Below are 121,896 nucleotides of genomic sequence, written 5' to 3' on the forward strand. Positions count from 1 at the left end.
TCTCCAGGATCATCATTTACCTATAAAATATTGATTGACTTGAATTACCTAAAAGGACTTCTAGTATTTTGTTAAGGGTTCTGAAACCCTTATGGAAGTCAATGTCTTGTTTGTCATTTATCTAATTAATTCAACAATTACTTATTAATTCCTTACAATATGCAAACAGAGGCACAGCCATGAACACAACAAAATTTCTTGTCCTTATAAAGCTTATATTCGAGTGGGGAATATATAGACAATTAACAAACAAACATGCATACTATAAAATGCCAAGTAGTGATAAATGTAGTAAAGAAATAAAGCAGGTCAGAGAACAGGGAGTGACAAAGGGCTGTTTTGGATCAGGTGTGAGGGGAGGCCTGACTGAAGTGGTCATATTTGAAAAGATACCTGAATAAACTGAGGAAAGAAGCAAGTATCCAAGGGCACAGTGTTCAGGCAGAAGGAAGAGTAAGGGAGGGGAGAGTGATAGCATATGAGGTCAAATGGGCCAGATCATACAGCTTTGGTAAGCCCTGGATTTCATTCAAAGTGTGAAGGGAGGCCACTGGAGAGTGTTAAGCAGGGGAGTGATATAATCCAACTGATGCTTCAAGAACAGGAAAAAGGAGGCAATTAAGAGATTTGTCTAACATTCTCAGGGAAGGGCCGGAAGAATAGGTCCCTATTTTCCCCTCAAAATATTAGTATTCTTCGTACATCTATTCTTTAACCATTTTCTGACACAAGCTCTGTTGGGGGCCAAATCACATATGTCTGAATTCCAAACTCATTTTAATTAATACGGTTATGTCCCAAGAGAGGTATAAGTTTATAAAAAGAGAAGTAGGCCACTTTTCTGTATGTCTGAACTTTTTCATCATAAAATGTTGTAGGAGAAAAAGAGGCAGGGCGTTGCATAGATTATCAGGCAAAAGTTATCAGCAACTAAATATGAATGTTGTGGTTCTCAACACCTTTCTGCAAAATGAAGGCTCTGATTTGTAACTAAAGGAAGAACATTCCTTTCAGCTTTCAAATCCAACTTCTCTGCCCAAGACTGTCCACATTCCATGGTCTCTATGGCATGGCAGAGCCTCAGCCTTTCTTTCCTCTCTCCCCTTGCCCCCAATTACTCTTTGGAACCCTATACGGGAGCAGAATAAAATGTGAACAGGAGGGCACTTTTCAGAGAAGTCCTCATACTCCCCCAGACCCATGTGGAAATGCCCTTATGGTCAAACGACAACAACATATTAAAACCCTCAGCAAGAAACTAACTGCTAAGCACCTATTGTCCTCCCTACAGAATTTCTCTCCCTCAATCATTATCCTCCCACTCTTTAGAGAGCTTTCTAGGCTGGAAAACAGTGGTTCATCCCACCCACTCCTCTGGGCCTCCCCTAGACCACAGTTCTGCTTTCACTAGTTCTCTGTCCCCAGGCTACCATAACTCTGCCTCTAACCAGGCTCAACACTAGACTTTATTGAGGAGCAGGGAGAAGCTAAAAGCTGGTGGTAAAAGAAAAGGAGGAAATACAGGCAGCACTCTGGAGACAGCAGTGGCCCTGAAGTGGAATTAGGCTGGCAAAACGGGGACCAGAGAGCCACTCTCACGCCCAAGAGATCCCTAACTCAAGCAAAACCTGCCACGGTGTTTTATTCTCCAGACGCAAACTGCCTTACACGACACTGTCACCTCCTCCACCATTTATGCCCACACCCGTTTTGCTCCAACTGCAGCAAAGGAAGAAGCTACTGTTTTGCAAGCCTGGCTGCTACCCAGCCTTCAGGGAAAGCTTCTGTGCTGCATTTCGCCCCTGGTGGAGAAAACTTCCTTTTCCTCTGTAGGCCTCGCTGCCTCATACATCTATATCAACCGTTTTTCCATCTTTTAATCCTGAAAATCTTTCACTTGTACGGAGGGGTGCAATAATTTAATGTTATCTTCCATGTCCTGGTTTAAAGGACTGCGCCAGGAAAGACATTTCATTATAGGGTAGGACAGAAGTGGCCTGTTCTGCACGCACGCACTCACCTACAAAACCAACAAAGGGAAGAGAAAGGGCATCGTGCCACGACTTCCCTCCACAGACGTCTGTTCTGAAGTGTTAACAGCAGAACCCGACGCTACAGAGAAGCCTCGGGGTCGCATTGTGCAGCAGCGCCTGGGGACCTAGACACGCACCTTCCGAGCGCCGAGTTCTCACAAGTGGCGCCTAGTTTCCGGGCGCTAAGTTGGAAACGCGCTCGGCAGGGTGCAAGGATGCTGCCGCTCCCGGGCCACCCGCCTCGGCCCCGAGCCAGGCAGGTCCACGGACCGCAGGGCAACGCGACTTTCTGCAGCCAGGACTCCACAGCCCCGGAGAGGGCGCCCATCCCGTCTGCCACCCTGCACCCTGGGGTAAACGTGCCCCTGCAAGGCGCACTGGGGACAAGGTCAAGGACGCGCCGCTCACCTCACCAGGTCCCCGACCGCCGAGAAGTGTCCAGCCCACGCTGCCCGGCTCTCTCGCGGGTTCGCGAGGCTGGAAGGGACGGGCAGCGGCGTGGGCAGGGCCGGGGCCGGGAGCCGCGCCCAGCGCCGCGGCGGCAGCCGAGCCGGAGGGCGGCGGGACGGCGGTGCGCCTCAGGGCGGCCCCGGCGCAGCCCCGCCGCGCCGCGCGCCTCTCCGCCTCCCGGTCCGCGTGGCGCGCCCGGAGCCCGCGCTCGGCCCGGAGCGCTCGCGCCGCCTGCGCGGCTCGGGGACCTGAGGACCGGCGCGCCGGGCTCTCCGCCAGCCCCGCGCTTCTCTCCCCTCGCTCCGCCGCGAGTCCCCGGGGGCAGCCCCGCCTCCGGGTCCCCGCGCCGATCCTCCCGGTGCGCGCCTCCCGCCGCGTCCCTTCCCGGGCCCTCGGCCAGCGGCTGCCCCGGGAGCTGACCCTGCGGCAGGGGAGCCTCAGGCTCGGGTTCCCTACAGGCCCAGAAGGGTCCCATGCAAATGTTCGGGTTTTTTATTTCTAGGGTGGAGTTACCAATTAGTGTTCTTATTCTATCCTGTCTGGGTTTTCCAGATTCTTTACGTTAAGCTGATACTTTAATCAGAAAGACCAGCAAGTTACTTTTTCCAGGAAGCCACAAACAGGTGTCCGCCCATTAAAAATACGCGTGAGCCTTTGTTTCAGACGCCCCGAAGAAGTCATAGGGTGAGACATCTGGACAGGGACTTGGGAACCTTTTTAGACTTTGCGTATTTTCATTTTTTTTACGCCGGTTGGGAAATCCCACATTTTTACGACTGTCTTGAGGAAACTCTTGGCTGGGGAGGGGTAAGGGAGGAAAGCCAGTGGGGTCACTCCCACTCCAACAAAACAGTTGTGACCTTAGATGTTTTAGGCATGATGTTACCCAAAAGAATTCTTCTCACAGAACGGTTCAGCTGAGGGGGGGAATAAGAGGGAGGAAGGATAGCCAAAGCTTTCTTCAAGGCAGTGAGCAAAAAGCTAGATTTCCCAAGAGCAAGAATTATGTCTCAGGACTCTTACCCAGGACTCTTTGCAGAGCTCTCCTTCTATACAACCAGACCCTTTCATTTGGAAAGTGCAGAAACCAAGGGGCGGGGGTATCTCTGCAGGGTTGTTATCCTCAAGAAGGCTTGTGGGTTCATCTGTTCCTTAGGACAGCTGACTTCAGAGACGGGAATCAGATCTTAGGTTCTGTGGTTCTGGATTTAGGATTTGTCCTTCTGATCTCTGAATTTCTCTAGGTACTCTCAGCCCATTATTCACACCATCCCCTCTGTATTATGCAAGATAGTAGGATCTTTATTTTAATATGGTTCCCACCTCTAATCCCAGTGTTCTCTTTCTCAGATTGGCCTAGCCCCAACCTCAGTTGCCAGGCACAGAAGGTTTTCCACCTTCCACCGAAGCCTGCCCTTAGAAATCTTTCTGGAATCTTTTCCCTCGTCTGCATTCCCACATTGCTGCTCTTGTTAGATTTTTATTACCTTAGGCTGAATCATTTTAATAGTTTCCTAACTGGTTTTCTTGCCTCCTGTCTCTCCCCACCTCCAACACAGACCTAAGAATGTCACTCTCCTGAGAAAACAAATAAAACATTCCCTCCACCCCTGCACACAAACCTGTGGAGCTCCCCTCTGCAATTAGAATATAGTCTAAACTACTTTCACAATTGGGAACCAGTTTACCTTTGCAACCTTCTGTCCATTCAACACCTGTGTTCAAGTATACGGAGCCAGGCCAACTGCTGTTCTTTGAATGCACCCTGGTTTTCTAAAACCCTTGTTTATTTTGCTCACTTCTGTTCCCGTATCCTGAATTTCTCTTTACCCTGATCTTTACCTGTTGAATTGCTCCCAAGCCTTCAAAATCCAACTCAAATGCCTTCTTTAATGAAATTCTTCCAGATCTTCCCAGTCAGATCTGTGAGTTCAATTAATGTCCCTTTCCCCGCGCCCTGTGTTTCTGTTACCACCCTCACTAAGTTCGGGTGTATGTTATAGCTGGCTCCGTCCTCCTGCCCCTCCACTAACTGTCAGAGCTGCAAGGCAGGGTGTGTTTCTGAGTCATCTTCATACCCCATGGCCAAAGTATAAGGAAGAGAGTAAACCCCCACAACCTGAAATAACCACTGTAAATGTTTTAGTAATCATATTTTCACACATCTCTTTACCCACGCGTCCACCCATAGATACACACATGCAAGCATTTCATGTATGCTGTGTTTTCTTTTGAACACCCTCTTTTCTAGTTTTGTCTTTTCTTACCTGATTCTCCCTTTACTACTCCCCTTCTCAGCTATTTAAAAAGTTAAGCATGCTAATACAACTTTATATATATATATACACATATATGTTTTTGTTATTTATTTTGTAAGACAGGGTTTCATAGTATATATACCTATCCACTTTTTGCTTTTCTCATTAAATAATAAGCCATAAAAATACTTCCAATTTAACTGGTATTGCTCTAATTCATTCTTTTATTTTAGAGGCTGTATAATGTTTTGGATGTACCAAAATTTATTCAAGAGTTTCCCTATTCATGACATTCAGATTCTTTTTAAAAAAATTGCCACTGCCATTAATATTTGAGTAAACATCCTTATATGTGTATCCAACTGTCCTGGTACTTTAATTTCGGAGGGATTGATTCCTAGATGTGAGATGGATCTATTTAAAACATTAATAGATTGCCTTCTAAAAGGCTGTAGCAATTTGCACTGCATAATTTCAGCCATTCTGATAAATAAATAGTGATAGTTTGTTGTTTCTTTAATTTGTATTTCACTGACTACTAATGAAGCTGCTGTTTTCTCTTTTGGCTTTTCTGTTCTATTAATTGCTTATTTAGATAAGTAGTTAATTTTTCTTTTTGAATCAGAAATCTGGTTACCTTAGGAAAATAAATGCCTCCTGTTGTCTCTTTCATGCAATTCTAGGGGTCTGCCAGTCTTGAAGCCCCACTCTTCTGACCACAATACTGGGCATGACCCATACTAGGACAAATTCCATTCCCAGGAACTTAAATCTGGAATTTTAGGTCAGCAGTGTCTTAAATGATTATCCTTAATTCTAGCCCCTAAAATCCTAAGATTTACCGTTTCTTTTACTTTTACACATTTAGTTATTTTCTTAGTAATTGCTCTGAGCATTGTAATTAACATATGAACTTAATGTAATTTAGCCTGGCCGGGCATGGCTCAGCAGTTGAGCATCATCCTAGGATCCAGGAGATCACAGTTCGACTCCTGGTCAGGGCACATGCCTGGGTTGCGAGCTCCATCCCCAGTCAGGGGCGTGCAGGAGGCAGCCAATCAATGAGGACTTTCTCATCTTTGATGTTTCTATCTCCTTCTCTCTTTCTCTTCCTCTCTCTGAAATCAATAAAGATGTATTTTAAAAATAATAATAATAACAATTTAAAGTAATATCAACTTAATTCCAATAGCATACAAAATGTTTGCTTCCATATAGCTCCATTCCTTCCTCCCTCTTTTGTGCTGTTATTTTGACATAAAAATTATTTGTACTATTTTATACATTATAAGCCCATCAACATAGTTTTAGAATTGATTACTGTTTAATGCAGTTGTCTTTGAAATCAGATAGAAGAAGAGTTACAAATGAAAATACATTTATACTGTGTTATATATTTATCTATGTAGTTATGTTTACCAGTGCTGTTTATTTCTTCATGTGGATTCCAGCCCCTGTCTAGCATCCTTTTATTTCAGCCTGAAGGACTCTCTTTAGCATTTGTTTGGGGGCATGTCTGCTAGCCACAAGCTCTCTCTTTTTTTTGTTTTCTTGGAATGACTAAATTTCTTCATTTTTGAAGGGCAGTTTTGTGGATATAGCTTATTCCTTTCAGCACTTTGAATATATATCATCCCACTGCCTTCTGGCCTTCATACTTTCTAATGAAAAGTCAGCCATTAATTTTATTGAGGATTCTTTGTATGTGAAGAGACATTTTTTTTCCTTTCTGCTTTAAAGGTTCAGTCTTTGGTTTTGTACAGTTTGACAATGATAAGTTCAGGTATAGATCTCTTTGTGCTTATTGTACTTAAAATATTTTGAGCTTCTCGTATGTGTAAATTAATGCTTTTCATTAAATTTGGGGTGTTTTTAGCTATTATTCTTTCAAATATAATTTTTGCCCTTTCCTCTCTCTCATCTCCTTCTGAGACTTCCATTATGTTTATGTTGGTACACTTGATGATGTCACACAAATCTTTGAGCTTTGTTCATTTTTTTTCTTTCTGTTTTTCAGACTGGATTATCTTAATTGACCTATCGTCAAGTTTGCTGATTCTCTTTTTTTTAACCTGTTAAAGCTCCTGTAGTAAATTTTTCATTTCAGTTATTGTAACTTTCAACTCCAGAATTTCTGTTTGGTCTTTTTTTTTATCATTTCTATTCCTATATTGCTTTACTGGTATTCTGTATTTTGTGAGACATCCTTCTCATTCTTTCTTTTAGTTCCTGACACATGATTTCCTTTAATTATTTGAACATATTTATAATTTCTTACTTGAAAACTGTCTAGCAAGTCAAAAATCTGGGATTCCAGAGACAATTTCTATTGACTGCTTTTCCCCTTCCCTATGTATTGGCCATACTTTCCTATTTCTTTGTGTGTGTTTCATAATTTTTTGTTGCGAAACAGGAAACTTTATATAATGTGACAACTCTCTAAATCAGATTCCCCCCACCCACTTCAGGGTTTGTTGTTTCTTTTTGTTATTTTTGTTGTTGTAGCTGCTGCTGTTTTTGCTTGTTTAGTGACTTTCCTGGAATTATTTTGTGAAGTCTATGTTTTTTGTTCTATGTGGCCACTGAAGTCACTGCTAAGTTAGCTTACTAGTCAGCTAATCATTGAACAGAGATTTCCTTAACTGCCTTGAACCAATAGGTTTCTTATCCTTTGTCAAGGAGCTGTGTGTGTGTGTGTGTGTGTGTGTGTGTGTGTGTGTGTGTGTGTGTGTTGGGGCAAGACTATAATGTTCCAGCAGTTTACAACTCTGCCTTAGCCTTCACCTCCTGCTCTTCAGAGCCTCCAGGTCAACCAGATGTGAAAGATTTCTGGGTATGAGCAAAGCACTGCATGTACACTTTGCTTTCTATATCTCCAGGAAGATTTTGGAACTTTCAAATTCCCTTTTGGACATCTCATTCTCCACATTTCTCTTTGATGTTTTGTTTGTTTGTTTGTTTGTTTGGAGAGCCTCTTGTTTGCCCCAACTGGTATTGCTGCCTCAGGCAGATGTGATGTTAAAAAACTGTCACTGATTGTTTTTTACAAACACCCCAGGGATAGAGTTTTTCTCAGTGATCAAGGCCTGAGTCAGGTCAAATAAAGATAAGCCCCATGAATGGGGCTTTTCCAGGGAGCTGCCAGATGGTCAAATAATGACAATTCTCTTGGGACTATTTTGGGAGCTCCAAATTCATTATGCTCCCTCCAGTGGCTGCTAGACTACTGTTTTCCACAGCTATCATAGTTATGAAGCTGTTGGTTATTCAGACTACAGCAGAACTGGGGCAAAGCAGATGTAAATAGGGTAAGTTAAAATGCCAAAAAGCTTGCTGTTTTTATTGAGATTCAGCCATTTTATTTGAGTAACTGCTTCTCAGATTGTTACAGGCTTTTGATTAATTTCCACTGTTCTGAAAAATTGATCCTGAAAAAAATTTTTCACTACTCTTGTTGCTTTTATAAGGGTGTGGATTTTTGGAGATACTTACTCTGCTATTCTGGAAGGTCCTTTCTCTGCTATTCCCTTTCTAGTTAACTTATTACTAAGTATTTTTTATGGTTTTGTTACTATTTTGAGGGGAATATTTTCCCCATACAGAATTGATTTATATAGAAAAACCTCTAAAATAGAGCCACCTTACCCAATTATATTTTACTCTATTATGTTTTTTAAAGAGTCTTTTGAAAATCTAGATAATCATATCATTTAAAAAGAAATAATTTAATATCTTCCTAGTATTTATAACAATTACATTTTTTCTCATTTTATTGCATTTTCCAGACTCTTCAGAACAATGGTGAACAACAATGATGTGGAAGATTTCCTATTTCATGACTGATTTTAACAGAAATGTCCTAATGGTTTCCATGTTTAGAATAATTTATGCTGCTTCTGATTAAATAATTTTATCATATTTAATGCTTCTTTTCTTTTAACAATGAATGTTGAATTGAATTGAGCTCCTGGTTCACAAAATTTTGGGAAGCTTTTAAATTTAGGTCTTAACATTACTCTGGGCTGTTACTTGAAAGTAACGTGTGAAGTGTCTCATAACCTGGAATTACTTAGGCAGCCAGATGAATTATACATTGAGATATTACTACAGGGAAGTTGAATAGGGCTAGAGAAACTTTCTGAAGATAAAATTTCTGCCTGAATTGTTTGTGATGTTAATGACTTTACTTAAATGGAGTGGGGAATCCAAGGTAAATCACAAGGAAGGGGATCCCTGTGTCAGACTGGCAAGTGTGGTGTTCTTCCATAGGCAGAGCCATTAATGCTGTAGAGTCTCTCGTGCTATTATCTAAGACTCAGAACACTCAATCAATGGAATGAAGTTAGCACTGGAACTCTGACCAGTTTAAGCCCTAAAGGTTCCCTCTTCCAGTAACCCATGCTAACCCTTCTCATGAAAAATGTAACCTCTATTCTTTACCCTCTTGGCTCCTCATCTTGGCTCCCTTTTTATTTTGTTCCACTTGGAATTTAAAATAAAGTCCCAGAATTTTTACCTTGAAATTGACCTGAAAGCCACTAGAATTCCCAGGCCTCACCTTCTTTAACCAAGTAGTAACATCAGGCATTGAGACTTGGGTACCCAGCTCAGATTCCTGAGAGGCTCCCTACCTGGTCTCAAATTTACCTCCAATGGCTGGCCCCAACTTCTACTGGTACCTAGAAGCTATGGGTAGTTTTTGAATGGTATATTAAAAAAATGGACTACTGTCAGAATGGCATTCATTCTTTTATTATTTTTCCACAAAAATTTATCAAGTGTAGGGGATACCAACCTCTTCTCCATGTTTTCTTACCTTGGTCCAAAATATAGTTTTCCTGTTTTCTCAGAAGTGTTAGGGAGAAAGCTGCAGTCCTTTTTACTTTCACCTCCCACTTGTTTCTTATGGAAGGTAGAATGGTTTATATGATTGTTATTTTAGGGAAAAAATTATTGCATTCATTTGGCCAAGTCCCTCCTTGGCTTTCTTTTGGAATGATGCTGCCCAAAGGACATGTGCATTCTTTTCTTCTTTGTATTGTAGACCAGCTGGAGCAGACCCTGCTTCTATAGATGGCCTGTGATTGTACAAGTTCTGCCTATAATTAACTTCAATTTGGGAAGAGGGAGTGTGAAATTGATTTTGACCTCTAATACAGGCTGTGGTCTCCAATTTAGCATTACCATAAAAAACTGGAATTTGGATTATAGACTGATTCCTGGATTAGTATTTTTATGGTTCAGAACTCAGAGGCAATGGGGATGTGATTCTCATTCTCAAACTCCAATTTATAAAGAATTATAAACATGGTCCCTGCCCACAAGAAATTTGTAGTTTTTTAGTGGAAATACATTTACATAGATGACAATTCAAATGACAATAGTATCATAAATATTTTGAAATCATTTTTTGGCTTAAGGTTTTATGACAGAATCTGAGGATACAGAAATATGTTATGCTTTCTGTTTTTAAGGACCATACAGAGAAATCTTCACAGAGAAAAAGGAACTTGACCTAGTCTAAGAAGGGTAGCATTTCAAAGCGCAGAGGTAGGAAAGATATTCCAGGTAGAAGAAATAGCATGAGCATGAACTTGGAGACAAGAATCAAAGCAAGTAGCCCATTTTGATAGAACTGGATGGATCTTTTAGGAGAGCAATGGGAAATGACTAGACAGGTAGATTGAAACTGGTTTGTGTGGGTTCTTCTTTGCTAGCCTAATCAGAAGCAGTAGAGCCTAATGGTTAAGTGCCAGTGACCCTGGGTAAAGAAAAAAGGGGGTCTCAACAGAGGCACCTTAAGAGAAGGAAAATATCCCCAAAGTAAATACTTTTCTCTATAATTTACTCAGTATACAATTACTGACTGGCAAAGACTTAGAGATATTCTACTTAAACTTTTTCATTTTAAAAATGAAGAAATAAGATCATAGAGATGAAGTGAATATTCATATGAACACTAGTAGCATATCTGAACAACTTAAAAATGATTTTAACATGCCCCGGCCAGTGTGCTCATTGGTTAGAGTGCCGGCCCGCACACCAAAGGGTCATGGGTTTGATTCCGGTCAAGGACATGTACCTGGGTTGCAGGTTCTACCCCTTGTGGAGTTCCTGCAGGAGGCAACCAATCTAGGTGTCTCTCTCACATTGATGTTTCTCTCTCTCTCTCCTCCCCCTCCCTCTCTCCCCATCCTTCCTCTCTTCTACTCTATCTAAAATCAATGGAAAAATATCACTGTGTGAGGATCGACAAAAAAACAAAACAAAAAAAGGATGTCAATGTGAAAAATTCATTCCAAGAAATGAAAGCAGCAACAGCATCATCTTTGAATGAGAAGGGCAGAATTTCAATAACACAATAGGTAATGAGCTGTTTCAGAAACACTAAATAATATTTTACAAAGTGAGTGGGAAGATTCCTAGTCCTTACATGTGTGGACATTGGTCTTTGTGAACCAGAGGGACTGAGTCACAGTAATTAGTAGATTATTGGTAGGTTATTTTTTTTTTTCATGTTACAGTCATGCACCTAAATGACTCTAGGGTTACCTTTTCAAACCCCAGGAAGCCTTTAAAAGGTAAGAGACATCTTTTGTTGGTACTTGCTAGGATGACAGGAGGTCATTGGAAAGGGCTGCCATTATGATTCTTAGCAGGGAACCTACCTCCTAGGCCTCACTTGTCAGACAGTGAGTTCCATGGGACAGGCAGGAACAAGATACAGAGAGGAACACCTGTGGGAAACAGAAGTAAACATTATATTAAGAATAATTAAATTAATAAAATGGACATACTCCAACCCACTTCGTCACTGAATGTATAATGCACTGTGGCCAGAGGGAGAGTTTTAATGAGCACTAGACAGCCCGAAACTAGAGTCCAGAATCCAACACAGTTGCACAAACGGCCTGTCCTTTGAGGCTGGTTGTTCAGACCTCCTTGGGGATGAAAGTTGGGAAGGGCTCAGCCTATAGCGCTCTTAAGCAAATGTCTTTTTTGCTTTAAAAAAAAAATCAGGTCTATTTATTCAAGTAGCGTACAATTCACAACTCAGCAGTTTTTAGTACTTTTACAGGTATCTGCAACCATCACCACAGTCAATTTTAAGGTAATTTTATTACCTCAAGAAACCTCAGCTGACGAGAATGAAATGTAGAATTACTTATCCAGCAATTCCAATCTTGTGCATATACTCTCAAGAATAGAAAGCAGGGACCCAAAAAGATATCTGTGTACTTTTGTTTATACCAGCATTATTTGCAACAGGCCAAAAAAAAAAAAAAAAAAGGTGGAAGCAACAAAAGTGTCCGGCCCTGGATGAATGGAAAAACAAAATATAGTATATATGTATAGTGGAATATTAATTATTCAGTCTTAAAAAGGAATGAAAGTGACTCACGAATGAACCTTGAAAACATTATGCTAAGTGAAATAAGCCAGTCAAAAAATGACAAATATTATAGGATTACATGAGGGGCCTAGAGTAGTCAAATTCCTACTGATAGAAGTAGAATGGTGGTTGCCAGGGGTTGGAGGAAGGGGAGGGAAAAATGGGGAGTTATTTTTCAATGGGTATAGAGTTTCAGTGTGGGAAGATGAAAAACTCTGGAGAGGGATGGTGGTGATGATTGCACAGACAATGCGAATGTGCTTAACACTACAGAACTGTACACTTAACAATGGCTCAATTAGTAAATTTTGTTACATATATTTTACCATATTTTTTTTTTAAAAGAGGGGGTTGTCATAAAGAGGCCCTTGAGAGAAAAGATCATTTCCTGCCAATCTCCAACACAATTAAACATCACAGTGCAGAAAGGCAGTGGACTGCGGGGCCAGGCGGGCTTCTTGCCTCCACTTGCAACCCATGTGACCAACACACCCTACTTGTTCTATAACTTCTGTTTCCTCATCTCGAAAATGGGAATAATAAAGCAGCATGACTCAGACAGTTGTCGAGCTTTCTTGAAATCTAACATTCTGTTAGACCACTGTAGTGTATATTCTCCAATATAAAATGGCATTAAACATAATATACATGTAAAAAAAAAAGAAAGCCCCATACTCATTAGCTACCACCACTCCCCCGCACTCATTCCCCTTCCCTACTACCCTTCAGCTGTAAGTAACCACTAATCTACTTTCTCTGTATGTAGGTTACTTTATTCTGGGTCTCCATTTAAATAAAATCATAAAATCTGTGATCTTTTATGAATGGGCTTCTTTGTCTTTTTTGCTTTGAACTGAGATGTCTCTGCCTGTGAGAAGCTGCATTTTCACAGTGGGAACATAGGGGCTGTGGGCAACCCTGGGCAGGGCACTTGGGATCATTAGGAAGGAAAACTAAATGAAAGTCCTAAAATTTAAAGCAGTTTAAATTTTTCTTCTTATAAAATAGTATATTTATTATAAAAATCTCAAAGAATATTGAATATTAAATATTAAAATTTGAATATTGAATAGTAAAAATAACAAAATAAAAATCAGTTCTAATCTCACCACCCAGAAATAACTAGTGTCAACATTTTGATAAATATTCTTTCAGACTTTTTGCTACACATATTATATTCTCATATATACATATATCATATTAAATGAGTTTTAAAATATTTTTTCTGTTTATAAAAGTTACAGATGCTGTCATAAAGCTATTGAAATAGTATAGAAATATAAAATTTAGAAAATATTTTATAACTCCTTCATGCAGCTATATCTTCACTTAAGAATAGATCATGACATTTTTCGTGTTAGCTCATAGAAATTTATTTCATTTTTTAAAAAAGTTGCTTAGTAGCCTATATGATTGTGCCATTATTGTTTTTTAGCATTCTCCTTTGATAAAATTAGTGTAATTTCTAATTTTTCACTGAAACAACACAAACAAGATATTTACACTCATTTCTTTGTGCTAGTATTTCCTAAAAGTTGAATTTCTGGGTCAAAGGGTATGGAAATACACTGTTGTGTAACCTGCCTTTAAAAAACAACAACCTATTAATATATTATGAACCTCTTTTCAGGTCATTAAATATTTAATTTAGTTGCCTAATATTATAATCTATGAATGTATTAAAATGTATTTTCCCAATCCCTTAACACTAGATATTGAGTTTGTTAGATAGGCCAGGTACAGAAACCCATGTGCAGAAACCCGGGTGTGGAGACTCACCAGGGCAGGAAGCCCAGGATGCCTGGCAAGGGGGGAAGCTGGGAAAAGAAGAACTTTGTCCCCAGGGTAACTTATCCTCCCCTATCATATCGCTTGTCATGCTGTTTAGACCCCCTGAGCTTTTCCTCCCTAAAGATAACATCTAGGCCTCAGTTGTATTTCAGCTCCAGGCCCAGATAAGCAGCAAAACCAGATAAGTGGCACCATGGCTGCCTCAGGACCAGCTACATTGACTGACCCCCTGCCCTGGCACCGACCAATCATGGAGACATGGAAAAGCACCCCTGGAAAGCTGATGAATATTCAATTGAGACCCTCCCCTGAGACCTCCCCTAAGATTTCCTGCCTGCAAGAAAGAGATAAATCCGCTCAGGGCGAAGGACACAGCCAAGCTCCCCACTAGGGGAGCTCGCCAAGGCCATCTCCTTCTCTCCTCTGAGGGGACCCCACGAGACTTGCAACCAGGGGAGCAGTGGGCAGCAGCAGCTCCTCCCCGGCCTAGCCCTGAACCTGTCTCCAAGGCCCCCTTCTCTCACTTCTCTCTCCTGTTGCTTCTTCTACATCCTTCCTTGTTGCACTGTCCTAAGTATACTTTTGCTGCCCTCATGGATCCAGTACCATTGGGCTCAGAGCTATGTAGCCCTTCCCTTCGGAGATCCCCACCCCCATCCCGTTTCCTCAGACAAACTCAGTTTATCTTTATTCACTGTCTGAGAAGGCTATTTAGCCTACCCACACACCACCAACCTTAACCTTTCAGAGTTATTTCCAGATTTTTCTCTATTATAAAAAACTTTTCAATAGACATTACTTTAGCTAAATCTTTGCATACATGCTTAAAATATCTAGATATAGAATTGCTTATGCAATGTGCTTATGTGCATTAAAAATAACTTTCATGTTTTTTTCTTATTACAGAAATAATACCTGTTCATCGTAGATTAAAAAATACAGATAAGCAAGAAAATCAAACACACATAACCTCACCATCCAGAGGTAACCATTTAACATTGTGGAGGTAACAGTTGGTAACTATTTTGTCTGCACACCTTTTTTTTTAATACATGAATGCAGATATAGAGTACACTGCTTTGAACCACCTATAATAAGCATATTTTTATTTATCTCCACTGTCATTTTTAGTATCTACATATTATTATATTTTGTAGACGCACTACATTTATTTGCACAATCCTCACTGCTGGGCATTTAGGTTGTTAATATACATATTTTGAAAAGTTTTGGGTAAATGTATTACATACATTTCAAAGAGCCCTGAACAAAAGGCTCCTGCTTCTTTATGGACCCATGGGCCAGGGAGAGGGAGAGAGAGGGAAGGGTTAGTAGTGGAAAAGTACTGAGTGAAAGTGGACAGGTGTCTCAGCCAAGGCCCCCGGGAAGGAGGGATCTGAATGGAGGAAGCTAGGTTAGGAATGTAGATATAGGTGTGAGCAGGGCTGGTCAGGGTGGGAAGCAAGAGGACTAAGGCCTTGACTGCAGCTCCCTCCAGGCAACTGTAAGGCATTGGCAGAGCTGCTTTCTCCCCAGGAGGCCTGCCAGACAAAGCCTTGTAATTTCTTATGATTGAGCCTGAAATAGTACACATAGGATTTTGGCCTGGAGCTGGACTCCTCAATAAATAATGACAAACTTCCAAAACTTGTACAGTATCCCTTCCCACTAGAGCATGTGAGTGCCAGTAGAAATGGAAGTTTGTCAGGGGCCCAATAGGAAGGACTGAAATGATTTCTTTTGAGGTGTATAAACTGCCATCTGAGGGCAGGACAAGAGTTCCAGCATGAACGGACAACTGAATGAGCCCCAGAGAATCCTAAGCAGGATCCGATGTAATGGGTTTCCCCCTTCAGGCAGATGAGACCGGAGTCATCTCCATTATCCACTCAGTGAGAGCTTGACTTTTAGAGTGAAACCTAAGCACATATTGTATGAATGTTTAGCTGACTCCATGACCTCAGATATGCTAAATCCTCTAAATGTTTACTTTTCCTTAAGAAATAATCTATTTTGGTCTATCCCTCTTCAATGGCCTCTAAATCCTTTTGATATTTTCAACTTACACTATTTCATTGATGAATGGATTCTCTCAGTCTCTTACTCACTATATGTACTGCTTGCTTATTAAATTTTCCTGCTTCGCAATTTAAATACTTTGCAATTTAATGGAGAGTCAGCACTCTCTGGGTACCTCATCCACAGCTTTCATGATTTCATAAACTTGTATCACATCTTTCATTCTTCATTGTCTCGGTCTGGTCTACTCTTTTTTAACCCATAAGATGAATGATTCTCAAGCACTCTGGCTACCATATGTGGACCTTCCTGAGTTTTATTAAATTACTAGTATTGCTACTGTTTGTAGTATTTATATAGGGAAGTACTGTTGTAGATTCTCAGAGAGGGAAATAAAGTGAAATAATTTATGGTCCCTGAAGAACCTGCCATTCTCTTCCCTCGACCTATAGAAGTAGCCCATTGACTAGGAGAGGACATGTCAGGTGAACGGTCTAGTCACTAAGCCTCAATGCTGTTCGATTCTTCAGTAATGAAGATAGATGGAGAATAGTTTTTATGTCATGAATTCTCCACCCGGGTAAGGGTGACTGGACCTCACAGTTCCAACTTTTGTCTAGAGATTCCCCCTCCCTATAATGATCTGACTTAAGCCAAACTCTACAGGTTAAGTCTTCCATAAACCTGCCCTCACTCAAACACCAGCTACAAGTTCAGGGGTCCCCAGACCACCTTCTGACCTGCCGGCTACAAATGTAGGGATTCTCACTGTCTTCTAAGGTTTGATAATATTCTAGGATGACTCACAGAATTCAAGAAAGTATAATACTTACAACTACAATTTTATTATAGCAAAAGGATACAAATCAAAATCAGTCAAAGGAAGAAATAAGCAGACAAGTTCAGGAGGGTCTCAGAAACAAAGCTTCCATCATCCTCAAGGATGCATTGCCTTCCTGGCTGGCACATCAATGTGCAATGCAGAGAAAAGCTTATGTGAGGTTTGGCACCCATTGTTTTTACTGGGGTCTTATTATCCAGGCATGATTGGCTGAATCGTTGCCCAGGTGGCTGAACTCATTGTAAAGACCCCTTCCTTCTTGGAGGTTGAGCTAACATTGCATAGGGTTGAGCTAACATTGCATAGCTTAAAACCCCAATCCTCTCATCATTGGGTTAGGCTTTCTGGCATAGCTAGCCCCCATCCTAAGTCATCTCATTAACATAAACTATCTAGGGGTCCTCCATGAGTCACCTAATTAGCATAAACTATTAGGCATGGCCTGAGGGATCGATCATAAACACCAAAGACACTGCTATTACTCAGAAAATTCCAAAGATTTACTGGTTATCTCCCAGGCCCTGGGGGCAAAGGCCAGTTCAGAGTTTTTACAACACATTCCCCTTGGGGTCTCTCCCTAAGCACCTCAACATTGGCCTCTAAGAGTCCTGGTTTCTCCTTTACCCTCCAGGCTCAGTATTCACAGTAGGTCCACTGCCTTCTGGTAGTACCTGCTCCCAGGTTGGCAGAAGCAAGACATGACTCTGTAGCTAATTGTTGGGGTTCAGGCTTATCAATACAAAATAGCCCCACATCTACACAGGAAATATATGAAATCAGGGGGGTTGGTGCTCTGCATTTCTAGCCTAGTTTCTTTTTTCTTCCTGCTCCTGTAGAGGGCCAAGTAAACAGAGAGGTGTGGTTCTGCCCGAGAGTTTGGTCTTCAGAACTGGTGAAGGGGATGCTAGGGAGGCCTTAGGCAAACCAGGCATTCCCACATGCTGTATGTGGTATTACTTTTCGGGAGTAACTTGTAAGTAGCTAAATGCATGTAACAAGAAATTGAGAGGGATATTTTCTGTTTCTAAATTACATTTAAAACTCAAAGCTGACACCACAAGACACTAGGTAAGAAAAACTAGATATGTATACATTTTCATGAGAGCCATCAACTGATCACCTTGAGATGGGGTCAGACACCTTCCTAGGGCTTCTGGAAGGAAACAAAACTGGCACTACTATCAGCAAGACCACCCAGACAACATGCAGAGTTAATTTAAGAAGAATGCTTGGTGGTAGTCCGGAGAGAAAAGATGACAGTGATCACTGTGAGAGGCTTTTCCCTTCTTCTTTGGGCGAGAGAAATAGGGATGCTTTCCTCTCCTTGAATCCAAGTGAATGGGGTGCCAAGAGAGTCATTAACAAAGATCAGAGCAGCCAGCAAGGAAGGAAGAGAGACATTTCACTTCCTAACAGAGGTCTTCTTAGGTACAGACAGGTTTTTCTTCCCCTGTGCTTACCTGACATGGGGAAAAGAGTTGGAGAAAGTGCACAGCGGCTAGCTTTCCATGATCTGGGTGGCAAGGATACTTGGTTGTCCTATGGATTGAGAGGACCCTACAGAAGGCATCCGGGCTTGAGTTATCTTGCCAGTACTCCATCCAAGAAGGTTACCCAATCAAGGAGCAACAACTGTGAAGTGAAAGACCCAGCCGTCCAGTGGTGGGAGCTGAGGTGGGGGTGGAAGAGGCTGAGTTGGAACTGTATCCGCCACACGGGGGAACTGCAACAGAGAAGGAGACCTCACAAAGAACTCAAAATCTTGATGCCTGTCGCCAAATAACATCAGCCATCTGCCTGAATTAGCCGGAGAGGCAACACAGCCATCAAGAGATGTGCAAAGTCAAGGGGTTTGCCTTGCCCCATCTCCATTCCTCCTCCGTTTCTATCATTAAAGGAGCCCTTCCAGTGTCTCAAGGGGAGGGGAAAACTTTGAATCAGCCTTGAAGTTTTAAATGGACTGGCACGTTATGGAATCTGCTCAACACTCTTAAGAGCCCAAAGAGTATTTAACATAACACAGTTGAAATCGATGATTGGAAAAACAGCACCACTTCGCATGGTTTATTCTTTACCAAGAGAATCTTTAAAAATAAACCAGTTACATGCACATCCTCTTTGATCTTGTAATTCCTCAGTTAGGACCTGAGACTAGATATGGTAGCTAATGAACGACAAGTTCTATATTCAAGGATCGTTATTGCAGTACCATGTGTAACAGCAAAATAATAGTAACAGCAAAACAATAGTTACAAAAAACTAGAAACAACATGGTGCTATTAATAGGATACCGGTTAAATCAGTTACCTCATAATCATACAACAAAAAGCCTGAGATAGAGCTGTACGTGTTGACTTAGAAACAGCTCCAAGATGTTTTGTTATATGAACAAAGCAAGGAGCAGCACAATGTGCATAATCCTTTAAAAATACAAAAAAACTACTTGTATAAATATCTTTAAGTATTTAGTGTGTATACTGACATATGAATTAAAAATATTTCTGGAAGAATTTATAAGAAACTTAAGAGCCACTTCCTTTAGAATGAATGACAGGAAGATTTTCATTTTTGATTTGATACCTTTAGGTGCTATTTGAATTTGTTACTTAGGGCATATGGCCATATATATATATATATATATTTTTTTTTTTTTAATATATCTTTTTTATTGATTTCAGAGAGAGGAAAGGAGAGGGGAAGAGATAGAAATATCAATGATGAGAGAGTTATTGATCGGCTGCCTCCTGCACATCCCGACTGGGGATAGAGCCCGAAACCTGGGCATGTGCCCTGACCGGGAATCGAACCATGATCTCTTGGATCCTAGGTTGATGCTTAACCACTGAGGCCCGCCCTGCTGGGCTATGGCTATTTTTTTAATGTTAAAAGTAAATAAGTAGGTCTCTCCAGAAGTTTCCCCTTGGGCGGCGGCGGAGCTGGTAACCTCTGTAGTAGCAGCTGCAGCAACAACAACATTGACTATTAGAGGTGGTGGCGGCTGCAGCAGGACCTGCAACAGCCCAAAGGTTTTTCCAGAGCTTCTCAGATGCTCTGCTTGACAAGACCCTCAGGCGGTGTTCGAGGAGCTGACTAAGGCTTTGGAACAGAAACCAGACGATGCACAATAATGTCAAAGAGCTTATTGTCACATCCTTCTTGGGAATTACTGTGATGCTGTTGCTGATGCAAAGAAATCTTTTGAACTTAATCCAAATAATCCCACTGCTATGCTGAGAAAAGGGATATGTGAATACCATAAAAAAAAAAAAAAAAAAAAAAAAAAAACTATGCTGCTGCTCTAGAAACATTTACAGAAGGACAGAAATTAGTGTGGATGCTGATTTTATTGTCTGGATGAAAAGATGTCAAGAAGCTCAGGATGAGTCACAATCAAAGGTGTCTGCACCCTAGACGACTCATCAGTCAAAAATCAAGTATGACTGGTATCCAACAGAATCTCAAGTAATCATTACACTTATGATCAAGAATGTTCAGAAGAATGATGTAAATGTGGCATTTTCAGAAAAAGAGTTGTCTGCTTTGGTGAAGCTTCCTTCTGGAGAAGATTACAATTTAAAACTGAGACTTTTTCATCCTATAATACCAGAACAGAGCACATTTAAAGTACTTTCAACAAAGATTGAAATTAAAATGAAAAAGCCAGAGGCTGTGAGACAGGAAAAGCTAGAGGGACAAGGAGATGAGCCTAAGTCAAAACAGTTCACAGCAGATGTAAAGAACCTATATCCATCATCATCTCTTTATACAAGAAATTGGGATAAATTGGTCGGAGAGATCAAAGAAGAAGAAAAGAATGAGAAGTTGGAGGGAGATGCAGCTTTAAACAAATTATTTCAGCAGATCTATTCAGGTGGCTTTGATGAAGTGAAACGTGCCATGAACAAATCATTTATGGAGTCTGGTGGTACAGGTACAGTTTTGAGTATCAACTGGTCTGTTGTAGATAAAAGGAAAGTTGAAATCAATCTTCCTGATAATATGGAATGGAAAAAGTATTAAATAAGTTAACTTGCCATTACTGCATTGCAAAAAAAAAAAGTAAATAAGTAGGTTGTACAACAATGTGAATGTATCTAATGCTACTCGACTGTACACTTAAAATGTTTCAAAGGGTAAGTTTCGTGTTATGTATATTTTTCCACAATAAAAAATTAAATAAATATACGTAAGTTCATTTTAAGTAAAAGAAGTTCAGGAGAAGAATGCAGAGTGAGTGTGTGTGAGAAAGCTCCAAGGTGGCAGTAAAAACAAGCTTAATACCTTGTCTTGTGACTCTCACTGAATGAAAGCTATTGCACAGGAAGCCTACTGGGGCTCTTATGGGGGAGGGGGGTTCAGAAAGGAGCCAGGACTTGCATATTTGTCTGGAATAAGTTGGGGAAGGGAATCTGGTAATTTTTAAATTTTCATTCGAGTTGTGATTAGACTTTGCACTGTTGTGTGAAATTAAAGAGAAGACAGATTTATTGGGTAGTGTGACCAGTTTTCCATGTGAGTAACCCAGGGTTTGACTTGCACAAAATCCCATACAAATCCCGGGCTGGATTATTAGTGGATGAACTACTGTCCTGGACTCATGTACTAGAGACTATCAGAGCTGTAATGGACCTTGGTTATGCACTCCTTTTACTTGAGGACACTGAGACCCAGGAGTGACAGGTGCTAAGGGACTGAGTTAGGATTGTAACTCTGGTCTCTGGACCCCTGGTCAAGTACTGTTTTCCTAAAAACATGATACCAGCATTATTTTAGTCATGGCTTAACTATCTTCACACAATTTCTCTTCCTGGTAATTGCCCAACTGCTCCTCAGAACTGAAGGTCCCGTGTTTGTCATGATTTTTTCCTGGTACATTGCAGGATTCTGGCTGCTAACACCCTATCTAGAATGTTTGCACCTATATTCCATACGTGAGATTAGTCTATAGTTTTCTGTTTTTGTACTACTATTTTTCACTGATTTGGTGATGCATATTTTTTCGAGTTCAGTATCTCTGAAATCAGGATGAGGCTGACAATTGCTGTGGGCCAGGCCTGAGTCTTGGCATAGCTGTCGTTACCTGTGCCTGTTAAGCTTGTCTGAAACCTTCCACTGCCACTTGCAAAGAGCAAGATGGCTTTGGCATCAAAATTTGCCATGCCAACTTCAGCAGGTTGGAAAACACACACTTAGAGACAATAATGGACCCTGCTTTCAGGAAAAGCAGTATTCTCAGTGCCTTTGTGGCATATTGTATGGGAAAACACAGATATCAACTTTAAGTTAAACAGTGATTCAAAAGAGCTTGAGAATGAGTATGAAGATGTGTTTTGTTTCTTCGTAAATACACAAGAGTGATAGAAGATAATCTTTTAAAGCAGTGTTTCACTCAATATAAAATAAAATCGTAAGTTCTAAGAAAGTATTTTTGTAATGGCGCATCAGGTAATGTAAGTTTTATAATCATTGGCATCTTAGGTTAGATGAAATATGTCAACTACATCAAGCTTTGTTATTAAACCTTAAAATGAATTGAAGATAGTCCATTTTTTCCCCTCTAGGTTTTGAGCATTTAAAATAACATTGGCTTTCTCAAAATTGGCTGGTTGATGCCTGTTACTGCAAAGCTGACTCTTTTCCTCCCATCTTTTTGATACTTTTACATCTAGAGATCTTTGTATTATCTCTAAACTCTTCTGTCTAGATACTTAAGCCTGGCCTTTCTTACAATCTAGCTCTTTGGTGCTTTCCTCCCTCCTTCAACTCTGCAAGATGAGTGTCTATTCAGCTTGTCCCCAAAGTCTGCCCTGTTCTGAATTATCCAATTCTAGAGAGCCTTCACCAGTGCCTGAGATTCATGAGCCTGAAGAAAGCTACGCATCCTTGCAACTGTCATCTGCTGAGACACTCCACACAGAGACCATCTCTCCTCTACCTTCCTCCACGGATCTGCTTATTCAGAACAGCCCTGATTCTTCTACTAGTCCCAGGGTAACACTACCCACTTCCGTGGGGAACAGCACAGGGAACGGGGAGAAGGCCCAGGCCAAGAAGCAGAAGATCAGAACTGTGTTCTCACAGACCCAGCTCTGCATACTCAATGAGAGATTTCAGAGACAGAGACACCTCAGCCTCCAGCAGATGCAAGAACTTTCCACCATCCTGAGCCTTAGCTACAAACAGATTAAGACCTGGTTCCAGAACCAGAGAATGAAATGCAAGAGATGGCAGAAATACAACTGGCCAAAGAATAGCAACTGTATAACCCAGATGAGCTCAGCAACTACAGAGTACCTGGGCCTCTCTTCCTGTCACCAGGGATGCCTGGTGAACGCTTCTGGAAACCTTTCGATGTGGAGCAACCAGACCTGCGGTAACCTACCTTGAAGCAACCATTCCTGGAACAGCCCATCTTGGAACTACCATTCCTGGAATAGTCAGACCTGGTGCCCCAAGCCTGGAACAACCAGGCCTGGAACAACCGGTTCTATAGTTACAGAGAGGAATCCCTGCAGCCCCGGATCCAGTTCCAGCCAAACCCTGTCAGCGAATTGGAGGCCACCTTGGAAACTGCTGGGGAAACCTAGGATGCAATACTGCAAACTGCTAAGTACTGTAATACCCAGCAAACCATGCATTTATTCCCAGACTACTCCATGGACATGCAGCCTGACTCCACAAACACACAGCCGTGAACACACTGTGCCGATGGGTATATCATTCCATCTCCGTTTGGGCAGGGGCTGTGTTGCCTCTCCTAGGAGTTTTCTCTGTATCTCTGCCTTGATATGCGGCTTCTCATGCCCATTGTGCCAATTTAGAGGGAGGGGAGTGGGCATGGCTGGAGTCTAACCAAAGAGGTTCCTGTAGCCTTGCTGCTTAGACAAAGGATAAAAGATGGCTCTGGCTATAATTAGATATAATGCTATTTTGGATAACTCTAGGATCTAGAATCTTAGCCTCAAGAATAGAAAGTAAAAATACAAAGGTGTGTGATAAAGGATTATTCCTGTTTTCTGGGATTGGGAGACTTGCTAAAAACTTCAGTTCAGGTAAATGGTTAAGCTATAATATGCTTCACTGGTTTCCTCTGCCCCTTTTGCTGTTTAACTATGACCCTTAATTTGTTTATTACTCAAATATTTGTAAAGGATGTTTTATATTTTGCTGTATCATGATAACACCAGTTTGGCTGGTTGGTTTTTAAGTTTAAATACAAATAAATAAAAGTCTATTTAAAAAAAATAACATCAGAATTAACTAAAGATCAACTAACGCTCACTGTGAACCCATGTCATCCTGAGGTCTTTTCCAATGCAAGGGATTAAATACCATTTCAAGTTTTTTATACTAATTGGCCTACTTGTATGTTTCTTATTTCAGGACCCATTTTGGTAATTTGCATTTTTACTAGAAAACCACCCACTTTCTTTAGGATTTCAGTTGTTTGCCATCGGTTCTTCTTATCCTTTTAATTTCTCCTCTAGTTGTAGTTTTCTATAGAATTCACAATTTTATTCACTTTTGCTCAGTTTTTCCTTAATCAGGCCAGATTTTATTAATCTCTTTCAAAGGAGGGTTTTTTATATTTATTTGTACTTTCTACTTCTTTTCTAGTACATTCACTTTAGCTTTCATCTTGATTAATTCCCTCTTCTTAATTTCTTTCAGTTTACCTTATTAGTCTTTTTTTCTAATTTCTTAAGGTAAAAACTGGCTTTATTTTTGACATTATCTTCTTTAATAATGAAAACATTTAAGGTATATGTTTTCTTTTGAGTGCAGTTTCCACTATGACATTTGGATTTTGGTAAAAACTGTTTTTTTTCCATCACTTTATAGATATTTTATAATTTTGTTTTGATTTCTTCTGTGTATGGTTTATGGTCTCCTAAAATATATTTAACTTTTTTGATTAAGACAGAAGGATGTGGCTTTTATAATCTGTTAAGGTTTTCTTTGTGGTCAAATACGACTGATTTTTGTAACTATTCTATGGGTACCAAAAATATGTTTTGTTATTGTTGCTTGTCTGAGAGATATTAGATTCTATACATAGCTGTTACATCAAGTTTATTGATTGTATTATTTGATTCCTATGTCATCCCATATTTGTTCTATACCAGATTTGTCCAATTCTGAAATATATAATTGCATTTTATCAAATTAATTTTGTATTTCTTATAATTTTTTGCCTTATATATTAAGCTGTTATGTTGTTTGGTATATATGCTTACACATTCTCAGTCTATGATTATCTCTTTATATTTCATCTATAGATTTTTATCTGTCTTTATATTGATCTATTTATTCTAAGATTTGTTGCTCACTACCAATTTCTTCTTTATCATCTCTATTATAGTTAATCTATTGTTGGGCTACAGCCTCTTCTGAAGTATTTTCTTCAATTGGAAAACACAGGTGTTAGTGTCTGATGTCTTAAGTATCTGCAAGTATCTTGCTTTCCTCGTGACAATTGAATGATGTCTTGGCTGGTCATGGAGTTCTCATGGAGTCCTTTGCTATCAGAGTCTGCAAATACTGTATGATTTCACTTATATGTGAAATCTAATGAACAAAATAACAGAAACAAACTCATAGATACAGAGAACAAGTTGATGGTTGCCAGATGGGAGCAGGTTTGGGGGACTGGGTTAAAAGGTGAAAGGATTAAGAAACACAAATCGCTAGTTATAAAAACAGTCACGGGGCTGTAAAGTACAACATAGGGAATATAGTCAATATTGTAATAACTATGCATGGTGTCAGATGGATACTAGACTTATTGGGGAGATCACTCTGTAAGTTATGTAAATGTCTAATCACTATGTTGTACACCTGAAACTAATGTAATATTGTATATCAATTGTAATTGGCGGGGAGAAAGAAGTATTCGGTTGTTATCTACTAATTTCTAGCTGCGGGTGATGCAGATAAGAGGTCTGATTCTGTTTGTTTGTTTGTTTGTTTTAATAATAATGCAACTATTCTTTCAATATGGAAGCTTGTAAAGATTTCTTTTCTTCCTTAGAATTCAGGGTTTTTACCAGGATATTCCTAATATTGTATGCTAAGCCTCTTGGATCTATCTTTGTGTCTTGCCTTTTTTCTCATGATCTCAATAGCTTTATATTTTTGCTCTGTGCTTTGAGATATTTTCTCCATTTGATCTTCTAGCCCACTAATTTAGTTCTCAACAGTGATGCTTCTCTTTTTGTTCATGCACAAAGTTAAATTGAAAAAATTTGTTTTTGTTCACCCTTTTTTCTGTTTCCTTCCCTTCTTCCCTTCCTTCCCTCCCTTCTTCTTAGCTCCAGAGGTCTTTCTTTTTTCCTGCACTTGTGTCTTCTTGGCATATGCTTTATCTATTCTGAATGCTCTTCCTCTCTGCTATTGAGCCCCTTTGGATATGCCCTTTCCTCTGATGACTCAGTGGGCTCAGGGATGCCCGTGGAGTATCCTAAGAGGCAGTAGCCACAGAAACGGTGGAAGGCAAAATGGCTCTTCTCTGGGCTCATCGTATGAAGGTAAGTCGTCCACAAGGCTTCTGGGGAAGCAGGGAGGCCCCTGCTCTCTGGTTTGTGTAGATTCTCTCGGCCTCAGGGGCAGGCAGGACATGACCCACCATTCAGTTCCTTTTTGTCTTCTTGGAACCAGAAAAAAGCCACACATCACATGGGGTTGAAATCAGCCTTTATTCCTAGCTCCCACAAGTTCTCCGAGAGGCAAGTTTCCCCTGGGTTTTTTGGTTTGTTCTTGCCCTGGGCATTTCCAATAATGGTGTCTCTTGTAGTCTTTGGTAGGGGGACCCTGGCACCCTTTTTCCCTCCAGGACTCATACAGAGCCCACAGTCTCACTGTTGTTCATTTACCCATAGCTGTTAGCTACCATTTGACCAAAGACTGGATTGAGGGTTTGAGAGAAGGCCCTGCCTTCAAGATGCCACCTTCTCAGTGGTCTAGGCCTCAGCTACCTCACTAAGCCCTCGGAAGGCACGGCTGAGGACCCCTTTGCCCTCTGCGTCTGGTCCTGTGACCCACACATTGTTATTAGAGTGAAGGTGAAGAAAGAGGAAGCAAAGGAGGGTGAGGGGGGCAAGGGGATTAGGAAGAAGGAAAGGAAGGGGAGCGGGACGCCAGTGCCAGGAAGCTTCAGTGAGGCGTTGTCTTTTGAGGGTTCGTTCTTAGTACCAAGGAATTGCCTTAAATCGGCACCTGCATTTAACATGACATTCTCACCTTCCCAACTGCCTAATTCTATGAGGGTGTGCACCCATGGGGCCTGTATTTCTGGATGTTAGTGTATGAATGGTCGCCTAATTTTGTCTTGGCGCTCATGGTTGCATAGAGAAGAGATTAGATGCTGGATACCTGGAGCTAAAGGGCACATATAGAAAAGTCACCCTCACCGGGGTATAGGCCCATTAATGATAAGCAGATCTTCTCAAATCTTGATTTGAGAAATGAGACATCTGCTTTATGTCAGATCAACTACTCCACCTCTAAGACGGCTTTGGCACTGCATTTCTCAAAGGAGAGAAAGTCCGTCCTATCATAGAACCTAGCTCTGCCTACGGAGTCACCTAGCAGCTCATTTAGCCCTCTCTGGGCCACGTGCTCAGGTGAAAGTGACAGGCATATTCTGCTCTCTGTGCCCAGTGATCAAACTTCAGTTTTTGAGCGTGCATATTTGTGTGCGTACTTGTGCAAGTGGGATTGCATAAGGATTTGGGCTTATCTGAATGTAAATAAAGGTTTAGTCCAATTCACGTTTCTCTCCTTAATAGTACTTGAAGAGGTTATGTTGCCTGAGAGTTCATAAGGAAAACCAAAAGTAAGTAAAAGAGTGAATCTTCTCTTTGGGATAAGTTTACAACAATTAACATGTACATAAATGTATGCGGAAATTTACAAATAATATGCATATATAACTGCACGGGGTTCAGGCATCAGTCACCAGCCTTCCTCACTGGAGCATCCAGGAAACACTCAGCCAAGAGCGGTAGGGAAGCATCTTGTCCTTTCCTCCCCCTGGGCACATCAACTCCTGTATCTATACCCGTCTGCCTGCTTATTACTGGTAAGGTTGAAAGCTTCACCATCAAGAATTCTTTCTCGCCCGGCTGGGCGTGGCTCAGCGGTTGAGCATCGACCTGGGATCCAGGTGATCAGGGTTCGATCCCCGGTCAGGGCACGTGCCCGGGTTGCGGGCTCAATCAATGACTCTCTCATCATTGATGTTTCTATCTCTCTCTCTCCCTTTCCTTTCCTCTCTCTGGAATCAATAAAGATGTATTTTTTAAAAAAAGAATTCTTTCTCAACTTATCACATCTTGATGTTCACTTCTTATATTATTTGTTTCAACCAGAGCTGTGACCCTACTGTTCTCTCATTTTTCTCTTCCTAATAGGAGTTGTACAAAAACAAGGTAGAAACTGTTGGAAGTGTGACTCCCCTGTGCATTGACTTTTATAGTGCAGGAGGAGTTTTGGGTTGGGAGAAAGGACAGAGACAAAAATACCAAGAGGAAGGGAACAGCAACATTTTGATGCCAAAGGCACAAAAACCATATAATGGATAGTGCATATGTGCATGTGTGCATACACACGCACACGCACACGCACACAATATAATGTCTTACTAGTGTAATTGTGCCTCTCTGCTGACATCAATAATTTAAAAGTTGGCTCCATATGTAATCTGGCTAGCACAAATCACAAGAGCCTTAAGAAATACTTCCTCTAGTGACAATTGTTAAACCTCAGAATTGCTAAAGAAATAGCAATTTGGCCAGTTTAGCTAGTGGTTAGAGCTTCAGCCTGGGGATTGAAGGCTCGCAGGTTCGATTCCTGGTCAAAGGCACCTACCTACCTGGGTTGCAGGCTGGGGAGAGTGAGGGAGGCAACTGATGGATGTCTCTCTCACATGAATGAATGTTTCTCTCTGTCTCTCCCCCTCCATTCTACTCTCTCTAGAAAAATCAATGGAAAGAATATCCTCCAGTGAGGATTAACAAAAATACATACATATATACATACATACATAATAGAAGTAAAAATCTTAAAAAAAAAGAAGCAAAAGTCTTCTCTGGGGTATTTAAAAATAGATCTCTCCCTGATGGTTGAGTTGTCCTCTTGCGTAAAGTGGTGTGATGATTACTTCTCAAACTCTTGCTGCTAAATATTTGATTCTGAGATCACTTAAGAACCAGAGAAAAATTCCTACAGCAGGCCAGGGTTAAATGTAATTAAAGTTACACCACAGCAAAAGTCATAGGCATCTAGTAATCATCTGATTCATTCTCATCCATTGGTCAACTACACACATGCCTTTCTTTTATGAGGTGCTGTCCTCAGCAGAAATAAAAAACAGATTGTTTCAAAGCTGCCCACTGACGTGTTATCCACTACAACAAACCCTGGGAAGTGATGTAAAGGGTAGAATTTTAATTGCAGATTCAGGGACAAAGTTCTCACTATGCCACAAACTCTGCCCCTGGCTGCACGTGCTTAGGAGGAAAGATTAAGACACCTCAACAGAGTTGACTAAAAAGGGTGTGGTGAGTGATGCAAGAACTTAGAAATATTTTAGAGCTACAAAAACAGAAAGGAGTTTTAAGTACAGATAATTGTAGACTCTTAAAGTTAAGAAGAGCCTCGAAGGTCATTGTCAAGGTTACAAAGCTTAAAATTAATAAGGACAAAATTTTTAAATTGTAGATGCTTTCTAGCTATAACATATGCTTAATTTCCAAGAAGTTAAACTTATTTCACATATCTTTAGGTTAGCTTTTAAAACTCCCCAAGCAACATTTTAAATCTAGTCTTTATTTGCAGGAAGAAAATATCCATAGTAACATTTTAAGAATATTTTCTTTTTCATGAGTTTCCATGGTTTCATGAACAGGTTTACTTTTCCATTTAAATCTTCCATATATTTACAGAGGTCTTAAGAATGATTACTCAGGTATAAGCAGTAAAATAATCGTACAGTCCCATAGCTACATTTAAAAGAAACTGGGATAGAAATTATGTAGAATACTATGTGTAGTGTTGAACTTTTCTTACTGTTTCCTATTCTGGAAATTTGTTTAATGATTAACTATAGTGTTTTCTTCTAGGCAGACGTCTACGTTTGTTATCTTTCTTGGTAATGTCAACTTGTTTATCATTGCTGCTTAGGATGTTAGTCATGTGTTTATCTGTGGCCAGTGGAACCAGACGGGGTCTTCCTCACCCATGGAAAGGTTAAATCTGAAACATTTGACCAAGCCAGCGTTTCACGAATGTTCCTAGTCAAGCTGATTTGTTTGCTGCTTTTGTGACCAATGATTCAGCAGATACTCTTAGTTGCAATTGGCTTCAACATGGACAATCGGCTTGAATGTATCATCTTACATATTCAAAACACTTTCAGTTCAGGAAAAAGTGACTGAACATTGAATTTACAATCAGTGCCTGGTCTAAAGTAGGAATTCAATTAAAAAATTAATTTTTAAAAATAGATGAATGGATTCTAAGCCCGGCTCTGTCACTATCTAAGAGAACTTACTTTGGCAAGTTACTTCATCACTTTGGGCCCATTTCTTTATCTGTTAAAACCCTAGTCCACTGACTTCAAGTTACCAAGACAGATGACTTTCCCTAAAGAATTATCACCCTTGCTGGGCAACCTAGGGGAGCTTGTACAACTACTGATGCCCAGACTCCATCTCGAGATCAGGTTTCGACTGGTCTGGGGATGGGGCCCAGGCATTTGAATATTTTGAAAGTTCCCCTGGTGATTCTATTGCACAACTAGGGTTGAGAACAGCTGCCCAGAAGAAATCTTTCTAGTTTCTTTCTCCTCCCTGTGAAAACGAATTCATCTACTTCGATGGCCAAAGTCTGATGATAATTGTTCCAGGTTTCTCTATTGGGCAGCACTCCAGGGTTTAAGATTTGACCTGACCTCCGCTGGATTTGTAGTGTGTTCTGGTCAGTCTTGTAGGATGCCATCTAGGGGTAGGCAGCCCCTGCAGGGGAATCTGTGATTTGGTTGGTTGTGTTCAATTTAAGTAGAATATAAGCAGCTCAATTATTTGATAAAGCTGACATTTAGATCCTTTTCTCCAGTCTATGTCAATTTCTTGATTTCAAATTCAGAGGAGGAAGAGTGTGATAAAACATACCAACAAACTTTACCAAATCTAGTCCTACCTCACAGTGTCATGAGGATTAAATAAGGCAGGTTTTTGAATGTGCTTTGTAAACAGTAGAGCTACCCAGGTGTTTACTGTTTTTTCTTGTTAATCCTCACCTGAGGATATTTTTTCCATTGACTTTTTGAGAAAATGGAAAGGATGGGGAGAGACAGAGAGAAACATCGATGTGAGACACATCCATTGGTTGTCTCATGCATGTGCCCTGACCAGGGCCAGGGGCTGCAACCGAGATTCGTGCCCTTGACTGGAATCCAACCTGCGCAACGCTTCAGTCCCCAGGCCAATGCTCTAACACTGAGCCAAACTGGCTAGGGCCAGATGTTTACTCTTCTGTTTCCCAACATCTAAATTCTGAACACTGACGTGTAGTGCAGACAGCATCACTTTGATGCCAGTTGACCTATTATTTTACAGTACAGTATCAATACTGCTACTGATTTCCTGTCACAGAATAGAGTAGGAAATAAAGGGGAATACTACCGTGCAAACAGCACTGAAGTGGGATGCAGAGGCTTGGGTTCAAAATTCAGCCATGTGAAGTCTTGGACAAGTCTCCCTGGGCTTAAATTTTTTCCTCTCAGAGTGACTCAATTTCAGACCTTTAAAGTTTCTTCTAGCTCTAACATTCTAGGGAATGCTGATGGAATTTTTCATAAAACTGGCAGAACTGATGTGATAGGACACATCCAAGTCTCACATATCCCCTGAAAAGTGTGGCTTCCTATTTCGTTTCTACAGAATTAGATAAGCCATTAAAGAACATTTTCTTCTGATACTTGTTTTATTTATTTTTTTAAATACATCTTTATTGATTTCAGAGAGAGGAAAGGAGAGGGAGAGAGCGAGAGACAGAAACATCAATGACAAGAGAGTCACTGGGGATCGAGCCCACAGCCAGGGCATGCGCCCTGACCGGGAATCGAACCTCAATCTCCTGGATCCTAGGTCAATGCCCAACCGCTGAGCCATGCCCGGCAGGGCCTGATACTTGTTTTAAAGAGAACATCCCCAACTGGGCAGATTGGGCACAGTTTTATCCTCAAGAAAGAAGAGAGATTAGTTACACCCAATGTTTTTTCTCTTGTGCTCTCACAGTTCTGAGCCTGTCTTCACTAAGAAGCTTTCCTATATATTAACCAGGGAAGTATTGAGCTTTTTCCACCTCAGCAAATTTGAAACATTAGCTGTTTTGCAAAGAGTGCGTCTTTCCTACCCACTCTATTTTACCTGAACTCTTAACCAACCACAATATTCTTTCAAATTTTGAAATCTAGAAAAATGTTTCAGGTTTCTAGATTCACTGAAATAATGGCACTAAAGAATACTAAATACTATAATATTGTTGCTAAATTAGTACTATGCTATTTTTTGTTAAAACTGTTTGATTATGGACTAAATGCAAGAAATAACTGATCTTAATTAGCAAAATGACCTTTTTGTTTTTTTTTTAATCCTCACTGGAGCATATTTTTTCCATCGCTTTTCAGAGGGAGTGGATGGGAGAGAAAGAGAAACATTGATGTGAGAGAGACACAATGATTGGTTGCCTCCCGCACCCACCCTGACTGGGGCCGGATTGAGCCTTCAACTGAGGTACATGCCCTTGGCTGGAATCAAACCCATGACTCTGCAGTCCGTGGGCCGACACTCTAACCACTGAGCCAAATGGCTAGGGTGACCTGGTTTCTTATTAGAGTATGTGTTCATAAATCTTTTAAGACTGTGGAAGCAGAAGGAACTCTAGTAGAAAGGGATCTGGTATAATTCATCTTTTATCCCTTGCAACTAGCATAGAGAGTAAATGTTGCTATATGCTTAATGTATGTATTCATGTACAGCAAGTAATCAGGCAAATATCAACATTACAAGGATTTTAGTTTTTTTAAAAAATAAATGCTTGTCAATTAAAACTAAAATACGATTACTTTTCCAGAGTATAGAATCAAATTCCAACAACACACTTTTAATACAATACAGCACAATGTTTGATACAGAAAAATTCACACAGGGGGTTAGTTAATACAAGATCACATTCTTTTGTGTGTCCTGGGGGAATAATTGAAGTAGCTTAAACAGTCTTTTTAGAGCATTTACCATTACAAGGTAACTTACAAATTTGATGCAATGAACTGTATCTTGTCCTGAAAATAAAATTTAATTATTGAATCATGTTGCTGAATTACATTTATTGTTACCATTAAGTTTTAAATATCTATATATACCTATATAGATACTCCTAATTCATGAGATTTCAAATACAGAAAATTTTAAAATCAGATAAAAAGTAATTTGACCAAAGTACATGATTTTCAACATCCTTTATTTGTACTTTAAAGTCCCAAACTTTATAAAAAGTTAAAATACTGATTATTTAAAATATTCCCCCCATTATGTTTTTTTTTCTCATGAATACAAAGTGGGCTCAGAAATGCAATAAACACCAACTGCAGGCACACAGGTCTCTCCATGATTGTTGTAAAGGGATCACTGAGTTTAATATTCCTTTCCAATAATACATCAATGACAACTATTTAAGTTAGTGAAAGGAGTCTCTAAAAACATCAGTTGCAGACAGAAGTATTAACCCAATTTAGTGATGTTTTTGTAGTACCAGCAGTAGAGATGTCAATCTTATTCTAGTTTCTTGCCCTGACTGGAATTTAGAATAAAACAATTTTATCCAATTTATTCACAAAAAAGGAAGAAATAAGTTCTGGTGAATGCAGTCAGTCTCTCCAGAAACCATGGCTTTCTGGTATGATGGTATATTAAAAAATCTTCATTAAACTAAGTACATTTGAATATTTACAAGGTTAAATGCTGTCTCTTGTGATAAATTGAGACAGATCAATATTAGATAAGTCTAGTAGCACCCAAATCAATATTACCCTGAAAATGTTTAATAATGTGAAATGTGTGTTGTTAGTGAACTGTTATTTTCTACATGATGTTGGCAAATATGGACCAAGGAGAAGAAAAAAGAATGAAGATATATACATGCAAAAATATTAAAAAATACACCCCCCCTTCAACGTAGTATTATAGAGAAGCCACTCACAAAATATGCTAGGCCTCATGGCAATAATATCTTTATATGATGTCATTAATATGAAGTTGGTTAGGAACTGCTATCACCCCTTAGTGGTAGCAGATAAATTTTCTTTATAAAATAAAAGAGAACATACCTTTTCACTGATTTTATTTCAGGGTACATTATCCTTATGGCTTTGACTTTCTGCGAGGATGCATAATTGGGATTCCCTCTCCAGAAGCCCGAGATTCACAGACATGAGGTGAAAGGAATCCCTCAAAATCACAGTTTTTCTCCCTCAAGTCAAATGCAAAGGATGACAAGACTCTCACAACTTATTAAATGACAAAGTTCCCAAACTTTGCGCGTAGAGTGGAGGATTTAAGGCACATACTTTTCTGAGCACAACTGAAGACACTGCTACCTTTAAAAGAATCACGACTCTAATGAAAATACAAAACTGGATGCTATTAAATTCATCACATTAATGTTACAGAGTATAGTGTTAATGCAGACACAGTGAACGTCAATTATGTCTCTTCTATAAAGAGGAAATCAGAACTGTGTATTGCAGATAGCCTTTACTGTTGTTAAATGCCCAGCTCAGTATTGAAAGCTCACTATTTTGGACTAAATGGGGAGTAGTATTGATACAGCCATAATAAAATCTCTATTTTGGATAAGAAGAAAGGGACTCTTTTAGGTAAAAGTTAGGTATTTCTAAAAAAGTGCAGCTTAACTAATTTTATATACACATACTATAACTGATATAGTTTTGTCTACAAAGGTTATTATTTAGAATATTTTTTTCTATAAAATGCTTTAAAAGATCAAATTTATCTGCAGTAATTATCTGTTTTGTGTTTTTTCTTTTTTTACATAGTGAAAGATAAACATTAACCAAGACTGTACCACAAATTCCAGGTTAATGAGGTATTACTTTCTCCCTTTGGAAAGTGCAAAGTTGGCTTAAAAAAAAAAATCCTATTGCTTGCTGGCCCTTCATTATGGAGGGATGTGGACAATATCCCAAAAGCAGAAACTAAAGAAATCAATGAGAAAGGCGTTTGAGATGGTAGTCGGTGGGCCACTTAATTTTAAAACAATTCACTATTACTTTAAAGAACTTTCTTTGCTCAGGGATATCCCTAGTGAGTTCCATTTCCCTCTCTTTTTTGCTTTAAAATAGTTCTTTCACTTCACACTCCAGTAATGAGGCTTTTCCTTTTCTTCTTTTATTTAAAATTGATATTTATAGTGTTTGATGGAACTGGTCTACAGTATTACACTGCGCTAGTGTGAACTGCCTTTACTTATATTTACAGCAATACAAAAATTTCTCAAATTTGAGGTACAATTTACAATGCAAGTCTTTTTTTTTTTTTTAATTTCAAGGCTTAAAGCTCCAAGTATCAAGAACTTTAGAATAAGAGACTTTTCTGGCACACATTTAGAAGTAAAATATGAAAGGTAATCCTCAGACCTACCTCCACTACTCAAATACAGGGAATACTGAGAACCCCGACTAGCTTGTCTTTAGCAAAATATATCCTATTAGCCAATCTTCTTATTTCCTAAAATCCCAGGACTATTTCACAACTCAGTTTGGTGACACTGAGAACTGGATTCTAGGAATAAAGATTACTAAGAATATTCAGTGTATCCATTTCAATTTCAAATATTAGCACTGAAAAATTTCATTCCAAACACATTAATGCTTTGGTTAAGTAGTTTTATCCATATAACTTTTGGTCACTAAAACTGTCCAAGTGAAGATAAAAATACTTATTTCATTATGAAAATTCATGCAGATTCTATAAATCTCAAAAAATACAGTTAAAGTTTATTAACTATAGTTTAAACACAAACGTGACGTAACAACTAAAGAGAGATAGACTATTATTTTAACTACATGGTTAGCTATATGATTCGGGAGCTGATTATATGGTTTCTAGAATATCAAGTCCCTTGTATCTCACCTTCTGGTTAGTATCTACAGTCACCTGTTACAAAAAAAGGGAAGGTAGGGGGGAAATAAAACAGGGAAAAATCTTAGAAATTATTAGCAGCTCTGTAAAAGGTTACAAAAGGTAAAAAGCTCTTGTAAAAGATTTAAAAAGAAGATAAAACTAACAGCCATAATGTAGATTTCAGTAAACGTCACCAAAGACAGTTGGACACTGATCTTAGGTTTTCAAATGTACATATAGAGAACCATAGCAAACATTTTGCTGAAAGTATTTTGCCGTATACTTTGGTATGTATCCACATTATATAGCAAAGGCTAGAAACTCTTTCTGGTTGGACCTCCTTACACATCTGTAAAAGCTAAATCAGTATATCTTCTTTCTGGGAAGCTGGAAAGAGGTATGTAAGGTTAAATACCATATTTACATACCTACCTATTTATTTTACAAAGACTAACTCTTAGAAGGTTACCCAAGCTGTTAGGCCAAGCTGGTAATGAATTTGAAAGCAAATTGTGACATTTAAGCCTAAAACTTTGGTCGTATTAATTTGAGTATTTTACTATGAATACATGATTTTCTGTGAAAATGTTTTATGTATGTAAACTAAGTCACTTAAAAACATTTTGTGCTTGCCACTTAGGCACTGCCTAAGTCATCTTTACCATTTATAAGTTTATAGTATGTAGCTTGCTGTGGCTCAAAAGGAGAAGTAAACAAAGACTTTTTATTACTTCCATTGTAAGATATAATCACCCATATACTACTTTGTTAGGCAGCAGAAATATACTAGATTACTTCCAAAGACAGAAAATTCTGAATCAAAAGGAAAAAAGAATCTTACTACATTATAACAAGGGGAAGGGATTTTCTTTATAGCAGCGTTTCACAACTGCAGTCATGAAACTCTCATGATGTTTCATGAACTAACATATAATAAACAGACAAACCCTGAACCATCCTACAGTATATTCTTCTAAAATAAAAAATAATATATATGACAAAAACCTAATACATATACATATAATTATTGCAAAACAATGTTTTAAGAAATGATGTGTCCATTCACGAATGCCAGCAAGTCAGAAGGGAGATCATCTCCTGTTCCAATGCATTTCTGACCTGCGTGTTACTGTATAGGTAACACTTACCAACAAACAATCAAGTTATTATAGGTGAATGATCTAAGATTGCTAGTATGTGTTGTGTATTTTATTTTATACTACCAACTTGTAAGTGGACAATTATTCAACTTTTATTGCATATTAAGCTAGTTAATAAAAAAAAATTGGGTCATTTCTAATAGAAAGTAATCTGAAAGCATTTTTCTGCTGCACTTTAAGGATTATTTAACAATTTTTTATGTTATTAATACATTATTTTCAAAAAATATCCCATGGTTAAACTGGTTCTGAAAATTGTTCTACTGTGTACAAACACAATGACTGCTGCCCCAAATTTTATTTGGTTTGTTGTAATGTTTTTCTAGTGTTTCTTTAAAATGTAGAGAAAGTTACAATTTAGTACACATAGGCAATGGAATCATGACTATTAAAATTTTTAAATCACTTTCCCGCTCCTTTAATATAAGATATAAAGAAGCTTTCTTAGCTTACCTCTCTTTTCTGTCAAAAGAAATCTGACTGATTTTTCAATCAAAAACTATTATTCTCTTATGATGAACAGATTGATCAAGACTGTGGCCTCCCATTAAGTGTAAAAGTGATTTGCTAGGGGGATTACTTCATGTTTAAGCAAAAAATGAAGTTAAGGTGGCCATGAGCTCAGATGTCAGATATATAGTTGTTTACCTAGTTCTGTTAAAGCATATTTCAAGTGTTCTGCATAGTATGACAGGATATAGGCTGCTCTGGCATCATTTCTTGAATAAACTTCTAAATCCTAGCTAGGACTTAAGGCACTATAACAGCCATTTGTGGATTACCTAAGGGTAACAACCATCATATAAAATAAAGGAGCAAAAATGAAGAGTTTTAAAATCCCACATAAAGTTATATCTCTGCTTTACCAGTTAGTAGGTCAGAAAGGTTTAGGTCCTATGTAACCATCTGTGAGCTTATCTGAACAGCTCTGTAATTTTGACACATGAATAATATACGAAAAGGAGGGTAATCCTATTATAGTACAGTGTTCCCCTAAACCCAAGGACAACTCTGGTAATGATTACAGCTTTGAGCATTTCTCTCTTCATCGTAACTGTCGCCACTCATGGTTTATCATAGCACTACTTTTCAGAATGTTCTAGTCTGCTGTGAAAGTTATACAACACTTGAGTGAAAATTGCAAACAATCAGCCAACTCAAAACTGCCATTCAGAGTGAATTACATTAAAAAAACCCAAACATGAAACGACTCATTCCTGCTGAATGAGTAAATGAAACATAAAATCTTTTACATCACCTCTGACTCTTTCATGGACATTCAAGGTGAAGATAATGTTTCTAGTGAACTTCAAAGTCTCCTCCTTTCCTAACCACCTTTCCTCAGTCTTTCAGTGTTTCGTTCCACCCTGCACTCTCTTCAGCCAAGAAGGACTTTCTGCATTCTGTGTGCGGCAACACTGGCTTCGTCCTCTGAGTCAGATTCGCTCTGGGACGTGGAGCTGTGAGAGGCAGAACTGCAGGGCGAAGAGCATTCTGGCGAACACAAGTAGTGCATCAGGGGGAGGCGGTACTTCCCACAGAAGTCCACAAATTTGATTTGTCTGACACAGCAGTCAAAGTAGACTCCTGGAGAGGAGGGGGAATAAGTATAAAGTAATTATTACAAAGCAGAGAGTCAGTTTCTTTTGCAACCATTTCTCCAGCATTCTAAAGCAACATCATGTACAGTCTTCTCTTTTGTGAATCGTAAGCAGAACTAGTAGATGTTTCTATAGCTGTTTACAGCTAATTATAGCGATTTGGCTGCAAAGAGAAGGCCAGGAGATTTATCTTAAAGGGAGCTGGTATTAAAAGGACACTACTTAGCTTGTTTTCCCTGGGTGATTTGGTGGATAGTGGCTGATAGAGATTATAGGATACCTAAAGTACCCTTCCCTCCATCAACCAAGCCACTCCTTAGTACTACTCTACAGTCAAGAAACTTTAAAAAGCCCACAAAACTTCAAAATTTGCAGAAAGGAGACAACTTTGGTACTCCTGTTCTTATGTACTGAGAAGCAAAATGAAAAGAAACAAAATGCTACCTTACATTTCCACAGGTTCTAAGTCTACAGGCTTCAAAGCTGTTTCATTAATGGTCTCATAGGGTTTTCACAGAATTATATATTGTTAGGTAGAATGAAACTAGTATTTAGCTCTTTTGATTCCTAATTTTGATTTCACAGTACTCTTGAACTGTGGCCCTTGAGCCAAGTAAAAATACATTTAGAGCTGAAAGAAAAGTAGAGGTTGCTATATCTCAGGGTTCTAGATGATCCTTAAAGATACTGTACATCCCTAGCCCAGGCTGTTACAATGATTGCAGGACAACTGGAACATCTAGAACTCTGGGTCCTATTACCTCTCTAGAGAGGAATCTTAACCTCTATACCTTACCTAAGTTTCCTCTGGCACCAACTACTCTGTGTATGTCACATAAAAGACCAAAATAAAAAGATGTGGTCCAAACAAAGGAGAAATAATTTCTATTAATTTTTTTCCTAATACTTCCCCATTAACTTTCTAATTTTTTTGATCCTATAGTAAGTATAACTCATAGTTTAAGAAAGGAAATTCAAGGTATATTACTTTGAACAATTTAGGAAAGTAGATAAATTCAATAAACTGGTCAATGAATATTTTTATAATACCCTCAAAATGTGTTAGCGTCCTGAAAACAGGTGGAAGTAACAAAATAAAGCAGTATAGAGTAACCATGAGCTAAAATAGTACAATATTATCTTGTCATTTTTAAGATCTCAGACTATACAAAGAAAATATCTCGCCCAGCCGGGCGTGGCTCAGCGGTTGAGCGTCGACCTGGGATCCAGGCAATCGGGGTTTGATTCCCGGTCAGGGCACATGCCCGGGTGGCGGGCTGCAGCCGATCAATGACTCTCTCATCATTGATGTTTCTGTCTCTCTCTCTCCCTCTCCCTTCCTCTCTCTGAAGTCAATAAAGATATATTAAAAAAAAAAAAAAAGAAAAGAAAAAAGAAAATATCTCACAAAATATAAAATTACTTTTGTTTAGAGTTCAATAACGAGTCTGAGGAGAAAAAATTGTTGATGGTTTATTTATATATTATCTCAAATTTTAAACTAATAATTTTAAATGTATTTTTGTTCCTAAGATAAATAACACATCAGCATACTGAAGAAGTAATTCAGAAACAACTAAGAGTAAAGAATTCTTGTAGAGGTCCATTTGCAGAAAAGGAGAGATTTAATGAAGAGATTAAAGACTGTTAAACCTGAAAGTCTGCTGTGAATGTGTCCCTGGCCATTGTTAAAGCCAATTTAGGAAAGAGAACCAGAGAAGAGTGTTAAGTATTTCTAATTTGGCACAGCACAGTATCCTCTACTTCTAAGAGTGAGTGTCTAGAAAGGGCCCAGAGTGTTGTTCTTTTTAATCCAATAGTGTCTTTTTTCTTTTTTGATATTCTCTGAGGAACTTAAATCATTTTCTTCTTAAACTTTATAATGGTTTCAAGACATGATGGGGCTTCCAGGAAAACCTCTTATCATCATTATGCATCATTTCCTCAGCACCTACATTTATCGGACAACAGTAAAAAAATTCCTGTACCGCCATCAAATTGGGTTTTTAAAGAAGTCTTTTATGAAGGAGTCAAAATAAAATAACCGGCTGCCAGTCACCTACTCCCACCCTCACCCCCTGGCACTCCGGGCTTTTCATAAGCTGGTCTTAATGTATCTTTTATAAACTCTTTTCACTCATTACTCCCCTAATTATAGTTTTGAGCCAAATTATTACTCAGCCAACATTCTGCCCCATACTGCTATTTTATCTCCAATTTTACTTTTTCCATATGAAAAGTTTATCCTCAATCTTAACCTATCAAAATCCAACTCATATTTCAAGAATCATTCCATCTTTTCCAGATCTAGTTAAATGTACTTTCTCCCTCCTTTGATTTCTAATACTATACTGAATTCCTACTTCACTCTGCCTTACATTATAGCATTTGTTTAATTCTCTCCATATGCTCTAAACTGAAGAAATTTTGAACCATGGATTTAAAAGAATATAAAATTCCAGGGTACATTCTGAAATTGGCATACATTTTGCCCATTCTCATATATCCTGAATCATACTCTGAGTAAAGGTACCTGATACTCAGAATGATGACTCTAAAAACATGTCCCTCAAATAAGTATGAAAGGTAGCTAAACATTTTAGAGATTCTTTCTAAGCAATTAGGACCGTCACGCTTCTTTTGTGTTTCCTCTCATTTTACAAATCCTACGGCAGTTCCAAAACAGGATGAGACTTTCTGGGTGTTTTCCTTGTGTGTATGAATCATAAAGAACTATGAAAAGAATAGAAAGAAAAGGAAAACAGAAATCCAAAGAGAGTAAAACGTCTTAGTTTCTCGTGAAAGCATGAAAGGATGAGAGAAACAGACTAATTGCCTTTCTCTGAAAGAAAACAGCTAATGAAAACAACACTTAGATCATCAATTTTAAAAACAGCTAAATGAATGGGAAACAAGAACACTAAATTAAACTTACCTCCACACTTTGGGTTTGGGCAATTGCTGGCTAAACTCAAGTATCTAAGAAGATTCCCAGGAAGATCACAGGGAGTGTAGGAAATATTTCGAATTTTAATGGTCCTCGCAGCTAATTCCAGGAGAGTTGGAGGGTCATAGGTTAAATCTCTAACAAAACGCACAACCAACGGATTTCCTCGCAAACTCAATTCTTCCAAATGAATAAGGTTGAGGATCTCTCGAGGCAGGTATGTCAGCAAGTTATTGTGAAGACTGAGGGATCGAAGCGAATGCAACCTAGAATGAATGCAGCACAAAAGCCAGCGACAGTAAGCAAGACTACCACCAAGTCAAGTGAAGAACTTGATTCCCCCAGAAGAATGACTAATGAAGATGTCAACGAAAATAAAATTTACAAGTGCTGAAACTAGGTCAGAGCGCAGACTTGTAAATGTCATGAAGGGATTTTGCTCATGGAATTTTGGGGAGTTTAGAATACTTAGAGTATTCTGATGTGCTAAATGAAATATAAATGCTAGATTTAAAGGTTTGGGGGGGATGTTTTATCATTTGGATAGCCAAAAGAAATATATATATATTTTAAATACAACAGGAATCAAGATCCTTCACATTATCTCATTAGGATACGAATGCTTCATATCAAATATAAAACCAACAAACTCCCATAAAACCTGGGAAATCTCTGCCAAATGAATACTCTATTTTTTACTACAGAAAACAAGCTATACAAATATTGTGAGAAATAAACCAGAGCATTTAAAGGTAACATTAAAAATAAACAAAACTCAGAACTGTAATTCTCATGTAACATCTAATTCTTTTCTACATATAAAACATGTGGGTGAATGCCAAAACAATAATTCCTAAGTGTGTATCTCTACATATACATTAAAAAATTGCCTGAAACTACTCACTGTGAAAGCTGAGGAGGCACACTTTGGATTCTGTTGTCACATAATACCAAGTAATTTAGAGAAGGCAGATTTGCTAATTCTGGTGGGATTTCTTTGATGAAGTTTCCTCCAAGATATAAAAACTCTAAACTGCAAAGATAAATAAATAAAAACAAAAAGTAAACAAACCAAAGCTAGATAAGATACCCCACTGCCTTTATTACAATGAACACTCAGCAAATGTTTTACTTAGGATTTGCTGTGTGCTATACAGTCTCTACAGAAATACGGTAATCTTCAGGGAGCTTATATTACAGGTACAAGACACACCAATATTAGATAATACCACATTGTATGCGGGAAACGTATTTATACGTTTTACATTGACTGGTAGTAGAGCGCGCGATAAAATCTACCCGCAAACAATGTGATATTATCAACACTACCTGCTGGTTTTATTTCTGTTACAATTTATTTCATTTAATCCTAGCTCTACTACTTACCAGTGTAAAAATTTGGGCCAGTTACTTAATCTCATTATGCTCGTTTCCTCTTCTTTTTAATGCAATAATGTTATTATATTACATGTAAAGTGCCTAGCCAACAAATATGAACCAGACACCTAACATGCACCCTTCTAGGGAATATAGTGGAAATAAGACCAAGTACTTGACCTTAAGTAGCTTACATTCTAGTGAGAGAGACAGACAATAAATCAACGAAACTGTATATATTTTGCTATATAGCTTTAAGTGGTATAAAGAAAAAGGGAGGTAATCAGATTTGATGAAAGTGATATTCTAGACAGGATAGCCATAAAACGTTTCCTGAGGTTGACATCTGAACAGAGATCTGAATGAAATGACTCAGAACAAATCCCTGAAGTGGAAAAATGCTTATGCTATAAAACAGCAACACAGCCACTGTGGGTAGATCAGGAGACAGAGGTGGGGCAGTGATAGTCACATAGGTCAGAGAGCGAGCCTAGGAAGGCCAGATCAGGTCCTTCAGACCTCGGTAAGGACTTGGAATTTTATCAAGTTGAGCGCTTTTTTACAAGACTTACACTTAAAATAGAAATACCCCAATACATTAAAAGTAAAGGGACAGAAAAAGGTGTACCAAGCAAATCTCTACCATTTCATATCTGGACTACCACATTCGCCTCCAGTCTGCTCTTCCTGCTTCCACTCTTCCCATCACATTCCCCTCTCACATCAGCAGCTATTTTCCCCACAGCAGCCAAGTTACCCTTCTGGAGCAGCGATTTTCAACCCCTGTGCTGCAAGAATTTTTAAAACATGCAATACCTGACTATTTAGTTGGGGGGACTGATCTCTTTTCCCTTAGACTGTGAAATAAAAAAATAACAACCAACACAACAATAGCCATCCGGTGTGAATATTGGAATCAAAATTATACCTATTTTCTTGTCAGATCGGCAAGAAATATATTTTTTGGTGTGCTGCCAGATTTTAGAAATTAGTTTGTGTGTGCCATGAGATGGAAAGGTTGAAACTTGCTGTTCTAGAATGTAACTCAAGTATATCCGTTAGAGATTCTTTCAGAAAGGACCCACCATGGTTACTAATCTTTGAGTCCTTTGTCTCTGATATTTTTATTTTTTCCCTCACTCTTGAGTAATACATAGCTTGGCTGGGCATTAAATTGTAGGTTGACTGTTACTTTTATTGGGGCTAGGAAAATATTGTTCCATTGCATTTTTTTAAATTATTAGGAGCTTTTAAGATCTTTCTTCTTTATTTAACCTTATTGTTCTGAAATTTTATCATGTGTCAAGATACCATTTTAAAGTACTCTTTTTAATTGTGGGAAATTCTCAACCACTGTTATTTCAAACATTGCTTTTCCTACATGCTCTCTATTCTCTGTCTAGAAGTCCTAGTAAATAGCAGTGGAACTTCAGAATTAGTTCTCCATGTCTCTTAACATTTCTTTCATACTTTCCATTTCTTTATGTTTTTGTGCTACAAGCTACCATTTGGCCTATTGAGTTCATAATTATATTTTTTCATTTCTAGGAATTCTAACTGGGGTTTTCATAACTGCCAATTTTTAAACTTCTTATTCTTGTTACAATGATGGAATTCCCTCCTTTACCTCTCTGAAGTTAGGAAACATGCTTATTTAAAAGTCCTTTGTAGATGCCTTATTACAAGTATTTTCTAGGTATAATTTCTTCCATTTGTTGAATTTATCTGTACTTCATAATCTTGTCTTCCTTGATGTGAGGTAATTCAGACTTCTGTCACTTAAAAAATATATTAATGATACTCTTTTTCTATTTCTGATTGTGTAAACTTTTAATATTTATAAGGCTTGGTAAAAGCAGATAAGTTTAATTTTAATATGTTATTTTTTGTCTTTCAAATATTGCCTGTATCAAAAATCAATTGTCTGTATACAAGACTGAATTCTCCTACATGTAAATGTTTAAGCACTGGTTTAAAAACTTCCTAGGCAGGATTTTTTGGTCTTAACAAAAATGGTCTTAGTTAATGCTCAGTTATTCAGAAATCTCTATTTTTCAATGATGAGAGCTACTAGAATAGAATAAGAACAGAATTAGATAAGACTATTTGGAGGCCCCAAAACTGAAACTACCCTGGAAAAAGAATTATTTTGAGAAGACTATCTGGGAAAAATATTGGCAAACCTTGAAATCTTTTTAAATAACCATCTCCATTAAGTCTACTGAAGGAGAAAAGAAAGTGAATAGAGGGGAGAGTGAGTGAGAGCAAATTTAAATATTGTCTTTTCTATTTAAGTCAGGAACCTAGAGAAATTAGTGTCTGGTGTTCATTTACTACTCAGGGTGTTTTTCTCTCCATGTTCTGGAGTGGGTGGGAAGGCATACAGACAAAGGATGTCAAACCTTAGTAGTTAGTGTGACTTGGCAGAGAAGGATCTGATGTTCTAAAATATAACCAAGCCCATGATTTCGAAATTAAATCAATTCTCTTTTGCAACTGATGGGTATCATTAATCAAATTATACAATCAGCATAGTAAATTTACACTCTCTGGCCTATTTCTCACTTTGAAATTCAAATAATTCCCAAAGTTCTAGGGACTTGAAGCCCTTAAATGATTTGTGGGAATTAAATTTCTAAAACATACTCTACTGTTTCTAAACATGCTTTTCTGTAAAGAGAAAGGAAACTATTATTGAATTTAAAGCAAAACTGTAGTATTTAAAAGTTCTTGTTTGTCAGCATTACACCTGTTAATCAGGCCTGGAACAATTCTATTCTTTCAGTGTTTGACAAATATAGAAAATAGGAAAACCATTCATGAAATTTATAGAATTCTTCCTTTCCTTTCTGTTTATCATTAACAGACCAATCTTAGATTTGCTTCCTGAAAAATATCCCATTTCTTCAATCCTTAGCAATACTGAAATGTGTGGCTTTTCTCTAGCAAAGGCCAATGACCCATTGAAAAAAATTATAGTAGAGTCCCTCTGTGTCAATCAACTTTAATCACAGATATAAGTAGAAAATGTTTTGTTTCTCTTTCCTTTTTCAGTTCATGACCCTTCTGTCAGTGTCTGCGTGATGTGGTTTTAGAAAATGAAGATAAGAGGACTGTGAAAGAAACAGAAGCTAAATATTAAAGCCCTGGAATGTTTTGGAAGCTAGTGTGCAATACATAAATTGATATCTTACAAAAGAAGTGACTAGACCAGATGATAAATAGAATGTAACAGAGTTTTTCTTAGTATACTGAGAAAATTCAAATGAGGTTAGAATTATGTAACACCAAAATTAGAAGGAACCAAGGCCTGCCAATTTTGCATCTAAATTTCTTTAAACCCTTTTACTTCTTATGCTTAGCATCACCCTGATATAAGCAACCATCATCTCTAATTCTACTATAATAGCTTCCTTCTAACCAGCCCTCAAAATCTCTTATCTCTCCCCCCTCCCCCCACTTCATTCTTACACAGCAAGACAGATGTGCTTAAAACTCTGTGGATGTAGAATTGAAACCTTACCAAGGCCTTCAAGATCTGACATGGCCTGAGGTCTGGTTGAAATATATTTGCCACTTTCCCACTATGCTCTAATACAATGTCCTCCTTTCAAAATTTTGGCCTTCAGTCCTTCTTGTTGCTGGGCTTTCTCACCTGTGTGTTCCTTCTACCTGGGCTGATCCCACCTCACCCTCTCCTAGTTAATTCTCTTTCTTCAAAAGCTCAATTCAAATGTTACTTGCTCAAGAGCCAAACTAAGTCAGGTCCCTCTGTTATTTCATTTCAAGGCACTCTGTATGTCTTCATAGAACTTATAACAACTGTAATTAAATAATGAGGTTTAATGTCTCTCATTTGTAGTATGTTAGCTTCATGAGGGCAGAATCATGTTCACCACTGTATCCCCAACACCTGACACATAGTAGGTATTAAGGAAATATCTGTTGACGGCATGAGTAAATGAAGAGACATCTTGTCCAAATGCCTCAACTTTGCAGATTAGGAGGCTGTAGTCAGGATACGTTCAGTGACTTGCCTAAGGCTGGGACATCAAGAGCTCTTATTCTCAGGCTAATGTTCTTTTCACTACAATTAACTCTAGGATCCCTCGCAGCTCTAACATTCTGTTATCTCAGAAAATTCAATGAAGGCTGCGAAAATATGTTACAGGTGAAAGACACTTTTTTTCCACTTTGGACAATCTACTTGCTCTTGCTCTATTTCTTACTTCCCTGCACAGCACATTTAAGGGACTTTTGATACCTGTGTCTCTGCTTCTGCCTTCCATTTAATTAATATATTAACCGAATAATCTAGGTGAGGTAGACCTGCAAACAAGGAACTATAATCAATAGGATAAATGCAATGGGGGGATGAGGTACAAAATAAGTAATAAATTATTTGCTGTCCAGGAAGCAGTAAAGAAAGAAAACTGGTTTCAAGTACCCACTAGGGGTCTGAAATCATAGCCTCCCCCCCTCATACCCTATAATGGGGGACTGTGGTATTGCTCTTGCTAGAGAATAGGGAGCAGTAAATGTCCTAGAAGGCAAGGTTCAGATCAGTGTACCCTGTATGTCTTGCTAAAAGGCATAAACTTTGATCTAAAGCAGCAGTTTTCAACCTGCGTGCCGCAAGAATTTTTAAAACGTGCAATACCTGACTATTTGGCCAGGGGCACTGACCACTTTTCCCTTAGATTGTCAAATGAAATAACAACAGTCAACACAGCAACAGCCATCCGGTGTGAATGAATCAAAATTATACTTATTTTTCTTGTCGGGTTGGCAAAAATATGTACTTTTTGGTGTGCCACAGAACTTTAGTAATTAGTTGATGTGTGCCATGAGATGAACAAGGTTGAAAATCGCTGATTTATAGACGTGGAAAACCACCAACGGCTACAAAGCAAGAAAGTGACATTTACATTTGTCTGAGGAGCTCTCAGTTTGGATCACTCCCTTCCATCCAAGAAAGACAGAAAAACTGCCTGGAAAATCTGCTGTCACACACTATCTTATTATATTCGCTGAGCTGGCCGGGTAGTACTGCCCAAGAGTTAAAGGGAGAGCCTGGAAGAAGGCGGTTAGGTGACAACTGAGGGGCGCAAAGACCAGGCCCGGCGCCCAGGGCTCCCGGACACCGCTCCAGGCCTCCCGTGTCTCTGGCGGGGACCCGCTCACCTCTGCAAGTTCTCGATCTCAGCCGGGATGGTCTGCAGCTGGTTGCCGCCCAGGCTGAGGGTCTGCAGCGCGCGCAGCTCCAGCACCGAGCCGGGCACCTCCTGGAAGCAGTTCCCGCTCAGGTTGAGCACTTGAAGGCTGCGAGAGAGAGGCGACTGGGCCAGACCCTTGGGCAGCGCGCAGGGCCCGCCGAGCCGGTTGTTCTTGGCCAGCAGCGTGCGCAGGCAGCGCAGCGCCAGCAGCTCGGGCCCGAGCGCGGTCAGCGCGTTGCCGCTCACGTCCAGCAGCTGGAGGTGCGGGAAGCCGCTGCCCAGAGCCCGCGGCAGCGACACCAGACGGTTGTGCGGGAGCAGCAACCGCAGCAGCGCCTCCCGCGCGCCGCGTCGCTCCTCGGCCCGCGACTCCAACTCCGACTCCAGCGTCTCGGGGGACACACTGAGACGGGACAAGTTCAGTTCGGCCTCCCCGGCCGTGGTCACTGCTGCCCCAGGCTCCTCCATCCCGGCCGCCGCAGGGCGCGCGGCCCCGGAACCCGGAGAGCGCCCCGCGCGACCCCCAGGCCCGGAGCTCCGCGGCGCCCCGGAAACTGAACCGAGGGCTGCGTCGGAAGAGGCGGGGGCGGGCGCTAACCCCGCGCGTCGCCGCCTAGTCACGCGACGTGGGCGGTGGGTGCGCGCGCCGCTCGGGGCCGGGCGCTGGCTCGCTGGGCGCGCGGCGCGCGGTCGAGGCGTCGCGCGGAGGCCGAGGGCCGGGGCGCCGGGCTGCTCTCTGACCCCCGCGGGGTTAGGGCGGCCGCGCTTTATATAGCCCGGGGCTGGCGACCTCTCCCGGAAGTCCAGGGCCTCTGTAAACAGCCGAGGATCGTTGGGTTTTCTGGAATTTACTCCCGGTTGGGAGTGCGGCCCCTGGTTGACAGAATTCAGTGGGAACGCAGGGACTTAGTGGTGACTCAGCCCGTTCCAGAGACGCCCAGGAATTTAAAGTCGGGATTCACCGAGCTGACTCCAAAGTGCGAGGACAGCCGGCCTGGAAGTCAGAACCCCTGGCTTTCACCTCGGCTTCTGCTGTTAAATTGCTTTGCGTCCTTGGCCGTGGAATTTGATTTCAGTTTCTCCATCCATGAACTATGGGCACTTGCCCCGGTTGCCCTATATTCAGGTTTTGTTTTTGGCTTTTTGGTTTTTTAAGCCTGATAGAAGTAATGTATATCAAGTAAGGATGTTTCGCCGTTTTAGCTACAGAAGCACTTACGTGGTTTGGGGTTTGAGGGCAGTGGGCAGATAGGACTTGGGAGCCCTGGGGGAGGTTCGTTAATCCGAGAGAGCTGAACTGATCCATCAGGTTGAGAACTCGCAAAGTGCTGAGCTTTTCTTCCAGGCCAGAGCTACACTTTAACTGGGAAAACCCTGACCCTGGCTTTAATTTAGTACTTCTCAGCCACATTTTCTCTTGCCCTAAACTTGTCTTTACTGAAATTACTTTTTATGATTTTGAAGACGTGAAAGAAAAGAAAATATTCAGCATTCTTTTACAAACTAATACATAAAAATGTTGAGAAGTTTTATAATCAACGGCATTAGATTGCTTTCCTTCTAAAAAGGAGAATAAAGTTTTTCTTGCTAGTTTTTTGTGTGAGAAGCTTTATGCCTCTTACCTGCTGCCAAACTTTAATTTCTGGTGGAGTTATAGTTGTGGGAGGATATACTTTGTCATTTTAAACCAGGGATAGGATGTTTTTAAAACTGGTAAGTGTCCTGATTTTGAAGCCTGTTTTGAAAGGGTCCTTTTAAAAATTAAGCCTTGTTTTGGATCAAGACCATATTCTGGCAGGAACCCTAATATGTGAAAATCACAAATATTTAAAATAATACAGTTTTATGCTTTAAAAATGTATATATGTCTGTGATAAAAATAAAGTGGCAGGAATGTAATGTAAAATGCAAAAAAAAATTCGACTGTGATTCAGAAATAGAGTTATTACAAAAAAAGTGAAATTAAAGGGGAAAGACGGAAATAGTATCAATAATAGAAAATGAAGTTACCTGATAGAAAGTATTGAAGAAATGTTTAGATTAATGTGAGAATCCCTTTATTGTTCTTTATAATAACACTCTACCTCTGCTACAACAGATACATCTCTCTTCCATTTGGCTATGGGTCAAAATTAAGCAGCATTCCCAATATTATAGTGGCCTTGAAATTATCCAGTCAGGCTAGGGAATTCTGAAAACCCTCTGGGGGGTGAAGGAGTTTTGGTGGCTTGTGGACCTTCCCAGAGATGCCAGCGAGGCAGTGGGGCCACTGGAAAGTGCGAAGGGAAAGGAGACAGCAATGCATTATCTAGGGAAAGAGTTGGATTTCAAGGGATTGGAAAAGTACATAGCATATTTGTCCCCTTATCAAAATGACACCATTAAGCTACTCTGGGTCAAACTGGCTGTATTACAGGATCCATCTCCTGACTAGAATGTTACTGAAAAAAGAAGGGAGACCAAATGAAGGGCATTTTTCCTTCAGCCACCCTGTGTAGGTTTCCTTGCAAACACTTTTTTTGGCCAAAAAATACAGCCATTAGAAATACTAAGTTTTGTGGAGCATCTTGGTGAGCTTTTTGCTGCAACAGTTTGGTAATAACAGTATCACCAAGAAGTCCCTGGGGACTGCCACACAACAGTCCCTTTGAAGACATGCTTGACTCCACCTCACTTGCTTCTCAGCTGGCTGGTTAGAGGGACCAGCTGTGATAAAGGTAAGCTCTTTAAAGAGTCCATTTATTTGGGAGAAATTGTTGGCTGTGATTGTGAACTGGAGAGCCAAATGACCAGTAATGTGACTGAAGTGTTTAAATATCTACCTCAACTGTATCTGGTCCCTTTACACTTACATGTCTGCGTAGAGCTAGTTCATAGGCTTTTCATAGTTTTCCTGTAAAATGAGATGAGAAAGGCACAAACCCTGGAGGCAATACCTGGATGCCTTGCTGGAATTTCCTGTTTTGGTATAGTTGATACTCATCTTTAGTAGTATATGAATTTCTTTTTTTGTTTTTTCTCCCCTATTATATAATGAAACTTTGTAAGAATGTTGCAACAAATTCTGTTTAATTTAGCTAATGCAATAAACACTTATGGGGTGCCTTTAACATATGGAATACCATGAAGGACATATGAAACACAAAGAGGACCTTATCCCTGCCCTTTGGAACATTACAGTCTAGTAGGAATGATAAGATTTTGCATACAAATAACTATAAAACTAAGTAGATCAGGTTGTAAGAACATTTTTAATGATGGAGAAATACTTACAAAATAGTGTCATGAGGAAAATTAACTTGGACACTAAACAGTATATACAGATTGAGTTCTCTTAAAAAGTACAGGTATAAAGACTGAAAGAAAATGTCCCAAAATGATAACAGTGGTTGTCTGGGTGATGGACTTAAAAGTGATTGTAATATTCTTCTTTATTCTTTTCTATTTTTTCAAACTTTTTAAAAATAATGTGTCTGTGTTACTATTAGAATCATTAAAAATAAGCTTTATTAAGTGGATGAGAGTACTATTAAAAATACAAAATGTAGTGGAAGTGCATAGGAGCAAAAATTATATCTGACTGGGGTGGGGGAATTGGAAAGGCTTTAGGATTTATGTCTTTCATCATGATGAAAAACTTTCCATCTTGGAAATAGATGAAATTTTATTGAGTTGAAAAGGCATGTTATATTCCTACAACTTTTTAAAAAAGATTTTTTATTGATTTTTTTTTTTTTTTAAGAGAGAGAGAGAGAAACATTGATTGGCTGCCTCCTGCGTACCCCTACCAGGGATTGAACAGGAAACCTTTCAGTGAACAGGAGGATGCCCAACCCACTGAGCCACACCAGCCATGGCTAGTTCTACAATATTTGACATTTGACTAGTCCCTCCCTCCCCGCTTCTCTTATCTATAGCTATAGTAGCTGCTAGCTGACATATTACCTCTTAAATTTTATATTATTTTAGATATCTTTAAAATATTTTGCTACATATACCATAAAGAGATATTTTCTAAATCAATAGTTGTTGTCAATCACTAGTCATATTCCTAGTTAGAGTAGATAGACTTGGTAAAGAATCTCCACTTGTCACACTGACCTAGAAATGCTTTATTTGATCATTGGCTGGCAAGGGCTGCTCCTTTATCCTCGTGTTCTTCTGAAGATTTCTGTATCTGTTATTATTCAACCCATGAACACATCCTCCAGGGTCCAATAGGCCTCTAGGAATGAAACATACTTAATATTCCACAACCATCTGCCTCATCAACCCATGAACTTCTAGTTCTTCTGGTGGATGCCCTGGTAATGAAACTTTCCATGGTGTGTGGTGAAGTTGCAGAGGTTTGTCAGGACAGAATTTAGGTGGCATGCACAGGCTTCAGCTAACCTGAAGGGTAAGAGTCTTGGTTCTGTGCAACACTGGATGAATTATTTACCCTCTCTGTGCCTCATTTTCCTCACTTATAAAATGGAGATAATAGTACCTACTTCCATAGGCTTATTTTGAAGATTAAATTTAGCATTTGTAAGCACTTGATATATAGTTGTCATTGTTATGATGTAGAGCAGCCCCGGAGGATTGTGGTGGGGTTTTTTTTTGTCCTTAATAGAATACAGGAAGAAGAGGAGGCAGGAAAACATGCTGAGAAGATGCAATAAGTCTTACCTTTCTTCCTTTCTTCGAAATAGTAAGGGACAAAAGAACATGTAAAGAAATAATTGCTGTATAATGTGATTCATACGACAAAAGTTATGTTCAAGATAGGGAAAGGGGAATGATGAACTGGACGTGGATCAGGGAGGGCTCTGAGAAGAAGAGCTGCTGGGGCAGAGTTTGTGATAAGTGAGTAGTGGGGGGCAGATGAGGGTAGTGATGTTGGGGGGATGTGCCAGTCAAGGAGGGTTTAGACAGCATCATGATTTAGGCATCGTACTGGTGGAACTTGAAGAGTGGGAGCAGTAGTGAGAGATGAGACTAGAGAGGGAGAGTGGATCCAGCCCACGAGCAAGATTGCCTTTACCTGTATATGGATGTGCATGAGCTTCGTAACGGGGCTCAGTATCCCCTGAGCCCTTTTCTTCCACCCCTTCCAGAGCTGTCCAGGCTTGTTAATTCCATTCCCATTGAAGTGCAGCCCTGATGGGGCAGACTTGCTTACTGCAGCCTCTCCTTATGAGGAGGGGTCAGAGGTTGCTACCCTAAAATATGCCATTTTAAGGATATTGATTATATTAAGCTGATTACTTTTAAGAAACAAAGACTCAGTAAGAACCTTTGAGCTTCCCTGTCACTGTCTAAAAGAATTTAGGAAGAAGATCAGGAAAGGAGCTAACAGCATAGGTGACTGTAGTTTAATCTGGATTAGCACGTGATAAACAGGAAGGAACCTAGCAAGGCCCTTTCGGTCAAAGTCCTCTCCGAGACTCATTGTTAGATGGCCCAACAAACATTTGTTTACCAAACATTTGCTTTTTTCAGAATTGCCTTTCTGCCCTTTGAAGTCCCAAACCACAACCTCTTCTTTCTCCTTAGCTCAAGGTGGCATAAAATAGAAACATAGTGATGTTAAATATCACTTGAAATCGAAGAAATGCAAAATAAAATACCAAAATGGGATGTTTTTCATTTATTGGATTAACAGACATTTTAAAATGAGATTATACTATACATAGAAAACATCCACAATCTATTGCTTAGTGTGTATAGTATGATCTCATTTTTGTGGAGGGAAGAAGAAGATGTTTATGTAGGTGTACACATAGTAGAAACTCGGGAGATACATGCCTCAGAGCGTTGGGCACCAAGGAGGGGTGCAGTGGGCATAGTCTTCCCTGGAAGCAGTAAATAAAAGGAGTACATGGTCTAAAGTATATTTATGAACAATAATAAAACCCACTAAAATCAATCTGCTTTTTAGTATCACCATCTCCAGCAATCCTAAACAACAGCAACAACAAAAAAGATGGCATATAAGTCTCAACTGCCTGAATTGCCCCTGGGTGCCCCTATTCTTATGACACCCCCCTGTCCCTGTATGTACATATGTAATAAATTTGGTTATTCCCTCCTGTTAATCCTGCTCATGTCAATTTGATTATTAGGCCAGCCAGAAGAACTTAGAGTAGAAGGAAAATTAATTTTCCTTCCCCATAGTCATTTTTATCTGTTTGGGAAGTATCAATCCATAACTTCCCAGATACACGTGTATATCTTCTAGATATACCTCCTCCACTGTTGACTTTCCCTCAATAACATTCAGAGAGGACAGTGACAGTTGCCTGTGAAGTTGTCACTGACTCCTCAAATACCATCTCAAAGCAGACTCTGATCCAAATGAATTTAAATGTGACTCCCCTAGAGAAACAGATTGAATATTAGAGAAATAGAATTTCAGGTTTATATAGCAAATCAGACACATCTACATAGGATCAGCCTGAGTGAACTTGACTCAGTGGGCATCCCACAAGGAATGCTGAGGTGCTGGAAGTCTCTGCTAAGGGTGTATCTGGTGGCCATGGAGTCTGGAGGTGGTGTCTGGGGGGCCTTCCTGGGATCTAGCAGGGGTGGCTGGGTTATGCTGACCCACATTCTTTTTCAGCTGAGGCAAATTTTCTACTTTTCATTTTGTTTCTTACAGAATGTCTTTCCTTTTGTTGACTGTCAGAATGCTTCTGCTTGTTCATGATGCAGGTGAGTTGCTTTTCCAAAACAACTTTGTGGGCATTTCTAAAACAGCTGGGGACATAGTGAAGAAAATAGTGATTTGGAGATTTTTTAAAAAAGCAAGTGATGTAATCTCTCTGAACCTCAGTCTTTTCATTTGTTTTTGGGGGATAACAATGTTGTATTTGCTTCCCAGGAAATAGTGAAGAACAGATGGGAAAATAGACACAAATTGTAAAGAATTATTGTTACTCTAATTTCATTTTTTAATGAGAAAATCCTTACTGCACCCCCAATTTGGTTTGTCCATTTGAGGTCGTATCTGGATAACTACACTTACTCACACCTATAATTTGAACTCCCTCAACTAAAAAAAAAATCTAGCCTTCACCCCAGCCCTGCACTTTAGGTGACTCTGACAAGTGCTGATTTAGAGTATAGTAGATCAGAATATTTGAAATTAGGCCTGTCCTGAAAAATCTGGATAGGCAGTCAACGCAGGGCTTTTTGTGGGTGTGTTTTTTGTTTTGTTTTTTAGTTACTCTGTACTCAATTCTTCAAAAATGTTGGGACAAACAGTATAAACATGTTGAAATGTTAATGTAGTTCAGCTAACTCAAAGTACATATGCAACAATTTCTTTTTAAAAAAAAAAAAAAAACACGTATCCAAAATCTGCAGAGTGATGAAACACATTTATAGTTTTTGGCACATGCCGTCTCTCAGGGACCTACAGCAGTTCTCCTGGTTGCTTAAATGTAACAGCAGCTTGAAGGCAGCAGATCTCAGGCTCCAGAGATCTACTCAGGAGTTAGTGCAGACCTGGTCCATCCAGGTTATTTTAACTGACTCTTTTCTTTCAATGCTTGGTTCCCGTGTGTGCGCACACTCGAGTTTGTGTGTGTGTGTGTGTGTGTAGAGGGAAGCTGTAGGTCTAAGTAAGATGGTAATTCATTCGAGGTCAGGAACAACTCTAACTTAAATTCAAGGAGTGGATGTATATTTAAGTGAGAAAGAGAAAGGTGTTAGTTCTAATAATGTCTTATATTTTGTGTCAATATTGACAACCTAATACTATGTGCTAGGCTCTATAGTAGGTGCTTTAGATATAGTGTCTTTCTACAGTTTTTCAAGTGTTTTCCCAAAAAGCTAATAAGCTTTTTTCTGAGCTTTTGCCTCAGCTTCTTAGGTCTCAGGAAGCTAAAGACACATGGTCTAGAAATAATACAGATTGGAACAAAAGACTTATTCAGATTCAGGTAGGACCATCTGCAGACATATCAGAAGTTGGCTTTTATATTACTGATTACATCACCAGTAGTTCATGTTTCATGACTTGCTAACTAGAACCTTTGGATTCCTGAGTCTGAGATTCTTTCCTGTGGGTCCAGGAAGAGTACAGCTGTAGCAAGACCTCCTGGGTATAACTTGAGAAGCTAGAATTAAGCTACATATTCTTGAGTAAGCTACATATTCTTATGAGATTGGGAAGAGGGGCAGCTTACTAAGGTACCCACCCATCTGGTTCACTCCTCTGTCCCTCTGGAAAATGACTAAGCCATGTCCCTAGGCTCCCAAGGTATTTCATAACAACCTGGGGCAGGTGTTCTCATCCTAATTATACATAAGGAAATTATAACTCAAAGAGATTAAGTGACTTGCCCAATGCAAAATGACTTAGTCACTGGGGAGACCTAGAACTAGAACTTGGATTTACACATCTTCAGACTAAGATTTATTTATAACTACAATCCACTCCTTCATGATTATAACCATATTAGACAAATAGCAACAATTTGAGCAAGACTTTAACTGAAACATAGCCTCTCCTTCATCTTGAGCCTTCAAAGTCAGACTGGAATATATCATTGCATTCTTTTTCTTTTTAAGCACGCAGACATACAAAGATACATTATATGGGGATAACCATATCACAAATTGGAACAAAATGTCCAGCAATAGGGATAAGTTAAATGCATTCTATTTCCTTAGTAATTTCTCTTTGGTGTTTTCCAAGATATTTTTTTTCAGCCATGGTTCACATTCAGTACCATTCTTCATTAGCTTCAGATGCACAGCAAAGTGGCCAGAAATCATGCACTCACTCTACGGATCCCCCTGATGTCCCAAACACCCACCCAGCCCCATACATAGTTATCATGACATTATTGACCATATTCCCCATACGGCAACTCACAACTCTGTGACTATTCTGTAACCACCAATTTGTATTGCTTAATTCCTTCACCTTTTTCACCCAGCGCCCCCCCCCCCAAACAACTATCAGTCTGTTCTCTGTTTCTATTTTGTTTGTTTATTTTGTTCTTTAGATTCCATATACCATCACATACTTGGGTCTCTGCCTTGCCCATTGCAGATCTTGGGATTTCTCACCTCCATAATAACGTGATCTCTTTATATAGGTTTTGTTTGTTCTGTTTCTCTGGAGAACCCTGACTAATATATCAGGTAACATTTTTTAAGTGTTTTCAATGTGCTAGACATATTCTAAAAGCTTTCCTTGAATTAATTAATTAATTCTATTTACTAAGACCGAGGTAGGAACCTAGGAAAGAAAATTCTGAGCCTAGTATAATATGGGGAAAGGCAAAATACACACATTGCAAATCTCACCTTCCATGCTCATCTTTGGGCTCATTCTTTCAGCCTTCCAATGATTTTGTAAATGCCAAATTTCCTGTGCTAAATTCCTATCTGCTTGAAATAGCTAGAGTGATTTCTTTCATCTGTTATTAAACTTTACCAGAAACAGTATTCACTGGTCTTTCTAAGTACTTTATTAAGGTCATTTCCTCTTTGGCCTTCTCAGTGTCTACAGAAGAGTTGCGGGCCCACCCTTTCACTGATGTTACCCTCTCCTGCTATTTCTCCTTTGTGGAGGGCACAGAAAATCTTGAGTTTTATTGGGAAAGAGAAGACATCCAAGAAGAATATGAGGTAAAAAATGATAAAGAATATTTCCGCTTCTTCAGGCACTATGATTTTTTTGAAATTTTCTCTAAGTTGGTCTACCAGTTTCGCAATAACACAGAGCAACTAGAGGACCAAAACTCTTTGTATGAGGGAAGAGTCTCCGTGGATCGGGCTGAAATTTCTGAGGGGATTCTATCACTTTTACTAAGAAATGTGGATTTCATGGATGAAGCTATCTACAAGTGCTCAGCCACCACACCGCATGGAAGAGGAGAGAGTACAATTAAGCTAATAGTAGAAGGTAAGGAAATTTATTGGATGAACTTGGTTTCAAGCTCTGTCCCTATTCATAGGGATAAATTGTAAGTTTTCTCTTCCAGTAGTCTGACTTTTTCTCTTCTACTCAAGTTATTATAGGCTCTTCTCATTCCTATAATGAGAGTCAGGTATTTAGAATGTCAGTTCATATTAGCTAAAAATATTGCTCTGAACCAAAGTTACTGTATCTGCACCTATCATTCAAATAAGCGAACAAAACATAGGAAAAGAAAAACAATGGCCTATCCCAGGTTCAAATTTTAACACAAACACCAAAATGTTCAATAACAATACCCCTACGTGACTACTCTGAGATCTGATATGTGGTTTAGTGAGAAGAGCACTGCATTGGGAGTGAGGAGGCTCACGTTCTGTTCTGGACAACTCATTTAGCTTTTCTAGGCTTCATTTTCTCACTATTAAAATGTAGGATTGAACTGAACCAGTGGATCTCCATAGTGCTTCAGAAATTCTCACCTTTCTCGGGATTACTTTGAGAATGACCTTCATCCCACCAGAGATCTCACAGAGGGGTGGAGGGAAGCATGGCAGAATTTCTCCAGGGTAGGAGCTGGAAGAGATGGGAAGGTGATGGTGGAACCATTGGTTATCTTCTGTGTTTCTCAGCAGAGCATATGAGGTCAGTAGAGAGTTCAAAACGAACCCCCCAAAGAGGGGAAGATTCCAAATATAAACACAGTAGTAGTAGGCAAGATCTGGATGGCAGGAGCATACATGTCTCCTGATTTTCTCTCACTGTACCTGGATCAAAATTTTAACTACAGTGAACCTCAAGATATGTTGCCTACATGAGTGTTAATGTAAAAACTCTGCAAGATTTCTGCTAGCTTGATCCTCCTGGGGCTGAAATTAAAAAGGAGCTAATTGTTATTTTTTTCAACCAGACTCTGAAATGCCCCAGGTGCAGTTTGATAGGATTGATGATGACAACGTGGCCACGTGCATCTCCAAGGGCTGGTACCTCATGCCCAATGTGACCTGGTTGGACCGGGCAGAGAGGGACCTGAGCAACCACAGTACTGTGGACGTCCTGGAGGAGCAGATGAATGGCTTCTACAGGGTGTTCTCCGTCCTGAGATACCCTGTCAAGTTGAATGAGAAATATGTCTGCTACATAACAGAAACAGATGTGAACAACAAGCCCTTCAGAATCATCCGCAAGTACCCGAGTAAGTAAGTGAAGGCAGGGTGTATTTCAGAAGTCATCAGTCATTAATATTTACTGAATGCCAAATGTATCAGGCACTTCTGGTCTCTCTGGAGATTTAAAGAAACATCAGGAACATAAGTTTGTAGCTTGGGGCAAGAGAAGGTGGTGAGGTGGAGTCTCTTTGGGTTTGAAGAGACCATACTTAGGGACTGACAACTTTTACCCCAATTGATGTGGCAGTTACTATGTATGAGGCTTCTGTTTCCCTGCTAAGGACATCAGCTTTATGATATGACAAACTTGAGTAGTCACAGCTGCCATTTATCAGCCTCTCACCACATACCTGGCACTTTATATATTTCATTTTAAGTCTTTGCCTCAACCCTGCAAGGTAATTGTTATTGTCCTCTCTCTTTATGAGAAATCCAAGAAGTTAAATATTTTGACTAAGGACATGGCTAATAAGCACAAGAGTTAGGATTCAAACCCATCCTTTCTGAATCTAAACTTCATGTACCTTGTTTTCTTATACCACATAGCATTTATGACTGTGTGAGTGGATCTGAGTCTAGAGAAAGAGAAGCCCCTGTGCGATAAATAATGAGACTAGAAATGAAATTGCTGCCCCATTCATGAATCCTGGACAGTCTTAATATTGCTATCTAGCTACATTCTGGGAACTCTGCAGTTCCTTGATAGAGTCCTTGAGAGAAAATTTGATGGATAATTTTGTGTGTGTTGATTCTGTTACTTCCAAACTGAATCCCATTCCTCAAGGAAGGGTTCAGGAACTTTAAAAAACATGTAAGAAAAGGAACATGTATTTATTGAACATACATGATATGCTAGGGTGAACCTAGGTACCTTCACATACCACACTTAACCCCACAGTGACCTCTGATGTGGATATTATTACCCTATTTAGCAGAGAAGGAAACAGGGAGAGAAGCTAAATTTCCAAAGACTACACAGCTGAAAGTGTTAGATCCTAGGATTTGAACCCAGGTCTAAATGTTAACAAAGGTCTGTGTACTTGCCACTCGACCACAGTTGACTCAGGGGCAGTACAGTCCTTGTGTTATAGCATCCAGAGCCTCAGGCAGAGTCCTTGATGTACGCTGCCACAGGGGGCCCCGCCTGCCCTCTCCCTCACGGAGGGAGGCGATGGTGAGGATTAAACTTGTACCATAAGCTAATTTCTTCTACTTTCCCGTGTCCACGACTTAGATCTTTACCAAGCCCTCCTTGGAGGGTTAGATCTGGCAGGGACTGTAGCCGTCATCTTCTACCCACCATAGCATGAAGGAGTGAGGAAACAAGCCCAGAGAGGCGAGAGAGGTATCCGAGGTTGTACAGCCTCTATATGAGAAGTGTTAAGGGAGTCTGACTTCATGCAAAGGTTGATTGATCACCTTTCAGGTTTGGTAAATACAGGCATGGCAGTTAATCAAAGCATTCAAGACACTTTTGCAATACTGATCTCCCAGTCAGTAGCTGTGAATATTACACAACTGTTAAAATTATTCACTAAAATTTTTAATGACATGGAGACAAGCTTACAATATAATGTTAAATTTTAAAAAGCAAGATGTAAGCTTGTATGTGTAGTATGGGCCCACATTGTTTAATTGTATGCATATTAAAAAGATAGGATGTATAATAATAATTATTATTAACAACAATTACTGGTTACTTCTGCATGATGGGATTAAGGCAATTTTTATTTTCTTCTTTTTACTTGTCTGTCTTATGCAATATTCTATAATGAATATGCATTATTTTTATAGTCCAAAAGAGCTATACTTTAAAAATTTTTTAAACACCTTTATGAAATATAATTCACATGCCATAAAATTTATTCATTTGAAGTGTGCAATTCAGTTGTTTTAGTATATTCACAGAGTGTGCAACCATTGTATCTAATTTTAGGACATATTTATTACCCTAAAAAGTCCCGTATCCATTAGCAGTCACCCTCCATTCCTCCCACTATTCCCTCTGTCCTTGGTAAATACTAATGTACTTTCTGGATAATATACATTTGCCTATTTGGACCTTTCATATAAATGGAATCATACAGTATGTGGTAACTGGCTTCTTTCACTCAGAATTATAATATTTTCAAGGTTCATCATGTAGGGTGTATCAGCACTTCATTTATTTTTATTGCTGAATAATATTCCACTGTATGGATATACCACACTTTATCCATTCATCAGTTGGTGGAAATTTGGGTTGTCTGCACTTTTGGCTATGATGAATGCTGCTGTTATGAATATTGGTGTATACGTTTTTGTGTGGACATGTTTTCAGTTTTCTTGGATATATACTTAAGAGGAGAATTGCTGAGTCATGTGATAATTCTATTTTTTAAAACCTTTTGAGGAACTAGCAGACTGTTTTCCAAAGTGGCTGTACCATTTTACATTCCCACCAAGAGTGTACATGAGCTTCATTTTTCAACATCCTCGTCAGCGCTCATTATTATCTGTCTTTTTTTATTTTAGTCATCCTAGTGGGTGAATGGTCTCTTGCAGTGGTTTTGATTTGCATTTCCCTGATGGCTAATGATGTTGAACATCATTCTATGTGCTTATTGGTGATTTATATATCTTCTTTGGAGAAATATTCATTTAAATAATTTTTTTAAGTGGGCTACTTATTTTTTTATTATTGAGTTGTAAGACTTTGTATATTTTGAATACCAGATTTGCAAATACTTTCTCCCCTTCTGTGGGTTATCTTTTCATTTCTTGATGATGTCCTTTGAAGCGGAAAAGTTTTTGATTTGCCTAATCCAAGATCACAAAGATTTACTCTTATGTTTTACTCTAAGAGTTTTATGATTTAACTCCTACGTTCAGGTCTATGATCCATTTTAAGTTAATCTTTGTATATGGCATGAGCTAGGATTCCATTATTATTTTGTGTATTCAGTCTTCTCGGGACCATTTATTGAAAAGACTATTCTTTCCCCATTGAATTATCTTGACTTCATTGTCAAAAAACAATAGACGTAGGGTTTATTTCTGGACTCTCAATCACACCCCTTTGAAGTATCTATTCTTATGCCAGTACCTTATGCCAGTACCATACTGTCTTGATTGCTATAACTTTTTAGTAAGTTTTGATACAGGGAAGTGTGAATCCTCCAATTTATTCTTCTTTTACAGGATTGTTTTGCCTATTTTTGTTTTGATATTTCTGTATGAACTTTAGGTTAACCTTTCAATTTCTGCAAAAAGGCACCTGGGATTTTGTTACAGAATGTATTGTATTTCTAGATTAATTTTGAGAGTACTACCATCTTAACAATATTGTCTTTTAATCTATGAACATGGATGTCTTTCCATTTATTTAGGTCCTCTCTAATTTCTTTCAATGATATTTTGTAGATTTTAATGTATAAGTCTTCTATTTATTTTGTTAAATTTATTCTTAAGTATTTTATTCTTTTTATGCTTTGTAGATACAATTGTTTTCTTAATTTTATTTTTATTTTTTTTTAAATATGTATTTGTTGATTTCAGAGTGAGGAAGGGAGAGGGAGAGAGATAGAAACATCAGTGATGAGAGTCATTGATTGGCTGCCTCCTGCACGCCCCCTACTGGGGATCGAGCCCACAACCTGGACATGTGCCCTGACCGGGAATCAACCTTGATCTCCTGGATCATAGTTCCATGCGCAACTGCTGAGCCACGCTAAGTGGGCCTTAATTTTATTTTTGAAAATTTTTTGCTAGTATAAAGAAATACAATTGATTTTTGTACATTGGTTTTGTATCTTTCAACCTTGTTGAATTTATTAGTTGTTATAGTATTTTTGTGGATTCCTTAGTATTTTTCACATACAAGATCATGTTATCTATAAATAGAGACAGTTTTATTTCTTCCTTTCCAATTTCGATTACTTATATTTCATTTTCGTGATTAACTGCCCTGACTAGAACGTCCAGTACAATGCTGAATAGAAGAAGCGAGAGTAAACGTTCTTGTTTTGTTTCTGATCTTACGGATAAAGCATTCAGTCTCTCATTGTTAAGTATGAAGTTAGCTGTGAGTTTATTGTAGATAGACTTTATCAGGTTGAAAATATTTTCTTCTATTGCTAGTTTGCTGAGGGTTTTTATCATGAATAAATTTAGGGTTTTTCCAAATGCTTTTTCTGAATCTATTGAGATAATCATGCAGTCTTTGTCCTTTATTAATATGATATACTACACTGATTGACTTTTGTATATTGAACTGACCTTGTGTGTTCCTGGAATATATCACACTTAGTCATGGTATATAATTCTTTTTATATGTTGCTGGAAGGTATTTTGTTGAGGATTTTTGTATCTTTGTTCAGAAGAGATACTGGTCTGTAGCTTTCTCTTCTTTATCTGGTTTTGGTATCAGGATATTACTGGCTTCATGGAATAAGTCGAAATGTGTTCCCTTATCTTGTGATTTTTATGGAAGAGCATGCAAAGGATTGGTGTTAATTCTTCAACTTTTGATTTTATTTCATCTTTTGTTTTTCTATTCTCTATTTCATTTACTTCAGCTCTAGTCTTTATTATTTCCTTCTTTCTGCTTGCTTTAGGTTTAGCTTGATTTTCTTTTTCTAGTAACTTAAGGTGCAAGGTTAGGTTATTGATTTGAGATCTTTTCTTTTTCCTAGTTAAACAGTAATTTTATTGCTTGAGCACATGGACATTTTATGCAACCTGGGCAGAGGCTGTGGATGACTTGTATTTCCAATTGGGAGGAGAACTTGTTTGGTCTTACAATATCAAGCCTACTGGTGAATACGGCTCTTGATCAGAATCTGATGGAATTTAGCAGTATCTTTTCTGTTCCTCTCAAGATGCTTTCAAACAGCAACAGCTTTTTTAATTAAATGGTAGAGATCCTCAGGGAGATCAGGTGCAAGTCCTATGGACTTAAGAATTCTCAAAATTTTTTTGCTTGTCACAAAATGTACTTGTGCAATGCCATGTGAATCTCTCAGGATCACACCAATTTGTGACCAATTTTTGGCCAGTTTGTAGATTTGCTTCTTTACATTGTCAGGCATCAACTTGAGCCAGGTGGGGTTACTGCACTGGTAGGGCAAAGCCAACTGGGATAGGCCTTTCCCTGGAACATGCATGCAACCAATGATGGTGGTGTACTAGTAGAGATCTTCTTTTTTAATATAGGTATTTAGAGCAGTGAATTTTCCTCCGAGTGCTGATTTAGCTGCATTGCATAAGTTTTGTTATGTTTTCATTTTCATTCATCTCAAAGTATTTTCTAATTTCTCTTGAGATTTCTTTGACCCATTATTTATAATTGTGTTGTTTAATTTTCACATATTTTTTATTTCCTAAATTTTATTCTATTCTTGAATTCTAATTTAATTCCACTTTAATAACCTTTGAAAATATGAAGTGTGAGCATTGGGGACAGTAGTGGTTCTCCAAGCAGCATACCCCAACCAGCAACATTGGCAACACCTGGAAGCTTACTGGAAATGCAGATTTTCAGGCCCCACTCAAGACATACTGAATCAAAAATTCTGAGGGTAGGTCTAACAATTTGTGTTTTAACAAGGCCTCCAGATGATTTTGACCCACTCTCAAATTCAAGAATCACTGATACAGGGCGTTTTTCAACAAGCTATTACTTGTTGTTCTCAGCTTACTAAATCCTGTGGTTTCTAGATTATTTTTTCATTTTGTCAAGCCTGTTTAGAGACTTCCTATGCTTGGGATGCCTTTCTTTTCTTGGACTGCCTAATGGACTCCTGCTCATCCATCAGGATTTGGCTCGGACTTTAAGCCCTTCTTAATTCTCTTACTCTCATTTTCATTTGTTCAATATTTCATTCATTTGTGAAATATTTGTTGGGCTACAACTCTGTACCAGATTCTCTTTTAGGCACCGGGGATGCAACAAGGAATAAAAGAAATCTCTACTCTCATGGAGCTTACATGCTAGTGGTGGGGAGAATAGACAGTAAATAAACAGATCATTAAAATATGTAGTATATCACTAAATGAATCCATTCATATGAAATACAAAGACAGGCAAAATTTATCAATGCTGTTAGAAGTCAGGATAATGGTAACCCTTGGAGCAGGAAAGGGATAGTGGCTAGAAGAGAGCATGAGGAGATTCAAAGGTGTCTTTCCTGAGTAACTTTCAGAAATACACTGAAGCTGAACACAGAGTTTGTCTCTGATACAAAACTCCAGGCTGCCATGCTGTTTTTCTTTTTTGCAGGGAGAAAGTAGCCTCGCACATCTGGCTACTTTTAAGAGACTTGAATCACATCCGCCCAAGAACCAAATGGTCTTGCCTGGAGCTCCTGGCTTTCTCTTGTGGGTGATGCTCTTTTTTCTTCTGGGTGCCTATCTGCCATAAACAGAAAAAAAGTAAGATGGAATAGGACCAGTGTGTTGGATGTTGACTAAAATTGTAGAAGCTCCCTAATTTTCTCTATCTTAGGTCTTATGTTGAAATCTCGTTTCTTTCTCTCTAATTCTAATTAATTTAAGATTTACTTTTATTTGACCTATGCCTCTCACATGTTAAGTTCTCTGAGTAAACTTTAAAAGACTTCACTGCAAAATGAAAGATAATTAAAGGCCTTATGAACTATATACTCTGTGTATATTGTATTGATGTGGTGCCTCAGTGACAGACAACTTGTTGGAGAGTTCAGGGCAGAGCAGGTTTTCTCTAAACCAGATCTTTTGGGTTTTGGTAATGATGTTACATAGGCACTGTGCTGATACAAAGGAGAATCTGAGAAAGAGACATCTATAAAAGTGATTATGGAATTATTGCATTTGTAAAGGCCTTCTCTGGGCATTACTGGACAAAGGCCATGGACATTTTGAAAATACAAAGGTTAGACTAACTCTTGAACTTTTCTGATTTACCCAGTTGATTTGAGGGTCTTTATTATTCCTAAGCCCCACCGTCCAAATGTCTCCTATCTCTATGCTTTATATAGAGATTCTCTTCTTTTGTTCCTTTTGGAAGTAGGGGCAGGGCAATGTCTTTCCTGGTGGTTGGGCCTTGTAGAAATCAAGCTTAGGTTATGGGAGAGAGGAGAAAAGGCATGTAAGAGAAAAGATAGACAACTGCTCAGGAACCAGAGACTTAAATGGGCTCAAAACCAAATTTTTTGAATCACTGGATTTAGGTGATAAAATAGTTCCCATGGAGGTAAGACATCTGTCTGCTTCTAAAACTTCCACATAGGCCGTCACGGGAAGAAGGAACACAAGAGATTTGTATAACTGCACAGGTTTGGCATGTGCGTTCCTAAGGTAAGTCTTCACCAGGCTAAACCTTTGAGGTGTATGCTGGAGGTTGCCGGGGGACCCAGACTGGCTGTCATGACTCCTGGGTGTATCAGGTTTTGGGACACCAAGTTGGACTGGGGATCGCATTTCAGGGAACTTCAGAGGCCTGACCTGAACTGCACTCACATATCTACTTAGTCTTAGAAGAAACTGAAGCGAGATGTGCAGTTATTAGAACTAAATGAAAGAACTGATGACTTAGTTATATGTGATCAGCAATTACATAATACAGAACACTAATTGGGAATTAATGGTTCACATTGATGTGATGATCTTTATTTTTTTATTTTCTTTTCCAATTATAGTTGACATTCAATATTACTTTATATTAGTTTCAGATGTACAGCATAGTGGTTAGACAATTATATAATTTACAAAGTGAGTCCCCCGATAATTCTAGTACCCACCTGGCATCATACATAGTTACTGTAATATTATTGACTATATTTCCTATGCTATACTTTACATCCCTGTGACTGTTCTGTAACTACCACTCTGTACTTCTTAATCCCTTCATCTTTTTCACACCTCTCCCATCTGACAACCCTCAGTTTGTTCTCTATATCTGTGAGTCCATTTCTGTTTTGTTTGTTCACTTATTTTGTTCCTTAGATTCCACATGTAAGTGAAATCATATGACTTATTTCACTTAGCATAATACCCTCTAGCTCCATCCATGTTGTTGCAAATGGTAAGATTTCATTCTTTTTTATGACCGAGTAATAGTCCCTTGTGTATATGTACCACATCTCCTTTATTCACTCACCTGTTGATGGGAACTTGGGTTGCTTCCATATCTAGGCTACTCTAAATAATGCACTGAACACTGGGGTGGATGTGATGATCTTTAAAATAAAGGGGAACATTGTGGCAAAGTAGAATGAATATGAGAGGGACCCAGGTTTGAATCCTGCTCTATTCCTTGCTAGTTGTATGGTCTTAGGTAAGTTCCTTAAACTTTACGGACTGTATATTCCTTATATGTAAAATATCTTTTCACAGGGCCATGGAACTGTTACAGACCAGTAAGGAAAAGACTAATAATTAATAGAAAACCGAGTAAAGGGGATGAAAGGAAAGGATAAGGAATAGTAATTCGTGCGAAGATGCTCATCTCACAAAGTGAATAATAAATATATTTTAAAAATAAAGCAACGAGTTATTATTTTTCCTCTATTAGAGGCCTAGAAGTTTTAAGACACAGTGCCTGCAAAATGTAGTAGGGAAATTGACACACTCAGTTTATGCAATTTTGGTGTGAATGTAACTGGGTACAACCTCTTGGAAGGACAATGGCAATTATAAATTTATAAATGTATACATTCTCTAAGAGGAAGAATTTTTTTCATTGTATTTTCTTTGATACAACTTGGATTTTTTCCCCTATATGCATATATTACTTTTTCAGTAAGAAATAAGTGTTAAATACTTTTTAAAAATGAACTCCTATTGAGGAAGACCTTCTCATTAGGGCACCAAAATGCTTCCTGTGTTGCATCATGGAATGGCTCTCAGTAGCAGTAGCCCAGGGTTTCTTTCTTAGTGTCCCACAGCCATCCAGGTTTACTCCAGGGCCCTGAGGGAATCTTACGTCCATCTACTTCTTCATATTCTTTTTCTTTCCTTCTCTGTCCTTGCTCTTATTTCAGAAATAATTCAAGAAGGACCGATGGGATCTTAACACAAGTGCTCCAAAACTAAAGCTAATTATTTATACCAATTTGCACAGTTCATAATATTACATTTTGGTTATAGAAAACTTACCTTTTGGATTATGCTTCTTTCAGGCTATTTTAACTTATTTTTACTTCCTGAACACATGTACTGTAATAGCAGGAAAAGTGTTCTTGGAGCCTGGCAGAAGGTGGGGTGAGGCCAGCCAGTATTTAAAAGTGGTTGTGGACAAGGTACCTTTTATACTGGGTTTAAGATCCCTGAGAATGAAAATTCAAATCAAACTGTGATTAATGAGATTGGTAACCTGTAACCATAACATAACCAGCGATAGCCTTTTAATATTTGATAAGCATTTGAGTAATACCATAAATCCATTCAAGGTGATCTGGCTATAATTTTAGAGAAGCAAGATTTCTACACACGACTAAAATTAAGCAAGCATAAACCTCATCAACCATAATGAGCTCTTTTGGAAGGTGGTCTTGTTGGGGTGGGGAGCACATGATGCCTATAATCACTGGGACAGGGAAATGAAAAGCAAGTGTTGGTCATGTGTCAAGACGGAGCAGAACAGAGGGTCTTAAACAGCCAACATTCAGTCCACTTGGAAATGTTTATCCCTATGGATACTGTGTCTATCAGGTAAAAGCCACTAAGGTCATCCAGCCAGACTCTCGCATACTCCCTGTGCCACCTGCCCAGGTTTATTTGGCTTCTCGTACAGGTTTACCTGCAGCCAGCCTCACCTGATGCCATTCCAGTCTCAAAGGACCCATTCGGGCTTCAGGAGTCATTTAGTTTAATCTCTTCTCAATACACCAATGCTGCCAGACTTCTTACCACTTCCCACCCGACCCACCACCCATCATTCTTTTAAACTTTCCCTGAGTAAGTTTTCTCTCCCAGCTACAGTTCCAAGTATTAGGAAAAAATTCTTCAGGCCTCTTTTAAGGCTCCTGAAACCCAAATTTATTTTTATGAGGTAAGTATGTTCTCATAACTTTATTTGGAGAGAAAGGAAACCAATACAATTGTTATTTTTAATTTCTTTATTTATCAAGAATACCAAAAAAAAAAAAAAAAAAAAGAAATCAGGAGTTACAAAAACAAGTTAAATGCAATATGGAAGCCTACTAAATACAAATGCATTTCACAGACACATAGGCAACGGAAACCTGTTCAAATTGCTTCTTGAGATTTGACTGTTTAAAAACATAAGTGTAAAGGAAAGACATTCAACTGGTTCACGTGGATTTATTGGCAGGTGGAGGAGCCCTGCTTTCCAAAAACAGTGATGGAGTCCAGAGTCATGGCTTGTGAGGTTTCCATGGACACTGGATCTTAACAGATGCTGTAATTAATATGTTTATAAGACCATGTACACAGAGAAAGCCCAAGGAAGCTTGCAGACTAAGCCCTGTGCATTTAGAGAGCTGGAGGAACTGAACTTGATTTAATCCTGACTATTTGCTCCATGCAAGACTCCCCAAACTAGGCTATTTAGCAGCTTTCCACGAATGGTCATCAGATCATGTGATTCAATGGTGCAGACAATAGCTCCCCTATTTACAGAAGGAATGCAGATTTGCTCTTGGGAATTCAGTGTTGCAGGGTAGGGTAAGTCTGGGATGGCAACCATTGTCCTAAATGTAACTGGGAAGGAGACACTCTGGTTCCTTGCTTTACAAACTGGCTCTCCTGCTCTCACTCCTGTGGTGTCCAAGTGCTGGCAGACTCCATCAAGCCGTGCGGCTGGGGTTCCCCAAGCACTTGGACAGGGAGGTGCATTTCAGGCTGCACAAGAGGGTTCCAAGGGAACTTTTAAGTGGGATGGTAGATAAAAGCTCAGAATTCTAAACAAAGTGGAATGTTCTCCTTGCAAAGGAAAGGAAGTTGTTTAGAAAAAATTCCATTTCTTCTCCGGTACAACTTTCTCAGAGCTGCCTGTGCAGTACATGATTTCCCTCCAATGGTCTGTAACCTGCCTTTTGAAAATTAGATCTCATGTCAAGTTTTTAATCTTTGTTATTCTTAATGCTTGTTAAATATGGTACTGAGTGGGGTTAATACCTACACAGGCCAAAAGACACAGGAAGGACCGACTTCTTACCAATCACACTTTTAAGATTAAATTTCCACTTTCCCCCTCTTTTGACACGTGGGAACCTCCTCTTGTCCTCATCTAAATGGTAAGCCCGCTGTTTCCAAGGTTAAAGAGGAAACACAGAAGTGCAGACACAGTGGAGAGGTTCTCTTTCCCACTCTTTCCCAGGGCAGGGTTTACCCGAGAGGGCTCTGCATCACAGCACAGCCTGTGCGGCCACTCAGACTGAGGTCGGATTTGGTCATCTTGTTTGTGGCTGTCTGAATCTTCTTGTTATAACAAATTTTCATTTATCCTAAGAAGAAGGAAAATCACAGGGACCTGGCTCCTCTGAAACCAGAGACTTTACAAGTTATGAAATCGAAAGGTCAATGCATTCCTGCCTGCGCGCTGAGAAACAGGCCCAGAAATAGGAAGAGCCAGGACCAAAGTCACTCTCCTAGTTCGTGGTGGATCAACGAGCATATTGATAGGCTGGGATATCTAACCCTTGCTTGGCTGCACTTGTCTCCATCCTTTGAAATACTGATTTGCGTGAATTTAAAATAACTGAAAACAAATTAGCTCTTGGAGCTTGAAAGCTTTGTATGGAGACACTTCTCTTCCCCTGGCTTCTGTCTGAGGCACCCGCTGCTCCTCGGGCCAACTGTGGAGCCACTGGAAGCCAGGGGCATGAACTCTGGGCTGCAGCTACTATGCAGCAGGGTGGGAAGCCTGGGTTAGAGTGATCCCTGCACCAGGAAGAACCCTGAACTCCTTCACCTCTGAAATGGTAGGACTACTGAAAAATAATTACAAAAGCTTAATTTCTAGTCAAAATAAAATATTAAAGAACAACAACAATAATATAATGATCATTGAAAAACAAAGTCAACTTGCCAAAAAAAGTTTTACAGAAAAATAGCACCTTTGGTAAAAAGTATTTTAAAAATTTGGTTAGGGGCTGAGAGTCCACAAGTATCTGTATCATTTGGGTGCACCCTCCCAGACACTCCATCAAGTTTGAGGGTCACTGGGTAATGCGTAAGACAGCTGTGTATCGAGAGGCAATGGCTGGGGCCACGAGGAGAAGCAAAGCTGCTGGAGTCTGTTACGCTGACGGCAACAGAAAGGGCTGGAAGCAGAGTGCGTGCTCCACTGAGCTGCCCAAACCCCTCCTCTAGGGATAGTCGGCTGAGTTCTCTCTGGCACTGCCTGCCCTCCCTGCAGCGTGCTTATAGCTGTGGTAGACTCAGAAGTGGTTCACATCTGGGTCTGCTCCTCTCCCAACCCTGATGCAGTTTCCTTACTTGCCTCCAACCCCTGAGCCCCATTTTACAGTTTCTCTCAACTCACTCCTAGCAATGAAGGCTATGGCCTTTCCCCTCCTAGCCAGCCACTCTCTTTTCCTTTATTGCAAAACAAATAGACAAAATAAAATTTGTTGCTATACAAGCAAATACTGGTGATTTGGCAATTGTAGCAGACACTTGTGTATACTGAACTCAGCGCTGAAGTGGAGGAGACGGTGCCGGGCTCTGGACACCTTTCCTAGATGCCTCCTCACTACATCTCTTTGGTACTCACTCTCTTGGACTTTTCAGCTGTTTCCTTCAAGAGCAAGAGAAAAATAAGTGTTATGAAATATAAAAAAAATCACTGGCATTTATCTAGGCTGCTGAGATATGGAAAAACAGAAGGATGGGAGATTCTGCTTTGGTTCAAAAAACTAACATCATGTTTCTATACTATTAGTGACAATCACGACAAACTGCATATAAAATCAATAAATATGAACAATTAGTATTAACAATTCTTTATTTTCAAGTCAAATATTTCATCTTAATAGTTTCGTAGTTCTTGTGACTTATATTCGTTAAAAACTTCTCCGAGAGAGAAGGCTTGAATTACCAGACCCAGTCTACGGACAGGTGGTCTAAGGTGCAATATCGTTTGTTAAGACTCTGTGGTAAACTGTGGAAATACAGGCCCGGGAGTCCAGCATACCCATGTTTTTTCTCTAGGCCCTTAGAAAAATATGTCAGTGGATCACTATTCTGCTAAGAACCTTTTCCCTAAGAAGGCCTTCAACTTGACATAGAACCTGAACAGAATTCATACTATCTTCTCAAGTTTCCAGGAAGCAGAACCTCAAAGTCTCCTGTTTGTCAATCCCAGGCTGTTTTCTAGCCAGCTCAGCATTTAACTTAAATCTTTTCTGCTTTAGTCCAAATCCACTAATTTCATGCTCATTGAGAGACAACTATATACCAAGCTCTGTGCTAAATACAGGGATGCAATGGTAAGCAAGCCATATAGCTTGGCCTTCAGGAATTCATGTCTTCAGGTCTAGGCACTGGTTGTGACAGAAAACAGTAAACTTCTTTAGTCCTTGTTCATTTGTAAACCACTTGCACCCCATTTGCAAATCACCAACTGGCTGATTCTTACTTATAAAGCAATTTATCAAGTTGTAATCTATATCTGCTAGGACCTGTGGGACTCTGCAAGGACATCATCAGGGAACTGTATCATGGTTTGATAGTATAGGCGTATCATTCAAGATCTACTGTATTAAACAGAGTGCATCTTTTTGGTCTCCTGTGACATTAGCCAGTGTCTGAATGATGGAAGGGACTGGTGGCAGCAGAGATACCTGAATCAGCATGGAGGCTGCAACTCACCTGGTGCTTTTGGAGCTCCTGGACATATCTGGTCATCTCCTCCTCTCTCTGGGTCTGGGCCCCCTTCTGATTCTTCCCTGCAAGAAGAACCAAAGCTCAGAGCAGAGTTGGCTGAGGGAAGCCAGTTAGGGATCCCGCTGGCATCTACTTTCTAGGTTCTTAATTTCATCTCCCATTTAATCTGTGAAGAGGTGAATTAGCCTCGTTCCTCTGACACACCCAAAGTAACACACTGAAAACAAAGCAATCTACTCCCATTCTCCTCCGGCCTCTCTCCCTAGTGTCTTCAACTGCTCCAGCACATCCATTCTAGGAACCAGCCTTGCAGAAGGAGCTACAGAGAAAATCTGGATCCTGACTCAAGTTCTTCTGGGGCAATGATTCTCTGTTTTTCACAGAACATTTCAAAATACAATTGCTTAGACTGTACCTCCAGAGACTGATTTAACTGTTGTGAGGCAGGGGCCTGGGCATAGGGTTCTGTAAAGTTCTTGAGGTGGTTCTGATGTGCAGCCAGGGCTGATCACCACACCTACAGTGTTTACCAAACTTGCACAGTGAGAAAAAAATCACAGAATACATCTTAAAAACACAGGTTTCCAAGCTGCTCTTCTGCAGATTCAGACTCAGTAGGTTTGGGATGGAGCCCAGCAAGCTGTACGTTTATTGAGAATAGTGCTTGTTGTTAGGAAACACTGCTCCACCTCGGCTTCCTGACTTGAGCATCTAGCTGCCCCCATGGCAGTTTACCTTGGCTCTGGCTCCAGCTGGCTTCACTCTTGGTGCCCCTTCTTTTCTACACCATTGGGATTTAGGATCCAACTTTCAGGTATTGACCTAAAAATCCCTTGGTTGCCGCCTCTACAATGTCCTTTCAGATCTATGGTCCATACACCAAGATGTGCTAAGGCCCCTGGGGCACCACCATGGAAAGTGCTTCTTACACCCACATACGGCTCTGAACCTGGACCATCCAGAGAGGAAAAACAAGTCAGCTGCTGTGGAAATGGGCACAGTCCCAGTGGGGCAATCATTTGGATTATGTCTGAAGTCTGTGATGGGGTGATTATCCAGATGATCATAAACCAGCTGTTCACCAACTGCCCCATCTTAGAAATGGACGGCTACCATTACTAAGACCAGGAGCAGTTAGGTGTGGAAAGCTATTGCGGGGAGTTTTGGGAAGACAAGTACAGAAGGCTTCCTGGTTGAGGCAGTCTGGGTACTCTTCTGAGATGTTCTCTCTTGGCTTCAGTAGTTACTGTGTGCTTGGCTTGGCTACCCTAGCTCTGATTTGGCCTCCAGCGACTTCTAGCCATTTCTGGTCTTTAAATAGCCTCTTTGTGCTCTTTCACTTGTCTCTGGAGTTAGGCCTCCTGCACTGAGAAGAGACTTAGTTCTGGGGAGTGGGAAACGAGGGATCCCCTGGGTAGCACTGAGTTCCATTTGTACTGTTGGTATTGTCTGGGCTTTTTATCTAGAAAAATCTCTTCCTAGGTCCTTGACCTCTGTCTCCAGTTATCAGATCCCAGGAGCAGCCTGCTTTTTCTCGTCTCAGTTAGCTGTTTAAGATAATTTTTGGTTCACTACATCTGGTGTAAATTTGGGGTTTGATTCCTTCCAACTGACCTTTCTTCCCAGAGCAAATGTAACCTGGCTCCACCCTTCTCTGTCTCACCTCCACTCTGAATGGTGCCTGATTTTTCCCAGGGCTCGGCTTTAATCATTGTAGCTCAGGAGCTTGATGGGACCCTAGTGGTTCCAACATACCCTTTGGCTTCTGCGCTGGCCTCCCAAACTCTCTCTGACATCTCTATATCCCCAACCCACCCTCAACTTTCTCTTTTTCAAGGAATATCTAATTCTGTTAGTTCAAAGAAGGTTACAAACATTCTTCCTTTTTTTGCTGAGAACAGTTGGTGAGGAGGAGTATTTTAATCTTCCAAACACCTGAGTCTTTTAGATTGAGGATTCCCTAAGCTGTCATAAGGGTTAAGTGGGTTACTAGGTAAAGTGCTTAGAAGCTGCCTGGCATACTGTGCTCATTAAGTTAGCATTTGCTTTCATTATTATGGTCACTATTTCAATCTCATATCAACATTGGATCTTGCCCTGGGTCTTGAACCTCTTTTGTTCCAAGCCTCTGGAGTGATTTTCAAACTTTCCGTGTCTGGGGTAAGCGCTTTGTCCTCAACGCTGCCTTGGGGGAGCTCCAATACGGCGAGTTTGAGCCTGTCACTTGCTGCGCGGGTTCCTTGCTCCAGCTGCCACCGGAGGCTTCTCCACCATCCCCACCCTGCCGCTCATGGTGATTTCGTGAAGGAAGCTCTGCCCCTGTTGTTCCTCCCCGCCGCCCAAGGCACAGCTCACCGTCACAGGTCATGGCTGTGCAGACCCAGTTTCCGCAGGCGCAGACGCAGCGGTTGCAGTCCACCTCGGTCTCAGCTCCATCTGCGTACATCTCATCCTCCAGGGCACACTCTGTTGGGAGAAGCGGGGGCAATAGTTTAGGGTGAAGGTGGAACACAGAGTCTTGATGACAGTCTGTGCACCTTACCCTTTCCCCACACAGCACCTGCCTGTCCCTCAAAGGCACCACATCTGAGCAAATGCTACCATTAGCCAAAGGTTTTTGGACCTGAACATCACCATGGAGATGATGGGCTGCAGCCCACCTAGAATCGTGGAAGGGACTTTTCTTAGCAAGCTCTAGAGAGTGCCATCAATCTTGGCCCCCTCGGAATGCTCCCAATCCCTGTAACTCCCTGTTTCTTAGGTGCAGCGTACTCTTCTCCGGAGGGTTGAAGGATGGGTTGAGGCACTTGAGGAACTCTTGGAAGCTGAGTTTCCAGTCAGCATTTTCATCAGACAGTTCAATGAGAGCATCGATACAGAGTCCTCTGTAACAAAACACACAAGTGTGTCAGCCAGACCTCAGCTTCACTCCTGAAGAAAGAAAAGTATCAGGACCATGTACACCTGGGCCCCCACAGGAGGCCAAGAAGGTGACTGTCAATTGAGGAAGTTTCTCTCTACACTGACCTCCCACCACCATCAACCACCCTGACTCTTGTAAGCACCCAGCCTTCAGCTCGTTATACCGAATGTCAGATCACTCAAATGTTCCTCCCCAAGGCAACCAAAATTTCCTGAATGGTTCTGTCCAATTTTGATTGACAAATGTTTCATTGCCTGCACACCTTCCACCAGTAACTGCCTTTCCCTATAGTATAAGTGTCAAGCCAACCAAACTAGGAAAATCAAAAGAGAAGAGAGAGAGGAATAGGTGATATGAAAGGAATATGTGATTTAAAAGAATGTGGAGCTCAGGAAAGCATCACCACTCTAGAATGAGATCTCCCAGAAGTTTCATAGAATCCCAGCTCCCTCACTCTCCCTGTGGCTTGCATTTGAGCCCTGGCTCAGTCACTTCTTACCCAAATGGCCTTGAGCTAGTTATTCAACCTTTCTGTGCCTGTTTTCTCGTCTGTAAAATGGAGACAAGGAGTCTTCCTTCACTGGTATGTTATGAGGATCAAACATTGAACTCGTAAAATATAGTCTAATTTTAGGTTATCAAAATATGAAGGATTTTCAAATATTATACTTTGGCCATAGACTATTATTAAGAAGGAATCTTTCTAGAATCTGGGATTCATGCTTTGTATTTCTTTTGAACGAAGTGGTGCTTAAACTATTTTTAATTCTTACCAACGTATTGGAACCACACCAGGAGCTTCTTAGGGATCCATTTTTACTACTATTTGCTTTGGAGTAAAACCAGAAAAGGAAAGAGACACACTCACATTTGTAACAATTAAGGTTCTCTAGATGAAATAGCACCGATTATCTTGAAAATCAGAACTAAGCTACGGTTAAATAAAACATTAAAGTAATTCCTTCAGAAAATTAACTATTAAAACATTACCCACAGCACTCAGAAACAACTTTGCTCTGATGTACCCTTGATCACTTACTTTAAAATTACATGCTTCTATTCACTGCAAGTTCTAGCCAAAAACAATAACCATTTGATCAGATACCAGTGGTGCTCAGTATATTAGTTCATAATGTTCACAGAATAGAACAGGACAGAATTCCTATTTTGCTTTTTACTTTGCATCAACACTGGGGGCTCCTTTGCAGGTACGAAAGGGTTCAAATCCCCTCTCCTATCCAGCCTTCCCCTCATAGACCCCTCCCTGCCCCCTCACTCCACTCACCTAAGCAGCTTGTTGTTCTCCTGGTCTGCATAGATGGTGATGTTGATGGCGGTTTCATTCTGCTCCACAAATTTCAGGAATTCACTGGAGTCCAGGCGAGAGTCGCCGTTATCAAAATTCTAGAAAGGGGATAAAGGGATCTTTCAGGAACATTTTGTAGAATCTAGTTGCAGCATTCCCCACTCAGCTTGACCTACCTCTGGTTCACCTTGTTCTTGACACGTTCCAACCAACCCTGCCCTGGCTTAGCCTCAAAGGGTTACAACACTTTGAGTCCTCGAATCCCTGGGCGCCCAGCAAAGGAGCCTGAGCCCCAAGATGAGAGGGTGAAAGTGCCTGAGCAGAGGCCACCGAGGGCCTTTCAAACCCAGACCCTGCTTGGGAGGGCAGCCTGAGCACAGCCTGTGGTGCCCAAGAAGCCTAGGGGATTGAGAGACTGCAGTCTTGATGGCACCCTGGGTTCAGGCCAGCCACACCACATTCTCAAACCCTAACGAACATGGGATAACAAAGCTGTGAGTCAGAATTTCTGAGGCAGAGCCCAGGATATGTATTTCTTTTTTCTTAAAAAAAATTTTTTTTATATATCTTTATTGACTTCAGAGAGGGCAGCAGAGGGAGAGAGAGATAGAAACACCAATGATGAGAGAGTCATTGGGGATCGAGCCTGCAACCTGGGCATGTGCCCTGGCCGGGAATCGAACCCCGATCTCCTGGATCCTAGGTCCATGCTCAACCGCTGAGCCACGCCCGGCTGGGCCAAGAAGTGTATTTCTAACACGATGCTTGGGAACCATGACACAGTGGCCCTCAGAGCTCACAGGACCATTTCTTACTGCCTGATTTCTAGCTTCCCTGGCCTGCTCAGTGCTTAACGTTCACACTGATACCCCTAACTGACCACATCACTGAGGAGTCAAAAGAAAAGGCCTGCATTAAGAACCTGCTGGCGGAGGTGGTGCAAAATCCCCCACCCCTCTGTCCTGTGCTGTGGGCCTCACTACAGATGTGAGCACAAGTCCTCAGCTTACCCAGGGCAGGCTGTTCTCGTGACCCAGCTGACACCCCATGAGCACAAGGTGAGGCTGTAGAGAGCTCAGGCACTGTCCCCACTTCGTCAAGATGCTAAACCAACACCTTTTATTCAGGCCCTAGCTGCGCGAGGAGCTTGTGAATTTCAAGGCTCAGATCAAATTCCAAGTTGGACACTAAACAGTTCCAATGGAAAAATTTTTTCTTTCAAAATTCTTCCCTTAGGTTGTCTTACACTGCTGCTCTGGGAAGTAATGAGCACCCTCATGCTACCTTCGAGGTGGATTCCCAGATGGTGTAAGGAATTCTGGAAGAAAAATCTGTCCAGGTTTCTAGGTAGAAGGTAAAGATACAGCCATCAACTCTCCTTCCATAACTTCATGGTCACATGTATTCCACTCTAAGGCTGTAAATCTCTCCGGGGCATGTATGATGACAGGAATGTGTGAGATAACCATGACGGCCCTTGTTTAGTACTGATTTATCATTCTTGTCTTAATTCCCAGGAAGAGGTCTCAGATGTTCTGTAGTCACTGTACATTCACCCCGAGGAAACTTCCCTAAGCATTCACCTTGTGAGGTCTTGATTAATTAACGGAGAGAAATGAGATAAGGTTGGCCAAGTGCCATTCTTAGCAGCATAGGACTTTCTTGAGTCCAAATGTTGCAAGTACTGGATAGACTGGAGCAACTCTTACAGATCCCAACCCCATCAGGGCCTGAATACAGACCAAGTGTGGGGAGAGTAGCAGTCCAGCAATGGCTGTGCACCCAGAGGGCACCAAGGGCACCTGGAATCTGGCGACTACAGCCCAGGCAGCTCTCAAAGGCAGTGCTGAGCACACTCACTGCACATTCTGTGGGACCAGATCCCAGGCCTGAAGCTGAGGGAGGTGCCAGCCTGCCTGCACTCATCTCCTGAGGGTTTCCCCAAGCCAGGTCTGTATGTGGCATCCACAGGAAAACAGATCTAAAAGCCCCCAAAACAGGTTGGAATCCCTAGGGGGCCTGCATGAACTTGGACCATGAACCAACTTAATTCACTCGGCCTCTATTCAACCAACCAGTTACAAAGGCACAGTACCTCTTTATACCTGCATTTCCCAGCTCTATAGCTGAGATAACCACCTTTTTCTTCTATGTAACCATTGGGTTGTGGAAAAGCAGGAAAGTGTGTTATGAGATCCATGTTTGGGGTTTATTGCAAGTTTGGAGGTTGTTGAAAGGAGATGGGCTAGGCCAGGCATTCACTCCGGCACAGCAGCTGGGGGATGGAGAACTCGATACTGCGTAAGGGAGAGAAGAAGGCTGGATCCAGTTTCAGCCTGACCACCAGGAGTCTGCCGCCCAGAGCCCAGGCGGGGTGCGTGACATGGCCAGGAAAGGCTCTCTCTTCACCTCTTCTCACGCTTTCACCTACGAAATAATGACTGAATCCCTAGTTGAGGTGAGAGTCTGGTTTTGGTCTTATCCGCGTTCTGATTAGATTTGCTTTTCAACTAACTTTGCTATAAGGAATGCCAGCTGGGCTAGAGGGCGATTCACTGGTGCAGAAACAGTCTCTGTTCGATACCAGATCACTTATCAGCAGGCAACTGTTTGCCTAGTGAGAGGGAGTCTCCTTTTGGAGGCTGCACGCCCAGGTCTCAGATAATCATCAAGAAGTAGATGTCGAAGGACAGGTAAAGAGCTTCCCAGACAAGAAAAAGCTAAAGGAGTTCACCACCACCAAACCAGTGTTACATGAAATGTTAAAGGGTCTTCTTTAAGAAGAAGAAGGAAAGATTTAAAGTATGAACAATAAAAGGGCAATAAAAACATCTATTAACAATTGAATCTAAAAAAACAAAATAAATGAACAAGCAGAAGAGAAACAGACTCATAGATACAGAGAACATGTTGCCAGTTGCCAGATGGGAGGGGGGTTGAGAGGATGAGTGAAGAAGGTGAAGGGAGTAAGAAGCACAAATTTTTTTGTTACAGAATAGTCATGGGGATGTAAAGTACAGCATAGGGAATATAGTCAATACTATTCTAATAACTATGTATGGTGTCAGATGGGTGCGAGATTTATTGGGATTATCACTTAGTAAGTTATATAATGTCTGATCACTGGGTTGCACACCTGAAACTAATATATTATTGTATGTCAACTGTAATTGAAAAATAAAAAATAATTTAAAGTAAAAAAAGTAGATAGTGAAGCTCTTATTTGCTCAGAAGACACTGCCAGAGTGTCTGGGAAGAGCTAGCATTGTGTGTGTCAGTCACGATCAAGCTTCCTTGGTTGGCAGTGAGAATGCTCTATAGTAAAGTTACTTTCTCAAGAGGACTTGTAGGTTTCTGACAGGAGCCTGTTACTGTCAGAAGAGGTGGAGCTGTGTCAAGGGAGGTGTGGAGCCCAGGTACTTGGGAATCAAACTAATACCAGGTGTGAGTGATGCCCGAGGCAGGTTGCCAGTGACGAGATCCCAAGGGCCTCTTGGAAAGAGTGTCCAGAGGCCCCACAACTCCCGTGCCGTAATGACCTGGCAGGTGCCTCTCACTGGGCTTTTGAAAAACTATTTTCTTTAAGTTATTTCTGCTCCTAACTCTCCTGGTTCTACAGTACGATGTTTTTTTTTTTTCTGTAAATGAGTAGCCCTTTGCTCCACCAAGGGCTCCATAGTGTGGAAGGGGTTGAAACAGAGGACAGAGTGAGAAGGGCTGTGCTTCAACGTCCAGGTGTGATCTCAAACACTTGGAATCCAGAGAGATATACTTTGTGCCATAGAGGAGAGAACCACCTAACGACAATAACACAAGCAAACTCTTAAATTACCAGATATCCTATCTTAAGCCAACTTAGTATGTGGGGTCCATAATGTCATTTAGAAAAAGGAATCCTTAGACTGGACTGATGCTGACCACATTTGGTGACCACAGAGCTCCCAAGAAGTCCCTCATGTGTCCGGGGTTGTTCCCAAGTCCTGGGTAGTTAGGTCCTGGGACAGAGAGGCTCTGGAGGCACATAAGGCCATGTATGTCTGGGCATGAGAGCATCCAAGGGCATGCACCCAGAGATGTGTGTCTATAAGTTAGGGGGCTTTTGTGCTTATGTGGGAATGTGGGTAACTGAATGTGTGTGTCAGTAAGTAGGATGTGTCTCTGTGTGGCATGTGCAATTCTGTAAGTGGATGTGTGCGTGAAGGGTGTGTGTATGCACATGTGTGTGCCCATGGGTATGTGCACTTGCTTTTGCATGTGGTTCGTTTAGCTCTGAGAGTGACGTACGTATCTGCGCATCTGTGTTCTTGTCCATCAGCTGGAATTACACCCTTAACTGCTCTTCCAACAGCTATCTCAAGCTCTCTGACAGATCTCAGACATGGTAGCCCCACTTGTTGCTAAGTGCTATGTCTTCCCTCATTTTCCTTTTTGAAGCAGCATCTCTCCTGTCCCCATTGGGAACAACCTGTCCCTTTAACTAAATATGAAGAGAGTAGCAATATCTAGGTTCATGAAGGATCCTGGACCTCTGAAATGACAATCCATCAACTCTTCTCAGATTAGAGTTGCTCTGCAGGCCATGGATGGTCATTAATGACTTAGAGAAATGTCAAACTGGGTGGCAGAGTGGCTGAAGAGGCTTGGGCCTGAGTGAAATCAGAAGGTATTTTGTATTGGCAGCTAGTTCTATAAAGTGTCATGTGGGGTAGTGGGGATGGAGCCTGGCCATAGTTTTCATGGATAAGCTTTCCAACACCTTTGTGGCTTTAACTGCCCAAATGGAGCAACACGTGTGTTAGATCCTAAAGGCTATACTGCTGGACTCCCACTGGTCAAGCTGGTCAGAAGGCAACTGTTGCTGCTCTATGGAATGATCTATGATGAGGAAACACATAAGGACCCTCCGCAGGTTTGTGTTTCTTTGGGGTCTGGTCATGGGAGAGGGAGTCTCCCTTTCTCTAGGGCTGACCAGTCTCTTACCCCAACTCTGGATTACCTTAAAGTATTTGTCCAGGATTTCACTGTAGTTGCTGCCTTTAGAGAACCAGCCGTCTGGAATGATTTCTGCTTCCAGCCACTGGATGATGCGACGCCGAAGCTCATCGCGGTTGGATTGATAGCAAACAACTGCAGAACATGGGGAGAGGTCAGCTGAGCAGTGAGCACCCCAGTGTCACCCAGCACCCACTACGTGGAAGTCTCATGCCTGGGGCTGTGAGCACATGGTCTCATTGAAGATCCACAGCACTCAAGGAAACAGGATGACCATGCACACGTTACAGAGGAGTCAACCAAGGGCACACACTGCAAAGTGTCTAACCCAGGATTCAAGCTCACATCTCTAAAAAAATTCTAAAGATCAAGAATATTGAAACAAAGAGACTATGTTGCATGGGTGAGAGAAAAAAAAGTAGAGTAGCGAAATAACTTTAGGAAGCTCAGGGGGCGGGGGAATCAATCAGTCAACAGCACAGCTCTCTTGGCCTAAAGATAAGCTGAAATAAGAAATGAATAAAGGAGAGCGTGGTAGCTCTTTATGCCACCGGGTTTCTGATTCTCTATAGCTTTTCCCTCTCTCACCAACTGGGTCTATCAAAACTTTCTCCCACCTAACATTTTATACTGACTGCATTAGCCTTATACACAACAGCAAATGAGGTCAAGGAAAGGCCGTGTTGAAGTCAGGCTCTGGACAGCTGCGTAAGCCACATGGAAACAACAGGTGGGGCTGAGAGTTGGGTGGGTGGGGAAGCAGAGGAGTTAAAGACTTGGTGAAAGGGAATTCCTGGAAGACAATACACGTTAGGATGTGAAAAGGGCACCAAGCCAGTGAGTGAAAATCTGGGCACCTTTCCCCACTCTGTCACTTTTTAGCTGTGCGATTTGGGGAAATTCACTTGGCCTCTCTGAGCCTCAATCTCCTCATCTATAAGATAATTACAATAAAATCTACCTCACAAGGTTATTGAGAAGATTAAGAAAAAGTATATGCTAAAGGGGTCTGTAACTATCAATTGTGGTGAAATTTTACTTTTTATTTGTAGAAAATCACAGAAGAAATTTTACTGGCATTTCAAATTATTCCCTTTCAAGGAAAGTTCTGCCTTCTGATTCTGCTCATACCCTGACGTCAGTATGAAGGACTCAGTGGCTTTTTTGCCCTTATAGTTCAATCATTACTCAGCAAAAATGCAAAATGCAACCAACATTCTGACCCAACCAGATGCTTCAAATGACAAACACAAAGAATGCAGTTTTGCAGCTTTTCTGAGCTATGTCAAAGAGCAATGAGCTGTGGGTCGCAGGGCTGACACAGAGATGATGTTGTGGTCTTTGGCAGGGATTGTGGAACGTGAAATTTCCACCATGAAAAGAATTTCCTCCCTAAGATGCACACTATAGAAAAACAGGCACTCACCTGGGCTGGCAGATGGACTTACAGATTTCTTCTCTGTAAGACAAAAGGAGAAAATGCATAATGCAAAGTGAAGAAAAAAGAAAATTTCTGTATATTACTAGGATTAAAATGGCCCCACATTAAGAGGCCACTTGTAACCTTTTCATCATTTTGTCTTAAAGCCCTTGTTTCTATTCCTTCTTCCAGGACCCAAGTTTAAGGGTCTTTTCTTACCTGCTTTGTTAGACATTTTGGGGCCACTGAGTTCCCTCCTGGTCTCACACCTCATCCTGGATGGGGGGGTCATTAGGAAATTGAGAATTCATATGAAATCACTATGGACATGGAAATGGAATGGAGACCAACATGTGGGAAATGGCTTCTTGTTTCTCTAGGGAAGTTCAAGGCCAAGAAAGGCTAGGCAGGGGGGCTAATGTCTAATTAGCAACAAGCATGGGACCCCTTCCCTCTTATCCTAATGGCAATGGTTTGAGTGTAAAATAGAGGAAATATAATACTACCAGGGCTGAGAAGTACCCACATTTTAAAAGCATAGGAAAAGTGAAATTTACCTGCTTTTGAAAAAGACGCAGAATTCATTTAAACGCTTCCTTATTATTATTGTTTACTGATGTGGTCCCCTATCCACTATCCAGCTGCAGACAGAGCTGGAAGCCCTCCTGGGCATCTGATGTAGGAAACCCTGGGCAGAGGCCTGGACCCTCCAGGATGAACCCAGCAGACTCCTGAGTGCCAAGAGGACACGCTTCCAAGAACCTGGGTGGGTCTCCATGGCTTTGGGTGCTGTGCTCAAGGTGGAAAGGACTCCGGGAATCCATGCCACACTGCTCCGCTCCCTGGCCCCCCATGGCTGCAGTGGTGAGAGCGCTCCTTACCTTTGCAGTGTCCATCGTAGTCGACCTGGATTTTGGATCCAGTGAGGCAGGCATCTCGATGCAGCTCACAGTGGTTGAGGTAGGTCTTGCCATTGCTGCCACACACAGGCCTCTTGTGAGGTTTGCATTGCTGCAACAGACCCGCAGAGGATGTTCGTGCAGTCAGGGGGTGCTGGCACACCCATGAGCACGCACACACAGGAGCATGCACACATAGGAGCATGCACACACGAGCACGCAGAGCCATCTTGTGAGGATGCCTCACCAGCAGAGGCGGCCTCTATCCAACCAGGGCAGAGGGGGCCTCAGCGACCCTACCCCACTAAGTGTTGGAGGTACTGTGCAGCCCCACAAGGCCCTTTGTGCTGATCCTGGTTGAGGGTCATCTCTTCTATTCAATGAAGATACAGACCCCCTTCCCTGCCCCACCCCTATGAAATTCGCAGGAAGGGCATTTTATTAGAAGTCAGGAATTTGGGATCTTTGTCACTTTGTAGAAAGTCACTCAGTGTCTTTGGATGACCTAAGATCCCTTAAAATCCCAACATTCTATGACGTGAAACAGCCAGGGCTGAGAGCTGGAAATGAGAAAAGCAGGCAAACGCCCCAATTCTTCAGTTCTTCTGGGGCCAAACTGTACGAATCCTTGCTCTCTCGCTTTGTTTAGTATTTTGGGGCCATTCTGTTTTCCTCCTAATCTTACAATGACTGTTGTGAGGCTGGGGGTTGGGGTGCCTGAGTCTTTGTGAACAATGAAGTGGACTAAAGTTCACTTGGCAACTCGGTTCTACTTTGGCTATTTAAAGTGGCATGGACACAGGCAAGCTCGGTTTCTTAAGACTTTTGTGGTTTTTGAAAGGAGAGAGGGGGAAGCAAGTCCAGCTCAGATCTAATAAAGGCACCAAAGCAAAGAGCAGATGTGGTGAAAGGAAACATACAACATTGGAGCTGGGAGGTAGCCCAACCTTTCCAATTTATAGACAAGAATACTAAAGCCAGAAAGACGAGCTGTACTTAACCAATACTTATTACTGAGTTCCACTTTGTGATGGGCACTGGGCAAAGCCAGATATGGTCTCCGTCTTCATGGCATCCAGTGGCAACTAACTTGTTCAAAATCACACGACTGTGTGTCGCCGAGCGGAGACTAGACGCCAGGTTTCTGAACCTTAAGTCTGGGCTTAAGCTGCCACACAGTGGCGAGGACACCTCTGGTGAGGCCCTGCCAGGGTCCCCAAAGTACCTGTTTTTCTGACTTCTAAATTGGGGGACTTCCTTTCTGGAGCAATGGATCAGGATCCTTCCCCTGGGGACTAAGTTAGGTGTGTTTATTTGCAGAAAGACAGATGTCTTCCAAGCTTGAGTTGGTTTGACAGAAGGAGGAAAAGGGCACACATCCAGGGTATTTATATTTGCCTGAAGAGTGAGAACTTATCAGAATCCTGCTTATGAAAGAAGTATTTCTTGAAAACTCACTTTGCTTTTCATAGCTCATTAAAAACCAAAGCAAACTTGAAAAACCTGCATTCTGTCTATTTTTTAAAATGTGCATATCCTTTGACCTAGCAAGCCCTAGTGGGAATCAATACTATAGAAATAAAGGCAGTGGCATGTAGGATTATTTGCAAAAGGATGTTATTGTTTAGTGGGAAACTAAGTGTCCATCTATAGGAAAATGATTACATAAGTTTGGTTCTTTTACACCACTAAAGATTATGCAGCTGTTAAAAAATGAGTTAGAACTATACATGCTGACCTGCAGGGCTTTCAGTGATACATGAATGAGTAAAAAATGCAAGTTAAGCATGTACATATCTCTATATATTATGATCACATTTTGTATAAAATAGAAGGAAACCCTGTATGTTTATAGTAGCAAGGGAAAAAAATGTGGAACAAATATAAACCAAACTGTTAACACCAGTTAACTCAGACTAATGGAACTTGAAGGTTACATGGAAGATTATTAATTTTATGTTTTTATAGATATCTATACTTATTTGACTTACATAAAGCAATTATTAATTTTATAATTTAAAAATCTTATAAAGCTAAATATTTTTTTAAAAAAAGAAAAAATATCCCTGCATTCATATCTGATTTTTAACTCCTGAGATGAAAATTTCATTCTTTTCAGGTAGATAATGTGTGTTTTCATAAAGATGATGACATTGTTGGCACTGCTGTGCTGACTGGTAGCCCCAGCAAGGTAGCCACACTAGCCTGGGCCACTGCCCTCTGGCTCCTGACCTTAGGACTTACCTCAATGCAGAGGCAGGTGGGCTCTCCCTTCTCTGTGACTGCACATTCCCGGCCGGCTCCACAAAACACATTGGCACAGATCTTAGATTTGCTCCTTAGTTCTTCCTAAAACACAAAATCATAGAGAAAAACATGTTACTGAAATGAGTCTATATCACGGGATGAGCGGATGGTGGCGATTATCTTTCAGGCTCAGGGCTCAGTCTGGAGTCACCACTCACGGTGTTGAAGGGTCCCGAATAGCCAGAAGCTGTCCCTAGTAGCTAGCACCAGCCTTGCCGGCACTGCTCCAGCCCAGGTCACCTCTGAGTCCTTAAGATTGTTTCTTAAAGAGCAAGACCTCTTTTCTTGCATGTTCCCTTTCTTCTAAGAATGTTTGCTGGGTAACATAACATTATCCACTATATGTCAACACTGCACTAAGGAATGGAGATATAAGGGCACATTCCCTGTCCTCAAGAAGCTCCATGACTCTTGGAGCTTCTTGAGGACATGGGACTGTGCCCCTATATCTCCGTTCCTTATTTGAGGAAACACAAATAAACAGATCTTTAGAAAGCAAAGTGGAAGCACCAGGGAGCTGGAGGGGGGAAGGAGGGTGGGAATCAAATGAGACGCTCTGAGATTGGAGGCCTTAACTGACTCCCACAGGGTGAGAAGAATAGACCAGGCAGAAATGGAAACATTTGAGAGAAATACAGATATCTGAAGGGCCTGAATCTCACTGAGTAGTGTTCAAGGCAATATCTCAAAAGGCAAAAGAAAGGTGGCTAAGCCACTGAAGCCTGGATCTCACATTGTCCGACATGGTCTCACTCAACCCCTGTCCACATGTGCCTCTGGCTTCAAGACCAAGGGGGCCAGACCATGACAAGCTCTAGAACCATCCCCAAACCACTTGCGGTCCGACATTCCCGTTCCGACAAAAGCACCAGAACTGAAAAGGCAGAGGATGGCTCCAGCCGATGCCTCTGAAAATGTGGATGTCTGTAGTCACTCGTCTGTCAGTGACAAACTCGTCCTCTCACATTAACGTGGCTAAAAGCCAGCCCCACCTCCTTTGCCACTCGGGCCAGGGGTGGTGGTGGTTGAACGAAGGAAAACGCGAGTCCTCCAGCCACCCTTCTTGACTGGAGGGCAGGCAATCACGGCGGGCCGCCGGGCCGCCCCCTGGGTGGCCTTGGCTGTGACAAAGCCAACGGCGATGGCAGGAGCAGTGACGGGGTGTGAGACTGGCCGCAGCAAAGGCGGGGATGGAACCTAAGAGTCTGCCCCTTGGGCCACGTCCCTATGTCATGTGGAGAACTCACACTCACAAACTCGCTTCCAACAGTCGACTCTTATAGCTGGTAAGTGTTTTATATCCAAGAATCAGGCCAAGAAAGCAAAACACAAAGTGGACACTGAGAGCTGAGGGGCTGTGTCCATTACAGCTGATCTGCTGCCACCCGGAGGCTGCTTTGCAAACTGCAGGTTATTACTTCGTCCTGAGCCGGCTGGCGGGTGTACAGGGCTCCCATTGGTCTAGAAACCCTCGCCATGCTCACATCTCATTGGCTCACGTGCCGTGGCCACACCCCATCCTTTTCGGATGTTGCTAGGGCGAATTCGGGAAAGCGGGCAGGCTGGAGAAAAGGGGGAGCGACTCCCAGCAGGCCGGGGGCCGGAGCGCTGCTGCTTCCCGACCCAGGAGCGCAGAGAAAACCGAACACGCTCCCCAGGCCGAGCAGGCCTCTTGGAAACTGCCTGGGAGCAGAAAGCAGCTCCAAAAGGGAAGAGGAAAAGGCTACCGCTGACCAGTGTAAAAAAAAAAAAAAACCACGTCTCAGATAAGACTATCTTCTTTTCTTTTCAGGAAACAATCCTGTAACAGAGGGGTGCACACAAATGTATGACCCTCTGTGGGGGTGTCACACGAGTGACAGACACACACGCATAAAGAGCATGTCAGACGAACGCCTACACTTAAAGACACACCAGCACACAGCCCATGGGAGGCGCCCACAACCATTAGCACTTATTAGCTGTGTATCCTAACTAGTCGCTTTAATTCTTGAGCCTCAGTTTCCCCCTCTGTAAAAGAAGGGTAAATACCAACCCTGCCCTGTGAAGGTGGAATGAAGTAACATATTTGGAAGTGTATCACAAACTGTAAAACCAACTGCCTAGGAAAAGTGTTATTAACGTTAATGCTTATAGAGTTGCCTGCAGATAATAACCTGTAGCATTTATGGAACCTCTTTTTTTATTGTATGTTATTGTTTTTAGTGAGTATTAAAAAGTAAAAGCTTTTAGTTACAGGTTGAATTCAACGCAACTCATTTTTCAGAAATAGTTCTCAAAAATCCATGTGAAGAAACAGATACTCCTTATTTAAAATATAAAGGCTAATACTTGAATGGTACAATTAAAATTTACCAAGTGTTTACATACGTAAGATTTCATCTTACTGTGTAGACAGCCCTGCAAGAATATGTATGTTATTAACCCTATTTTATAAACAAGAAAACTAAAGATCAGAAAGTCAAGTAACTTTGCCAAGGTCCCAAAGCTAAAAATGAGAGGAGCTAAGATTCCAACCCAGACCCTCAGACAACAGATGATTAAGCTCCTATTTATAACTATCTGGCATCCTGCTAAGTGATTTTTATTATACATTACCTTAGTTAAGCTCTACACCACCAAAAGTTCAACATCATAATTATCCCCATTTTACAGACGAGGGAACTGAACCTTATAGGTTAAATAACTAGAAAGTGGCAGAGCTAGGATTCTACCCAACCTAAAGGAAAAGTTCTTTTATATTTCTTTTCATACCTAGAAGATTTAAGGTTAAGGAAATGATAATGAGGATGTGATTTGCATAATTAGTAAATGTCGGAAGAAAGTGCTTAATGCTGTGTCAGCAAGTTAGATTTGAATTTGCACATCCCACCTCTGCTCCTCAGTTGTCCCTGTAGCAGGCAAGGCGCTGTCTTTAAACCTGTTTCCTCCTGCGTACAATGGCAACACGGATCCCTGTGAGGGCCGAGGGAGGATTAGATGAGATGCACAGCATGTAGCAGAGTGCCTGCCACACAACTGAAAGTGACATCATGACAGTGCAAAACTGATTTTCAGACCATCTTCCCACTGCGGTGCTGTTACCACTGTGGACTGTGGCGTCCCCACCCATTCTCTCTTACACTGGAATGACAATACTGAGAGCAGGGCAGACTGAACGGAAAAATCAAGGGGCCTACCAACCCGTTGCCCTGTTTGAAGACCACAGAGAAATGCTCATTACACAAGCCTTCCTCTTTGCAGGTGGCGCATCTGTCAATAGGTGGCAATCTCTCTCTGTCTCACAGAACCCAGAGCCGCAATGCAGAGTGCAGCCCTGGCTCAGGCAGCTCCTCCCAGCCTGTCCCCCTGCCAGATGTGGTGGGGAAGTGGGAGATTGGGGTGGGTGCCCTGCAGGCCCAGGCAGCGGAACCAAGAACTGGGGATTTGCTGACCTGGGAAAGAATGTGTTACCTGAAGCCCTCATGGTCCCCAGTTCTTCCCATTCACAGGCATGCTTTAATGCAGAAATTAACAAGAAAATTTTCTCCCAAGAGGTGGCTTCTTTGTGCCCCCAAAAGCCTTTCCCCAAGCCCTATCTTTTCTGGGATCAGGAGTGTCTGGAACATTCCCAAAGCTTTGGAAAGTTCCTTAGGGTGGTAGGTGGTTTTACCATGTGCTGAGTGACTGACTCTGAGTGGGGCAAACATCATGAGATGTTCACGGCAGGAACACACTCATGGGAAGGGAGGGGCATGGCGAGAGAGAGATGATGTAGGGGGGCAGGTGTCGGGGAGTAGGTCTCGCCAGCTGATCAGAGGGGCTTTCCGTGGATCTGGTAGGCAGTGAGGACCTTGGGAAGTTTGGAACGGGGCCGGCAAAGAGACATGATGAAAGTGGTGCTTTGAAATACTGCGTCTGGTCCCTTCCAACTTGGAAATCCCTACTCCAAGTGCAGGGCAGCCTGGATGGAGAGAGGCTGGAGGCAAGGAAACCTGCCAGGTGTAGTAAGGCAGAGATCTTGTGGGGGGTGACAATGGCATTGGGCCCAATGCCAATATTAATTAGAGCACTTACACCTGAGTGAGGGTCTTCACAGATATCTCTGTCCTCACAACATCTGTGCAGGTTTCCAAATTTTTAGTCCCATATAACAGATGAGGAGGAATTTAAGACTGAGAAAAGCCCTGTGATGTACAGAGGCCATATAACTAGTGAGAGCTGTCAGGACTGGAGCACAGGTCAGCCTGACCCCAGAACCTTGATATTTCTTTACCAAGAATAGTCAAGGGAGTGAGCTTTGGAGGGAGGGGTACATCTCCAAGGGCCAGCATGGGGGGAGGCCATGGGGCACAATTCAGTTCTCACAAATGAAACAGAATTATTTGCTTTACCACCGTAGCAATTTTAGAAATTAGGTCCCAAGGCTGTATGGGAATTTCATCTACGTACAGATAACAACATTGGTGTAGGAGTGTGAGGTCACAGGTATACAAACCCATCAGTCTGAATATTCCTGTGAGAGTGTAATTGATTGGAGAGAGGGGATGTGTACTGGAAGTGTAGACGCCCTGATATGTTGATAAAAATCAATAAATACTTGCTTCCAATGGAGAAAATCAGATTTCTAGCTTTATCCATCTTCCATCTATACCATCTCCCCGACTGGCTTTTATGCTGTTTTCATTAAGTGTTGCAAGCTATGCCCTGGGGATTTGGCCTCATGGTTAAGTTTCACAATGCAAACTTCTCTTGGTCAAGACTGGCAGGGAACATTGCTGACTTTTACCAGGGAAAAACTTCCCCTCTGAGCAACTGTCAGCCACTGCATGGTAATAAATGATACTTTATATTTGCACTGCAATTTTGATTAGCCTGTACTTTTTGCTATCATTTTTGATTCTCAAAACCTTTGGGGATAAGCAGGCAGGAGTTATCTCTATGACCCTTCCAGATGTAACATCCTATGATGGAGAAGAAACTGAGACTGGTGAACAGCTACATGTGACTGGTCCAAAAGCTCATGGGGATCGACCTGAGGTCTCCAGACTTTAATCCAGCTCCTTTTCCACTTAAACACTTTGCCTCTTTACAAATCAAAGCTAGAAAAGTGTTGTCTTGGATCCAAGGTCTGAAAAAACCCCACAGATTTATTTTTGCAACTGAAAAAGCAAGTTATTTGCAAAACCACCACTAGAGGTGATAGTGTGTCTGAGTCTTGGGCCCACCAGCATTAAGTCTGAATGTAAAATAAAATACACTTTGAATGTTTAAAAAAGTCTTCTGGAGTAAAGCAACTTCTGGAAGGCCAATGTGCTTTGGCAGGGGAGGGAGCTCATAAGCAAAGGCATAAAGCTGCAGCTTAACATACCAGTAACCTAGCACTACGTGAAATGCGTCAGCTCTGTGCCTTCCATCATTTTGCTCCTTCCCAACTTTCTTTTTGAAAAAAATAAAAACAGCCCTGACGTATGCCAAGGTGGAATTTTGGCTCCACTTGCCACTATTCTGTGACAGAGCGGCTTTGTTGACGTTGAGAAAGGCTCTCCTTGCTTTGCCAGAATTAGTCATGGAAACTTCAGAGGAACACCAGGGCTCCTCAGCATCCTGAAGTTGGGGACAAAGGAACTCACAGAACTGGGGAGAACAGGAGACCCCGGTGGGGGTAGGGTGGGAGGCTGGCTGCTCCCAGGCAGCCCTTCTAGAATGGAAACTAAGAGCCCAGGCCTGAGAGAGCCAAGGAGAAAGCAAAACCACTTCAGACCTTGCAATCCAGCTGGAGCACCATGGGACCTTGCTCAAGTTCTCTGATCCCTTTCTCTGAAAAGAACATGTTGGTGGGACCTACATATGCCAGCGAAAGAGCAAGGAGTGGTGATTTTTAGCAGATGTCCTGATGCGCCTGGCTGCAGGCACTGCATTTGTAGGGACAGCGTCACCCTATGTGCTCACAGCCAATCCCTCATCTCGCGTTTATGCACCGGAGTCAGACCCAGGTTTTGTGGGGCCTGAAGCTTTAAAAATGTGAAGGGCCCTCCTTAAGAAAAAGAACACACAACAACACTGCAAAATTGGGCACGGGGCCTCGGATGGGCCTTGCAAGTAACAGGTCTGAAACTGAGGCTGAATTAGCTTCACAGTAAATCTGACTCTCCATCTACCCTACATTTGCTTCCTAAATAAGAAGGCTTTTGCCCTGGCCAGGGTGGATCAGTTGGTTGGGCATCAATGTCCCACGCACTGAGAGGTTGCTGGTTCATTTCCCGGTCAGGGCACATGCCCAGGTTGTGGGATCGATCCCCAGGGGGGGAGGTGCAGGAGGCAGCCGATCGATGTTTCTTTCTCTCCCTTCCTCTCTAAAAATCAATAAAAACATATTTAGCTTTTTTTTTTAAAAAAAGGCTTTTGCACCTTTAGTCTATTAGTTAGAGCCTTGCTTAATATTTTATGCACATACTGTATAGCTTATCTCTAGTAGATTAAGCGCTTGTACATTTTGATTTCCCACAGATCCACCACATTGTCCTGCCTGAGAAAATGCTTAATGAACATTTTTTACATTAAATGTCATTTAGGGCCCATTCAGATTAGTGTCAGTGTCAGTGGCATTTGGGATATTAAGGGGAAGGCGTGGCTGGGCTTTATGACATCAAAATAAGGGATGTATCATCCAAGAAGATTAGCTTTAAGATTAAAAAATCTATTATAGACTTGTCATTCAAGAATTATCCAATTCTCCTTTCTATTCGTGCCTGTGTTCAGCCTCTATCACAGCTATGGGATAACATGCTCCGGACACTTTTTACTAATGTGATAACGTACTGTATGCCTGAAAATTGCTACTTTCAAATTTCAAATGGGACAAAGATGCTTACCTTAATCGTTGTATTTTTATTTTACAGATTCTGTCACATTCTCTAATTGTCTGCCTTGTCACATTGAAGGATCTAAACTGCCATCTCTGTAGGGAAGCCCTTTCTCTGGAATGCCACCCTCCATAGATTAGTTCTTTCTTGACGTGGCCCAGACACAGCACAGCAACCTGGAGGCTTGGTTTCTCCATAATGCTAAGTTCAGTTTTCTGTAATGGTCTTGTCCAGTCCTAGCAGAAGTACACAGCAGCATTTAGTAAGCACTTACAGAGTTAGAAACATGCTGGGCACTTCACACAGGACTGAAAATCATCTCTCAAGCATCTTCAAGGTTGGAGGACTCATCCCTATCGGCAGTGAGAAGACTGTGACTCCGGATCATCTCCGGCACCTGAGGAGGGAGTGTCTGCTCTCATGCCTTCAGGTCCTGGCCCACAGATGAGCTGGGGTGTCTCCCCAGGGAGTTCCATCCTGTCTCCTCAACTCAGGCTTATCCAGTGACTCCACTCTTACCCCTGGGAGTGCCTAAGATATCATATTAGTTTTTCTAAAGACTGCTGTTTGCAAGTCCCCTGGTTTCACAAATTCACCCTTTAGTTTCAGAACACCTGGGGGGAACCTTTTAAGCCAGACCACTGTCTGCCTTGAATTAACCTGTTAGGTTTGAGCATAGTATTCACTTTCCATTCTCCAACTGTCTGCCTAAGATGCGCCCACTTTCAAGGACAAAGTAGGGATATAGATAGTCCTCCAGGCTTCAGTAAAGGACTAGGCAAGTAATTTAAACCCATCAGAAAGCATGCTTGTGCTGAGTGCCTGTAACAACAAAACAAGAGTAACAGCCGTCTGTGACCAGCATGGTGCAAGCTCTAGGGCATAAACTCAAAAGGAGTGGCCTCTGACTTCGCAGAAGTTTCTAACCTAGTGCGGGGAGGGGGGGATAAAACTAACACACAGACCAACGAAGTCCTGAAGGAAATGAGGCCGACTCCAGGAGGTGGGGCTTCATGGATAAAATGGGACTTGAGCTGAGCCCTGAAGAATGGTAGGATCCGGATGGAAACCCTGTAGGTTTTGAGCAGGAGGGTTTTAAGAATAGTTTGGCAGTGGTACATGGGAAGAAATGGGTGAGGAAGAATTAATTGGAGGTACAAGGCAATCGGCTAGACAGAGCCTGGGGTGATGAAAGTCTCAAGTTGGGTGGTGGCAGAGAAAGGAAGGAATCCAAGAGAAATTTCTAAGCAACAAGGAGATGTGGCAACAGACTGGATAGGCGTGAGGAAGGAGCGAATCCGGGAATCTGCCAAGATCTTTGGCTTTGAGGGCCTGGAAGGTTGCTGGTGTGTCTGTCAGAGATGGAGCCCTGGGAAGGGCTGCATGGGGGGAAGGGCAAGCAATGATGAGTCAGTTATGGACATAAGTCTAACAGCATGTAGAACATCCCACTGACAGTTGAAAATAAAGGACTAGTGATGCACATCTGGATATCATCCGCGTAGGAGTAAGAAATGCAGCCAAGAGAACGAATGCGCTCAGGAGGAAAGGGTGGGAATGGAGGGCGGAGGGTGGCTGAGGAGAGGAAGGGACAGGATGTGCACCGAGAGGAGCGGGAAGGAGGGCAGGCTGCCATCAGCCTGCAGGGGGTCTTTGTGCAAGTCAGAAAAAGTGCCTTTCCCTCTGGGCAGATGCAAAATCTGGCCAGGTTACAGGGCCTGGCCAGCAGGGTGCAGGTTGGAATTCAGCCACCCTCACCTTCTCATGCCATGAACAGCCCGCTCAACCGCGTGAGGGCTCCGACGGCAAAGCAGCCAAGAAAGCAGAGTAGGCGCATTCAGAAAACTGGGAGCAAAACCAGGGAGTTAGAGAGCTCCAAGAAATGGATGATGAATACCACTGTATGAGAAATTATTTGGCAAACACTGGGATGAAGTCTCCCTTCTTCCCCCAAAAAGCCTTTAAACCTCTGCTAAAACCTGAACCGGTAACCCAGAGGGCAGACCAGACAGAGGCAGTGGGTTCTATGTAGAGAACTGATGCAGAAGCCTGGAGACAGGCCCTGGCGTATATCTGCCTGTAACACACTGCGTTGCTTAGGGCAAGGTGCTTGACCTCTCTGGTCCTCAGTTTCTAGATGATGCCAAAATCCCTTAAACTGTTGATTCTCTTACCTAGAAAGCACAGGGATTGAGCATTTCAGATATTCCTGAATATCAAACTGTATTTTCCCAGAGAAGTTAACCCAAATGCCCAAACTAAAGAGACTGTTATTCAGGGGTTTTGCTGGGTTTTGGTTGGGGAATTAAAATTGGCTTTCATAGTCAAAGAATTTTCATAAGAAATGCCGTTTCATTCCCTCTGAGATCATGGCATAGAAAATCAGGGGAGCAGTGATGGGACCCCAATTGAGTGGCCTTATTTCACTAACCAGTTAACTGGTTGGAAACTTCTACTCCCCTAGAATGCCATTAATAACCTTTTTATTCTATTTGTGTTTGCCTTGCAAGAAAATAAGGAAAGAGAAGAAAGGAGAGAATGGTTAAAGAAAATTCACATGAGATTCACAATTCTTCATTCCTGCCAAGAACCTGTCACTGAAGTATGTCTGGGACTGCCAGGGCTCACATTTACTCAGCATTCATGATCTAATTATTTCCACATGTAGTTCAAGGAGAATGGTTGATTAAAAGTTAAAAAAAAAGAAACCCACACACCTACATTCCAATACCCTCAACTAAAGAAGGGAGACAGCTCTGGGGCAGCTGTGAGAGAGTGTCCCCTGCAGTGCCTGCCACATCTGGACCAACATTCCTGCACATTCTCAGCACCAGAGCAAGCCAACCTTCCATCTCCCCAAGCTTCCCAAGCCCAGAAACAGATAGGATTCACATTCATGGGCTTTTGAGTAAAATGTAATATTTACTCCCCTGCTCTGGTGGGAAGCAGATGAGATATGGATATAGTCTAAGAGGTACGAGTTCTCTCCATCCTTTTGCTCCAGGGCTTACTGAATTTAGGCAGTCCTTGGGTAGTTCCTGGTATACATATCTGCTGGGGAAGAAAGCCACTGTGGCAGAGAACTTGGGTACCTTTCCTGAACCGGGGAATAGTCCTCCCACATCTGTGGCTCCTTTCCATTATCTCAGTTTGCATATGGCTCCCCCTAAAAGTGAAGGCTAAGCCACTGTCTTCCAAGGTGATTCACATGACCTGGTACTGATTCAAATGTCTGACACTGTCACCTGTTGGCATCTACTTGGCCACATTTAACGAGGTATTTGGCACAAGGCTCAGAGTCTTCTTCCTCTCTCCTGGGTACTTCACTGTTAACATGGCCTCAAGATCCTTGGCCTCCTTACCTCCAGGAGCTCTCAGCTGTGCCTATGAGTAGAGCAGGTAGCCACAGCACATTTAAGTCACAAGCAGACTAATAAAAGACATAGGACTCCTGAGGTTCTACATTTTGAAATGAGAACTCATTAGCCTTTGAAAATGTCAGCACCGTTAGGTATTGTTAGATGCTTCTTTAACCTTCAGATGGGCAGAGAATGTCCTACAGGACCAGCTAAAAAGATGTCACCATCTGGAAAGTCTGATTTATTGTCCGAATGGCACAAATTCTTCCTGTCCTTCAAGGCTTAGCTCAAGTTACACTACTTCATCCTTGGTGACCTTTTCCTTTCGGTTGATATAAATTCCTTCCTTGAGCTTTCATTCCGCTTTGTCTAAACTCATTTTGATCACTTTTTTAAAATTTTAATTGATTGTACAGATTTTGTCTTCCTAGCTGAACTCTAAGTTCCTAGAGGACAAGGATCATGTTTTAGAGTTCTTCATAGGTCCCAGCATAGTACCCTGTGCCATTAATCAACCTTTGTTGAAAGCATAAAAGGGCTACCAATTCACACTGCCCTGGGGACTTGGAGTAGGGACAGAAAGACCCTATGGCAACTCCTCCCCTGGGGATGCCCCCTTCCAGGACCAGTCTTTTGGGGGAAATACCCTAAAGACCCCACCTTCTCCACCAAGCAATAAATATTCAGCCTGAAAATTCACTAATTAGAGATTGTCTTAGACCCATAGAAAGACACTGGTGTGTGTGTGTGTGTGTGTGTGTGTGTGTGTGTGTGTGTGTGTTGGTGAAGTGGACAGGAGAACAATGGGAGATTGAAATAGTTTCCAGTCATTTCTTTTGTTCACCTGCAAAGTGTCACCCAGCTAACGCACTGAGGGAATGAGAATTTGGTGGAGGGAAAGAGGGTAGAAGGTGAGGTAATGTGGGACTGTGAAGTACCTTGGGAGGAAGGCAAAACTGGGTGAGACTTGGGAATACAGGGTGGTGGCCTAGAGGGGGAGAAGTGGAAATAAAGAGAATCAAGTGAGAAGAGGCCAAGAGAAATTGTGAAATGGGCTTATTATCCAAGGCAGCTGTTTTGTGTTAACTCTTCCCAGGAACCCCACCCCTACGCTGTCCTATGAGGTAGAAGGGAGGCCAGTTGGTCACTCTCCCTAGACCAGAAAAATAAGCTTCTTGCCTTTTTCTGCCCCTCTCCACCCCCAGAATGCCCCAGTCTCCAACCACTCCCCTCTGGTTCATCCTTACAGTGGGTTGCTAGGGAAAGGTGAGGCTTTCTCTGTGCCCAAGTGGTTTATTTCCCCTGGGGCTGGACACCTTAAAAAGAACTGTGATGTCCAACCAAGAGCTAAGACAATTTGACAGATGAAGGGGGCCAAGGTAGTGGGTGGGGATAGCAGGGAGGTCAGGGGAGACTGGAACAAAATTTAGCAGAGAGATCCAGAGACCCAGAACAGCAGAGCAGCCTGAGTCTCCACTCTAAACACATGGACACAGCCCTGGGAATCTTTGGGGGCAGTGTGGCCGCAAAGCTGCTGTCAAGTTTCTAGCATCTTGGCAATTATTCCCCAGCCTGAGAAATGCAGAAGGGGTTAAAACCCGGCAAGAAACTCCAGCCTAAATGAAGTCTCCATATGTGTGTGTCTGTGTGGTTCTAGGAGAAGCAGACAGATGCAATTAGAAGTTCTCAGACAGTGTTGCCATGGCAACTGCTGGCCAGGAGAAAAGTGGGGAAAACCAGGAGTCCAAGGGATACAGTCTCCCAAAGAAACGCCAGAGGCAGGTGGTGTTCATCACCCCCAGGATCCACAGGCAGGGCTTGTGCCTCCAGGTTGCCCTCTCCCTGACTCTTAAGAACCCTCCCCACCCAATTCCTCCTCTTCCCCCCCAGGTACGCCACCAGAACAATTCCAAATGCAAATGAAGGGATCCCCTCAGATGGAGGAGTATGTGCTGGTGGACACTGCTCTCTGGGTGGTCTCTGGTCAAACGCAGATCTAGATCTGAGTCTGAGGATCAGTGGGGAAGCTGCAAGCTTAATTTACATGTCACTGTGGGACCTGGTTTCCCTAGGTGGGGGATGCTTGGGTGGGTGTTGCAGGGCAAGCAGGGGTTTGTGAGCTCAAGTGGGAGAATATCTGAGTTTAGGAGGGCAACCATGTGTCTTATCAGCCAAATTGGGACTTTTTTGAGACTAAAGGGAGACCTTTTAAATAGATACACGTGGACAACAGGCAAACTGTGACACATGTTCACCTTAATTATTAGGCTGCCTAAGGAAAATGTGATTATTTTTATTTTACAGAGTGGGAACTCTAACCTGATATCTGTGAGCCCCAAGAAAAGCAGCTATAAATTTGGGAAGGATGAGAAACCCAATGAAAGTCCACTCTGAGCATGGACTGGCTCTTGCAGCCTTAAACTCCATTGATTCAACTATCCCATGAGGATATGCATGGGGTTCTGCTGCTGGGAAGCTGGGGCATCTGGGCAGATGGGACCAGTTTTGCTTCAAAATCTTGGTCATTACAAATCCTTCCAACTGCTTCTCTAAAGACAGAATCATTCATTTCATGCACTGTTGCCAAAGGGAGGTGGCTCTCTATGAGTTTAAGGCAATAATGTGAGCAACAGACTGGGACCATTACACAGCAGAGAGAACTACCAAATCTCCCACTGAAGAGGGGAGGCTTTCGGGAGTGTTTTCTTACACATTCCTGAGCAACTGAACCAAAAACAATGGCTCAGTGATCCTGTGGTCATGAAACCCTGGGAAAGGTCAGGCTTTTCCAGGGAACCAGCAGAAATGACTGCATTTTAGGCATAATGTAGCCAGCCTAGAAATTATGAGCATGCGGTTCAGCCACAAGCTCAGTTACAAAATTGTAGGATGTTTAAAGGATAAAGCCCACCCAGGATGCATCCCTAGTATTTTCTCAGGGGCTCTGGAAGTCACAGCCAGTTGGTAGGAGTTCCTGCCAGTTACTTGGCAACCACGGCTGGCGGTGGTCCTCTACTCTCAATCCTGGCTTAATGTTGGCAGTCACAGGGCCCACCTGACTTATCTACCTGCACTTAAACCCAGACAGGTCCTGGAAAGTGGGGCACAAACCTCTGAGCTTAATGTGGAGCTACCCTAAGATTTGGGAGTAGCAATGAGGGGCTCCTTAAAATCTGTCATCATCAGTTAACACCATTGTTCTCTGCCGGGCATGCATGTCAGGAAGTTCTAACACCGACTGCAGATCCCCTGGATTTAAATAATCCAGTTTCAAGGAATGTTAACTTTTCTGGACAAATTAAGAACCACATAAAATCAGTCCCTTTGAAAAAAGCAATACTCCAAGCACAAATTAATTTGCATTTCCTTATCACTGTCCGAAGTGGAACTGGACAAAGCCTATTTCCAAGCAACTAAGCAACATATGGGACAATCAACAATCAAGCAACAAAATACCAAACATCATGCTGGATGCCAGGGCTCAGGGAGAATAAAGCTCAGTGTGTGTCCCAAAGCTGCTGACAGTTTAGATGGGGAGATGGGGCATAAATACATGGAATTCTAAATAGTAGAACTCAATTTAATAAAAGATAACTCAAGACAATGTGTGGCTAAATGCAATGTATGGTTAAGTGACAAGTGTTTACAGCAGCAATTTTCAACTCTTCATCTCATGGCACACATACACTGATTACTAAAATTTCGCAGCACACCAAAAAATATATTATTTGCCAGCCTGACAAAAAATAGGTTTAATTTTGATGCATTCACACTGGGCAGCTATTGTTGAATTGACTGCTGTCATTTTTTTGATAATCTAAGGGAAAAGAGGCCAGATAGTCAGGTATTGCATGTTTTAAAAATTCTTGTGGCATCCAGCTGAAAATTGCTGGTCTAGAGCAGTGCTGTTCAATACAAATATAGTATCAGTCTCATAAATCATTTAAAATTTCCTAGTAGCCACATTTTAAAAAGTAAAAAGAAACAGATAAAATAATTTTAGTAATTTCTTTTAAGCTAATATAGCCAAAATATTACCATTTCAGCACATAATCAATATTATTGATGAGATACTTTACAAGGTTTTTTCCATAAAAAGTCTTTGAAATCCAGCATGTGTTTTACACTGATAGCACATCTTAATGGGACCAATCACATTTCAAAAGCTCCACAGTCACTTGTGGCTACTGGCTTTTCCTGCTGAACAGCGTAGCTCTAAACACTAAGTTTGAGTAGTTCTGACAAATTACTGAGGGTTGAAAAGAAGAGTTTGGGTAGAAAGATTAATACTTTAACTTGGAATATTTTAGCAGCGGTATATATAATTGTAGTCAACAGATATTATCTGAACATATGGGTGAGGCAGCACACCAGGCTGCATCTGGGACCAGGATACAGAAGTAATGACATCCAGCCCCTTGAAAATGGGCAGATGTCATGTGCACTTAAGCCTCATTCTGGCTCTGCTTTCAATGCCCCTGGACACTGTAAGGAATGTCTCCTCCGGTTTTCTGTAAGGGAGATAAAATGTTTGCCACCTCCTGTCATTAAGACTCTATATGGCTTCTCTAGTGAAACAATGATAAGGGGCTAATTAAACTACACATTTGGAGCCTTAACAATTTAAATACACTTTCTTTTTTTTTTTTTTTTTTTTTGGCATAAGGGTCCATGGACAAATTTGGCAATGAAGTGGCCATTTCTCAAAACCTTTTTTTCTTTTCTTTTCATTTTCTTGGCTCAACTGCTAAACTCTGTTGCCACCAGCTTTCAATAATATCTCACACACACACACACACACACACACACACACACACACACACACACACACACACACTTTTAGTGCCTTGAGATGAAAGTCAATGAAAACATGCACATTCTATTCTTCTTGAGACATTCCTGCCTTGCATTCTTTCCTTGGAGCAGTTGGGAAGCCACAGCAGGGGGGGAAGGAGCAGTAAAACCTACTCGTGCTGGCCAATCAGGCCTTAGCTGACAGGAGGCCCACCAATGAGAGGCTGCCAGGTATTCTGCCCCATTGTAGCAAAACTCCTTATTTTTCAGAGATGAAAATCCTATGAGACCCTCAAACTATACCAACAATTCACAAAGACCTCCTTTTCTGTTCATTTTGTTTCCCCCCAAGGACTGCATTAGCAACTCCACACAAAAACCTACCAGCTTAGTGGTGAGTAGCCTGTAACAGATTCTATCATTCAGGGTGAAAACACTCCCAAGTATTATGTAGCAGTATAGTTCTCAGGGCTCTGTTCCCCTTCATTTTTAACTGACTAAATGCTGCAGAAATGCTACATAGTTAGCTGGTTTAGGTTACACTGGCTCCACTTAAAAATGGAGCAACAAGCTATATAAGTCAGGAAACTTCGTCTGTGAGTCACTGTAAGGCAGTTTAGAGAGTAGGGCTGAAGCCAAGTGGGGGACTGGCTCTCTGGGACTCCACCAACCTGATCACTCTGCCTTTGGTGGAACTTTCCTAGGATAAAAGACTTCTTTAAGACCTAATGTGTAAATCCAGTGACATTGTTTTGCAAGTACTGGGGACATCACAGATGCAACTCAAATGAAACAGGAGAGCAAGAACAAAAAGGATCCCAAAAAGTAAAGGTCTCAGTAAATGGTAAGGTCAGAAGACAAAGTGACCAGAAGCTTTGAGGCAAGGAATCACCAACAACAAAATTTAATGCTTTATATTCCTTGGGATATTAGCTTACTCTGGAAATGATGCTCAGTGAAATCAGATGGCTGGTCATGGAAGGAAAGAATAAAAATATTTCCTATTCTGCTAGCCTCTGCTTAAATTCTGACTTCACCCAGAGCTGAGGGAAACAGAATCCAGGTGTCAGGTTAAGCTAGCCCAGCACTACTACCATGTCCAAGGTTAAGCAAAGTGTTGATGGACAAATGCTGTTAACTATCTTCCCAGGTGCACAAATATTTGCAGAATCCAACACAAGGATGACTGGGGTACAAAGATTATGGGTAGGATATTATGCATCTTCTAATATCACATAGGAAACATTTGGATTCATCAATCGATCCATTGAGCCAGTGGATTATTTCAACAAATATTTACTGAGCACCTACTACATGCTAAGCTCATTTCTAGGTGATAGCAATTCATTGGTGAACAAGACAGACAGGGGCTCTGTGGTAAATGAGTGCATATCATAAAGGACAGGGGATAAACACAAATAATAAGATCATTTCAGACTGTGATGAACATTTAGAAGGTATGTTTGCCAGCATATGTTTGACAGAGACATCAGGTGAAAGGGCACCACTTAGATGGAGTGGTTAGGGAACCTCTCTTGAGCTTAAACCTGAAGGGTGAAAGGAGCAATTCACACAGAGAAAAAAAAAGTGCAATGGTTCTGTAGCAGGATGGAATTTATTATGTTCCTGGAACAGAAAACCTTGTGGCTAAGACACAGGGTCCAGCAGGGAGAGCAGTGAGAGGGAAGCTGGGAAAAGCAGGCCCCAGACTTGAGCATGCGGGACCTATAGACATGATAAAAAGTTTGTATTTTATTCTCAAAGACACAGGGGCCACTGGCAGGTTTTACATAGGAGAGTGAGGTGATTAGACGTGTGTTTTATAAAGATTACTACTCAGGCTGCTGTGTAGAGAAGTAGGCTGAAAAGGGCAAGAAGGGAAAAGGGGAGAGCAGCTAGGATGCTACTGCAATAGTCCAGGTATAAAATGATGATGGCTTGCACTAGGGTGGTGATGATGGAGAGCAAAGAAAGTCAGTAAAGATGGTATATTCTGAGAGCTGAGCCAACAGGGCTTGCTGATGGACTGGGAGGGTGAATAATCAACAAGAAGATTCCTGAGAATTTCAAGTCAATAACCAAAAAATCCAGCCAGTTCTAGGCAAAGTATGGTCATAGCCATGCCAATGGTCCAGCATGGAGTCACTCCCAGAAGAATCTACCCTTGGATTAGCCCTGGGGTCCAGATAAGTTGCATACCTTCTTGATGAAACTGAATTAGCTTAGGTAAGTGAGTTCACTCACCTAAAGCCCACTAAGACCTGGGGTCAGATGTAAATAGCCTCTGCTTATGGAAATCTGTCCAGAACTGACCCATGTTCCCAAACTGTTCCATGGAAAACTAGCCTTGAAATATTTATGGTGTTTTTAGAAGTGGTGCTCTGTGGTGGAATGTCTGGGAAACACTGCTTTTAATACTTTGCTCCTAGAGAGGAAAATATATAATGCACAAGAACACTGTAAGGCTCTGAAAAGTCCTGCAACTAAAAATCCATTTATTTAACCTAGCACATATATTAATATCACTCATACAGTTTGAGAAATATGGATCTAAGCTCTGTATTTCTCTCCCTATAGTTCTATTGTCCCTTGGAATTCAAAAGAAAACAACAAGGAATAGCAACTACTATTTATTGAGAACTTACCTTCTCAATAAATAGTAGTTGTAAGGTACTTTAGATCATTATCTCCCTTGCTACATATTATATACAGGTGATGTTTAATTTACAGCTTTTATATTATTGTTTGCTTTTGTGCGTTTTAATTATAGACCATATATTCACTTAGCAAAAGCAGACATATATATTTTCTGATCATATATATCAGTAGTATTCACTCAAAGTATTTCCTCATGAAGCTGTAAAATCAGAAAGTCTTCACTTTATCACCTCATCTTGATTTCCTTACCCCAGGACATTTAACAGTGACAATCCCCCCTCCCCCCCCAAACACACACACACTGCCTCTCTCTTCTTCCCCAAGTACTCTTCATCACTATTTTCCTTCTTTCTATTACTCCATTCATTTCTCAACAAGAGCCATTCTTGGGTGGTTCACATGCTTTGAAGACCCCTGGGCTTAGAATCTCTAATTTTTGTCTCTCCCTCGAAAAAATGTCACGGCTTTCCAAATATGGCTGTTGCCACTTCTAAAGCCACAGATTGGTAACCTAGAGCCCATAATAACCCTCAGCAGTCTGGACATGGACACACACACACACACACTCTTCATCAGCCTGGGCAGAGAGAAGACTTTTTCCTGGAGTTAAACAACAGATCACTGGGGAATGAGGAGGTCTTTACATTCCAGGACACTGTAACATGAGTAATTATGGTCACTAAATGACAATGCTATTTACACTGGGCAAAATAATGATAGCATTACCTAGAAAAATAACCCAATCACCAACTGAAATATAGCCACTGGGGAGGAACCCAGCTTGCTCACTAATCCACACAGTGATTCACTGAAGCAACTTAAGCAGGAAATGAAAAGCCTTCTATTTGATCAAATGTGTAAAGGGAATTTAGAGGGGAAATTCATTTAACTAAACTGCAAAATGATCAATACCAAGGGGTTAATAATCCTCAAGCGTTGGCTGTTTTTATAGGATTTTATATCATCTTCATGGTTTCTTTATTTTTGTCTTTAAAAAAAGAGAGTGCCTAAAAAGGGCATGTAATAAACACCCACAAAAAATACGTTTTATAATTTCTTATTATCATTCAGGTTGTATTGTACACGCTCCCCTATAGGAAATTTAAAAAAAACATAAAAATTCTTTTCCAATTGTCTCTCTCAGAGATAAAGCTGTTAACTTGGTAACTGTCCTTTCAACACTATGGCCCACAAGTACCTTAGGAAATTTTATTAAGAAAAATGTCTGCAGTGAGTACTGAATTTATTATACTGAACATTTAGCAAAGACTTGGATGTCTGGCCTCTGCTCAAAACACTTCCCAATCCCCTTCTCTCTTCTAGTCTTATCCCTCAAAAAAGGAAATTGAGAAACCCTAAAAGAGCTCACACCTAAAGAGGGTGTCTTTGTGCTGGGTTTTCTTTTATCATTAGCCAGCCCTTGGTGCCATGAAGAAAATCACTCTTCTGTTGAACATGACGCAGACAACCAATTAATGCATAAAGTGAGAGGCTTAACCCTAAAATAAGTAGCTAAACCAGGAAGTCTGCTTCTCTGTGTGTGGCTGTTGGCAAGGCCAAGGCCACACAGGATAAGGAAAGAAAAGAAAAATGCCAAGGCTGGAAGACTAGAGGAGGGGCAGAGGAATAAAGCACAAATGGACACATTCCTGAAAGATTTCAGGACTCTAAGGAGGAGCCAGGTGAATTTTCTGCTTCTGATATATACCTAAGCCTGGGCCCAATTAACTGTAGCATCATAATAACAACATATGGTGAAGACCCAAGGATGGGGCTGAGTGTTCTGAGCACTTGTGAATTCTGCCTCCATCCTACAGGCAGGTGTTTGTGAGCTGGGCCGGGCCACCGAGAAGCCACACCTGGGCCCTTCTGATAGGGACCCTAACAGTGAAGGGAATTCAAGGATGTGCGGGTCTGCTCAGTTCAATAGCTTTTAGCTGCTTTAATGGAAATTTCACACATACCAATTTCACACTTAAGTTTAGATGAGCCTGGAGACAAGTCACCAGAAATTTCTCTGAATCGTCTGAGTTCTTCATCCATTGATTCTTCTCTGTTGCAAATGTTATGCCACAAACTTGGGTCCTTCTCCATAACTGCAAATAGGCTTAGTTAGCGTCATGCTAACAGAGAAGCTAGGGGTAATGCTAGCCATGGGATTTGAGAGGAAAAATATACCTCTGGTTTTTGGAATGAGATAGGGAATGAATGAATGAATGAATGAATGAATGAATGAATGAATGAACGAATGAATAACATACATTAAGTTAATGTTCATTAACAAGGAAACCTCTCAACCACAAAAAATAAGCACTCCTCATCACTATTTTCTATATGCCTGGGCTCAGAGAGGAATCAGGACAGCATAACAGCAGTCAAACACTAAACTAAACAGTCAAATTAAGGGAAATTCAATAACATATATGCTTCTCTCCACTAGTTCCCATAGGAATTTGTTTTTGTGAGGATAGTGTATTTAAGCTATAGGCAGATGGCCATGTTCTCCAAGTAGTGAAATTTAAGTCAATTGAGTAGTGCCAATTAAGGAGTGAAATTTATGTGTGTGTCTGTGCATATAATCTACTTTGGAGCACAGCCAGTTTTAATTCAGTTCTGACACTGTACCAAGCGACATGGGGCTGGCCCCCCACTTAGGGCCAGCAGTCAGCACAATTTAGCATACTGGGATTTAGTGGGATTGGGAACTGGAATGCAGTTAAGGTACCAAGCATTAAGCAGGACAAAAGCATCTGTACTGGCCTCTGTTTCCTTACTGCCTTCACCCGAGCAACTCAATTTAACCCATGAGGTCAAGGCCAAAGAGCAGTGCTCTCAGCTGTCACAAAAGCCCTGAACTGATTTAGAGAGAAGGGCACGGGGACCAGGTCAGCAACTTCATCAATATCTGCTCAGTGAACCCAGGATCCTGGTCATGGGCCAGGTAACAAGGTGAGAAGGCAACAAGGGTTCCAGAAATTAAAATTAGGGTTCATGCGACATTTTTAAAAGAAAATGTGAACGTTTAAAAAGGTCAGAAAAAAGTTTCTTTGTTTTCATTTTTTTATAAGTTCAATAAAAGCTGACGTTGCACTCTGGACTTTTGGGTTGTCTCCTTTGTTAAAAAATATTCCCTGCTCAGCCCCAAGGGGACCCAGCATTCTTTATTTCTTGCCCAGTGTTGTTGAGCAGCTGGTTTTCAAACTGGAAAAATCAAGCCATTTCTTTCTGGAGAGCCAAGAGCATTAGAACTTCCTGGGCAGGACTGTTCGGTGCCACATGCTGTATGTACTGTTTACATTACACTTCACGCAGGCGGGGGAAGTAGGGGACACAAAATGCCTCCTGCTTTTATTCATTGTTTTTCCATTCCTACACCAGCTTTCTTCAAACTGCTCCTCCCTGGGCCGTCAATTAAGAACTAATCAAATATCCCAACTCCATTAAGTAGAATATTTTGATAATCCAACCTAAAATGTCTGCCTCCTTTTTTATGGATAGGATGGACTTCAGAGCTGGGTTTTAAAGCTCCCCTACTCTAACCTCCGTGTTTTGCAGGTGAGGGGTCCAATGACTTGCCCAAGTTCACGCTATCCATACAAGGCACGAGGCTCATTACCTGGGTGCCACCGTCTGCCCTGTTTTATTCACTCCAGCCCATCTCCAGCCACTCAGTGGAGGCCTGTCTGAAGCCAACTCACATCTGGGATCTCTGTAAACTCAGTCACAGCTCCAGGCAGCACTGCTGGTATTTTCTCAACTCAGAACCTCTTAGGACAGTGGAATCCTGACAGTCTCATAAATTCACTCACCTGCTTCTTGTATGTGCGGTCACACCAGTCCCCGAGACAGTTTAAGGCTAAGAAAACTGAGGAAACGGGTGAGGAGAGGAACCCAAGTCAGAGCTGCAGAACTGTGCAGATTGCTCTGAGAAGGCTCAGTGCCAAGCAGACACTGTCTAGACGTTAACTGGCCTCTCCAGAGGGGGGTGCAGGGAGGAGGGGAAGCAAGGCCGGAAAGCCCGCTTGCTTTCTGTTCAGCTAATGCTACACATGACACAACCTCTGACAGGCTCCAGGCTGGGAGTTCACTGTCTCAGACATTTCTTCTTCAGAGCTGGAATTCCACTGCGGGCTGAGGGGAGCTGTGCTAATTCAGCAATTGGAGGGAAGCTAGGAATGCTTTTCTTAATTCCTGGGGAATCACAGTTCCCAAGTTAGACTGATTGGGCAACAGCTAAAAGTAGCACATTGGTGGGTGCAAAATAAGCAGATTTTAAAAATTTCCATTGAAATCACCTTAACGAATCCACGAGGAAAATCTGCAAAAATGCACAACTGGCTTTTGATGGAGGCCTGGAATGAAAATTTTATGACTGAATGATGTCAATTTATAAAATGTACAGGTAGAGAAATGGCCCACAATAGTCCAAGAAGCATCGTATATCTGAGAGAAAATACTGGATTTGGCAGCTTGGCACATCAGTTAGAAACAAAGGTGTCCCTTCCTCGGGGTGGGCACACACGCCCCATGCCAGGGCGCAGAACTAGTGAGCAGAGTGCAGGATGGAGTCAGCCTCATTTGCCCCCTTAGCCAGCCGCACTGTGCAGCAGACGGTCTGCACAGCCACACTCAGCAACTCAGCTGAGTCTTAGACATGCCTTGCAATTTGTTCTTATTCAATGTGGATCAGTTATGAATATACTAGAAGGACAAAGAAACTACCTTAAAACATTGCCTGAGCTACTGACCATTATGCTACAAGTGCCCTAATGGAACAACTACACTTCAGCATGGGTCAGAGAAATAGCTGCACCTGAACCAAGTTGAGACTAGGCTATGCCCATATCCATGTGGCCAGAATTACCAGCTTGGAGCGTGGATCCAGGCAGGTAGCTGATGTAATGTGAAGAGGCCTATACAGGTTTTTTGTTTTGGTTTGGTTTTTGTGGGTGTTTTTATTTTGGGGTTTTTGTTTGTTTGTTTTGTTTTTGAGTCCCTGTTACCTAGAAAAGAAAAAGATTTTGGTTTGTTTTCAAAAGTAAGACACAGAAGGTCTAGAACACAGGCATTTTCCTTGAGAGTCAAAGTCTTGGGTTTGTACCCTGGCTTTACTACATACTAGATTCCTGATTTTGAGTAACTAACTGAACCCTCTGAGCCACAGTTTCTTCATTGATAAAATGATAATCACTTCATTATCAGGTTGTGAGAATTAAATTAGATGAGGCTCTTTCCCTCTCCTCCACCCTGTTGTCCCGCTAAATATCACTCATCTTGCAGGGCTCAGCTTGCAGGCCACCCCCTCCTGGAGGACTTCCTGGAGGCTTCCGTGCTGGGTTAGGTTCTCAGCCCTGTCCTAGCACTTACCACAATGGATGGGTCTGAGCCTGTGTCCCTGTCTGCCTCCCCTGCTGGATTGCAAGTACCTTGGGAACAGGGTGTCTGTCTTCATCACCAGCACTAACTCTGCCTAACTCACAACCATAACAGGTTTGTGATGCTTTTCACTTTCCTTTCTTGAGTTACTTTAAAAAATTGACTTTGTCCAGATGGGTGAAGCAAAATAGCGCATCATGACTTCGTGCTGCTTTCTCTCTGCATTAAATGTGAACCTGGTATCTGGGATGTTTTGACAGCTCCTAATGCAGCCCACACACCCCAGGGTGACCTTTCTGTGATGGTGGAGGAGGGAGATGAGAAAGAAAAGGAGAGGCAAGAAGGAAGAGGGGAAACAGGAACAGGAGAGCAAACAGCCACACGGGGAGCAACGGGGACCCAGCTCCGGAGCCTGGGAATGGGTGGTCACGTGAGGCTGCAGTGAGGGCCGGCCGCCAGACACAGCAGTGCCCAGACTCAGGTTTGTGTGCAAAACACCCGAAGCGTTGCCGTGGTTCCCAAAGGGACAAATACAGCCTGCTCCAGGAATACTTCTTTGAAAGGAGGTTATTTATTTTTCAAACAATGAAAGCAAAAGGTTCTATTCCTTTGCCTGATTGAATTTTTCCAAACTCCAAATTTAGGATCTGTGGCCCAGGAATAGACATACTATTGGGACTATAGCAAGAATATATGAAAATGAGCATACCACAAAAAATCCAAGATATTTGGTGGCCACCTCCGTATTTTGAGGAGGGACATAAAAGAGAGAAAAACTGAACATGGAAAAATTCCAGAGGAGTTTGAGCATCTCTTTGTTATTTCTCACTCTGCTTCCCTTTCCAGTTCTCTTCCTCTTTCTCTGTCTTTAGGGAGAACCTACGCTGGCTTGCACAGCCCCCTGCGGGTGCACGGGAGGTGCTCAATGAGTACTTAATTTCTCTCCTGGGGGAATGATAGGGCTCTGGCTTCACAGAGGAAACACTATCTAGAAGTTTGAAGGCAAGATTGGCTCAGTAGAAGCAAGAGTTCTGATATGAATTCTGGGTGTCAAAGCGTTCACTGAAATAAATACCTTAGTTGCATTTTTAAAAGGTGATCTTTAATCTCTGGAGAGAGTAAAAGAGGCAAGGGGAGCTCTGCAAGCCAGGAGCACAGGCATGCACACACATGGGCATGTACATGTGCACACACACCCTGGCTTTTGGAGCTCTTCCAATAAATAGGGATGCTACAGGAATGATAACAATAGCTAATGCTTACTGTACTCTATGTGCCGAACCACTTTTCTAATTGCTTTACATGTGATAAAAAGCTTGTTTGATTCTCACAAGTAACCTATGGTGGAAATACTGTGTAGTAAGCCTGTTTTCTAGATGAGGAAATAGACCCAGAGAGGTGAGGTAACTTTCCCAAGATCACTGGGCTATAAGGGAAGTGCTAGGATTTAAATCTGGGTAATCCAGCTTCAAGGCCTGAGCACCAAATCATTACGCTATACTTTCTCTGAAGGATAAATCATAAACAGAGTAACAACCCGAGCCAGCACACAGGTCGGACAAATACAGATAATGCCAAGTAGATGCTAATGTGTAAATTGAGAATTCTCTTGTTGAAATCATATCAGAGTCAACAACATTGTCAGTGCCTAGTAGGGACTGGTGAGGGGCACTTCATCTCTCGCAGATGTTTTGTGTTGAGTATGTGCCATGAGTAGAGGAAAACTTTTCCATTATTGAATGGGATAGATAGGCAGAGAGACAGCCATTATTCCTATTTTACAGATGGGGAAAGTGAGCAAAGGAAGGTTAAGTAACTCACACATGATCTCACAGCCAGGTGAGGCCAGACTTGAAACCTGCTCCACTACCCCAACACCCTTGCTCGTAACTGAAGCTGCAGTAAGAGGCATCAGGTGGCTTTAGAAAGGTAACATCAGCAAGAAAGAAGCAGAGCAGGCCTCCTAAGTCAAGGACTCTTTCATTATTTTATAATGTCCTTCTTAAAAATGAGAAGGTTCTGTAACAGGGTCTGTGCCAAAGAGCTGGAAACACCTAGATGTGAGATGGCGAGAAGGTAGAAAGGAAGTCAGTGGAAGCCGCGGTGACACGAGCGTGGGCGATCAGAGGAGAGCACCCGCACTCCAGGAACACACACAATTTCAGATGAAGTTCCACACGAAAAACCTGCCACCTACTGGACAGACTGGCCAAGTGGTCAAGGTGGACAGGCGGAAATGGCCCCAGCAGCTCCAGCGGAGCCTCTCAAATGCTGAGGTGTCCATCCCACTGTCGCATTTCAGGGTTTTCTGAACCAGCAGCAGGAGGTGAGGAAGGGGGTGGTAACTGATGCAAAGGCCATAGATTTGGCCCCCTAAGGGCCAGGTCCATTCCAGCTGTGCAGTAGCTGTGCTGGTAGCAGCTCCTTCACAATAGAGGCCTATACGGTGTGCCTTCCAGTTCCACACTATTCTTCATAGCAGCATTTGTGCAAAGTGACTAGCGTTGATGGCTGGCACTTTCGCAGGAGATTAACATATTACACTCATTTACTATGGTTTTAGGATAGAAGGAAAGACTGTGGGGAAAAAGATAAATTTTGCCTCAGACACAGGATTTTAATCCTGAACACAATAAAAAGTAAAGACAATGAGGCATTTTCCCTACATCAATTCAAGCCAATACCCCATGACGCATACATATATAAATCTGGGCCTGCAACATGTCATTGCTTTTGACATGTGTCACATGACTTGTTTTGGCAGCAGCTTAGTTGGTCACAAATAGTTTCCAGGATTATTTGGGGGACATTTTGAGAGTCATAAATTCAGACTTAATCGTGGTATTCGAATAGCTTATAGGTGATGGCTTCCAAATGAGCATATAAAAAGTCTGTGAAGAGATTACATGGAAATCCTCCAACCACAGCAGAAAATGCAGATTTATAGAATCTATTTCGTACTCCAAGTAGCCGAAGAGTTTTCTATTAGCAGGTTATTGCCAGGCGGCTGCTAATGCAGAAGCTGTTATCTATGACAGCAGCAGCTCTTAGAGCCTTAGTGAAAGCTACACTTTATCCCATCAGAACAGCCAAGAATATTCTCATTGTCATATTTTTGTTGGTGGCTAACATTAGAGGGTTTGCCTTACTTTAAGGTGTTCAAATTAATTTAAAGACCTTAGAAGCTTGGCCAGGAACAAAGCGCTGTTTTCTACACATTTCATCCATTCGTTACCCTGGTCCTATGTTGTATAACCCTATGTCACACAGTCCCAAACTCTGCCTTCCAATCACCTTCATTTTGGCTAAAGACATACCAATGTTTGTCCAATTGGACTGGCTTTTCTAGCAGGAATGGCAGATCTAGATGTGAACAAAACCAACTCCATCTCTGTGTCCCGAATTTCGAGTTTCGTACTGTGACCGTTGACCAACCTCATGATCTTTAGCAAGCATATTAAAGTTTTCTAGTTGATGATTATCTGTGTTCCTTAAAATGTATCCATAAATACTTTTTGTAACAGCCAGAATGGCAAGACATCCAAGGTAAATATCAAGCTGATAGTAGTATGGATTATAAACAATCATCTATCACAAGACCACCAGGAGGTATGGCCCCTGGTGCTACTTACTGCATGCTTTGTCCCTCTGTCTTGTCAATCATTAATACCCAAGTTATACTATAAAATAAGTGCTGTAACTGGGGTCTGTTAGCAAAAAATAATCTGCAGACCACTGGGTCGACTTTTTCACTCAGACCCAATCTTCCCATAAGTAAATTACCCTATAATAAATTTGGTCATGTTCTATGACTTTGCCTGCTTTGGTCTTTGGTCTGAAGACACCTTCTCCTTGTGGTGGCCATTACTCCTTTGCCCCATCGTCAATCTTTTATCTCATATACAGACCAACTGATGGCTAGTGGCTACTTAGAATATTGCTAAAAAAGGGTTTTCAAACCTTCTCCAGGCTCATAAGGAAAGAGTTCTATGACTGATTAACAATGTCTGTCATGGGTAAAGGAGAGGGTAGTCATGACATGGATGTCATGTTTGTGCTATCTCTGCAGGCCATTTATCTCATAGTGTTGGGAGGTACTGGTTTTTATTGCCTACAGAGTCTAGTAGGCACATCACATAAATCTGTTGAATAATTTTGATAATTTCTCTGAAAGGAGGGATGAAGGACTGGTTTATTTGTTAAGTGGTGGAATTATGGGTAATTCTTTGCTCTAGTTTTTTCTATATTCCCTAAGCATTTATGTGCATATTTTATTTTCCTATTTTATCAGAAAATAACATTAACTTTTTTATTTAAATAAAACAACATATATTTCCTCTTGAAAAAGAAGAGGGGTCACAAGAATCTTCATGATGGAATTTAAGACTTTTTAAATTATTCTCTATAAATTTTTACATAGTTGTGAGGATAAGGCATTGGTGTGAGGGGTGTTCTGCTTTTTAAATAAAATCATAATCATTTGCCAAAGCCTTAAAAATTTTTGTAAAAGTGACTTTTAGTGGCACATATTGCTGTTGACTCTTAACTCTTCAATTGTTGGATATGTAATAGGTTTTAAGTTCTTAGCTAACATAAATGATGTGACATAAATGATGTTGAGTCTCTTTAAAAGTAATAATGACCAGGACAAAGTGGTCAAATAGAATTATTTTAGTTTCCTTCTTTGATTTAGTTTCTCAGTGTAGATTGTATTGAGTTTTAAAATATCTACCTGCAAAGCAGTAGAGTCAGCTCCCCCAAAGCAGATACAATGTTTGCTAAAATAGATTCATGTCAATAAAGACAGTATCTAACTGTATTTGCTATGTCTTATAGCCAACAAGAAAAACAATTTTGTACTGCAAGCACTGTTAAGTACATATTAAAATGCTTCCGATAACATCCAAACTGCAAGTCTCATTATCGAAAGGATTAATTTACCTTTTCATTAATTATTAAAAGTTTTTGATTGTTAAAACATGAATTAAACAAAGGTTGCTAGGGCCAGACATCAAGAGACTGGACTGATTAAAACATAATGATTCTTGAGTGATGTAATATAACCTTGAGCATATCTACTCCACTTTTTTCACTGTAGCTGTTTCCACACACCCTGAGTTCTTAGCCTCCTTTCTGACTCCCTCAGTCTTCTGACACCCATGCACCCATGGTACATACATGGGTGCATCCATATGTGAAAGTTCATTAAGCTATACATTTCAAATTTGTGCATTGTACTCATATAAAAAACCTCTAAAAATAAAGAAAAGCCTTATTAATGTAAAAAGCAATAATAATCACAAAGATACTTATTCACCATCTAGTTATAATAATCTACACTGTAGCTGCCAGTTTAAAGCCCCTGGCCCACCATTAGATCGTAAACAACCTGAGGGCAGACTCCTTGTCTTCTACTTCATCCATGACTCTGCCCTATGTGCAGAGTGTGCTCAACTTTCAGAGGGAATACTGACTGATGGGCACTGTGAAGGGAGGGCCCATGCTGTTAATGACTCACCCCCGGAGAAAAGACCCAGAGTCAAAGTCACAGGTGTCAGAACATAGCTCTTTAGAGAAAAATATGCATTTGACCTGCAGGATATTAATCACCTGACTTAGAAAATGAACCTGCCTAAGTGTAAATATTTTTCAATTCCATAATATCTGGTGTCATTAAGCTAATACTATTTGTAGCTGCTAGAAATTATCTGTCCAGATGTTCGGTTATTTGAAGAGCAGCAGGAAAAAGCTATGGTGTCATTTCCAATTCTCCATGTGTGACTCCTGGTATTTACAGCTCATCCTTGACTTTCTCCATTCCACTGGAAACACAAGTCTTTCTGCCTCACTGACTTTATTTCCTTCTTCGGGACATTACATCCACTGCGGCCCATGCCTCTGGATCTTAGCCTCACAGCTCCTCGCCAACTTACTCCTCTACGCCTGGGACCCGACTCCTGCCTCCTGTCACCCAACCCAGAGACTTCAATGGGAATCGTAACATGTCCCCCATCTAAAGACATTTTTAATGGCCAGGGCCTCAATGTGCTGGGTGCGTGCCCATCAGCTTTGGCTATTCAGCAGAGTCCCTAATACATTTTAACATCCCAATATTCAACGACGATCTTTCAAATCACAGCAAGTAGTTTATTTGCCGAAGGATAAACAAGAGATTATTTTAGTGGTTAATGTACAAGATGGATATTAAAACCCTAGTTTTGCTGCAGGTCCAAGAAGTCAGAGAATGTGGGTGAGACTCTGCGCCTACCTGAACCCACCATTAGAATAATTCTAATGAATACGGAGGAGATCCCACATTAGCCAATAAAACCCCTCATATGTTGATAATAGGGTATAAATGAGGTTAAGAAATCTAGCTTCAGAGGAACAATGCCCTAATAGCCTTCTTGTCTGTCTGTATAACTGTTACTGTTCTTGTTACTATTATCTCAAGTGATGCACTCACAGTTCATGGGTCAAGCACTCCCTTACTGGAATGAGTGTTCTGATTTGTGAATCAGTCTCCTATATTTATGTGACTTATGATGAATTTATAGACCTGGAATGCTGGGAATCAGAGTGCCAGCAAAGACAACCACCAAGGGAGAGTGCTTAGGCACTGTCTTTCGGGAGCAGGCAGTTGGGCCACAGGGTCCCCCTCCAGCCTACCATGTTGGAGTGGGCTTAGACGCAGCAACTGAGATTCAAGGGCACATGCGAGGATGCCTGGGTTCTCAGCCTTTTCAGGCCTCTCAGTCAACTGCAATCATTCTCAGTGGGAGAGGGGTGGGTGAGGGAGAGTGAACAGGCCCGCACAGCCCCCTCTCAACAGAATCTAGAAAAGGAGTAGCTGTGTAATTGTTAGTTGAAGCACTCCCTTTGCTGCTGCCACCCCCATTCTTCATCCATACCAGATGCTAACAAATGCTCATGGAGAGATGTGCCACACCCCAACACCCCTTTCAAGCAGGGACTCAAGAGTGCACAGGAGTGAGCTCAGGTGGATGGGGCAGAATGTTGCTAAGGCTGCCTGAAGGAACACATGGGTGATAGAGAATGAAGACAAAGAGAACGTAAGGGAGCGATCAAAAGCGCAATCCTGCCCTGGTTGTGTGGGTCAGTGGTTAGAGCGTCAGCACAGGAGGGTTGGATCCCAGGCCCTGTTGGAGCTCATGTGGGAAGCAACTGGTTGACCTCTCTCTCTCCCTCTCCCCCTCCTTCACTCTCCACCCCCCTTCCAATCTCTCTGAAAAGCAATGGAAAAAATATCCTCTGGTGAGTATTAACAAAAATAAAATAAAGTCTACTAAAGTGGAGTCATGTCACTGAAGACTGTAAATATCATTATTTGAATTTGTTACATGTTGTTATAGTTAACAAAGAAAAAAATTTCTTCTGAAAACACTATTAACTGACTGATAAAATGCTTAAAATAATATCCAAATTGCTAGAGTTAATTTATCTTTTTATTGATAATTAAAGATGTGTTATTAAAACATGGATTTAAAAATTGCCCAGTGTTACTAAGGCCAGACACCAAGAGACTGTACTGGCTAAAAGATAACCCCGGATAATACCTATTCCTCATTCCGCACATACCCTGAGGTCACAGCCTCCTTTGTGCACCAACTTCCTCGGTTTTCACATCTCAGCGCTTCTCGATTTTACCTTTTTCCCCACGGATCTCGCCTGGGAATTCTGCAAGACTGCTCTCTGCTCCCTACCTGAAGCAGGAAATTGCTGCTGGGGGAACTTCCTATGAGAACTAAGCTTTTCCCAGCAATGCACTGGGGAGGGGCGGGGGGGGGGGGGTGTAACACAGGCTGCCTAGAATAGATCCGGACCTTGGGCTGCACAGCCTTGTGGAAAGAACCCAGTCTCCTCACACCTCATACTAGCATTCCAGTTCACAGAGCGATTTCACACGCTAGCTGGCAAGCCCTAAGCCTGCCGTAAAACCAACCCGGGATCCACCTCATCCATCAAAGGGCTGCAGCTGCCGTTTGAGGGCCACAGCAAGGGTGTCCCTTAGCTGGGACTAAATCAGCCAGGGAAGAGGGCTCTTCCCTCAAATTCAAACCCTGGGAAACAATGCACCAGAAGCTGACTTGGCAATGAGGAAGGGTTACAAAGGTGGAGGGAACTGGGTTCAGATCCTTCAGAACTAACCAGCTGTGTGACCTTGGGTAGGTCACCCAATCTCCCAAAACCCGTTTCTTCCTCTGTAAAATGGGGATTAAAAAAACGGGCCTTACAAGGTTGGAGAAGCTTTAAAAGAAATGATGCATGCACCCCAATGTCTGCTATACAAGAAATCCAAAGCAGTTGTGAGGTCCTCATATAGGGTAATAGTTAAGAGTGTGGGCATGATGCTAGACTGTTTAGGTCCAAATCCTACCCCTACCATCTTAGAGCAGCAGATAAATTATGTAACAACCTCTACGACTCAGTTTCCTCATCATTAAAATGGACCGTTAGTACAACACAAAGTAGATAGCCAATAAATATTAGCTATTTTTTATTTCATTGTGGAAAAAAAAAAAAGCCCGTTTCCAGCTCAACCAACACCATAATGGTGATTTAAAGGAGAGTTCAATATAATGTGTATTTTTTAAATCGTGAAGACCTTGCATGCTTTTATGATTTTTTTTGGACAGAGTCCAGCGGTGGTGCGAAGGGTGGGGCCAAACTGTAATACGAAGAAAAAAATTCAAAGAGGGAAGATAACCACCCACCAGGGAGCTATTTCTTTTGTAATGTACATTCCATTTCTTCTCCCTCATGCTTTTTAATTCCTTCCACATTTCCTGCCATAATTATCAAATGTTTGGTTTCTGACCTCACTTTTCTGGAGACTTAGAGCCCGGGGAATTTAGAATTGTTTATTTTCTGTCCATAAACCTTTGAGTTAATGGAAGGGCTGGTGAGTGAAGGGTTTGTTGGTCTGTTTGTAGTGTCTCAGGAAGGTCACTGGAGTTGGAAAAAAAAAAAACACAAAACACACACACACATTACCAAAAAAGTGCTGAAATACTTTGGAAAAGCCGAGCCCTACAGAGCCGAGCAACGGATGGCTCACACTTGCGCAACGCTCGTTTAAGGGAAAATCTGAGATTTCAAAAGGCCGTTATACGGTCCTGAAAATAGCACAAAACCCGAGGACACTTTACAAAGGAAGAAAAAAAAAATTATAACTTTATAAAAGAGAAAAAAAAAAATCGACTCGGCCCTAAGAGAAGAATCTCCCGGGATTTCGGGGGGTTTTGTCATCCCCCCGCCCCCCCCCCCAGGAGACGGGCCCGAGGGAAAGATCCCCAACTCTCCTCGATTTCCCCCCGGTCGGGGATGGAGCTCGAGGCGCCCTCCCCCCTCCCCACACTCCCTCCATATTAGCCTCGGCGGGGCTCCCGCTGCCGGCCCAAACTTCTCCCGATTTTGAGGTTTAAGTTTCGGGAGCCGCCCTCCCGCTCCGGGCGCCTCCGCCCCTCGGGGCAGCTCCCCGTCCGCCCGCCGAGAGCATCCCCGCGGCGCCCCCTCCCCCGCCCGCGCGCGCGCCCCGCGCCCCACTTGGGACCTCCCCAGCCCGCACCTACCTCGGCGCGCACCCAGGCGACCGCCACCAGCGCGAGCGCGAGCCAGCGAGTCCACATCTGCGGAAGAGACCAGAGCGAGACTGAAGGCGCCGGGCCCCGCGCCGACCCCGGAAACTTCCCCGGGTCGCGGGGGCGCGCCCCCTCCGCCCAGCCACCCTCGGCCGCCCGCGGGGCCCGGCCACCGAGCTCGGCTCCGCGCCGCGCGCCGGGCGCTCACCATGGTCCCGTCCCGGTCTCCGGAGGGCGCGGGGCAGGGCGGCTGCAGCGAGCTCTAAGGTGGCAGCTTCGCCGACCGCCGGCCTCGAAGGAAATCCGACCTGGGCTCGCCGCCCCTTAAGACCCCTCCTTCCCCGGCCGCCTGCCCCCCAGCTCCTCCCCATTCTCCTCCCCTTCTGCAGCGGCGGCCCCCGCGGCTCCCGGCTGCGCTCCCTCCTCCCCGCCCCGGCTCCCGGGAGCCCGCGTGCGTCCTGGCGCCGCCCGAACCCCGCTCCCTGCCCGGCCCCCAGGACGTGGAGACAGAGGCAGAGAGGGGGTGTCCCGGGGGACACTGCAACAAAAATGGAGGGGGGGGCGAAACCTAACCCCGGGAGGGGCCCTGGCTTGCGGCAGCTCGGGCGGGCAGCGGGCTCGGGCTGCGGCGGTGCCCAGGTGGGCGGTGCTGCGGGGGGCCCGGCCCGGTGCGGGGTGGGAACCTGAAGGAAAAGGCGCTCTGCAGGCTCCAGCCGCCCTCCGCGGGTGACAGAGAGCCGGAGGTGTCCAGGGACACCCACAGCCCGGGGGTCCCTGCAGCCAGGGCTCGAGGAAGTGGGCGCAGGGCCCAGAGTGGGGAAGGCTGCTTTGGGTTCAACTGTGGATTTCCCGGGGGAAAGGTGGCGGCAGCCCTGCTCGGCCGGAAAGTTCCTGACTCCAACGTTTGCTAGCAGCCTCGCCCGGTCTGTCCTTTCCTCGGGTCCAGGAGCTGTGCCCCCGTCTCTTCCGCCCACCCATCACCTGTATCTCTGCTCCTATTCCCGTCGTCCCAGTTACCTCCCATGTTCTTGCTTTCCAGCTCCATCTCCATCAGCGTCTTCCCAGCGGCCTTCAAATGTGCGCTGCCTCTTTGTATTGACTCCCGGAACTCCCAACTGTGGCCTCTTTCCTACCTTGCTTCTGGTGTCCCTGGTGCTGAGAACAAATCCACTTGGCACCTTAGATTTGACATGCCCAAGGCTGAGCCGCACTCCCCGTCCGCTCGAGGCCTGCTCATCTGACTCTTTCAGAGCAGTGCCACCAAAACAGTTCTCCACTTCCCAGGCCGGGTTGTCACCACATCCTAGCAGTTTGCCCTTTGACATCTCTTATGCATCCCTTCACTGTCACTCACATTTCCCCTTTCCTAGGCCAGACCTTTGTCTGCCCTCACTCCGGGAATTCTGGAAACCACCTCTTGGTTGCGGTCCAGTTCCAGGCTCTCTTCCCTTTGTCTCCACAGCAACTCATTGCCATATTCTTACTACCTGATTAAACACCGTCTTTCTCATGTGCTTCCCCTGCTCGGAAACTTCTAGCACTCTTCCCCATCAAATCCTAACTCTCTACCTTCCCTGTAAGTCTTCCATTACTGGGGCCACCCATCTCTCTAACCTAACGTCAGCTACTTAACATACTCCCTGTGCTCAGATCAGGCCAGTCTTCTCATTGTCCTCTGAACCTGTCACTTTCACTCTATACCATGGTTTGTTGAAGTGCCTAATGCTGTGGTTTTAGGGGCTTCAAATAACACCCATATTCCCCATGCATGTTCACAAGCCATTGAAATAGCCACTGGAGTCTGACTGTTGGAGAACAAAATGCCAGCTTTGTCCCTGGTAAAAGCTGGCATGGTGGCAAATGGCTTTAGATTTGCAGGGACAATGGACCTGCTCGTACTTCACCCCAGAATTAAATAAATAAGACATGGCTCCCTTAGTACCTGACTGTCACATGCAGAGTTGGAAAATCTGCATGTGTAAAATTGGGGAGCTGAAGCTGACCCTCACGGCAGAAAGAGGGTTGAAGGTGCAGAAGGACCCTTCCTGTGAAAATCTGCTTGTGTAAAACTGCAGCTTTACAGTTTCTGGAAAAGTAGAAAACATATGCTTCCTAGGGCAGGCCTGCTTCCCAAGCCTGAGGGATCGGAGTGACACGTGCTTTCCCACTCACCAGTGAGATAACTCCTGCTTCCTTGATATGGGAATAAGAGAAATGAGAATAGTTGCCC

The 121,896-nt window shown here is 41.8% G+C and overlaps 3 protein-coding genes and 3 pseudogenes across 3 annotated transcripts; 3 read left to right on the forward strand and 3 right to left on the reverse strand.

The window, feature by feature from the left end:
• Nucleotides 1-15,763: 15,763 nt before the first annotated feature.
• LOC107527338 (protein SGT1 homolog pseudogene) lies at nt 15,764-20,805 on the forward strand (annotated as a pseudogene).
• Nucleotides 20,806-22,557: 1,752 nt separating this feature from the next.
• Nucleotides 22,558-23,480, forward strand: LOC107527339 (homeobox protein NANOG-like; annotated as a pseudogene).
• A 13,165-nt stretch (nt 23,481-36,645) lies between these two features.
• On the reverse strand, nt 36,646-48,759 carry LRRC58 (leucine rich repeat containing 58). The gene is made up of 4 exons (XM_016199909.2): nt 48,260-48,759; nt 42,603-42,731; nt 41,687-41,964; nt 36,646-38,737 (listed from the first exon to the last, which is right to left on the reverse strand). The coding sequence occupies exons 1-4, from the start codon at nt 48,757-48,759 to the stop codon at nt 38,529-38,531; spliced, it is 1,116 nt and encodes a 371-aa protein (XP_016055395.1). The 3' UTR covers nt 36,646-38,528.
• A 1,865-nt stretch (nt 48,760-50,624) lies between these two features.
• On the forward strand, nt 50,625-66,663 carry LOC148092890 (uncharacterized). The gene is made up of 6 exons (XM_087817876.1): nt 50,625-51,008; nt 54,935-54,987; nt 57,791-57,918; nt 58,104-58,195; nt 59,118-59,402; nt 65,636-66,663. Exons 2-6 carry the CDS (start codon nt 54,979-54,981, stop codon nt 65,644-65,646), a joined length of 525 nt encoding a protein of 174 aa, XP_087674002.1. The 5' UTR covers nt 50,625-51,008; nt 54,935-54,978; the 3' UTR covers nt 65,647-66,663.
• LOC107527340 (small ribosomal subunit protein uS15 pseudogene) lies at nt 64,087-64,523 on the reverse strand (annotated as a pseudogene).
• Nucleotides 66,664-69,478: 2,815 nt separating the features above from the next.
• Nucleotides 69,479-119,976, reverse strand: FSTL1 (follistatin like 1). Its single transcript, XM_087818178.1, has 11 exons — nt 119,875-119,976; nt 119,658-119,714; nt 86,970-87,074; nt 84,708-84,837; nt 83,833-83,865; nt 82,411-82,541; nt 77,394-77,512; nt 75,958-76,070; nt 75,541-75,651; nt 73,171-73,247; nt 69,479-72,097 (listed from the first exon to the last, which is right to left on the reverse strand). Exons 1-11 carry the CDS (start codon nt 119,875-119,877, stop codon nt 72,053-72,055), a joined length of 924 nt encoding a protein of 307 aa, XP_087674304.1. The 5' UTR covers nt 119,878-119,976; the 3' UTR covers nt 69,479-72,052.
• Nucleotides 119,977-121,896: the final 1,920 nt, after the last annotated feature.

Source organism: Miniopterus natalensis, chromosome 6, assembly GCF_054644295.1.
Source record: "Miniopterus natalensis isolate mMinNat1 chromosome 6, mMinNat1.hap1, whole genome shotgun sequence".
NCBI lineage: Eukaryota > Metazoa > Chordata > Mammalia > Chiroptera > Miniopteridae > Miniopterus > Miniopterus natalensis.

Excerpts from the sequence above, each read along its gene's own strand:
- LRRC58 (XM_016199909.2), bottom strand. The coding sequence starts at position 48,759 with ATGGAGGAGCCTGGGGCAGCAGTGACCACGGCCGGGGAGGCCGAACTG. Across the intron at positions 42,732-48,259 it reads GAGATCGAGAACTTGCAGAG|TTTAGAGTTTTTATATCTTG; the intron begins GTGAGCGGGTCC and ends TTATCTTTGCAG. Across the intron at positions 41,965-42,602 it reads GTGCCTCCTCAGCTTTCACA|GTTGCATTCGCTTCGATCCC; the intron begins GTGAGTAGTTTC and ends CATTCATTCTAG.
- LOC148092890 (XM_087817876.1), top strand. Across the intron at positions 57,919-58,103 it reads ACATCCAAGAAGAATATGAG|AAATGTGGATTTCATGGATG; the intron begins GTAAAAAATGAT and ends ACTTTTACTAAG. Across the intron at positions 58,196-59,117 it reads AATTAAGCTAATAGTAGAAG|ACTCTGAAATGCCCCAGGTG; the intron begins GTAAGGAAATTT and ends TTTTTCAACCAG.
- FSTL1 (XM_087818178.1), bottom strand. Across the intron at positions 83,866-84,707 it reads CTACGATGGACACTGCAAAG|AGAAGAAATCTGTAAGTCCA; the intron begins GTAAGGAGCGCT and ends TTTGTCTTACAG. Across the intron at positions 73,248-75,540 it reads CACAGCCATGACCTGTGACG|GGAAGAATCAGAAGGGGGCC; the intron begins GTGAGCTGTGCC and ends TTCTTCTTGCAG.